We start from the raw sequence: 144,179 nt of genomic DNA on the forward strand, positions 1-144,179 counted from the left end.
AACACACCCACTGTTGCTCCCATCCCTTCCCTACTGGAATTCCCCTCTGCCCACTGGTGTTTCTTGGGATTACCTACCTCCCACACGACTGGTTGCACTTGAAACCTTGGGAGAACTCAAGGCAACGCAAGACATATTTGAGTTATATAGATAGACAGATAGAGGGAGAGAGTGTGTGTTTTGTTCTGTTTTTTGTTTTTTTTTGTTTGTTTTGTTTTGTTTTGTTTTTAGTGCTGAAGTCTCCCTCTCACCCAGGCTGGAGTGCAGTGGTGCAATCATAGCTCACTGCAGCCTCAAAAACTCCCAGGCTCAAGAGAACCTCCTGCCTCAGCCTCCAAGTAGATGGGACTATGGGTGCCCACAGCCACTCCTGGCAATGTTTTAAAATTTTTTAATTTTAATTTTTTTTTTTTTTTTTTTTGAGACAGAGTCTTGCTCTGTCACCAGGCTGGAGTGCAGTGGCACAATCTTGGCTCACTGCAACCTTCCCCTTCTGGGTCCAAACGATTCTCCTGCCTCAGCCTCCTGAGTAGCTGGGACTACAGGCATGTGCCACCATTCCCAGCTAATTTTTGTATTTTTAGTAGAGATGGGGTTTCGCCATGTTGGCCAGGCTGGTCTTGAACTCCTAGCCTGAAATGATCCACCCACTTTGGCCTCCCAAAGTGCTGAAATTACAGGCATAAGCCACGATGCCCAGCTTTTAAGTTATATTCAAGTTGTTCTTTGAAGTAGGGGAAATGTCTTTCTGTGTGTGTCTAAGATATGCAAGTTCATAAATTTACATTCTGGGTGTGTAAGAGTTCTATTAGTCACACCTGTGGAGTAGTGCTTGTCAATGTATAGGGCAATTATATTAGATTTCTTGCCTTAGGATAGAAGATAATTCTCCTGGCCAGGTGCGGTGGCTCACACCTGTAATCCCAACACTTTGGGAGGCTGAGACAGGCAGATCACCTGAGGTTAGAAGTTCGAGACCAGCCTGGCCAACAGGGTGAAGCCCCATCTCTACTAAAAATACAAAAATTAGCCAGGTGTGGAGTGCGCACCTGTAATCCCAGCTTCTAGGGAGGCTGAGGCAGAAGAATTGCTTGAACCTGGAAGGTGGAGGTTGCAGTGAGCTGAGATCCCACCACTGCACTCCAGCCTGGGTAACGGAGTGAGACTTCATCTCAAAAAAAAAAAAAAATTTAGCCGGGCATGATGGCATGTACCTGCCGTCCCAGCTACTCAGGAGGCTGAGCCATGAGAATCGCTTGAACCCAGTACGTGGAGGTTGCAGTGAGCCAAGATCACATCACTGCACTCTAGCCTGGGCAACAACAAGAGAGCAAGACTCTGTCTTAAAAAAAAAATCTAGACTCTGTCTAAAGAAAGAAAAATCTAGACTCTAAAATATATATATGTGTATATATGTATGTGTGTGTGTGTGTATATATATACATATGTGTGTGTATATATATACATATATATATAATATATATATTTAAAAAAACAAAACTGTAGTAACCAAAGCAGCATGGTACTGACATATAAAAATAGACACATAGACCAATGGAACAGATTAGAGAACCCAGAAATTAATCCACTTATCTACAGCCAACTGATTTTTGGCAAAGGTGCCAAGAATACTCACTGGGGAAAGAACAGTCTCTTCAATCAGTCGTGCTAAGAAAACTGGAGATCCACATGCAGAAGAATTAAACTAGACCCTCACCTCTTATTCTATACAAAAATTAACTCAAAATGGATCAAAGAACTAAATGTAAGACTGGAACCTATAAAACTACCAGAAGAAAATATATAGACAGGAAATGCTTCAGGACATTGTCTGTGAAAAGATTTTATGAATAAGACCTCAAAAGCACAGGCAGCAGGAGACTGAGGCTGCAGCGAGCCTTTTGTACTACTGCACTCCAGCCTGGGCAACACAGCAAGACCCTGTCAAAAAAAAAAAAAAAGCATAGGCAGCAAAAATAAGTAAATGGGATTATATCAAACTCAAAAGCCTCTGAACAGCAAAGGAAACAATCAACAGAGTGAAGAGACAACCAACAGATTGGGAGAAAATATTTGCAAACTACTCATCCAGTAGGGGATGAATATCTAGAATACACAAGAAACCCAAACATCTCAACAGCAAAAAAAAAAAAAAAAAAAAATTCCAATCTAAAAAATGGACAAACGAGGGCCAGGCACGGTGGCTCACACCTGTAATCCCAGCACTTTGGGAGGTTGAGGCAGGCAGATCACCTGAGGTCGGGAGTTCACAACCAGCCTGTCCAACATGGTAAAACCCTGTCTCTACTAAAAAATACGAGTAGCCTGGTGTGGTGGTGGGCGCCTGTCATCCCAGCTACTTGGGAAGCTGAGGCAGAAGAATCGCTTGACCCCGGAAGATGGAGATTGCAGTGAGCTGAGATTGCGCCATTGCACTCCAGCCCGGGTGACAAGAGCAAAACTCCATCTCGAAAGAAAAAAAAAAAAAAGGACAAATGATCTCAAAAGAAGACATTCAAATGGCCAACAAATATAGGAGAAAAATATTCAAAATCATTAATCGTCAGGGAAATGCAAATCAAAACCATAATGAGGCATCATTTCACCCCAGCTAGGATGGCTATTACCAAAAAGACAAAAAAATAATAAATGCTGGTGAGGATCTGGAGAAAAGCGAACTCATGCAGTGTTAGTAGGAATGCAAACCAGTACTGCCACTAAGGAGAATAGTTGGGAGGTTCCTGAAAGAACTAAAAATACAACTACCATATGATCCAGCCATCCCACTACTGGATATTTATTAAAAAGAAAGGAAATCAGTATATCAAAAAGATATCTTGGCTGGGCACTGTCGCTCATGCCTGTAATCCCACCACTTTGGGAGGCCGAGGCCAGCGGATCACCTGAGGTCAGGAGTTCGAGACCAGCCTGGCCAACATGGTGAAATCCCGTCTCTACTAAAAATACAAAAATAAGCCAGGCGTGGTGGTGTGCACCTGTACTCTCGGCTACTCAGAAGGCTGAGGCAGGAGAATCACTTGAAACCAGGAAGCAGAGGTTGCAGTGAGCCGAGATCGCGCCATTGTACTCCAGCCTGGGAAACAAGAGTGAAACTCCATCTCAAAAAAAAAAAAAAGACATCTCACCCCCTTGTTTATTGCAGCACTATTCTCAATAGCCAGAATATAGAATCAACCAAGATATGGTATTAACTTTATCCAGTCATCTGGAAACAATAGATGAATGGATAAAAAGAATGTGATATATTTACACAATGGAATACTATTCAGCCATGTTGTCATTTGTGGAAACAGGGATCAAACTGGAGGACATTATTTTAAGTGAAATAAGCAGGGAACAGAAAGTTAAATAAACACTGCATGTTCACATTCTTTTTTTTCTTCTTCTTCTTTTTTTTTTTCTTGAGACAGAGTCTCACTTTGTTGCCCAGACTGGAGTGCAGTGGTGCAATCTCGGCTCACTGCAACCTCCGCCTCTCAGATTCAAGCGATTCTCGTGTCTCAGCCTCTCAAGTAGCTGGGACTACAGGTGCGTGCCACCATACCTGGCTAATTTTTTTTTTTTTTTTTTGTATTTTTATATAGACAGAGTTTCACCATGTTGGTCAGGCTGGTCTCAAACTTCTGACCTCAAATGACCCACCCACCTTGGCCTCCCAAAGTGCTGTGGTTATAGGTGTGAGCCGCTGCGCCCAGCCTGCATGTTCCATATTCATATGTGGAAGCTAAAAAAAAGTTGATCTCATAAAAGTAAAAAGTAAAACAGAGGATACTAGGAGCTAGGGAGGGTAGGGAGAATGGAGGGATAGGGAGATATTTGTCAAGGATACAAAATTTCAGCTACATAAGAGGAATAATTTCTCATGTTCTACACCTGTATAGGATGACTACAGTTAACAATAATATATTCTATAGTTTCAAATAGCTAGAAGGAGGGCCAGGCGCAGTGGTTCATGCCTGTAATCCCAAGCACTTTGGGAGGCCAAGGCAGGAGAATTGCTTGAACCCAGGAGGCAGAGGTTGCAATGAGCCGAGATGCACTATTGCACTCCAGCCTGGGTGACAAAGTGAGACTCTGTCTCAAAAAAAATAGAAAAAGAAAAAGAAATAGTGAAGGGGCCAAGCACTGTAGCTCATGCCTATAATCCCAGCACGTTGGGAAGCTGAGGTGGGACGATTGCTTGAGATCAGGACTTTGAGACCAGCCTGGGCAATATAGTGAGACCTTGTCTCTATAACAAAATCAAGAAAATTAGCCAGGCATGGTGGCATGTACCTGTAGTCTCAGCTACTTGGAGAATGAGGTGAAAGAATCGCTTGAACCTGGGAGGTCAAGGCTGCAGTGAGCTGATTTCATGCCACCGCACTCCAGCCTGGCTGACAGAGCGAAATTCTTTCTCTCCAAAAAACAAACAAACAAACAAACAAAGGAGTGATGGGAGGGATGTGTGATTTTTGTTCTTTGAAATGTGTTGAGATAGGGGCTGGGTGTGGTGGCTCACGTCTGTAACCCCACCACTTTGGGAGGCCAAGGTAGGTGGACCACCTGAGCCCAGGAGTACAAGACCCACCTGGGCAACATGGTGAAACAAAAAAATAACCAAAGAAATTAATCAGGTGTGGTGGCGTGTGCCTGTATTCTCAGTTACCCGGGAGCCTGAGGAGGGAGAATTGCTTTAGGCCAGGAGGCAGAGGCTGCAGTGAGCCAAAATCACACCACTGCACTCCAACCTGGGTGACAGAAAGAGACCCATCTAAGAAAGAAAGGAAAGAAAGAAAAAGAAAGAAAGAAAGAAAGAAAGAAAGAGGAAGGAAGGAAGGAAAGAAGGAAGGAAATATGTTGAGATAGATCCTTCCTGATCATTCTTCTTTCCTCCTTCTCATCACTTGGGAATCTGAGGATGTGGCACCAGGATTCTCTGCTCCAGGAACACCAATTTCCCCACTTGAGTTACCCATCCTTTGTGTCTCTTCTCCAGGAGCTCGCACTCCAACCAATTAAGAAAAGATTTGGCTACAATGACACATTGGCTAGAAGACACACCCACAAACCCATGGACCACCGGACTGTGAGTAACAGTCCTTACTTATGCCTCCTTGCACCCCAGTGTTAAATATTGGTAGAATGAATAAATGAATGAATGAATGAAGGGCAAAGACAGCTATTTAGTCAAGTACCCAGATATTTCTTGAAAAGGATGTTATTGTGGCCAAGAGGCTGTGTGCCACCTTATTTATTTATGTATGTCACCCAGACTGGAATGCAGTGGTGCAATAATAGCTCACTGCAGCCTCTAACTCCTGGCCTCAAGTGATCCTTCCAGCTTGACCTCCCAAAGCTCTGGGATTACCAGGTGTGAGCCACCATGCCTGGCCTAAGCATAACTTTTGATCTTCATAGGATCCAAAGTCATGAACTTGTAGCCACGTTGACAACTTGTCCGGCTTGAACAGATTGAATAATCAAGCAGACGTAGCCATAGTGTCACCTGTGAGAAATTGCAATATTTTATAGCTGCTTTGTTTGTTTTTTGAGATGGAGTTTCACTATGTTGCCCAGGGTGGTCTTGAACTTCCTGGACTCAAGCAATCCTCTCGCCTCAGCCTCCTGAGTGGCTGGAACTATAGGGACTCACCACTGTGCTAGGCAAAATTGTAATGTCTTACAGACACATACACACACACAAAAAAACTAATTAATTATGATTTAAAAAGCTAGACAGAGATAATATCTTATAACTCAAGGTTTTTCAGCCATCAACACATAGATGTTGATTAATCATTCAACATTAATTATGGTTGTGTTTTTCAGGTCCTGTTTTAGAACTTTGAACAGGTCAATAATCTTGTATTGCTGTGGTCACAGTCCCTTGCTAATTACTGAAGGTAAATAAGATGTGATCACAAGAAACAGTCCACTCACTGTGTCTCACATATTCTCTATAGCCCTAAGAGAAATGACTTCCATTATATTTTAAGTTGGTTATATTGGCTAGTTTCTTTCTTTTTTCTTTTTTTTTTTTTTTGGAGATGGAGTCTTGCTCTGTCGCCCAGGCTGGAGTGCAGTAGCACGATCTTGGCTCACTGCAACCTCCTCCTCCCAGGTTCAAGCAATTCTCCAGCCTCAGCCTCCTGAGTAGCTGAGATTATAGGCGCCCACCACCACACCTGGCTAACTTTTGTATTTTTAGTAGAGACAGGGTTTCACCATGTTGTCCAGGCTGGTCTCGTTCTCCTGACCTCAAGTGATCCACCCGCCTTGGCCTCCCAAAGTGCTGTGAGTCATCACACCCAGCTATATTGGCTAGTTTCAAAACAGATCAGGGGCTATCCATTTGAAACCGTCCCACTAACATGATATGACAAGGTTTGTAAGTGATAAGCTTGGCAGCTTCGATTTCTGGCACAAGGTGTGTGGCCTCCCAGAGCTCTAGCTTGTCCTCTCTGACTCAGTTTTTCTTGCTCTGTAATGGGTTCTGTCCATTTGTCAGCCTGCAGATTTTCAGCTGGATTTTTTTTTTCATGTCAGCCAAATAAATACAGAAATTGCTCCCCCCACCCTGATTATAATCATTTTGGCCACATTTTTCAAAGCTTACTCTTAGACCATCCCAAAACTCCAGGGTAACTCCATATTATTATTCAAATTTTTTCTCAAATTAAATGTCTGTTAGGCTGGTTACACAATCACAATAAGGGAAAAGCTTGGCCCTTTCGTTTTGCATTTTACCTCAGAGAAGGTCCTTGTGGCTTGACTTTGCACATTACTGGAAACAGAATTTGCCTTTCTGCTCCTTTGTGAGGTAGTCAAAGCACGATGTGCATGTGGTTCCAAACACATTTAATTCTGTAGCTATTCTTTTGTTGAAGGCGCTCACCACAAAACATCCTGGAGGGGGATTACGGGGCAGGTGCAACAGACAAGGGTGTTTCCCGGATGGGGAAGGCAGAGCGCCAAGTAAAGGAGTAAGTGCTGAAGAAGGGATTTTACTTGAAATTGGAAGTCATAGGAGCCATTTGGTTTTGGGGGTGGATGTTTAAGTGATACATTTATAGAGTAAAAACGAAATTCAGGCCACGTGCAGTGGCTCACACCTGTAATCCAGTACCTGCGGAGCCCCTCCTGCCTTGGCCTCCCCCCAAAAAACAAAGAATTTCAGAGTCAATAGCACGTTATGTTTTGACTACATCACAAAGAAGCAGAAAAGGGCCAGGCACGTGTCTCACGCCTGTAGTCCCAGCACTTTAGGAGGCTGAGGCAGGCGGATCTTTTGAGTTCAGGAGCTCAAGACCAGCCTGGCCAACGTGGTGAAACCTCGTCTCTACTGAAAATACAAAAAAAATTAATTGGGCATGGTGGCATGCACCTGTAGTCCCAGATACTTAGGATGCTGAGACAGGAGGATAGTTCGAACCCAAGAGACAGAGGTTGCAGTGGGTTGAGGTTGTGCCACTGTACTCCAGCCTAAGTGACAGAGTGAGTCTCCATCTCAAAAAAAAACCCCAAAACAAATGACAACAACAAAAGCAGCAGAACGGTAAATTCTTATTTTCCTCTTTTAAAAAAATTTCCTTTGTTTTAGGAATTCTTTTTCCAGACATGTGTCAAGCCAAGCCATGAGGGCCTTTTCCAAGGTAAAATGCAAAACAAGGGGGCCAAGCTTTTCCCTTATTTTTCCCTCCTTGCCTAGGAGTTCGAGACCAGCCTGGGCAACAGAGCAAGACCTCGTCCCTACAAAAAAATGAGAAAAAAGAAAAAAAAAAAAAAAGTGACTGGGCGCGGTGGCTCATGCATGTAATCCCAGCACTTTGGGAGGCCGAGGTGGGCAGATCACGAGGTCAGGAGATCGAGACCATCCTGGCTAACACGGTGAAACCCCATCTCTACTAAAAATACAAAAAAAATTAGCCAGGCATGGTGGCAGGCGCCTGTAGTCCCAGCTACTTGGGAGGCTGAGGCAGGAGAATGGCGTGAACCCAGGAGGTGGAGCTTGCATTGAGCCGAGATGATGCCACTGCACTCCAGCCTGGGCGAAAGAGCGAGACTCCGTCTCAAAAAAACGACAAAAAAAAGTAGCTGGATGTGGTGGTGCTTGCCTGTAGTCCCAGCTACTCAAGAGGCTGAGGTGGGAGGATTGCCTGAGTCCAGGAATTGGAGGCTGCTGTGAGCCATGATCACACCATTGCAGATCCAGCCTGGGTGACAGAGAGAGACCCTGTCTCAAATAAATAAATAAATAACAGTTCAGAAGAGTGTAAAGTGAAAGTCTCAATTTTTCATGGATTTCTTATGCTCTAGTTTTCCTCCCCTGGTCTTCTGTTACTTCCTTGTATACCCTTCTAGAGATAGACGATGTGTATGCACATAGACAGGGCACTCTTATGACTGGTAACATATTATAACATTGGCCCACTTTGTTTGCTATTTTGCTTTTCTGTAACAATATACTCATTCAACAAATATTTATTAAGTACCTAATGTACGCTTGAATCCTGTCCTATGTACTCAGGATAGAGCAATGAACAAACCAATCAATATTAGTTTTCTATTGCTGTGTAACAAATTGTTGCAAATGCAGCAGTTTAAAGAAACACATTTACTCTCTCTCAGTTTTTGTGGGTCTAGAGTCCATGCACTGTTTCCCTGAGTTATCTGTTTCAGGTTCTTGCCAGGCTGCAATCAAGCTATCAACAGTGCTGTGTTCTCATCTGGAGACTCAACTGGAGAAGAACTTGCTTCTAAGCCCACTCCAGTGGTTAGTGGACTTCATTTTCTTGTAGGAATAGGATGGAGAGCTTTGGATTTTTACCAGCTGTTGGCCAGAGGTCCTCAGTTCCTGGAGGCTGCCCCTGTGCAGTTGACAAGCAGCAGCTTGCTTCAGGCCAGGCCAGCAGAAGAAAGCATATCTGCTAGCAAGATGGAAGTCTTATTGGCTGGGCGCAGTGGCTCATGCCTGTAATCCCAGCACTTTGGGGGGCTGAGGCGGGTGAATCACCCGAGGTCAGGAGTTCAAGAGCAGCCTAGCCAACCTGCCGAAACCCCATCTCTACTAACAATGGAAAAATTAGCCAGGCGTGGTGGTGGGTGCCTATAATCCCAGCTACTCAAGAGGCTGAGGCAGGAGAATCGCTTAAGCCCTGGAGGCAGAGGTTGCAGTAAGTTCACACTACAGCCTGGGTGACACAGCAAGACACACACACAAAAAAGGAATTATTTTTGTGTAGCTCTGTGTAACCTCGAATTTTTGGGCTCAAGCAATCCTCCTGCCTCAGCCTCCTGAGTAGCTGGGACTAAAGGCATGCACCACCATGCCCACCTAATTTTTTTTTTTTTTAGACAGAGTTTTGCTCTTGTTGCCCAGGCTGAAGTGCAGTGGTGCGATCTCAGCTCACTGCAACCTCTGCCTTCCGGTTTCAAGTGATTCTCCTGCCTCAGCCTCCTGAGTAGCTGGGATTACAGGTATCCACCACCATGCCTGGCTAATTTTTGTATTGTTAGTAGAGACGAGGTTTCACCATGTTGGCCAGGCTGGTCTCGAACTCCTGACCTCATGATCTGCCCGCCTCGGCCTCCCAAAGTGCTGGGATTACAGGCGTGAGCCACCGCACCTGGCCTGCCCAGCTAATCTTTAAATAAACTTTTTATAGAAACAGGGTCTCACTGTGTTGCCCAGGCTGGTCTTGTACTCCTGGCCTCAAGTGATCCTCCCACCTCAGTATCCCAAAGGGTTGGGATTGCAGGAAGGAGCCGCTGTGCCTGGTCAAGACTGAGTCTTATAAAGCAACATAATCATGGGAATAATATCCTATCACTTTGTCACATGCTATTGGTTAGATGCAAATCACAGGTCCCACCCACACTGAAGGAGAGGGAATTACATAAAGACTTGAGCAGCAGGAAGTGGGGATCATGGGAGAGGAGACTATCTTAAAGTCAGTCTGCCTTGCAAACCAAGCTCCTGTTCCCATGGATCTTACATTCTAGTAGGGGAAACAGACAACCAATGAATAGGCAAATAAGTGCATGCTGGGTGCTAAAAATAAGTGCTAAAGCCAAACAATAAATTTGGGTAAATGGAGCAGATGTAAAGGAGTGTTACTGTAGAAGACAGCAGTCAGGGAAGGCCTCTGGGGCAGCAACATTTGAGCAGAGACCTGAAGGAAATGAGGAAGGCACAGAGATTACTGGGAGAAGAGGCACCAGCCTCCAATGAGCATGTGCACAGGCCCTGCCAAGTGAGCATGCTGGAGGGTTCTGTAACAATGCAGAGACCCATGTGGCTGCAGCACAGTGATCCAGTAGCAGGATGCAAGGCTAGAGAGGAGATGGGGTTGGACCAGATAGGGCCTTGCAGCCGTGTTAAGGATCTGAGTGTGATACAAAGACATTAGGAAACATGGGGCAGAGGAGAAACGCTGGCTTTCCATTGCAAGGGATCACTTTGATCCTGGGATAAGAACAGATGGAAGAGAGGCATGGCTGGAAGGAGAGAAACCAGTCTTAATCATTTCAGCAAGAAATACTAGTAGTTTGGACCCAAGTGGTGCATTTCCTGGAAAGTAGGCAGCTGTCATCTAAAGGAAGAGCCTGCAGCATCAGTGGTAGGTTGGATGTGTGGTGAGAGTGAAGAAAACATTAAGGGTGATGCCAAGGATTTTGGCCTGAGTCACTTGAAGGATGGGGTCATCATTTATTGAAATGCAGAAGACAGTGAGAGAAATGGGTTCGAACTGAAAAAAAATCTGGAGTTTGATTTGTTTCTTTTTGTATTTTTTCTGGGACACAAATTGTTACTTACACTTGTTAGCGGATTCTGACTTCCATGCCTACCATCCTGCTTAGAGTTTGATTTTATTATGTGCTGTAAGCAAAGTGACATTGTCATTCTTTTTTTTTTTTTTTTTTTTGGAGACAGGGTCTTGCTCTGCTCTGTCATCCACTCTGCAGTGCAGTGGTGTGAACACAGCTCACTGAAGCCTCGATTTCCTGGGCTCAAGAGATTCCCCGGCCTTGGCCTCGCAAAATGTTGGGATTACAGGCGGAGGAGGTTCCAAGCGTTGATGTGGATGATTCCAGACCAACAGTTGGAAAGATATGCAGTAGCCTAGACAAGAACTAGGCAAGTAGGGTTGGGGTAGAGGCTTCCAGCATGTCCTGGAGATATAATAGGGAAGGTCTGGGGTTTTTTGAATGTAGGAGGATCAGGAAGGTCATACTTGTCTCCTAGGCACAAAGCAGAAGGTTACTGTCAAAACAAAACAGGAACAATAGTAAAACTGGGTTCTAGAAAAGAGCCTTGGAAACTTCTTTTGTGACCAAGTAACTCTTTTTCGAGAAGGCCTGGACTGTGTTTCAAGCTATGTAGGCGCTGCTAAGAGAACATTCTGGAGTGCAGTGTTGACATTTAGTAAGGGCCTTTCTCTTTTTATATCTTTTCTTTTTTTCATGCTATTCTGACAGAAGAGTCTTTGTCCGCCGGATGCGGTGGCTCACACCTGTAATCCCAGCACTTTGGGAGGCCGCGGTGGGCAGATCACGAGGTCAGGAGATCAAGACCATGCTGGCTAACATGGTAAAACCCCATCTCTACTAAAAATACAAAAATTGGCTGGGCGTGGTGGCGTGTGCCTGTAATCCCAGCTACTTGGGAGGCTGAGGCAAGAGAATCACTTGAACCAGGGAGCCGGAGGTTGCAGTGAGCTGAGATTGTGCCACTGCAATCCAGCCTGGCAACAGAGCGAGACTCTGTCTCAAAAAAAAAAAAAAAAAAAAAGAGACTTAGTCTTTCAAAACAGAAATTTGCATGGTTGGATTGTTTAATGACAGAAGAGGTAGCAATTGTCAGTGAGCACCTTCTCCTTTATCCATAGACTACATTGCAGGGGTGAGTTAAAAAGAAAGGGTAACATGGGGCCAGGCACAGTGGCTCACACTTGTAATCCCAGCACTTTGGGAGGCTAAGGTCAGAGTTCAAGACCAGCCTGGCCAACATGGTGAAACTCCATCTCTACTATAAATACAAAAAATTAGCTGGGTGTGGTTGAGGGCACCTGTAATCCCAGCTATATGGGAGGCTGAGGCAGTAGAATCGCTTGAACCCAGGAGGCAGAGGTTGCAGTGAGCCGAGATCATTCCACTGCACTCCAGCCTGAGTGACAGAGTGAGACTCCATCTCAAAAAAAAAGGTAAAAGGCACAGCACTGCTAGGGTGTTGCATCTTGTTTGAGTTTCTGGGCTTTCTCTCCACCAGAGTGGCTGCCCAGAGACCAATACTTGCTTTGCGTGCCTCTGGCCAAGGGCGCTACTTCCTCTAGTAACAAGAAAGATGATGGGAGGATGGGAGGAGCTGCCTCCATGGCCTTGTGAAAACCTGAATCTGAAAAATGTCTGAATTTGTTAAAGACCAGTCCAAAAATTTGAGAAAATGAACTCATTCTGGGAGTGGGTTTTTTCCACTCTCATTAGGCTGAGCTACCAATTCTTTTTGGGGGCCTTAGTGCCTGCCATGGTCAAGTTCTATAGAAACACCACTCAACACAGAGTTATCCAGAAAAGGCAAAGCTATCAAGATAGAAAGTAGATTAGTGGCTGCCTAGGGCTCAAGTGGGTAAAGGAGTGACTGCAAAGGAACCTTAAAGATCTTTCTGGGGACGGAGGTATTTTAAAGTTGGAATGTGGTGATGATTGCACAGCTCTGTACATTCACTAAAAATTATTGAATTGTACACTTAAGATGGGTGAATGTCACAGTATGTAAATTAAAATAAATCTCTTTTAAAAAATATTTAATCAGCCAGGCACAGTGACTCATGCCTGTAACCCCAGCACTTTGGGAGGCCAAGGCGGGCTGATCACTTGAGCTCAGGAGTTTGAGACCAGCCTGACTAACATAGTGAAACCCTGTCTGCACCAAAAATACAAAAATTAGCAGGGCGTGGTGGTGTGCCCCTATAGTCCCAGCTACTAGGGAGGCTGAGGTGGGAGGATCACTTGAGCCTGGGAGGCAGAGGTTGCAGTGAGCCAAAATCACACCATTGCACTCCAGCCTGGATGAGGAGAGTGAAACCCTGTCTCAAAAAAAAAAAGAAAATTAATTGACAAATAATCACTACATATCTGTGTGGGATGCAATGTGATGTTTTGATATATGTACACATTATGGAATAATTAAATCAAGCATATCCATCACCTCACATAATTTTTTTTTGTGGTGTGAACATTTAAGATCAGCTCTCTTGGTCAGATGCAGTGGCTTATGCCTGTAATCCCAACACTTTGAGAGGCCAAGGCAAGAGGATCACTTGAGCCAGGAGTTTGAGACCAGCCTGGGCAACATAGTGAGACCCTATCTCTACAAAAAATACAAAAATTAGCCAGGCGTGGTGCCATGCACCTGTTGTCCCAGCTACTTGGGAGGCTGAGGTAGGAGGATCACTTGAGCCCAGAATATTGAGGCTGCAATGACCTGAGACCATCCCAGTGCACACCAGCCTGGGTGAAAGAGCAAGACACTCTCAATAAAATAATAGAGCTCTTAAAACACTCACTGTATTAGTCAGGGTTCTCCAGAAAAATAGACCAATATGATTGATCAATCTATCTGTCTATCCACCTCTATCTCTATCACTGTATTATCATCTATGATGTATTTTAAGGAATTAACTCATGCGATTATGGAGGCTGAGAAATCCCACACTCTGCTTCTGCAAACTGGAGACCCTGGAAGGCTGGTGGTGTAACTCTGAGAACTGGGAATCTGATGGTGCAAGTCCCAGCAGAGGGCAGAAGACTGATGTCTCCGCTCAACCAATCAGGCAGACAGAGCAAACTCTCCCTCCTCTGCTTCTGTTGTTCTATTCAGGCCCTCAGTGGATTGGATGACAGGACTGGATGAGGACCCCCACACTGGGGAGGGCCATCTGCTTTACTCAGCCACTGATTCAAATGCCGGTCTCATTCAGAATCACTCTCACAGACACAACCAGAAATAACGTTTTACGTAGGCACTCCATGCCCCAATCAAGTCAACACATAAAAATAACCATCACGAGTCTACCCCTTGTCAACTTGACACTCATCCTCATCTCCTGAAACCACACTTAATCTCCAAATAATGACAATAACAAGGTAATAATTCTGCCTAATATGATACATCTATCCTGTGTGCCACCGAAAATGCACAAACTCTTTCCCAGAAAAGGATAGGAATGAGTGATGTTTAGTCTTCTCTTTGATATTCTTCTGAAACTTAAAGACTGTGATGTTGTGGAGACAAAAGTGAGTCCATCTTGAATGCTGATCTGCCATACTGACTTCTTACTAACCCCAGTCTCATGAATGCCTCTGATTCCTACTTTATTTACTGTCCTTGGTGTAAGAACATGTACACACTATAAATCCTGCCTTTAGGTCAAGGCAACCTTGATATTACCACACAAATCACAGGCTATGACGCACACAGCATTCTTGCCTGTTCTGGAGGGCTGCTGTGTTAGGCCGTCCCTGCATTACTATAAAAAATACCTGAGGCTAGGTAATTCATAAAGAAAAGAGGTTTGGGCTGGGCGTGGTGGCTCACGCCTGTAATCCCAGCACTTTGGGAGGCCAAGGCGGGTGGATCCCCTGAGGTGAGGAGTTTGAGACCAGCCTGGCCAACATGGTGAAACCCCGTCTCTACTAAAAATACAAAAAAAAAAAAAAAAAAAAAAAATTAACCAGATGTGGTGGCAGGTGCTTGTAATCCCAGCTACTCGGGAGGCCGAGGCAGGAGAATCTCTTGAACCTGGGAGGCGGAGCTTGCAGTGAGCTGAGATTGCGATTCTCCCACCTGCAGGCTGCAGGCTGCAGGCTGTACAAGCATGGCTCTAGAATCTGCTTCTGGCGAGGGCCTCAGGAAGCTTACAATTACCGTGGGAGCTGAAGGGGGAGCAGGCATGTTACATAAATAAAGTGGGAGCAGGAGAGACGGGGAAGGGGTGGGTGCCATACACTTTCAAACAACAAGATCTCACATGCAGTCAGGTGAGAGCTCACTTATCACCAAGGCGATGGTGCTGAACCATTCATGAGGGATCTGCCCCCACGATCCAATCACCTCCCATCAGGCCCCACCTCCAACACTGGGAATCATTGCAACATGAGATTTAAAGGGGACAAAAATCCAAACTATATCAGTTGCCTTGAATTGTCTCTATAGAGCATAGAGCCCCTTTCCCTTCGGTAGGTGAGCCTTGTGTCTGGGGAGGAATCGTGCTGAGATCTACCTGTCTTGCTGATGCTCAAGACTAAACTACTGTGTATAAGTTCCCTCATAAATCACCCTTCATTGACAAACTGGTTCATCTGCCTCATTCCTTGGTTTCTCTGTTCCTTTGGTATTTGAGGGCTGCTTTGCATATATGACACTTTCATAGAGCAGATGTAAAATTTGTGTTGTTATTGTTGGTTTTTTGTTTGTTTTCTATAGAGACAAGGTCTGGCTCTGTTGCCCAGGCTGGAGTGCAGTGGTGCAATGACAGCTCACAGCAGCCTCATCCTCCCAGGCTCAAGCGATTCTTCCACCTCAGCCTTCCGAGTAGTCGGGACAGCAAGTGCATGCCACTACACCTGGATACTGTTTTTTGTTTTTTTTTTTTTCTGTTTTGTTTTTAGTAGAGGTGAGGTTTTGCCATATTGCTCGGGCTGGTTTCGAACTCCTGGGCTCCAGCAATTTGCCTGCCTTGGCCTCCCAAAGTTCTAGGATTACAGGTGTGAGCCACCATGCTCAGCTGTTGTTGTTTTCTGAGATAAGGTCTCACTCTGCTGCCCATGCTGGAGTGCAGTGGCATGATCATAGCTCACTGCAACCTCTACCTCCTGGGCTCAAGAGATCCTCCCTCTACAGCCTCCCAAGTAGCTAGGACTACAGGCAAGTGTTACCATGCCTGGCTATTTTTTTTTTTTTAATTTTTGTAGAGACAGGGTCTCCCTATGTTGCCCAGGCTGGTCTTGATCTTCTGGGCTCAAGTGGTCCTCCCACCTCAGCCTCTCAAAGTGCTGGGATTACAGACATGAACAACCACACCCAGCCAGATATAAATTAATAATACTTAAATCCTATGATATAAAGTCAATACATCTTATGTTACATGATAAAATGAGAGGAAAGAAAACAAAGATATTTGCTACACAAACGTGTTCATAATAAAATAAGGAGGAGGCCGGGAGCGGTGGCTCACACCTGTAATCCCAGCACTTTGGGAGGCTGAGGTGGGCAGATCACGAGGTCAGGAGATTGAGACCATCCTGGCTAACACGGTGAAAACCCGTCTCTACTAAAAATATTAAAAAATATATTAGCCGGGCGTGGTGGTGGGCACCTGTAGTCCCAGCTACTCAGGAGGCTGAGGCAGGAGAATGGCATGAACCCAGGAAGTGGAGCTTGCAGTGAGCCGAGATCGCACCACTGCACTCCAGCCTGGGTGACAGAGGGAGACTCCATCTCAAAATAAATAAATAAATAAATAAATAAAAAATATAAAATATAAATAAATAAAATAAGGAGGAAATATAACAATTACAGTCCTCATTTCTGTAACCAGTCATGTGGTCATGGCTGTGTATTTATTTATAACTATCTTCCTCCACTACCCCATTCTGTATTCCTTTTGCCTTCAGCAAACACCTCAGGTGGTCATGGTTCTTTATTTGGTGTTGTGATCCAAACCTTCATTCCTGAAGGACCTGGGCCATATATAGTCCTGTCTGGATTGGATTGTTGTATATTTTTCCATTCCACTTAATCAGAGGGCATGGTCATACTGAGAGATGCTCTACAGGATCTCATGAATTGCAGACATACTCTTTCTTACCTCCATTGTGGAGTAGTAGTCCAAGTTTCCCTTGGTAGTCAGAATCAATTTATCTAGCCACTAGAGGATTCCCTTCTTTTCTTGTTGATTCAGGGTATTAAGGAGCCCAAAGTGGCTGGGCAGTAGCCTTAACTTCCAGCTCAATGCAATTATTGTTGTGTCTCCAGATGGAAGCATTCCTTCTTCTGGAACTAAGAGCTCTAGACCAGCAGAGCATAAAGTTGTGAGAACAGGAACCAAAAATTTTGCTACTGGGTCACTAGAAGTAATAGTGGTTCAGCTGGGCACAGTGGCTCATGCCTGTAATCCCAGTGCTTTGGGAGGCTAAGGCAGGAGGATTGCTTGAGGCCAGGAGTTTGAGACCAGCCCAAACAGCATAGGGAGACACTGTTTCTTCTATATATATACATTTTTTTTCTTTGTTTGTTAAACAAACTGGGCGTGGTGGCAAGCACTTGTAGTCCTAGCTACTTGAGAGGCTGAGGTGGGAGGATTGCTTGAGCCCATGAGTTTGAGGCTATAGGGAGCTATGGCCATGCCACTGCACTCCAGCCTGAGCAACAGATCAAGACTCTGTCTAAAAAAAAAAAAAAAAAAAATTGGTGAATGGTGCCACTCCCATTTCCACCCTTGATTCCTGACTGTGATTTCCTGCTGTAAGAGAAACAGCACCATGGCCAGGCGCGGTGGCTCACACCTGTAATCCCAGGACTTTGGTAGTCCGAGCCGGGTGGATCATCTGAGGTCAGGAGTTCAAGATCAGCCTGACCAACATGGCAAAACCTCATCTCTACTAAAAAATACAAAAATTAGCCGGTGTGGTGGCAGGTGCCTGTAATTCCAGCTACTCAGGAGACTGAGTCATGAGAATCGCTTGAACCCGGGAGGCAGATGTTGCAGTGAGCCGAGATCACACCATTGCACTCCAGCCTGGGCGACAAGAGGGAAACTCTGTCTCCAAAAAAAAAAAAGAAAGAAAGAAAGAAAAAAGAAAAACAAAACAAACAGCACTGTATATTGGACGCTGATTCAGAGCATATACAGCCTTCTGGTGAACCTTGCCCTAGCCCTCCTAGCTGGTACTGCAACTAAGTCTTCAAAAGACCCTTTCACTGTTTCATCAAACCAGCTACTTCAGAATGGTGGGAAAAGACCAGTGAATTCCATGAGCTTGAACCCATTGCTGCATTCCTTTTGCTGTGTGTTTGTTGATGAGAAGCAATGTTGTGTGGAATACCAATACCATTACAATGGATAAGACATTCTATAAGCCCACAAACGGTAGTTTTGGTAGAAGCATTGTGTGCGGGGAAGGCAAATTAATATGCTGAGTAAGAGTTTATTACAAGCCCACACAGTGGTGTGCACCTGTAGTTCTAGCTACTTGGGAGGCTGAGGCAAAGTGGGAAGATTTCTTGAGAACAGGAGTTCAAAGCTGTAGTGTGCTATAATCATGCCTGCAAATAGCCACTGCACTCCAGCCTGGGCAACACAGCAAGATCCCATCTCTAAAAATAAAAAATAATAATTAAAAAAAATGTTTACATTGGGAGATACACCTAATGCTGGATGACGAGTTGGTGGGTGCAGCGCACCAGCATGGCACTTGTATACATATGTAACTAACCTGCACAATGTGCACATGTACCCTAAAACTTAAAGTATAATAAAAAAAAAAAGAAAAAAAAATGCTTAAAGAATCTATTACAGTAAGAACAAAACACTGTCCCTTCCATGATAGAAGCAGTCCAGTGTAATCAACCTGCCACTGGGGAGCTGGCTGATTACCCCCCGGGGAATATGAGGGACTCAGTCTTGGTCTCTGCTGCTGACGGATTGGGCACTCACCAGTGGCCATAGCCAGGTCAGCTTTGATAAGTGGTAGTCCATATTCCCAAGCCCATGATTAACCTCCATCCCTGACCATGGCCACTCTGCTCATGAGCCCACTGGCTGATGAGGGGGTGGCTGGAGAAAGAGGCTGATGGCTATCCACAGAATAGGTCATCCTATCCACTTGATTTTTAAAGTCCTGCTCTACTGAGGTCACCCTTTAGTGAGCATTCACATGGGAGACAAATATCTTATGATTTTTGCTTATTCTGCGAGGTCTATTCACATACCTCTTCTCCAAATTTCCTTGTTACCAGTTTTCCAATCATATTCCTTCCAAGTTCCTGAACATCCAGCCAAACCATGGTCCACAGCCCATGGGATTGGTATATAATTGCGTGTCTGACCATTTCTTCTTCCAAGCAAAGCATGCTGCCTGAAGTTTTGCCACTGGGAAGATTTCCCTTCACTGCTGTCCTTAAGGGATGTCTCAGAGAGAAGCTGTAGTGCTGTCCACTTTCAGATGGCACACACGTATTGTGCAGAACCACCTGGAAACCAGGCCTGTCCTATCTTCCTCTGTCAGCTGATTTTAGGGACCTCCCTAAGAGGCCATAGGTACAGAACGGGAGAGAGAAGGCAGTGTAGCGGGGCGGGGGACCGTTGGTATTTGTGCCAGTCCTTCACTAACTTACTTGTGCCTTCAGGGCCTGCTTGAACTCAATCATGTATATACCACTTCCATTTGATGGTGGAGTGCTCCTGTGCACATCCAAATTTATGGCATTGGAGATCAGATAGCACCCAGTTTGTGATGGGTAGCTCAAGTCGCATTGTAACTTGGTGGCCATGGTTGAGCATTCAGTCTTTTTTTTCCTGAGATGGAGTCTCGCTCTGTCACCTAGGCTGGAGTGTAATGGCGCAATCTTGGCTCACTGCAACCTCTGCCTCCAGGGTTCAAGTGATTCTCCTGCCTCAGTCTCCCAAGTAGCTGGGATTACAGGCACATGCCACCATGCCCAGCTAATTTTTGTATTTTTAGTACAGATGGGCTTTCACCATGTTGGCCAGGCTGACCTCGTGATTCACCCACCTCAGCCTCCCAAAGTGCTGAGATTACAGGTGTGAGCCACCGCGTCTGGTCAAGCATTCAGTCTTTACCAAGGCTCAGGAGCAGGCCAAGAGCTGTCTCAAAAGGAAAGTAAGCTGAAGGATGGCAGGGCTCTGCTGCAAAATTCTAAGGATCTGAGCTATAATCCACCTACAGGAACCTGCTAAAGACTCCAAACAGCACCCCTGTCTGCCACTGACCCTTCAAGCACCATTGGCTCTGCTGGATCATATGGCCCAAGGGGCGGAGCAGCTTGTCCGTTTCTGAGTCCCACTCAACACTTGCAGCTTTTTGGGTCACCCAGTAAATAGATTCAAATATCACACCTAAATGAAGAATATGTTGCCTCCAAAATCCAAAGATACCCACGGGGCATTGTGCCTGTATTCTGCCTGTAGGAAGGGCAGATGCAACAACTTCTCCCTCACCTTAGAAGGGACATCTCAACATGCCCCACACCACTGGATCTCTAGAAGTTTCACTGAGGTAGAAGGCCCTTGAATTTTTGTTGGATTTATTTTTCACCCTCTGACATGCAAGCGTCTTACCAGTGAGTGTAGAATAGTTGATACTCCTTGCTTCCTGGGTCCAATCAGCACGGTGGCTTCAATGTAATGGACCAGTGTGATGTCTTGTGGAAGGGAAAGGCAATTCTTTGGGAATTTAATTTTGTTTTATTTTTAATAATTTTTGTCATACATAGTAGGTGTATATATTTATGGGGTACATGAAATGTTTTGATACAGGCATGTAATGCATAATGATTACATGGGGAATGGGGTTCCATCCCCTTGAGCATTTATCCTTTGTGTAACAATCCAATTATACTTTCAGTTATTTTAAAATGTACAATTATTGTTGACTATAGTTACCCTGTTGTGCTATCAAATAGCGGGTCTTATTCATTCTTTCTAACTACTGTTTTTGTACCCATTAATCATCCCTACCTCCCACCTCCCCCACTACCCTACCCTTCCAAGCTTCTGATAATCACCCTTCTACTATGTTCATGAGTTCAGTTGTTTTGATTTTTAGATCTCACAAATGAGTGAGAACATGCAATGTTTGTCTTTCTGTGTAAATTTTGACATAGGGCTAGAGAGTTCACATATACCCCCCAGGCAGGACCTGAAGGTACATTGCTGGCCTGCCTGCTGAAAGCAAACTGCTCTTATGGGCCTCATGGACAGGAATTTGAGGGAAAGGCGTTTGCCAGTTCAATAGCTACAAACCAGGAACCAGGGGATGTGTTAATTTGCTTAAGCAATGAAACCACATCTGATACAGCAGCTGCAATTGGAGTCACCACCTGGTTAAGCTTGTGATAATCCACCATCATCCTCCAAGATCCATCTGTCTTCTGCACAGGCCAAATGGGCAAACTGAATGGGAATGTGGTGGGAATCATCACCCCTGCATCCTTCATGTCCTTGATGGTGGCACTAATCTCTGCAGTCCCTCTAGGAATGTGTTATGCTTTGGGTTTACTATTTTCCTAGTTCAGGCCAGCTTTAGTAGCTTCCACTTGGCCTTTCCTCCCATAATAGCCCTCACTCTGCAGGTCAGGGAAACAATATGGGGATTCTGCCAGCTTCTTTGTATGCCTATTTCAATTACACATTCTGGAACTGGAGAAATAACTGCAGAATGGGTTGGGACCCACTGGGTCCACTGTGAGGCAGACTTGAGCTAAAACTCCATTAATTACCTGACCTCCATAAGCCCCTACTCCCACTGGTAGGCCACAGTGGCATTTTGGGTACCCCAGAATGGGTAACAGCTCAGAGCTGGTGTCTAGTAGTCCCCAAAAGTTCTGATTATTTCCTTCTTCCCAATGCACAACTACTGTGGTTACGGGTCCCTGGCTATAGGTCCCTTTGGGGAAGACTGGGAAAAAGATTAATAGCATACATTTTTATTAGCCAGGCACAGGGGTTCGAGCCTGTAGCCCCAGCTAGTCGGCAGGCTAAGGTGGGAGAATCATTTGAGCCCAGGAGTTTGAAACTGCAGTGAGCCATTTAATCCCAGCAGTTTGGGAGGCTGAGGTGGGCAGATCATGAGGTCAAGAGTTTGAGACCAGCCTGGCCAACATGGTGAAACTCTGTCTCCACCAAGAATACAAAAATTAGCCAGGCGTGGTGGTGGGCACCTGTAATCCCAGCTACTGCGCTCCAGCCTGGGCAACAGAGTGAGACTCTGTCTCAAAAGCAAAAACAAAAACAAAACAAAACACACACACACACACACAAAGATAGATTTTTAGGAGTATTGGGGTTATTCTTCAACAGGTCCAGGTATCCCCTTCATTCAAGTGGTCCTGGGTCAGTAAAGTGGCTGATGTCCAGCAATTCACTGAGGGGTTATGAATCAATTTTTATGATACATGTTAAACTTTTGTTCATCTGACCTAGAAATTTTCTGCATATACAGATCAAGTAAGAAAATATTTCACTTCTAGGAACACCCTGATAAACTTGCCAATGCCAAAGGTCTTCATGAGTCAGACCATTCTGATTGCTGCCTTGATTCTGCTGTTCATCATGGCAACCACACCCCCCTTGCCTCTGTTGGTTGAGTCCCAAAACTTGGCACCTGCCACTCTGGGCAGGGGTGGGATCCAATGACTCCCATTGCATTTAGGCTTCCCAATTCTGTGAGTGCAGTTTCCATCGAAAGGCCAGGCCTACAGAGTAGGGTGATCACAGAGCTCTCCAAGGATGTGCTCCCCTCACGATGTTATGTTTCACGGTACTAGTGAAAGGTGTGTCTTTTGAACCTTCCCAGTGTGGGTGAATAGGCCTTAAATGAAAAATTCACTCTAGCATGCCAATCTCCCTAAGCTTCTGAATTCCTTTCCCTACATAAAACCAAGGCAGGTACGGCATTTCCAATTTGCTCACCATGGACCAGGTTTTGGTCCATGTTTTCCATGTTTGAGCCAACCAACTGAAGTGTTAGAGCTTTTTCTTTTCTTTCCTTTTTTTTTCCCCCAAGACAGAGTCTTGCTCTGTCACCCAGACTGGAGTGCAGTGGCTCGATCTCAGCTCACTGCAACCTCCACCTCCTGAGTTCAAGCAGTTCTCCTGTCTCAGCCTCCCGAGTAGCTGGGATTACAGGTGCCCGCCACCACATCTGGCTAATTTTTGTATTCTTGGTAGAGACAGGGTTTCACCATGTTGGCCAGACTGGTCTCGAACTCTTGACCTCATGATCTGCCCTCCTCGGCCTCCCAAACTGCTGGGATTACAGGCGTGAGCCACCTTGCCCGGCCTTTTTGTTTGTTTGTTTGTTTTTTGACAGGGTCTCACTCTATCAGCCAGGCCAGAGTATGGCTCACTGCAACCTCGACCTCCCAGGCTCAAATGGTCCTCCTACCTCAGCCTCCTGAGTAGCTTGGACTACAGGAACACACCATCATGCCTGGCTGGCTTTTTTTTTGAGATAGAGTCTCACTCTGTCACCCAGGCTAGAGTGCAATGGCACAATCTCGGCTCACTGCAACCTCTACCTCCCGGGTTCAAGTGATTCTCCCACTTCAGTCTCCTGAGTAGCTGGGACTACAGGTGCATATCACCATGCCCAGCTAATTTTCATATTTTTAGTACAGATGGGGTTTCACTATATTGGCCAGAGTGGTCTCAAACTCATGACCTCAAGTGATCTGCCCACCTCAGCCTCCCAAAGTGCTGGGGTTACAGGCATGAGCAACTGTGCCCAGCAAGTAATTTATAAATTACACTTTACCATAGGTATGTGTATATAGAAAAAAGCATAGTATATGTAGGGTTCGGTACTAACCACAGTTTCAGTCTTCCACTGGGGGTCTTGGAACATATTCCCTTAGGCTAAGAGGGGACTACTCTACTTGAATTTTCTAATTTATATGGACAGAAATGGGAGAGCATGTGTGAGAATGGATACTAAGGGTATGCGATGATGGTGGAAAGAACATAAGGTTGGGTCAGGCTAAATTAATTGATTTGGGCCCACTAAGCAGAGATTCTGCCTTTAATTCTTCAGTTTAGGGAGTTAGAAAGGCTCTACGACAGGTGTGGTGGCTCAAGCCTGTAATCCCAGGACGCTGGGAGGCTGAGAAGACAGGATCCCTTGAGCCCAGGACTTTGAGACCAGCCTGAGCAACATAGCAAGACCTTGACTGCACTAAAAAAAAAAAAAAAAAAATTAGGCCGGGCATGGTGGCTTGAGCCTGTAATCCCAGCACTTTGGGAGGCCAAGGCAGGCAGATCACCTGAGGTCGGGAGTTTGAGACCAGCTGGTGCAACATGGCAAAACTCTGTCTCTCCTAAAAAAAAAAAAAAAAAAAAAAAAAAAATTAGCTGGGCGTGGTGGTGTGTGCCTGTAGTCCCAGCTACTCAGGAGGCTGAGACAGGAGAATCACTTGAACCCAGGAGGTGGAAGTTGCAGTGAGCTAAGATTGTGCCACTGCACTCCAGCCCGGGTGACAGAGTGACACTCTGTCTCAAAAACAAACAAACAAACAAACAAAAATTAGGCACCGGAAGAGATTAACAATAACTAATAATAAAATAGAACAATTATAACAACATGCTGTAATGAAAGTTGTCAGTCACTGTAGTCTAACTTGCAATTTGAGGTGTGACAGCAAAACTAGCATGAATTTCATTACTTTTTCCTTCTTCACAGTTTCACAGATAAAAGATTTGTTCTTACTATAGATCTTAGCAACCTCAACATATGAGTTTTTTTCTTTCCTTATTAAGTTGAGCACTTTCACCTCCTTACTTAGAAGAAGTACTTGACAGCTTTTCTTTGGCATATCTGAATTGCCAGCATCACTACTCTTACTTTGGGGCTACTATTGAGTGAAATAAAAGCCACTTGCACACAAACACTGTGATACCATGACAGTCAATCTGATAACTGAGATAGCTACTAAGTGAAAATGAGTGAATAGCATACACAGTGTAGGTATGCTGGACAGAGGGATGATTCGCATCCTGGGTGGGATGGTGTAAGTTTTTTTTAAAATTTATTGTGTTATTTTATTTATATTCTTTATTTCTTTTAAACAACCCTAAGTCCATTTAGCAATGACACGATATTTTATCACACTACTCAGAACAACACACAATTGAAATTATGAGTTGGTTGGGCATAGTGACTCATGCCTATAATTCCAGTGTTTTGGAAGGCCAAGGTGGGAGGCACCATTGAGGCTAAGAGTTCAAGACCAACGTGGACAACACAGTGAGACCACCATCTCTACAAAACAAAACAAAACAATACAAAACAAAAAAATTGGCCAAGCTTGGTGGTGCACACCCGTAGTCCCACCTAACTTGGGAGGCAAGATGGGAAGATGGATTGAGCCCAGGAGTTCAAGGCTGCAGTGAGCTATGATCACACCACTGTACTCAAGCCTGAGTGGAGAGCAAGACCCTATCTGTCTCAATAACAAAACAAAACAAAACAAAACAAAAACAGAAAAAAAAAGTATGAGTTGCTTACTTCTGGAATTTTCCACTTAATACTTTTGAATCATGGTTGACTGTGGGTAACTGAAACTGTGGAAAGCAAAGCCATGGATTGGGGGGACTGCTGTAGTTCTTTTGGAGCATCGCATCCCTCCTCTTGGGTCACACTTTGTACTTCGCCTTAGGGGCCTACTGGTACTTGGGTCTAGTTACAGGTCTAGAAGCAAAGGGGGATGTTGAGGTGGTCCCATAACAGAATCAGCATAGTCTTGCCTGTCAACTGCCTCAGTGGAGGCCTTTACAGTTTCCTCAGGCAATGCAGAGTTAATTCCCTGAGATAGGGCTGGGAGAGTGATGGGGAGACCCATACCACTGGGGTAGGGAGGCCTCTTCCACTGGCAAGGGAGATACATCAGACTTTCGGGGCTCAATGTCTCTTATCAAGGTCTTCCCGCACATCCCTATTTCAATTTCCAGGATCCTATTGTTTCCCAATCAATATGCTCACTTTAACAGTAGATGCCCTGTGAGGCTGGATACAATTCAGTCAGTCACAGAATGAGGTTCTGCATTTGATTTTCAGCAGTCTCAGCTCTGTGGCTATAGGAGACAGAAGTCTTCTTCAGGCTCACATACGAGCTCCAAAGAAATCTGCTTTACTAACGCTGTCACAGATACACCCAGAAATAATGTTTAATCTGGGCACCCTGTATCCCAATAAAGTTGACACATAAAATTAACTATCACACACCAAGACCCCAAAGTGGCTTGTAAACTGAGCAAGTTTGTTTCTAGAACAGTAGACATAAAAGACATTTTGGCTGGGCAAGGTGGCTTATGCCTCTAATTCCAGTGCTTTGGGAGGCTGAGGCAGGAGGGTCGCATGAGTCCAGGAATTCAAGACCAGCCCATGGTAAAACTCTGTCTCTAAAAACAAAAAACAAAAAACAAAAAAAAAAAAAAAAGAAAAGAAAAAATTAGCTGAGTATGGTGGTGCATGCCTTTAGTCCTAGCTACTCAGGAGGCTGAAGTGGGAGGATCATCTGAGCCCAGGAGGTTGGTGGAGGCTGCAGTGAGCCATGATTGGGCCACTGCACTCCACCCTGGGTGACAGAGTAAGACCCTGTCTCAAAAATAAATAAATAAATAAATTTGGATTACCCTGAACAAGATACAAGCTTCAACATTGCTAATTATTTTTAAGTCTCACTGAAAAATATTTCCCTACTTGGAATCCTCCTGGTATTTATGAAGGAGAAAAATAACATGAAACAATAACATATATTTTGTGCAAAAAGTGGAAGGTTTGTAAATGGGGCCTAAGATTATTCATAACTGGAGCAAATGCTTCATAATGTAAATGATGAAGATACTAATATTAAGAAACTATTATTTATGGTTTTTACTAACTCCAGAATAAAGTACTTTAATCACATACTGTCAAAAATTTAGTTGTAATGACAGCTTGTTTTTTTGAGACAGGGTCTTGTTCTGTTGCCCAGGCTGGAGTGCAGTGGCAGGATTATAGCTCAACCCAGGAGTAACCTTGAACTTCTGGGTTGAAGGAATTCTCCTGCCTCAGCCTCCACAGTAGCTGAGACTACTGGTGCATACCCCACCACACTCAGCTAATTTTGTCTTATTGTTATTTATTATTATTATTATTATTTTGAGAGGGAGTTTCCCTCTTGTTGCCCAGGCTGGAATGCAATGGCTCGATCTCAACTCACTGCAACCTCTGCCTCCAAGGTTCAAGCGATTCTCCTGCTTCAGCCTCCTAAGTAGCTGGGATTACAGGAATGTGCCACCATGCCTGGCTAATTCTGTATTTTTAGTAGAGACAGGGTTTCACCATGTTGGTCAGGCTTGTCTCGAACTGCTAACCTCTGGTCATCCGCCCGCCTCGGCCTCCCTAAGTGCTGAGATTATAGGCGTGAGCCACCACGCCCAGCCTATTTTATTTTTTGTAGAGATGGGGAGTCTCATCATGTTGCCCAGGCTGGTCTTGAACTCCTGGCTGAAGCAATCATATCCTCCTCAGCCTCCCAAAGTGTTGGGATTACAGGCATGAGCCACCACATCCTGCCTTAATGACAATTATTAATAATACCAGGTAGTAGTTGTGGAATTTTCCTCCTGTTTTGTTCAAGTTAATAAATCAAGGCCGGGCATAGTGGCCCACACCTGTAATCCTGGCACTTTGGGAGGTCAAGATGGGAGGATTATCTGAGGCCAGCAGTTCAAGACCAGCCTGGGAAAACCTGCAGATTTACCAGGGAAGTAGGAGGCTGGACTAGCATAGTAATGCCAGACCAGGTGGGATGATTGCTTGAGGCCAGAAGTTCAAGACCAGCCTGGGCAACGTAGGAAGACCCCCATCTCTACAAAAAAATGAAAAAATTGGCCTGGCATGGTGGCACATGCCTGTAGTCCCAGCTACTTGCAAGGCTGAGGCAGGAGGATCACTTGAGCCCGGGAGTTCCAGGATGCAGTGGGCTAAGGTCACACTACTGCACTCTAGCCTGTGACAAAGTGACACTTCAGTTCTAAAAAGAACAAATAACTAAATGAAAACACATTTAAATTTGCATGATTCTTGGGTAGTTTTCTTTCTTATTTCTCTACTAAATTTTTACTCTGTAGAACTTTGGCATTTCAGTAAATCTTACAAGTTAAGACTATCAATTCAACATCTTTCTTGCCTAGGAAGAAAAATATTGAGAATGAACGGGATGCTAAATTGTGGAGGAACATGTCTGGGGTTGTGATAGCTGCGTTTTTTGGCTTATCAATGTTGACGATTTTCAAGACTCCAATAAATGTCTGCTCTTTTGTTCTAAATAGCAAAATGAAAACGCTGAGTAAAATTGATTATTGAAATTGGTGTTGTCTATTTTTTAAAATGCAGTAGTAGATTATTTGGGATAAAACATTGAAGATTTGTTGGGGAAAGTGAATGCAGTTGTTCTTTGAACTGTGTGAGTTCACTTATATGTGGATATTTTCAATAAATATATGGGGAAAATTTTCAGAGATTTGGGACAATTTGAGAAAACTTGGAGAATAGCCTAGAAATGGCAAAAAAAAAAAAAAAAAAAAAAAATTAAAAAAGTTGGCCAGGTGCAGTGGCTCATGCCTGTAATCCCAGCACTTTGGGAGGCCAAGGCGGGTGGATCCCCTAAGGTCAGGGGTTCGAGACCAGCTTGGCCAACATGGTGAAACCCCATCTCTACTAAAAATACAAAAATTAGCTGGATCTGGTGGCACACCCCTGTAATCCCAGCTACTTGGGAGGCTGAGGCACGAGAATCACTTGAACCCAGGAGGCGGAGGCTGCAATGAGCCGAGGTCACGCCCCTGCACTCCAGCCTGGGTGACAGAGTGAGACTCTGTCTCAAAGAAAAAAAAAAATTAAGAAAAGTCAGGTAGGAATGCACAAGATATGTGTAGACATTAGTGTATTTTATCATTTACTACCATAAAATATGCACAAACCTGTTATAAAAAGTTAAAATTTGGCCAGTGCGGTGGCTCACACCTGTAATCCCAGCACTTTGGGAGACTAAGGCGGGTGGATCACGAGGTCAGGAGCTCAAGACTAGCCTGGCCAACATGGTGAAACCCCGTCTCTACTAAAAGTACAAAAATTAGCTGGGTGTGGTGGCAGGCACCTGTAGTCCCAGCTACCCAGGAGGCTGAGGTAGGAGAATTGCTTGAACCCGGGAGGCAGGGATTGCAGTGAGCCGAGATCGTGCCACTGCATTCCAGCCTGGGCGACAAGGCGAGATTCCATCTCAAAAAAAAAAAAAAAGTTAAAATTTGCCCAAACTGATGCACAAATATACTTACAGATTATACATGGCATCACTCACAGTTGAAAAAAATGTAAACAAACAAAGATGCGATAGTAAATCATAACTGAAAAAAATTACCTGTAGTACATAGTGCAGTACTATAATAATTTTGTAGTTACTTCTAGTTGTTATTGAGAACATCTGCTTAAAACACCAGGTACCATTAATCATCTGTGTGAGCAGTTGTCTCTTTGGCAAACTGTACATAGCAGTAAAAAGTGATCTCTCTCAGTTCTCGAGTAGAAACCTTGTATCACTTATGGGACCCATTCTAATGATGCTGGAAGTGCTCCCAAGGAGCAGAGGAAAGTCTTGACATTAGAAGAAAAAGTTGAATTGCTTGCTATGTACCCTACCCAGATTGAGGTCTGCAGCTGTGGGTGCCTGCCATTTCGGATAGATGATTCATCCTGTAAACAGATGACATGAAGTTAAGGTATCAACAAATATAGTACAGTACTGTAAATGCATTTTATCTTCCTTATAATTAATTTATTTTGAGATAGGGTCTTGCTCTGCTGCCCAGGCTGGAGTACGGGTGGCACGATCTTGACTCACTGCAACCTCTGCCTCCTGGGCTCAAGAAATCCTCCCGCCTCAGTCTCCTGAGTTGCGACTACAGGTGTGTGCCACCACAGCCAGCTAATTAAAAAAATTTTTTTGTACAGATGAGATTTCACTATATGCTCAAGCTGGTCTCTAATTCCTGGGCTCAAGTGATCCTCCCACCTCAGCCTCCCAAGTGCCCAGATTACAGGCATGAACCACTGGGGCTGGCCTCTTATAATTTATTTAGTAACATTTTATTTTATTTCCTTTTTTTTACATTTTATTTTCTTTAGCTTACTTTAAGAATACACTATAGGCCGGGGGCAGAGGCTCATGCCTGTAATCTCAGCATTTTGGGAGGCCGAGGCGGGCGGATCACCTGAGGTCAGGAGTTCGAGACCAGCCTGACCAACATGAAGAAATCTCGTCTCTAATAAAAATAGAAAAATTAGCCAAGCGTGATGATGCATGGCTATAATCCCAGCTACTCAGGAAGCTGAGGCAGGAGAACCGTTTGAACCTGGGAGGCTGAGGTTGCGGTGAGCCGAGATCATGCCATTGCACTCCAGCCTGGGCAACAAGAGCGAAACTCCATCTAAAAAAAAATATATATATATATATATATAAAATAATTTTTTAAATAATAATATAAAATAGTATAAAATTATTTACATTTTATATCACTATATAATATATAAACATAGTCTCACTATGTTGCCCAGGCTGGTCTCAAACTCCTGGGCTCAAGAAATCCTCCCACCTCAGCCTCCAAACTGTTGGAATTACAGGTGTGAGCCACGGTGCACAGCCTGGTTTTTTTTTTTTTAGAGACAGGATCTCTCTCTGTTGCCCAGGCTGAAATGCAGAGGTGTGATCATAGCTCACTGAAGCCTTGAACTCCTGGCCTCAAGCAATCCACCGGCCTTGGCCTTCCACAGTGCTGGGATTATAGGCATGAGTCACCACACTTGTCTAGTAGTTAAAATTTTGAGGAATCAAAAGTTATATGCTGGCCAGGTGTGATGGCTCACATCTGTGATCCCAACATTTTGGGAGGCTGAAGTGGGGAGGACTGCTTGAACCCAGATGTTCAAGACCAACCAGGGCAATATACTGAGACCCCTTCTCTACAAAAAATAGAAAAAGTTAGGTGGGTTTGACAGCACGCGTCTGTAGTCCCAGCTACTCAGGAGGCAGAGGCAGGAAGATTACTTGAGCTCGGGAGGTTGAGACTGCAGTGAGCCGCCATCATGCCACTGCATTCCAGCATGGGCAGCAGAGTGAGACTGTGCCTCAAAAAGAAAAGCTACATGCCGATTTTCAATAGTGCGACTGAGGTCATTACCCCAACCCTGAATTGTTCAAGGGTCAACTGTACATTTTAGTGTATGCGAAATACCCAACTGTTTTACTTTGGGCTGCATAATTTTTTTCTTTAAAAATTTTTTTTTCTTAAAATTGATGGGGTGCCCAGGCTGATCTCGAACTCCTAGGCTCAAGGGATCCTCCCACCTTTGCCTCCCCTGTAGCTGAGATGATAGGTTTGTGCCACCATGTCCAGGGAGCTGATTGATTGATTGATTGATTGATTTTGAGATGGGGTCTCACTCTGTCACCCAGGCTGGAGTGCAGTGTTGTGATCTCAGCTCATTGCAACCTCTGCCTCCCAGGCTCAAGCGATCCTCCCACCTCACCTCCTGAGTAGCTGGGACTGCAGGCACAGGCCACCATGCCTGGCTAATTTTTTGTATTTTTAGGAGAAACAACATGTTGCCCAGGAAGGTTTCAAACTCCTGGGCTCAAGCAATCTGCCCACCTTGGCCTCCCAAAGTGCTGGGATTACAGGAGCGAGCCACCGCACTCGGCCCCAGCTGAATGATTTTTAAGGTACCTTCCAGAAGACATGCTTTATAATTCTATACCATGGCACACATCTGACACTCAATCACAGTGCCTCATCTTGTTGGGCCCAGAGCAGGTTCCTGACCCAGGGCCTTGGTGTTTGCCATCCCCTCTGTCTAATGGACCATTCCTTAGATGGTCACAGCCCACTCCTTTGCTTACTGCTCGGCTCAAATATCGCTTCCTCAGAGCAGCCTTCCCTGATTAGCCTATCTAAAAATAGCATACTGTCACTGTCCTTTAGCCTGCCTTCTTTTTCTTCATCGCATTTACCACTGTCTGACTTTATAGGCTTCCCTTGCTCACTGGCAAACTAGGTCCACCAGGGCAGGGACCTCATCAGAATTGTTCGTTGCTGTATCCCCAGAATCTGGCATCTAATAGTTGGTCAAGACCATATTTATTGAATTAATTGAATGAATTGCAATTTGAGTTTAAATATTTACTTCTTTTTGCCTCCTCAACCAGACAGGAAATTCATGGAAGGCAGCCAAAGGCCCTGGTTGCTTATTTATCTCCTCTAAAGCAATTAGCTCAATTCTGCATGGGTGACAGACATTCAACAAAGATTTGCTGAAGGCCTTGAAACAAGGATAAGTTACACAGCTAACCAACATGCATTCTTTCCAGGTGAATGGACACAGTAATGCCTTGTCTTTAGGCCCACACATCACAGTCTACAAAGTTTTTATTTATTTTTTTTTTTTGAGACAAGAGTCTCCCTTTGTTGCCCAGGCTGGAGTGGAGTGGCATGATCTTGGCTCACTGCAACTTCCCCCTCCTGGGTTCAGGTGATTCTCCTGCCTCAGCCACCCAAGTAGCTGGGATTACAGACACACGCCACTACGCCTGGCTAGTTTTTTGTACTTTTGGTAGAGATGGGGTTTCACCATGTTCACCAGGCTGGTCTTGAACTCCTGACCTCAAGTGATCTGCTCACCTCGGCCTCCCAAAGTGCTGGGATTACAGGCATGAACCACTGCGCCTGGTCATAAAGGTTTTTTGTTTGTTTGTTTGTTTGTTTTCAGACAGAGTTTCCCTCTTGTTGCCCAGGCTGGAGTGCAATGGCACGATCTCGGCTCACTGCAACCTCCGCCTACCAAGTTCAAGCAATTCTCCTGCCTCAGCCCCCTGAGTAGCTGGGATTACAGGCATGCACCACCATGCCCAGCTAATTTTGTATTTTTAGTAGAGACAGGGTTTCTCCATGTTGGTCAGGCTGGTCTCCAACTCCCAACCTCAGATGATCCACCCATCTCGGCCTCCCAAAATGCTGGGATTACAGGAATGAGCCACCGTGCCCGGCACCATAAAGTGATTTTTACATTTTTTTCTATAGAAGTGGGGTCTTGTCATGTTGCCCAAGCTGGTCTCAAACTCCTGAGCTGAAGCAATCTGCCCACTTTGGCCTCCAGAAGTGCTGGGATTATAGGCTTGAGCCACTGCACCCGGCCTACAATGTATTTTTATGTATGTTAACTAATTTTTATCATTTTGCCAATACTTTAGTAGTTCTTAACCTTTGCCTGAGGAAATCAGCACTCAAATATAACAAATGTTAATTTCTTGCACGTGCTATTACTAATTTTGAGTACCTTGAAAAAACTTAGATATCAATGGCATTTAATGTGTTCTAGAATGTCTGAATAAATATTTTATTTTATTTATTTTTTTGAGACAGGGTTTCATTCTGTCACCCAGGCTACAGTACAGTGGTGCAATGTCGGCTCACTGCAACCTCTGCCTCCTGGGTTCAAGTGATTCTCCTGCCTCAGCCTCCCAAGTAGCTGGGATTACAGGTGTGCACCTATGAGGCCCAGCTAATTTTTGTGTTTTTAGTAGAGATGGGGTTTCACCATGTTGTCCAGGCTGCTTTCAAACTCCTGACCTCAAGTGATCCATCTGCCTCTGCCTTCCAAAGTGCTGGGATTACAGGTGTGAGCCACCGTGCCTGGTCCTGAAGAAATATTTTAAGAGACTGGAATATATACCTGTATTTCAACATGTACATATGCATGGAGAGATTTTTGGATGAATGTTTAACAATCTTCACAGTGGGTATTTCTGTTGGTGGGACCTTGATAACATCTTTTTTTTTTTTTTTTTTTTGATGGAGTCTCGCTGTGTCACCCAGGCTGGAGTATAGTGGTGCAATCTCAGCTGACTGCAACCTCTGCCTCCCGGGTTCAAGTGATCCTTCCACCTCAGCCTCCAGAGTAGCTGGGACTACTTGTGTGCGCCACCACCCCTGGCTACATTTTTTGTATTTTTAGTAGAGATGGGGTTTCACCATCTTGGTCAGGCTGGTCTCAAACTCCTGACCTCAAGTGATCCTCCTACCTCAGCCTCCCAAAGTGCTGGGATTACAGGCGTGAGCCACCGCGCCCAGCCAATAATGTTTAGTGTTTTGGGCTTTCCATTGTTCTTATTTGAATTAAAAAGGAAAATGTTTTCCTGACCTTATGTCTTGAGATTGAATTTAAAAATTTTATTATTATTACTATTATTATTATTGTTTTTACAGGCAGGGTCTTGCTATATTGCCCAGACTGGTCTCAAACTCCAAGCCTCAAGCCACCTTCCGGCCTAAACCTCCCAAAGCACTGGGATTATAGGTGTAATCCACCATGCCTCTCCTGAATTTTTTTTTTTCAAGCAGGGTTTAAGAAAATATATTTAAATTTTTTAGTTTTATTTCCTTTTCTTCTCTTTTGAGACAAAAATCTCGCTGTGTTGCCCAGGCTGGTCTTGAACTTCTGGGCTCAAGTGATCTTCCTGCCTCAGCCTCCCAAAGTACTGGGATTACAGGCATGAGCCACTGCGCCTGGTCATTTTTATTTTTATTTTTAAGACAAGATCTCGCTTAGGCTGGAGTGCAGTGTCACAAACATGGCTCACTGTAGACTCGACCTCCTGTGCTCAAGCCATACTCCCACCTCAGCCTCCCGAGTAGTTGGGACCACAGGCACTCGCCACCAAGCACAGCTAATTTTATTGATTGATTGATTGATTGATTGATTGATTGAGACGGAGTCTAGCTCTGTCACCCAGGATGGAGTGCAGTGGCACGATCTCGGCTCACTGTAACCTCTGCCTCCCAGGTTCAAGTGATTCTCCCACCTCAGCCTCCTGAGTAACTGGCCTTAGAGATGTGGGCCACCATGCCTGGCTAATTCCTTTTTTTAAGTAGAGATGGAGTTTCACCGTGTTGGCCAGGCTGGTCTCAAACTACTGACCTCAAGCGATCTGCCTGCCTCAGCCTCCTGAATTGCTGGGATTACAGGCGTGAGCCACCACACTTGGCCTGAAAGCATGGATCTTAAGTACCCCGCATCCTGAGAAGATACAGTTTACAAAAGTATGTAAATCAAATGTATCTCTGATACTTTGCTGAAGAAAGCCTTTTACTTAACATACTTAGGATATTACTATGGTGTAACTGATGAATTAGCATCTGATAATAGTTTGGATATCTGTCTCCTCCAAATTTCATGTTGAATATTTTTTTCTTTTTTATTACCTTGATCCTACGTTAAAGGAAAAGGCCCAGCTCATTTTTAAATTTTTTGTAGAGACAGAGGTCTCACCATGTTGCCTAGGCTGTTCTCAAACTCCTGGCTTCAAGTAATCCTCTCATCTCAGTCTTCCAAAGTGCTGGGATTACAGGCATAAGCCACTGCACCCTGCTGAGAGAGAGAGAGAGATAGATATATATATAATTTTTTTTTTTTTTGAGACAGAGTCTCACTGTGTCATCTAGGCTGGAGTGCAATGACGCGATCTCGGCGTACCAAAACCTCTGCCTCCAAGGTTCAAATGATTCTCCTGCCTCAGCCTTCCAAGTAGCTGGGATTACAGGCATGTGCCACCACGCCCGGCTAATTTTTTGTATTTTTAGTAGAGACAGGGTTTCACCACATTGGCCAGGCTGGTCTCGGGAACTCCTGAGCTCATGATCTGCCCGCGTCGGCCTCCCAAAATGTTGGGATTACAGGTGTGAGTCACCACGCCCGGCCAGAGATTCAATTTTTAAAACAAATATGAGGTCAGCAAACAAAATCTATTTCTATACAATGTTTTATTTTTGTCAGTGTAAATAACACAAAAAATATGGCTACTTATTTTCCTGGCTATGTAATAATTAGTACATAGCAAATTTCATTCAGGGAAAACTTTTTTTTTTTTTTTTTGAGATAAGAGTCTCGCTCTGTCACCCAGGCTGGAGTGCAATGGCGAGATCTCGGCTCACCACAACCTCCACCTCCTGGGTTCATGCGATTCTCCTGCCTCAACCTCCTGAGTAGCTGGGATTACAGGCATGCGCCACCACACCCGGCTAATTTTGTATTTTTAGTAGAGATGGGGTTTTTCCGTGTTGGTCAGGCTGGTCTCGAACTCCCGACCTCAGGTGATCTGCCTGCCTTGACTTCCCAAAACGCTGGGATTACAAGTGTGAGCAACCGCCCCCGGACACAGAAAACTTTTAATACTGATTTCTAGTAAAGCAACAGCAACAATCAAATTGAATGAATCAAAATTCCGAAGGGTTTTTTTGGTTTGTTTTTGGTGGACAGGAAGTAGGATTTATTGGGGAGTATTAAGAGGGGGCAGCACAGTGGAAGCCCTTACGAGGGCAGGGCACGCCACTTGTCCAGAGGGCCATGATGGGGATGTACTTGACCCCACAGTCATCTGCGATGAGCCGCTTTTCAGCCACCATGTCTTCAAATTCATCCGCAGTGAACTTGGTGAAGCCCCACTTCTTTGAAATGTGGATCTTCTGGCAGCCAGGGAACTTGAACTTGGCCCTGAGCAGGGATTCAATCACATGCTCCTTATTCTGCAGCTTGTTGCAGATGGACATGATAACTTGGCCAATGTGAACCCTGGCCACAGTGCCCTGGAGCTTTTCAAAGGCACCTCGAATATCTGCCTGGAGCCTACATTGGCGTAGTGCAAGGTCAAAGACATGAACATACATCTGAAAGGCCTGTCTCCATGGTCTCTTAGAGCAGCCCATACAAGAAACAGGCTGCATAAACTATCAAGGAAGCTGTTGTTTGCAGCTGAAGGGTCTTTGTGTGTTTTCCGTATTTCTGGTCATGCTATTTATTCTCTTACCAAAAAAAAAAAAAAAAGGTAAGGTCAGGCGTGGTGGCTCACCCCCTTGTAATCCCAGCAGTTTTGGAGTCTGAGGTAGGAGGATCGCTTAAGTCCAGGAGTTCCAGACCAGCCTGGGCAACGCAGAGCAACTTCGTCTCTATGCCATCTTGACGCGTGCCTGTAGTCCTAGCTACTCGGAGGCTGAGGCAAGAGGATCGCTTGAACCCAAGAGACCGAGCCTGCAGTGAGCTGTGAATGAGTCACTGAACTCCAGATGACAGAGCAAGAGTTAGTCTCGAAAGAAAGAAAAAGGTAGAGCGACACTTAGTTCTTTGATAGTTTTCCACTATTTGTCATAAAAACTTTCCAGGATATTGAGCTCCCAAAATGGAAGGCCAATATCAGGCATCAGGGACTTGTTCTGGACGTTGGACCAACCTTAAAGGGCCCACATAGAAGCTGTTCACTTACTTTCTTTTAGTCTCTTGATTTAAAATACTTAACATTCCCCTTTCCTTGGCTTTTTAACCACTGAGATTTGAAAGACATGCAAATAACGACCTAGTGGACAATCTTTGCTGATGCTAAATCTTCATTTTAGGCTTAAAAGGTTTTGGGTTTTCTTAAAATTTAATGCTGAACTCAGAAGAGCTTTCTAAGGCTGTTGGTGCACCTTAGGGCAGGAGAGCGTCTTTGCTACGCCGCGCAGGAGTGTGTCTGCTTCTCTGTGCATCTACACGTGTTTGCGTGTCCCTGTAAAGTGGGTTGAGTGTGCGGCTGCGGCTTTCCGCCCTTGGCTCACACTCTCAGTCTTAGTGGTCTCCCCCAGGGCTATGCATGGGGTACAGGTTTCTGTGGCCTCAGGCCGGGGTGAGGGGTCCCCCACCCCGGCCAGGGCGCAGCAGGGCGCGGCACACGTAGCCGTGCAGGGTCTCGCGCAGCCCGCGTCAGGACCCCGGGGCACGCGCTCGGGCAGGGGGCGTGTCCCCACCCCACCAGAAAAAGTGTTATAGGCTTTTTTTTTTTTTTTTTTAAAGAAAGTGTTTTAGAAAGCAGGCAGAAGCCAAGACGTCAGGAAGGGTTGCGAGGGCCCAGGATCCGGCGGCCACAGCGATGGGAGGGGCGAGGAGAGAGGGGCGGGGTGGCACCTCCCACAACGCGCTCCCTGCGGGGCGGGCGGCAACCTCCATGCGGCCTCGTCCACGCTCAGCACCGGGGAAGCCGAGGCGGAGAAGCCGCGCGCGCGTCAGAAGCTCCCGGACGCCCAGGTACGTGGGACCACTCCACAGATGGCGCAAGTACGGTTGGACCAGGCGGTTGCGGCCCCGTCGCGCCGCGGCCTCTGTGACGCACGGCGCGGCCTCCCGGGCTGCTGCGCGGCGCGGCGGGGGCGGGGCGAGCGCGTGAGGGCGGGGCGGTGGGGGGGGGGCGGAGCGAGAGGGGCGGAGCCGGCAGAGGCCCCGCCCCGGGGCCCGAGGAGCGAGGACGCTACGGAGCAGGCGCGTCTCGCTGCCGCCGCCGCCGCCGCCGCCGCCGCTCGCTCTTCTGTGGAGCCGCCGCCGCCGCCGCCGCCATTTGCACGGGGACCCCAGTGACAGGGGCTCGGCGGAGGGGCGGAGGGGCGGAGGGAGGGGGGGAGGGCCCGCGGAGCCCCCGAGGGCGGGAGCGACGCCGCCGGCGCCGGCCGGGCTCCCTGCGCGACCGCGCCGCCCGCGGCGGGCCCCGAGCAGCAGCAGCAGCAGCAGCGGCAGCAGCAGCAGCAGCCGAGGCCGGGCGTGCGCCTGAGGCGGCGGCGGCGGCGGCCCTGCGGGCGGCCGGGAGGGGCGGGGGCAGCGGCCGCCGCCGTTTGATGGATCCGAGGATCGCCTGGTTTCAGCCAGAGCAGCTCGGACCGTCCAACAGTCTGTGGATGCAGATCTGGGAGACGACCCAGGGGCTGAGGAACCTCTACTTCAACCACCACTGTCACAGCAGCGGCGGCGCGAGCGGCGGCGGCGGCGGCAGCGGCAGCAGCAGCAGCAGCACGGCCACCGGCGGGAGCGGCAGCAGCACCGGCAGCCCCGGCGGCGCGGCCTCGGCCCCGGCCCCGGCCCCGGCCGGCATGTATCGCTCCGGGGAGCGCCTGCTGGGCAGCCACGCGCTGCCCGCGGAGCAGCGGGACTTCCTGCCCCTAGAGACGACCAACAACAACAACAACCACCACCAGCCCGGGGCCTGGGCCCGCCGGGCGGGCTCCTCGGCGTCCTCGCCTCCCTCGGCGTCCTCGTCCCCGCACCCTTCGGCCGCCGTCCCCGCCGCCGATCCAGCCGATTCGGCCTCGGGCAGCAGCAACAAGAGGAAGCGCGACAACAAGGCCAGCACGTATGGACTCAACTACAGCCTGCTGCAGCCCAGCGGAGGGCGGGCCGCGGGGGGCGGCCGAGCAGACGGCGGCGGGGTCGTGTACAGCGGGACCCCGTGGAAACGGAGGAACTACAACCAGGGAGTCGTGGGGTGAGTGCTGGCCCTGCGGCCCGATGGCCTGGCCGGTGCGAACGCGCAGCCGGGCACACGCCCACAGAGGGGGGTTGTGAGGGTCTAGGAGCGGCCACCCCCACGGCCTGCCTTCGCTGCTGTTGCACGGGGGTGCTGCTGGCCATCCCCAACCCCCCAGTCGTTCAGACCTTTCCCCAAGCCTCCTTAGCCGTCCACACCCTCCGTCTCCTGTCCTCCCTTAGTCGTCCACACCTTCCTCCCCTCCCTCTTAACCGTCCACACCTTCCCCAGGCCCCCCCTTTATCCATTCACTCTCCTCCCATCCCCCTTAGTTAAACACATCTACCCTTGACCACCACCCCGCCTCCAGCCCTCCACACCTTTTTCCCCATCATCACAACTCAAGATGAGACCGCTTAGCACGGGCCTATCATTCATTCCCTGAGAACATTGGTGTGTGAGTGTTTTTTGATGGTGCAGGACCCGGAGGTGCTTTCCTTGCCAAGAATAGAAACATCCAGAATGCTCCTCCCCATCCCCCAGTCCCAGACAGCAATCATGTCAGCCCTGTAAGGCATTGCCTGCTCTTGACCCTTTGGCCCATCTTTTTATTTTTAAAAAATTCCCATATCACAGATGGCCTGTCTATGGAGAGGGTGGCGTGGGATGGGTGACCACTAAGTTTAGGCTGGTGAAGGTGGTGAGCCCTTCTGAGGCCCTGATAGAACTTTCCAGGAGTTCATGGTCCGCGGCTCCAGCTTCTCACTGTAAAGTTGTCATCCTGGCAGAGGCAGCCAATGCTTTTCATTCTAGGGGGTAGAGATTTATGCTAATGAGTGAATATTGCACCACTAGTGACTTTCTGTTTAAAGTTCAGCTCTTAGAAAATGGAATCTTACCTGACCCCTAGTGAATTATGTACATAAGCAGGGAATGTTTCCAACTAGATCTCACTTCAGAAGAGTCCCTGTGCTGAAATAGGTCACTGAATCTTATTTGTTTTGTAAAACAAAGCTTTTGGGTCTCGTGGGTGTGTGTGTGTGTGTGTGTGTGTGTGTGTGTGTGTGTGTAGCTTGAGTATGGAGAACCGGCTTTCAAATTGCTTTTCATTTTTCGGGTTGTGTTTTACACTGAGGGCTTTAGCATGCAAATGAAATTACCAATTAGTAATCCCATGTGAACCTTTTCCTGGATTTATTCATTCAGATCTGCCCTGCTTTGGCTGAGAGAGAGAGTTCTGTGTACCTTTTTGAAGGTCTGGATAAAATGAGTTGGTGGGTTCCATCTGCTTCCAGTGGGCTGGTGTCTGCTCTATGCTACTATTACAACTCCTACCTTTTGTGGAAAATGCAGTCAAGCGTTCTAGGACTGGTGCTGTGGTACATGTCAAACCTGCCCTCACATTCCAGAAAGGGAACCCTTTTAGGGTTGAGTCCTCTGTTGCTAAGCTTCAAGGGCGCTCTCCATGGTCATCACGTTTTATTAAAGGCTTGTGGTTCCATCCTGTTAGCATTTCCAAGTCTAAGCGTAAACCTGTGGTTTAGTGACAAGCAAATTGATGTTGAGGGTTTCTGGTAGTTTCATTTCACAGGAGTAAGCTCCAGTTAAGTAATCACTGTCAACGAAAACCTTGAAGTTCCTTAATTGCATTTTACTGAAGCCTCTTTGCATGTGTCTAGCAAAAGATACAAGTCCAAGATGCTTATTTTTTTTTTGATAAATTAGAAATTGTCCTCTCCTCTACTTGCTATTTAATGCAGAAGATACTCTAAAAGGTTCATATTTATACTTAGAAGCAAGATGTTCTTGTTCCTGATTCAAATATATTGCCCTCAAAGGGATTAGGAGAGGAATTTTCATTTCCCGGAGGGATTACTGTTTAAAAACTGATTGTAAACCTCTTTAAAAACTGCTTATCACTTCACCAGATTTTCCATTCTTTTGCCTCCTCCCTTAGAGGATGTCAGCAGTTAATTTCTTTTTTAATTAGAAAAAGTTCAATTCTGAGACCTCCTAGTTTCAAAAAATACATTAGAACAATTCCCAAGAGTGTTAAGAGTGTCTGGGTGCTTAGAAATTCTTGCTTTGATTCATGTATCCTGATTTTTTTTTTTTTTTTGAGACGGAGTTTCGCTCTTGTTGCCCAGGCTGGAGTGCAGTGGCTCGATCTCAGCTCACCGTAACCTCTGCCTCCCAGGTTCAAGCGATTCTGCTGCCTCAGCCTCCCGAGTAGCTGGGATTACAGGCGCTTGCCACCACGCCTGGCTAATTTTTTATTTTTAGTAGAGACGGGGTTTCTTCATGTTGGTCAGGCTGGTCTCGAACTCCTGACCTCAGGTGATCTGCCCGTCTTGGCCTCCCAAAGGACTGGGATTACAGGCATGAGCCACCGTGCCCGGCCTCATTATCCTGATTTCTTTTTTTTCTTTTGAGACTGGGTCTCACTCTGCTGCCTAGGCTGGAGTGGAGTGACGTGATCATAGCTCACTGTATCCTCTAACTCTTGGGCTCAAGTGATCCTCCTGCCTTAGCTTCCTGGAGTAGCTGGGACTACAGGCACATGTCACCACACCTGCCTAATTTTTTTATTTTTACTTTTTGTAGAGATGGGGCCTCCATTTGTTGCCTAGGCTGGTCTTCAACCGGCCTCAAGCAGTCCTCCCACCTTGGCCTCACAGAGTGCTGGGATTATAGGCATGAGCCACCATTCTCGCCAGTATCCTTATTTCTTAACTTTAGAAAGTTTTTCTATTTTTAATATAGGTATTTAAAAAAATCCGAATTCAGAGTGCACCTCGATGTTATGCTGTTCTGAGATTAAATATACTAAAACTGTTACCATTGTTTTCTGAATTCTTAAGATGTGACTGATAGTTAGCTAATAGGTTAACACATTGTGGTGGTTCTTGGCCTCTGAACTGATAGTCCAGATGGGAAGAGGAGACCAGAAAGCATGTGAAAATGGACTAGAACCGTGGGACAGCTATATAGTCTCTCGCAGCTGTCTTTTGTGTTCTCTGCTTCAACCAAATTGGTTGATTTATTTAGAATGCTGACCTCTTGCATTGCCTAAGTCCTTGATGTTTTTGGTTTCTCCTCTGAACTCTCAAAGGTACTCACTTCATGCTCTTGGTATAGCCCACTTATGTTTAACTTTCCTTTTATTATGTGTTCCCTCTTACACATGACATGGACATTTCTTTAATATGTAGAGTAAGATATTGGATTTCATCCTAAAGTCTTCAAAATAAAACTCTTGAGCTCATCATCTCAGACTTCTTCATGTACCCACAGACCAGGGATTTTGTTTGCTTTTTAAAACTTTTTTTATTTTTTGTTTTATTATTTTTAAATTTTAATTTAATTTTATGGAGACAGGGTCTCGCTCTGTTGCCCAGGCTGGAGTGCAGTGGTGTGATCTCGGCTCACTGCAACCTTTGCCTGGGCTCAAGCCATCCACATGCCTTGGCCTCCCAGTGTGCTGGGATTACAGGTGTGAGCCACTGTGCCTGGCCTAAATTTATTTTTTTAATTTTTTTTTGAGACGGGGTCTTGCTCTGTCGCTCAGGCTGGAGTGCAGTGTCATGATCATGGGTCACAGCAGCCTTGGCCTCCCAGGCTGAAGTGAACTTCCCACCTCAGCCTCCTGAGTAGTTGGGACTACAGGCGAGTGCCACCACGCCTGGCTCATTTTGTTTTTTTTTTGTAAAGATGGGGTCTTGCCATGTTGCCCATGAAGGTCTCCAACTCCTGGTCCAAGTGATTCTCCCGCCTCCGCCTAGCAAAATGTTGGGATTACAGGTGTGAGCCACCATGCCTGGCCTTATTTATTTATTTAATTATGAATGAATGAATGAATTAATGAGAGGGAGTCTTGCTGTCTTGCCCAGGCTGGAGTGTGGTGGCACAATCTTGGCTCACTGCAACCTCCGTCTCCCAGGTTCAAGCAATTCTCCTGCCTCAGCCTCCCGAGTAACTGGGATTACAGGTGCCCGCCACCATGCCCAGGTAATTTTTGTATTTTTAGTAGAGATGGGGTCTCACCATGTTGGCCAGACTGGTTTCGAACTTCTGACCTCAAGTGATCTGCCCACCTTGGCTTCCCAAAGTGTCAGGATTACAGGCATGAGCCACCATGCCTGGCCTGGCCTTTTATGTTTTAAGTTGCTTCCACTGATTCTCTTGGGCTTTGCTCCCCTCCAGAACTGGCTATGGTTTAGGATGCTGTCCACCTGCTGCTGCTTGTCCATGAAAACGAGCCATAAACCCTTTTCTTTTGAAAGACTTAATTGTTTATCACTATGGAGAAAGAGGGGATGGCAAGAAGTAGCAAATACAGGGAATTTGCAGAACTTGGTCTTGAGCCCTGGGTCCAGAAACTTCTTCTGGAAGGTGCTTGGTGTTTGTCCAAGCTCATGATAGGTTTCTGTTGGCTGTACTGCCAGATCTGTAGATGCTTTTTTAAGGCTTGGATGACTTGTTCAAAACAATGTTTTGGAGTACAAATTTGGCTGTGGGGACATCAAGACCTTGTTGGGAAACTTGGGTTTAAGGTACAATTTCTTAAACTAGGATGGTGGGAATGGGGATGTGAAGGGAGAATGAATGTGAGAGGTATTACAGGGTAAGGATGGAGATGATTCAGATTCCTTAAGTGGATTTAATAATCACACTGTAGCTTTGAACTTGAGTGACTGGGGAAATATTTGTGGTGTTTTTGGAAATAAGGGCCAGAAGGACTATTGGTTTGGGTAAGAAGATAGTAGGGGGATGTATAGGTGGACCTGCTAGTGGGGAGCTGAGATTTGGAGGGCTGAGATGTAGTGCTCTTCACTGCCGTGGGGCAGTATCCTCTTGTATGTGCCATCCTCTAGTGCCCATTGTTCATCATGTCATAGTAAGCCCAAGATGTTCATGCCTTTTTTCAGCACTGCATTAGGGCTTATATCTGCTTCTCTTTCTCTCTCTCTCTCTCTCGCTCTCCCTCCCTCCCTCTCTCTCTCTTTCTGTTTTTTTTTTTTTTTTTAGACGGAGTTTCACTTGTGTTGCCCAGGCTGGAGTGCAGTGGCGCGATCTTGGCTCATTGCAACCTCTGCCTCCCGGGTTCAAGCAATTCTCCTGCCTCAGCCTCCCAAGTAGCTGGGATTACAGGCATGTGCCACCATGCCTAATTTTGTATCTTTAGTAGAGATGGGGTTTCTCCATGTTGGTCAGGCTGGTGTCAAACTCCCAACATCAGGTGATCTACCTGCCTCGGCCGCCCAAAGTGCTGGGATTACAGGCATGAGCCACCGTGCCCGGCCTATCTCTGCTTATTTCTACACAGTGTTATCAATGAGATTGGTGTTACTGCTGGGCTCCAAAGCAATCGGACAGATTAAAGTAGATTGAATATGAAAGAATTTAGAGGCCTTTTTCCAAGTGATTTGTGCTCTATTTAATTTCTGTGCATTTGCAGATATAGCCCACAGTAATTCTTAGTGAACTAGAACCTTCAGGTTATTGAATTTTACTGATTTGGGTACTGACATGCGCTTTTAAGAAGACATTAGGTTTTCTATAGTGTAGATTGTACACTAACAATATAATTCATATTTAAGAATGTCTCAAAATTTAGTATACTGTGTTCAACTAACTTAACTTTCTTTGTTTTGTTGTTGTTGTTGTTGTTGTTGTTTTTTGAGATGGAGTCTTGCTATGCCACCCAGGCTGGAGTGCAGTGGCATGATCTTGGCTTACTGCAACTTCAACACTCCTGGGTTCAAGTGATTTTCCTGCCTCAGCCTCCTGAGTAGCTGGGATTACAGGCACCCGCCACCACACCGGCTAATTTTTGTATTTTTAGTAGAGACGGGGTTTCGCCGTGTTGGCCAGGCTGGTCTTGGACTCCTGACTCAAATGATCTGCCTGCCTTGGTCTCCCACAGTGCTAGGATTACAGACATGAGCCACTGCGCCCAGCCACTAAACTTTCATTCCACAACTTCCATCTTTTATCCAAAATCTGTGATCATTGAATACTGTCACCATTAATCATTGGCATTTCAGTGTTTGGACTTTTTTTTTCCCCCTTCGTCTTTGTGGACTCTTTTTTAACACTCATAAAGTTTTAACTATTGGAAAGCAAAGGAAACGGTGAATGACTTTTTGGAGTCTGTCTACCCAGTGGTCACACAAAAGGCTTACTACATTACAGGAAAGATAGGATGGGAAAGGGATACTAGAAAATTCTAAGTCAGGGACGGGGGTGTGTATTAGAAAAATTCTGATCCTGGCATGCCAGATGGCCTTACATCTCAATTTCTTCCGTGAAATTCCTGCCAACAAATCATAGTGTTAGAAGTACAGAAGGGTCCATGGGAACAGAATTTAAGGGCTCCGTTGGTGATACGGAACTGATCAGATGGTTCTCACTTGTTCTCAGATAACCTGTATACTGAATATCACAGGAAGGGTATAGACGTCATGGCAGTGGTTAGATATTCTTGCACCTGCTGAAGCTGAGAAAATTAAAGTAATTTTTTTTCCTGTGGAAAGTAGAAAATCAAGCTTTTGTATGATTTCACACAGCTTTCTATTCTCTCTTTTGTTGACTCTGTTAAGAGTAACATTTAGTGGTGGAAACTATTTCAGGATCACACCCACAACACTAGAGACTGTATTAATCACTTACACACACATAGGTATAGAGTAATCTTGAAGGGGCTGTAGGCCAAAGATAATGCTTTTTTGAAGAATTAGAGACTAGTTACCAGCACCTGGTATTTGCTGTTTCCTGCAGAGCTGACTGGACAGCTTAGAGTCTGCTGAGGAATTCAGAGGATGGCCAGTAGAATGTTCTTTCCACCCCAGAATATTTGGTAGGGACTCAGCTGCTGTGGAATGCCAAAAAGGCTTTGAGTTTGTTTCACTATTCTTAAGATTACACGTAATTGTTTTTTTGTAAGAGATTATATATATTCAAGTTGAGGATGGCTTTGAGTTAGACTTTCCTTAATTTGGAATCACACAGCAGATGATACATTTATTTCCATCTGATAAGTTACTTGATGATGTAAAAAGACATTTGAGTTAAAGATTTTTGGGAAAAAAGCTGAATGTTGAGCCATTTATGTTGTGTACTGGTTCCCTATTCACTTGGACAATTTTAAGTCTTAAAACAATCTTAACCATGTGCACAAGAGATTTCACATAGTATTTGGTAATTAAATGAAGGAATTCTAGCTCAAGTCATGCTTTTTGCTGAAATAGTTGTATATATTTAGTGCGGAAACCTGTGTTTTCAAATTAATGTAATAAAAGTTTCAATAAAATGGAAGCCTTTATTACCGTGTTTCAAATGCTATGCTAAACCTTTTCCATTTGTTATTATATTAACCTCCTCATACATAGCCCTACTAATTTTTTTACTTTCTATTTTGAAATAATTACAGATTTATAGGAAGTTGTGAAAAATAGTACAGAGCCCATGTTCCCTTCACCAAGTTTCACCTAATGGTAATAGCTCACATAACGATAATTTAATGTCGAGAACCAGGAAATTGTCATCGTTGCAATCCATAAGTCTTTTTCACCAGTTTCACATGTATTTGTGTGTGTGTGTATATATATAATTGTATGCAATTTTATCATGTGTAGATCTGGATAGCCACTGTAACAGTCTATAGTTCTATATACAGAGCTACTCCATCACCTCAGGGCTCCCTATGCTACCACTTTATAGCCGCACGCACCCTTCCAGCAACCACTAATCTGTTTGCATCTCTGTAATTTTGCCATTTTGAGAATGTTATATAAATGGAATCATACAGAATGTAACTTTGGCTTTTTTTCTTTTACCATACTTCCTTTGAGAGCCATCCAAATTGCTGCATGTATCAGTAGTTCATTTCTTTTTACTATTGAGTAGTAGTCCATAGTATGGCTGAACCACACAATTTGTTTAACCATTTACTTATTGAAGGACATACCAGAAGGGTGGTTTCCAGTTTTTTGGCTATTGCAATAAAGCTGCTATAAACATTCATGTATATAAATATTTTTATGTGAATATAAAGTTTTCATTTTGGGGGAATAAATGCCCAAATGTTTGGATCGTATGGTAAGTGCATGTTTGGTTTTTAGAGAAACTGCTGAACTATTTATTTTCTAGAATGACTATATCCTCTTATATTCCTATCAACAATATATGAGATATCCAGTTTCTCTGCATCCTTGCTAGCATTTAGTGTTACCACTTTTTTATTTGAGCGGTTCTAATATGTGTAGTGATAGCCTGTTTTGCCTTATATTAATCAATAAAAATAGCCTCATCTAATTTTAAGTTTTTTTATTTTAAAACATCTTGGCAGTATTGAACTTTCTCAATGAAAAATCTCTAAAATTGTGACTTGAAAGGCTTTAATTTTCAAGTTTTTCTTTGGTTTTACTCTTAGCAGTAACATTTTAACTTTTTTTTGTCTTTGAAGTAATTTTCAGTGTTTCCTTTACATGTTGCTTTTTCTTAGAAACTAGTTACTAGCATGAAGTAGATCTTTAGCCTCGTTTTCTAAAAACATAAAAAAGTAAAACTGTGGGGTTTATTTCAAAATTGGGAGTCCTGTCTTTTCATATGAGGATATTTTATAGTCTGTTGGCTTGGCTATATTTTAGGGAGTAAACCTGTGGTTAGTGGTTTGTTGGTGGTGGTGGTGGTAAAGTTTTCTTACCGTATTTTTATACCTGAATAATACCTTTAGACTCTATAGAATAGATACTTGATCTTCAAATCTATCCTAGAATAAATTGTTTTATCTAAACAGCTTTGTGACCTGAGAATTGGGACTTAGTCCCTTAGTTTTCCCTTACTGGCCCTTTGTAGTCACTGTTTTGATTTTGTGAAAGTAACTTAACTCTTAGCACTGTCAGGTATTGTACATTCCTGCCAAAGCAAGAATAAGAATACATAGGATTGTGTTTTAATTCTATAATTAGGTGACTTTTGGCTAATTTCCAGGAACTTGGACTTAATAAAGTACTAGTGATAAGTTTGGAAATTTTAGTGTCTTTGTTCTTTGAAGTTATTCACCCTTTACTTTCTTGTTTGTTTGGGGTGTTTATACTACTGTCCCTAAATATAGCTAAAATAAAGGAAGAAAAATAACCCCTGTAATATCACTACCAGGATATAATTTCTTTTTTTTTTTTTTTTTTGAGATGGAGTCTCGCTCTGTCGCCCACCATCTCGGCTCCCTGCAAGCTCCGCCTCCTGGGTTCACGCCATTCTCCTGCCTCATCCTCCCGAGTAGCTGGGACTACAGGCGCCCGCCACCACACCCGGCTTATTTTTTGTATTTTTAGTAGAGACGGGGTTTCACCGTGTTAGCCAGGATGGTCTTGATCTCCTGATCTTGTGATCCACCTGCCTCGGCCTCCCAAAGTACTGGGATTACAGGCATGAGCCACCGCGCCCGGCCTGATATAATTTCTGTTAACAGTTTGATGTAAATATTTTTTGACTTTTTAATGTTTATATATATATATTATGTTTTTCTTTTATCAATACGCACTCTTACTGTGGGCATAATTTTAATGTTTTTAAAGAGTTGGGTTTTATTTGTTTATTTTATTTTATAGAAATGGGGTCTCGCCGGGTGCGATGGCTCACGCCTGTAATCCCAGTACTTTGGGAGGCCAAGGCAGGCGCATCACCTGAGGTCGGGAGTTCGAGACCAGCCTGACCAACATGGATAAACCGCCTCTCTACTAAAAATACAAAATTAGCCGGGCGTGGTGGCACGTGCCTGTAATTCCAGCTACTTGGGAGGCTGAGGCAGGAGAATCACTTGAACCCGGCCGGCGGAGGTTGCAGTGAGCCAAGATTGTGCCATTGCACTCCATCCTGGACAGTAAGAGTGAAACTTCATCTCAAAAAAAATAAAAAATAAAAAAAAAAGAAAGAAAGAAATGGGATCTCACCATTTTGGCTGGTTTTGAACTTGTGGTCTCAAGCAGTCTTCCCACCTCAGCATCCCAAAGTATTGGGATTACAGGTGTGAGCCCATCCTGTTTGTTGTTGTTGTTTTGTTGTTGTTGTTTTTAGGTGGAGTCTCCCTCTGTCGCCCAGGCTGGAGTGCAGTGGCGCTATCTTGGCTCACTGCAAGCTCCGCCACCCAAGTTCAAGCAGTTTTCTTCCTCAGCCTCCCGAGTAGCTGGGATTACAGGCGCCCACCACCATACCTGGCTAATTTTTGTATTTTTAGTAGAGACGAGGTTTCACCATATTGGCCAGGCTAGTCTTGAGCTCCTGACCTTGTGATCCACCTGCCTTGGCCTCCCAAAGTGCTGGGATTACAGGTGTGAGCCACTGCGCCCAGCCTGTTGTTGTTTAAATAAAAGAAATTTATTCTCTTACAGTCGAGGCCAGAACTTAGAACTGGTTTTCCATCTAAATTTTTTTTCTTCATTGGGAGAAGGGCATCAGAATATTGTGGATATACTTTTTTGACTTAAAAAAAAAGTTTTTACTGGGCTGGGCATGGTGGCTCACCTGGGATTAACTGCCTGTAACCTTGGCACTTTGGGAGGCTGAGGCAGGTGGATCGCTTGAGTCCAGGAGTTCAAGAGCAGCTTGGGTGACATGGTGAAACTCCGTCTCTACCAAAAAAAAAAATTAGCCAGGCATGGTGGTGGCGTGCCCTTGAAGTCCCAGCTACTTGGGAGGCTTAGCTGGGAGGATCGCTTGAGACCAAGAGGCAGAGGTTGCAGTGAGCTAAGTTCATGCCACTGCACTCCAGCCTGGGTGACAGAGCGAGACCTCGTCTGAAAAATTTTTTTTTTTTTTACTAATATGACAAACATCTTTTCATTTCAAATATATTTCTATACCATTTTTAATATCTCATTGCCTTTAGAATGACCTTGTATTCATAGTACATATGTATGTGATATTCCATTTATTTATTTTTTTCTTTTGTCTTTTTTTGGTTATATTCCATTGATTTAATGTACCTTAATTTATCTTACCAATTTCTTGTTGACCATTTTGTTTCCAGTCTTTTGTTTTTTTACCAGACATGGATTAAGCTGAGCCTTTGCCCCAGACGACATTATTTCTTTTTTATCAGCAAAATATGCGTGTAATGAAATTAAAATTAAAAGGCAAAAAAGGTTATCCTTTATTTTTCTACTTATTTTTATTGAGATAGTAGTTCACATACCATAAATTTAACCCTTTTAAAGTGTACAGTTCAGTGGTTTTCATATATTAGAAGGTTGTACAACCATCGCAACTAATTCCAGAACATTTTCATCACCCCAGAAAGAAACTCTGAACCCATTATCACTCCCCACTCCCTCACACACCCTAACCCTGGCAGTCACATATAGACTCTCTGTCTCTGTGGATTTGTTTACTCTGGACCTTTCATATAAGTGGAATCATAACAGTTTGTGGCCTTTTGTGCTTGGCTTCTCAAACTTATCTGTTTCCAAAGGTTATCTGTGTCGTAGCATGTGTCAGTACTTCATTCCTTTTTATGGCTGAATATTTTATTGCATGTATATGCCACATTTTGTTTATCCATTCACCTGTAGAAGGACATTTAGGTTGTTTCCATTTTTTGGCTGTTATGAATATTACTGCTGTAGACGTTCATGTACAAGTTTTTATGTGAACGTGTTTTCATTTTTCTTGGGTATATACTTAAGTGAGGAATTCCTGGGTCTTAAGTTAACTCTCTGTTTAACATTTTGAGGAACTGCCAAATTATTTTTTAAAGTGGCTGTGACATTTTATATTCTACCAGCAGTGAATGAAATTTCCAATTTCTCCACATACTTGACAGCACTTTTTTTTTTTTTTTTTTTTTGAGGTGAAATCTTGCTTTATCGCCCAGGCTGGAGTGCAGTAGCACGATCTTGGCTCACTGCAACCTCCACCTCCCGGGTTCAAGCAATTCTTGTATCTCTCAGCCTCCCGAGTAGCTGGGATTACAGGTGAGTGTCACCATGCCTGGCTAATTTTTGTATTTTTTATAGAGACAGGGTTTTGCCATGTTGGTCAGGCTGGTCTTGAACTCCTGATTTCAAGTGATCCACCTGCCTTAGCCTCCCAGAGTGCTGGGATTACAGGCGTGAGCCACTGCACCCAGTCTGCACTTTCTTTATTATCTGTCTTCTTTATTATAGCCAATCTAGTGGGTATGAAGTAAGTGTGTCATTTGTGATTTTGATTGTTAGTGGTGACTAAAAATGTTGAATATCTTTACATGAGCTTGTTGGCCATGTGCACATCTTTGTTGGAGAAATATCTATTCAAATCTTTTGACTATTTTAAAATCGGGTTATTTATCTTTTTATTGTTGAGCTATAGGAGTTCTTTATTTTATTTTACTGAGACAGGGTCTTGCTCTGTCACCTAGGCTGGAGTGTAGTGATGCCATCTTGACTCACTGCAACCTCTGCCCCCACCCCAGGCTCAAGCGATCCTCCCACCTCAGCCAGCATCCCACAGCTGGGACCACAGGCGCATGCCACCATGCCTGGCTAATTTTTTTTTTTTTTTTTTTTTTTTTTTTGTATTTTAGTATAGACAGAGTCTCACCTTATTGCCCAGGCTGGTCTCAAACTCCTGAGCTGAAGCAATCCGCCCATCTCAGCTTCCCAAAGTGCTGGAATTAGAGGCATGAGCCACTGTGCCTGGCCTATTTTATTTTAAAGATGAGGCCTCACTTTGTCACCCAGGTTGGAGTGCAGTGGCGTGATCATAGTTCACTGCCATTTTGCCCTCCTGGGCTCAAACAGTACTCACGACTCATCTTCCTGAGTAGCTAGGACTGCAGGCATGTCGCTAGCATGCCCAGCTAAAACAGTTCTTTATATTCTAGATCGGGGTGTCCAATCTTTCGACTTCCCTGGGCCACATTAGAAGAAGAAGAGTTGTCTTGGACCACACATAAAATACACTAACAGTAATGACAGCTGATGAGCTAAAAAAAGAATTACCAAAACATCTCATAATGTTTTAAGAAAGTTTACAAGTTTATGTTGGGCCACATTCAAAGCCATCGTGGGCCTCTGGCCGTGGGTTGGATGAGCTTGTTCTAAATGCTAGACCCTTATCAGATGGATGGTTTGTAGATATTTATCACATGCTGTGGGTTTTTTTTTTTTACTTTCTTTTAGGTTTTTTTTTTTTCTTAAATAAACTGATTAAAAGCTTTAATCTTTTCATTTTCTTGATAATGTCTTTTAAAGCACAAAGTTTTGTTTCAATGATGTCTAATTTGTCTATTTTTTTTCTTTGGTTGCTTGTCATATGTAAGAAACTGTTGCTAAATCCAGAATGCTGAAGATTTACTTGTGAACTTTGTTTCCTTCTATGAGTTTTATAGTTTTAGCTCTTGTATTTAGGTCTTTGATACATTTTGAGGTTTTTTTGTTGTTGTTGTTGAGACAGTCTTGCTCTGTTGCCCAGGCTGGAGTGCAGTGGTGTGATCTTGGCTTACTGCACCCTCTGCCTCCTCGGTTCAAGCAATTCTCATGCTTCAGCACCCGAGTAGCTGGGATTACAGGCGTGCACCACCAAGCCTGGCTAATTTTTATATTTTTAGTAAAGAGGGGGCTTCACCATGTTTGTCAGGTTGGTCTTGAACTCCTGGGCTCAAGCAATCCTCTCATCTCGGCCTCCCCAAGTGCTGGGATTACAGGCGTGAGCCACCACGCCCAGCCTGTTTTGAGTTCATTTTTAAAATATGGTGTGAGGTAGAGGTCCCATTTCATTCCTTTGCCTGTGGGTATCCAGTTGTCCCAGAATCATTTGTTGAAATGACTCTTGTTTCCTCATTGAGCAATGTCGTGAGACCCTATCTCCATAAAAAACAATTAAAAAAAAAAAAAAGAATGCAGAAGGAAACAGTTTTGCCATTTTTGTAGTATTTACTGACAATTTGCGTATGTCTTTACATTCTTTAGCTATTTATTTTTCTTTTGAATTACTGCCTTTGTTCATTTTTCTTTTGGAGGTGTTTGTCTTTTTCTTATTAATTTGTAAGAGATTTTGCAAATATATACAATTTCTTTTCTCTTTTTTTGAGATGGAGTTTTGCTCTTCTTGCCCAGGCTGGAGTGCAGTGGCATGATCTTGGCTTACTGCACCCTCTGCCTCCTCGGTTCAAGCAATTCTCATGCTTCAGCACCCGAGTAGCTGGGATTACAGGCGTGCACCACCAAGCCTGGCTAATTTTTATATTTTTAGTAAAGAGGGGGCTTCACCATGTTTGTCAGGTTGGTCTTGAACTCCTGGGCTCAAGCAATCCTCTCATCTCGGCCTCCCCAAGTGCTGGGATTACAGGCGTGAGCCACCACGCCCAGCCTGTTTTGAGTTCATTTTTAAAATATGGTGTGAGGTAGAGGTCCCATTTCATTCCTTTGCCTGTGGGTATCCAGTTGTCCCAGAATCATTTGTTGAAATGACTCTTGTTTCCTCATTGAGCAATGTCGTGAGACCCTATCTCCAGAAAAAATAATTAAAAAAAAAAAGAATGCAGAAGGAAACAGTTTTGCCAATTTTGTAGTATTTACTGACAATTTGCATATGTCTTTACATTCTTTAGCTATTTATTTTTCTTTTGAATTACTGCCTTTGTTCATTTTTCTTTTGGAGGTGTTTGTCTTTTTCTTATTAATTTGTAAGAGATTTTGCAAATATATACAATTTCTTTTCTCTTTTTTTGAGATGGAGTTTTGCTCTTCTTGCCCAGGCTGGAGTGCAGTGGCATGATCTTGGCTTACTGCAGCCTCTGCCTCCTGGTTTCAAGAGATTCTTCTGCCTCAGCTTCCTGAGTAGCTGGGATTACAGGTGCCCGCCACCACACCCAGCTAATTTTTTTTTTTTTTGTATTTTTAGTAGAGACTCGGTTTCATCATGTTGGCCAGACTGGTCTCAAACTCCTCACCTCAGTTGATCCACCCACCTTGGCCTCCCAAAGTGCTGGGATTACAGTTGTGAGCCACCGTGCCTGGACCTCCCACATTATTTTGAAACAAATTCCATATCACATAATTTCTTTTTTTTTGAGACAGAGTCTCGCTCTGTCACCCAGGCTGGAATGCAGTGGCGTGACCTGTGCTTACTGTACCTTCTGCCTCCTAGGTTCAAGCGATTCTCCTGCCTCAGTCTCCTGAGTAGCTGGGATTACAGGCACGCACCACCACACCTGGCTAGTTTTTGTATTTTTAGTAGAGATGGGGTTTCAACATGTTGGCCAGGCTGGTCTTGAACTCCTGGCCTCAGGTGGTCCGCCCACTTCGGCCTCCCAAAGTGCTGGGATTACAGGCTTGAGCCACTGCACCCAGCCAATATCATATAATTTCATATAAATAGTTCTTTGTGTATCTTTAGATAAGGACTTAAAAGAAGGCATAATCGTAACACCATTATTAATACCTAAAAGAAGTGAGCAATAAATAATTCATTTGCCGTATCAAATATCCAATGTTCATATTTCCTCAATTGTCCCATAATAATTTTTTAAAGTTTGCTCAAATCAAAATCCAAACAAGATTATTTCAAAGCATTGTTTGAGGTACATTTTAAATCTTAATTTATAGATTTCTCTGCTGTCTCTTTTCCCCCATATTTATTTGTTGAAGAAACCAAGCGTTGTTTCCTATGGACTTTCCTACTCTCTGGATTTTGCTGGTTATATTCCTCTGGTATCAGTTTACTATGATCCCTTTTTCCCCTGTATTTTCTGTAAATTTGTAACTAGATCTAGAGATTTGTTTAGATTTTGTGGGTGTTTTTTTTTTTTTTTTTTGCAAAAATGCATCATAAATGGTGGTGTGTACATCTCTCAGAAGACACATATCTTAATGTCTTTTTGTGGTATTAGTTATTAATGATTACTGCCTATATTTATTAATTCATTATTTGGATTGTAAGTTTATGATAGTCTCTTGATCCTTTTTCTGTTGTTAGCTGGAATGCTTCTAAAAGGAGAAACCTTTCCTCTTCAAGCTACTTGGTTGTCTTGAGGGTTTGCTTCTTATAGGGAAAGCAGGCTAAGGGTGAAAAAGGAAATAGTTTCTAACTGGGTCTGTTAATGAGCTGTCACCCCAGGCAAAGAGAAGCAAGGCAGGTCACAGGAAAGTGAAGTGGGCTTGGGATGATTGGTGCCCCATGTGTGCATGCATGAAGGGAAGTTAATCCTCCCTGTAGTGAACTCTACTTGGCTTTTGGTCAGTAGCCAAGACTGTCAAGGAAGACCTTTGTCAGAAGCCATACCTGGCCTTTGCTTTTAGCTGTTGGTAGCTGAAGGAAACCAGAACAGACCTATGACCTGTGAACTTCTGCTCAGTAGACAAAGTTCTCTCAGCCTAAATTCAGTAAGCAGGAGTAAGATGCTTTCCCTTGAAGTGAAACGTGAATTATATGTTCTTCAACTTGTGCTAATATTCTTTTTTTTTTTTGAGATGGGGTCTCACACTGTCTCCCAGGCTGGAGTGCAGTGGTGCAATCTCCGCTCACTGCAACCTCAGCCTCCCGAGTAGCTGGGATTACAGGCGCCTGCCACCACGCCTGGCTAATTTTTTGTATTTTTAGCAGAGATGGGGTTTCACTATGTTGGCCAGGCTGGACTTGAACTCCTGACCTCACGATCTGCCTGCCTCAGTCTCCCAAAGTGCTGGGATTACAGGCGTGAGCCACCACACCTGGGCAACTTGTGCTAATATTCTTAACCTTCATGTGAATCATTCCTGCCCTCAGGCTAGCATAACCCATACAGCCTTCCTTATAGGAAGATTTCCTACTGGGAGTGAATTTGTCCAGTGATTCCCCCAAGATATCCCCCAATCAAATATTTTAAAAGTCATCATTTACATGTAAAAACTATGTAACAAGCATGGTAGCAGCAGCGTTAAAGAAATGGCAGTATGGCCCCTGTAAGGGAAGGCTCCAGAAGATGAGCCGCACTCAGCCTCTAGGTCACAGCTACCTTAGGAGTTTGCAGTTGTTCCTGGGGAAGTCAGTAGACAAAGCTATCTCTCAGGCCTGGGCAAGATAGGGATTTTTTTTTTTCTTTGAGATGGAGTCTCACCCTGTCATCCAGGCTGGAGTGCAGCAGCATGATCTCGGTTCACCACAACCTCCACCTCCTGGGTTCAAGTGATTTTACTGCCTCAGCCTCCTGAGTAGCTGGGACTACAGGTGCGGGCCATCATGCCTGGCTCATTTTTGTATTTTTAGTAGAGATGGGGTTTCACCATGTTGGCTAGGCTAGTCTCAAACTCCTGACCTCAGGTGATCCACCCGCCTCCCAGAGTGCTGGGATTATAGGCATGAGCCACTGTGCCCAGTGTTTTTTTTTTTTTTAATTGTAGTGACAGGATCTCACTTTGTTTCCTGGGCTATTCCCAAACTCCAGGCCTCAAGCCATCCTCCCACCTTAGCCTCCCAGAGTGCTGGGGTTACAGGTTTGACCCACTGTGCCTAGTCTCAGAATTCATGTTTTTAAAAGTCACTCTGTGCCAGGCTCATGCCTGTAATCCTAATACTTTGGGAGGCTGAGGCAGGAGGGTTGCTTGGGCCCAGGAGTTTGAGACCAGCCTGGAAACCATAGCAAAATCCTAACTCTACAAAAAATACAAAAAATAGCCAGGTGTGGTGGCATGCGCCTGTAGTCCCGGTTACTTGGGAGGCTGAAGTGCAAGGATCGCTTGAGCCTAGGAAGTTGAGGCTGCAGTGAGCTGTGATCATGCCACTGCACAACAGCCTGGGCAACAGAGTGAGAAGTCACTCTGGCTGTGGTGGGGAAAGTGGATTAGTGGCGAATGGAAGCTGGGAAACATGGTGGTTCTTGCTAAGTCAGTATCAAGGGATCACAGATGAGGGGGCTATTTCGTCCTAATAAGGGCCTTGGTCTCCCAGATAGTCATGGATTTTTCTATTTAGAAGAAGCTCCTTCTCAGTTTTTCTTGCCCAAGGCATATACGGTTGATATTTGTACAACACAGGCTGGATCTGTATGGGTCCACTTATATGTGGATTTTTTTTAAACCAAACTTGGATTAAAAATATAGTTGTAGGCCAGGCGCAGTGACTCATGCCTGTAAGCCTAGCACTTTGGGAGCCCAAGGCAGGCGGATCAGCTGAGGTCAGGAGTTTGAGACCAGCCTGGCCAATGTGGTGAAACCATGTGCCTACTAAAAATACAAAAAATAGCTGGGTGTGGTGGTGTGCACTTGTAATCCCAGCTACTCAGGAGGCTGAAGCCAGAGAATTGCTTGAACCTGGGAGGTGGAGGTTGCAGTGAGCTAACGCAGCAGAGGTTGCAGTGAGCTAACGCAGCAGAGGTTGCAGTGAGCCAACGGGGTGGAGGTTGCAGTGAGCCAAGATTGCACCACCACACTCTAGCCTGTGTGACAGAGCAAGACTCTGTCTCAAAAATAAATAAATAAAAATACAGTGTAGGCCAGGTATAGTGGCTCATGCCTATAATCCCAGAACTTTGAGAGGCCAAGGCAGGCAGATCAGTTGAAGCCAGGAGTTTGAGACCAACCTGGCTAACATGGTAGAACCCCACCTCTACTAAACAGAAGTACAGAAATTAACCAGGCATAGGTGGTGCATGCCTGTAATCCCAGCTGCTTGCTAAACTGAGGCAGGAGAATTGGGAGGCAGAGGTTGCAGTGAGCTATGATTGTGCCACTGGACTCCAGACTGGGTGACAGAATGAGACTCTGTCTCCAAGAGAAAAAAAAAATTGTACTTACAGGACATGAAACCCACCTGTACAGTGTGCTGACTGGGAGACTGAGGTATGCATGTTCTTGGTAAACAAGGGGATTCCTGAAACCAATCCCCTGAGTATATGGAGGGTTGACTATATATTTTAATAGAATTTATTACTTTTTTTTTTTTTAGCAGTTTTAGGTTTATGGAAAAATTGAGCAGGAGTACATAGTTTCTCTATCTCCCTCACATTTCCCCATTACTAGCATCTTGAAATAGTGTGGTACATTTGTTACAACTGAAGAGCCAAATATTGATACATTACTGTTAACTAAGGTCCGTAATTTACTTTAGAGTTCACTCTTGGTGTTGCAGTTTCTATGAGTGTTGGCAAATATATCATGACATGTATCTAGCATTATAGTATCATATTGAGTAGCTTCACTGCCCTAAAAATCCCCTTTGTTCCACCTTTTCATCCCTCCATCTACCTGAACCCCTGATAACCACTGATCCTTTTACAGTCTCTATAGTTTTACCTTTTACAGAATGTCATATAGTTGGAATCATACAGATTGGCTTCTTTCCATGTTCCTTCCTGGCTTGATAGCTCTTTTCTTTTTTTTGAGATGGAGTCTCGCTCTCGCCCAGGCTGGAGTGCAGTGGCGCAATCTTGGCTCACTGCAAACTCTCCGCCTCCTGGGTTCAAGCAGTTCTCCTGTCTCAGCCTCCCAAGTAGCTTGGACTACAGGCGCATACCTCCCCTGCCTGGCTAATGTTTGTATTTTTGGTAAAGGTGGGGTTTTACCATGTTGGTCAGGCTGGTCTCAAACACCTGTCCTCAGGTAATCCACCCACCTCGGCCTCCCAAAGTGCTGGGATTACAGGCGTGAGCCACCCTGCCCTGCCAGCTCTTTTCTTTGTACTGCTGAATAATACTCCATTGTATAGGTGTATGAGTTTATCTATTCACCTTCTGAAGGACATTTTGGTTGCTCCTAAGTTTTGGCAATTATGCATGAAGTTACTATAAACATCTGTGTGTAGGTTTTTGTGTGGTCATGTTTTTAGCTCATTTGGATAAATACCAAGGAGCACGATTGTTGGATCGTATGGTAAGAGTATGTTTAGTTTTGTAAGAAACTGCCAAACTGTCTTTCAGGGTGACTGTACCATTTTGCATTCCCACCAGCAATGAATCAAGTTCCTGTCGCTCCACATCCTCGTTAGCATTTGGTGTTGTCAGTGTTTTGGCTTTTCACCATTCTAATAGATATGTAGTGATATCTTGTCTTACTTTGCAGTTCTCTAATGACGTATGATGTTGAGCATCTTTTCATCTGCTTATTTGTTGTTGTTGTTGTTGTGTTGTTCATTGAAATGGAATCTCGCTCTATTGCCCAGGCTGGAGTGCGATGGTACAATCTTGGCTCACTGCAACCTCTGCCTCCTGGGTTCAAGTGATTCTCCTGCCTCAGCTCCCCAAGTAGCTGGGATTACAGGCGCCCACCACCATGCCCGGCTAGTTTTTGTATTTTTAGTAGAGACAGGATTTCACCATGTTGGCCAGGCTGGTCTTGAACTCCTGACCTCAGGTGATCCGCCCGCCTCGGCCTCCCAAAGTGCTGGGATTACAGGCGTCAGCCACTGCGCCCGGATTTCATCTGCTTATTTGATATGTGTATATGTTATTTGGCAAAGTATCTGTTCTGATCTTTTGCCCATTTTTAAATCAGATTGTTCTTTTATTGCTTCTGGGGTTCTTTTTGTTTGCTTTTTTTGAGACAGAGTCTTGCTCTGTCGCCCAGTCTGGAATGCAGTGGCATGATCTCAGCTCACTGCAACCTCTGCTTCCTGGATTCAAGTGATTCTTGTGCCTTAGCCTCCCAAATAGCTGGGATTACAAGCATGTGCCACTGCACCTGGCTAATTTTTGTATTTATAGTAGGGACAGGGTTTTGCCATGTTGGCCAGGCTGGTCTTGGACTCCTGGTCTTCATGATCCACCCACCTTTGCCTCCCAAAGTAATGAGATTACAGGCGTGAGCCACCATGCCCGGCTTATTGTTAAGTTTTAAGAGTTCTTTGTATATGTGTATTTTTTGATTCTTTTAAAATTAATACTTAATAAAATAATTGTACATATTTATGGGATGCATGTGATATTTTGATACATGCATACAATGTGGATCAAATCAAGGTAATTAGAGTATTACCTCAAACATTTGTCATTTCTTTATGTTGGGAACATTTCAAAATGTCTAGCTATTTTGAAATATACAATAAATTATTAACTATAAGTCACCTCATTGTGCTGTCAAACATTAGAACTTATTCTTTCTACCTGGCTTTATTTTTTTTACCCCTTAACCAGCCATTCTTCATCAGCTCCCTGTCTCCCCTACTCTTTTTTTTTTTTTTTTTTTTTTTGATACGGAGTCGCTCTGTTACCCAGGCTAGAGTACAGTGGCACAATCTCGACTCACTGCAGCTTCCGCCTCCCAGGTTTAAGCAATTCTCTGCCTCAGCCTCCCGAGTAGCTGGGATTACAGGCGAATGCTACCACACCCGACTAATTTTTATATTTTTAGTAGAGATGGGGTTTCACCATCTTAGCCAGACTGGTCTTGAACTCTTGACCTCCTGATCCACCCGCCTCAGCCTCCCAAAGTGCTGGGATTACAGGGGTGAGCCACCATGCCTGGCCCCTCTTACTCTTTTGTTAGCCTCTGGTATCTATCATTCTACTCTCTACTTCTATGAGATCAACTTTTTTTTAGCTCCCACATATGAGTAAGAACATGTAATATTTCTCTTTCTGTGTCTGGCTTCTTTGTATATTTTGGATAATAAGTCTTTTATTAGATACGTGTTTTGCAAATATTTTTTCCGAGTCCGTGACTTATCTTTTCATTCTCTTAAATAGTGTCTTTTGCAGAGCACACATTATGCATTTTAGTGCAGTCCAGTTTACCAATTCTTTCTTTGATGGATTTTGCTTTTGGTATTGTGTCTAGAAAGTCTTCGCCAAACCACAGTCATCTAGAGTTCCCCTTATATTATCTTACAGGAGTTTTATAGTTTTTGTTTTACATTTAGGTCTGTGATCTATTTTAAGTTAATTTTTATGTGAAAGATATAAGATCTATCTCTCTTTTTTTGAGATGGAGTCTCGCTTTGTCGCCAGGCTGAAGTGCAGTGGCGCGATCTCGGCTCACTGCAACCTCTGACTCCCTGGTTCAAGGGATTCTCCTGCCTCAGCCTCCCGAGTAGCACATGACACCACGCCCAGCTAATTTTTGTATTTTGAGTAGAGACGGGGTTGCACCATGTTGGCCAGGATGGTCTTGATCTCCTGACCTCGTGATCCGCCCGCCTCAGCCTCCCAAAGTGCTGAGATTACAGGCATGAGCCACCACGTCCGGCCAGTTTTTTTGTTTTATTTATTTATTTATTTGAAACAGGGTCTTGTTCTGTTGCCCAGGCTACAGTATAGTGACACCATCAAGGCTTCGTTGCAGCCTTGACCTCCTAGGGTCAAGTGATCTTCTTGCTTCAGCCTCCTGAGTAGCTGGGACTACAGGTGAGCACCACTCTGACCAGCTACTTTTTAAATTTATTTTAGAGACAGGGTTTTACCATGTTGCCCAGGCTGGTCTTGAACTCCTGGGCTGAAATGCCCCTCCTACCTTGGCCTCCCAAAGTGTTGGGATTACAGACATGAGGCACTCAGCCCAGCCAATATAATTCTTTTTTTTTTTTTGAGACAGTCTTACTCTGTTGCCCAGGCTGGAGTGCAGTGGCATGATCACAGCTCACTGCAACCTCTGCCTCCTGGACTCAAGCTGTCCTCCCACCTCAGCCTCCCAAGCAGCTGGGATTATGGGTGCCCATGACCACACCCAGCTAAGTTTTTAAATTTTTTTAGAGATTGAATCTTTCTTTTTCTCAGCCTGGTCTCAAACTCCTGAGCTCATATGATCTGCCCGCCTCCGTCTCCCAAAGTGCTGCGATTACAGGCATGAACCACTATGCCCAGCCTACAACTGTATTTGTAATCCAAGTTTTATTGAAAAAAAAATCCACATATAAGTGGACATATGTAGATCCAACCTGTGTTGTTCCAGTGTCAACCATATATACCAATAATTCTTTTTGAGATGGCGTCTTGCTCTGTCGCCCAGGCTGGAGTGCAGCGGTGCAATCTCATCTCACTGCAACCTCTGCCTCCCGGGTTCAAGCAATTCTCCTGCCTCAGCCTCCTGAGCAGCTGGGACTACAGGCATGCACCACCACGCCCAGATAATTTTTGTAGTTTTAGTAGAGATGGGGTTTCACCATATTGGCCAGGCTGGTCTCAAACTCCTGACCTCAAGTGATCCACCCGCCTTGGCCTCCCAAAGTGTTGGGATTACAGGAGTGAGCCACTGCGCCTGGCCTATAATTCTTTATGTATATTGTTAGATTCAGTTTGCTAGTATTTTATTTAGCATTTGTGTATCTGTGTTCATGAGAGGTATTGTTCTGTAGTTTTCTTTGGTTTCTTTTCTGTCTGGTTTAGGGTAATGCTGGCCTCATAGAATAGGTTAGGAAATATTTCCTCTGCTTCTGTTTCTGAAAGAGAATTGAGGTAATATCTATTTTTTTTTTTTTTGAGATGGAATCTTGCTCTGTCGCCTAGGCTGGAGTGTAGTGGCGCAATCTTGGTTCACTGCAACCTCTGCCTCCCAGGTTCAAGTGATTCTCCTGCCTCAGTCTCCTGAGTAGCTAGAATTACAGGCATGCACCACCATGCCTGGCTAATTTTTGTATTTTTAGTAGAGATGGGGTTTCACTATGTGGGCCAGGCTGGTCTTGAACTTCTGATCTCAGGTGATCCACCTGTCTTGTCCTCCCAATGTGCTGGGATTACAGGCATGAGTCACTGTGCCTGGCCCGAGATAATATCTAATTTAACAGTTTGGTAGAATACACCAGTGAACCCATCTGGGCCTGGTGCCTTTTGCTTTAGAAGGTTATTGATTATTGATTCAATTTCCTTAATAGATAAAGGTGCATTGAGATTGTCTTTTCTTCTTGGGTAAGTTTTAATACATTGTGTCTTTCAAGAAATTGTTCCATTTCATCTAGGTTATCAAATTTGTGGGATTAGAGTCCTTCATAATATTTCTTTGTTTTGCTTTTGGTGTCCATAGGTTCAGAAGTGATGGCCCTTTTTCATTTTTTCTATTAGTAATTTGTGTCTTTGCCCTTTTTTTCCTTTGTTAATCTGGCTAGAAGCTTATCAATTTTGTTGATCTTTTCAAAGAACCAGTTTTTGGTTTCACTGATTTTTCTCTATTAATTTTGTTTTCAATTTAATTGATTTCTGCTCTAATTGGTTTTCTTCTGCTCACTTTGGATTTAATTTTTTTTAGTTTTTCTAGAAAACTAAGTTTTTAAGTGAAAACTGAGATTATTGATTTTTAGATCTTTTTTCTAATGTTTACAGTTAACTGTACAATTTCCTGTAAGCACTGCTTTCTCTATATCTTACAAATTTTGATGTCATATTTTCATTTTCATTTAGTTAGAAATATCTCTTGAGACTTCTTTGACCCATCTGTTATTTAGAAGTGTATTGTTTAATCTCCAAGTATGTATTTTGGGATTTTTCTGGCTATCTTTCTGCTGTTGATAGCTCATGTGGTCTGAGAGCTCATGTGGTCTGAGAGCATACCTTGTATGCTTTCTATTCTTTTCAATTTGTTAAGGTGTTCTTTGTGGCTCAAGGTGGTCTACTTTTTTTTTTTTTTTTTTTTTTTAAAGAAAAGCTGGCCAGGTGCAGTGGCTTATGCCTGTACTCCCAGCACTTTGGGAGGCGTAAGTGGGAGGATCACTTGAGGTCAGGAGTTTGAGACCAGCCTGGGCAACATATAGAGACTTCACTTGCACAACAAATTTTTAAAATATTAGTTGGGGGTATGGTGGCATATACCTGTATATGGCTGAAGTGGGAGGATTGCTTGAGCCCTGGAGGTTGAGGCTACATGAGCCATGATCGCACCACTGTACTCCAGCCTGGGCAACAGAGTGAAATTTTGTTCTCTCTTGAAAAGAAAAAAAAGTTGATGACATAAAGTTCATTCATCTTTTTTGTATGTGACTTCAAAATAACTACTGATGGTTAAAAAAAAAATCAGAATGATGCAACCCAAGTGTCCATCAATGGATGAATAGATAATATGCGGTGTATGAATACAATGGGCTACTATTATTCAGCCTTTAAAAATAAGAAAATGCTGACACTGCTGTAACATGGATGAACGTTCAGATCATTATGCTAAATGAGAAAAGCCAGACACAAAAGGACAAATATTGCATGATTGCACTTATATGAGGTATCTGGAATATAAGAGTCATAGAAACAGTAATTCAGTAATTAGAATAATGCTTGCCAGGGCCTGTGGGGAGGAGGGAATGAGGAATTCATGTTTAATGGGTACGGAGTTTCATTTGGAAAAGATTAAAAAGTTATGGAGGTGGATGGTGGTGAGGATTGCACAACAATGTGAATGTACTTAATACCACTGAACTGTACAGCTAAAAATGATTAAAATGGTACATTTTATGTTACATATGTTTTACAACAATTTTTACAGATGGAAAAAAATTATAAAAAACATCAGGATGGTGTTGACAGTGAAAAGGTTAAAGAGTTACTTTAAAAATTTACTTTATTCCAGCCGGGTGCGGTAGCTCACACCTGTAATCCCAGCACTTTGGGAGACCGAGGTGGGTGGATCACCTGAGGTCGGGAGTTCGAGACCAGCCTGACCAACATGGAGAAACCCCGTCTCTACTAAAAATACAAAATTAGCCAGGTGTGGTGGCGCATGCCTGTAATCCCAGCTACTTGGGAGGCTGAGGCAGGAGAATCGCTTGAACCCGGGTGGTGGAGGTTGCAGTGAGCCGAGATCTTGCCATTGCACTCCAGCCTGGGCAACAAAGTGCAACTCCGTCTCAAAAGAAAAAAATTTTTTTTTTACTTTATCCCAAATGTTTATATTTACTTTGGGGCTTATGTGACCAGTTTAATTTTCATTTGTAATTGACTTGATAGAACACACTAATGTTCAGTTAAGATTTCTTATGGTGTGGTGAGGAGTAGGATTTTTATGTAAATAAGCCCAAAATTGTATATATGAGGTTAATCTGATATTTGCAGAAGATATTCATGCATTACTGTAAGGACCACTCTGCTTATTCATTTGACTGATTTGTTACAACATGGTTAGAAATCATCAAGGTGTTTGAGATCAAAGGATCTTCAGAGGTGATTTACTCCAATCCTTTTTTAAAAAATTAATAACTTGAGCCTCAGAGAAGTTAAATGACATTACCAAGTTCTGCTGTTAGTATAGTGACTTTATCTTTACCTGAATCCAGGGTTTCTTAGCCCTAGTCTGTAATGTGTCCTAGTGTGCCTCTAGAATCTGTTCCTATCAGCCCAAGTCTGTTAAATCAAATAAAACCAGGGCTTGGTGCTTCACCTTGTCTTCTGCCATACCATTGGGTTTCCTGTGGACCATGCAGATAATGATGATGGGCTCAGTGGGCTTGATAGTGATAACTCCTAAAGCAGCTCCTTCTAAGTGCGGATCTCAATCTGAGGAAGTTAAAAAAAAAATTAGTGACTAGAACCCACTTCTCAGGTACTCTGATAAAATACATTTGTAGGGGAGTGATAGTTTTCACTTTCTTTTTTTCTTTTTTTTTTTTTTTTGAGATGGAGTCTCGCTCTTTTGCCCAGGCTGGAGTACAATGGTGCGATCTCAGCTTACTGCAACCTCTGCCTCCCAGTTTCAAGCGATTCTTCTGCCTTAGCTTCCTGAGTAGCTGAGATTACAGGTGTGTGCCACCATGCCTGGCTAATTTTTGTATTTTTATTAGAGACGGGGTTTCACCATGGTTGGTCAGGTTGGTCTCGAACTCCTAACCTTGTGATCTGCCTGCCTCAGCCTCCCAGAGTGCTGGGATTACAGGCATGAGCCACTGTGCCCAGCCTTCACATATTTTTTGAAATAATAGGCCAGTTGCGGTGGTTCATGCCTGTAATCTCAGCACTTTGGGAGGCCGAGGTGGGCAGATCACTTGAGGCCAGGAGTTCAAGGCCACCCTGGCCAACATGGCGAAACCCTGTTTCTACTAAAAATACAAAAAAATTAGCCGGGTATGATGGCACGTGCCTGTGGTCCCAGCTACTCTGGAAGTTGAGGCATGAGAATCGCTTTAACTTAGGAGGTGGAGGTTGCAGTGAGGCAAGATCGTGCCCCTGCACTCCAGCCTGGGTGACAGAGCGAGACTCCATCTCAAAAAAAAAAAAAAAAAATCGTATGCAGTAAAGGTTGAGAACTGCTGACCAAAGGCGCTATTAAACTATAGGTTCCCAAACCTGGCCAATTATCAAAATCCCTCAAGAAGGGGCAGTGGGGTCTAAGGGACCCCATTGCTGTAGAGGAGATTAGTAGTCCAAGAGTGAGATGAACTGTTGGAAGTCCTCAAACTTCCAAACTATTAAAATAGAATAGTTTTGCTTCCTCAAAATAGAATAGTTTTCTTCCTCACTGATTTTTCTGTATTGATTAGAACCATAACAAGTGAATTAAACAACTACAAAATAGTTATGTGGGCCACAGACATTATTGTAATGAAGTGAAGTTTGGCTCAGGCCTTGTAACACAATTGCTTTTTGGATTAAAAGTAAAAATATTAAATTGTGAAATTATATGTAAGTTTTAAAAAATTGGTCTTGTACAAAAGTGTTGGGTTTTTCTTTGTTTTTAACTGGATTTGTTTTTAAGCAAGACAGAATATTTATATTGTTGGAGAGTCACAAAGGAGGTGTGTTTGTGGATTTAAATGTGGAGACAGTGTGCCTTGAATGCCCTTTATCAGTCTGATTCAAGCCACCTGCAATCATGGATTTGAACTTTTTTTTTCTTTTTCCCTGAGATAGGGTCTCCCTCTGTTGCCTAGGCTGGGGTGCAGTGGTGTGATCTTGGCTCACTGCAACCTCTGGCTCAGCCTCTTGGAGTACCTGGGACTATAGGCACACAACATCATATCCAGCTATTGTATTTTTTTTTTTTTTTTTTTTTTATAGAGACAGAGTTTCACCATGTTGTCCAGGCTGGTCTTGAACTCCTGAGCTCAAGCAACTCACCTGCCTTGGCCTTCCAGAGTGCTGAGATTATAGGTGTGAGCCACCATGCCCAGCCTTCACTTTATTTAAAAACCATAGTTTTTAAAAGCCACATTCCTACTGATGAACACAGAGGTTGTTTCCAGTGTTTTCATTTGCAGGGCTGTAGTGATTGTTTTTGCACATGCCTCTTTATGTATATGTGCTGTGTCTTCTGGGACAGAGAGTGGACATTTTAAGTGTTTTATTGGTCCTGCTAAATTGTCTTTCAGCCAAACTGCTGCAGAGGTGATGGAGATGAGGTGGGTACTCAGGAGAATTATGCTCAGTGCTTGTGTGCTAGTCACTGACCTGGAAACATTTTATTAAAAATGCTAGATTAGGTTAGTGATGTAAATACCAGGTGATAGTAACCAGAATAATTGTGTCAAAACATCAAGAATCATCAAGAGATGCCAGGCATGGTGGCTCATGCCTGTAATCTCAGCCCTTTAGTAGGAGGCCGAGGTGGGCAGATTGCTTGAGCTCAGGAGTTCAAGACCAGCCTAGGCAACATGGTGAAACCCTGTCTCTACCAAAAATACAAAAATTTGCTGAATGCAGTGGTACGTGCATGTGGTCCCAGTTACTCAGTAGGCTGAGGCGGGAGGATCGCTTGAGCCTGGGAGGCAGAGGTTGCAGTGAGCCGAGACTACACTACCGCCCGGGCAACAGAGTGAAACCCTGCCTCAAAAAAAAGAGAAAAAGAATCATCAAGAGAAAACTTAATTTGATGTGCTCTGCGTTTTCTTTGGTGCTTCATGTCAGTGTTAGAAACTATAGGTTTTATATTTATTAATTTTTCTCCTATATTTGTTCAACTTGACTAAAATATTAACTCCAAATGCCTAGAATTTCAAAATACCTCTTCGTTATAAAGTATCAACTATTTCTTAGTCCCCTTAAGCTCATAGTATTGTGTCATTGTAAAAGATCCGTTGTGAAAAATAATTTTTGTCAACATGAAAGGTCTTAATGTGTCTCCTAGTTTACATTTTACATGGTCTTTTCCATGTATTTATATAGTTGACATATATAGCTTTTTTTGTAAATACACTTTCCTATGTGAACATGCCAAAGTTTACTTAAGCATTCTCTTATTCTTGGACATCTAAATTGCTTCTTATTTTCTATTGTAAATAAAGTGCTAGAAGCTTCTTTCCTGAAAAGTTATTTACTTTTCACCTAGTATTTCCATCTGTGTTCCTCAAAATAAGATTGCTGAGATTCATGTATGTTGCCAGAAAGATTGTGAGGTTTAACAGTGAATGAGGAAAACTTTTAACACTCAAGGTCTACCAAGTACAGCAAGTTTTATTTTACCTTTTTTTTTTTTTTTTTTTTTTTGAGTTAGGGTCTTGCCAAGTTGCCTAGGCTGGGCTCAAGCAATCCTTCTGCCTCAACCTCCGGAGTAGCTGGGATTATAGGTGTGCAGCACCACACCCGGCTTTCTTGTATTTTTTTTTATTTTTATTTATTTATTTATTTATTTTTGAGATGGAGTTTCACTCTTGTCACCCAGGCTGGAGTGCAATGGCCCAATCTCGACTCACCGCAACCTCTGCCTCCCAGGTTCAAGCGATTCTTCTGCCTCAGCCTCCCAAGTAGCTGGGATTACAGGCATGTGCCACCACACCCGGCTAATTTTTCTATTTTTAGTAGAGACGGGGTTCCTCCATGTTGGTCAGGCTGGTCTCAAACTCCCGACCTCAGGTGATCCACCCACCTGAGCCTCCCAAAGTGCTGGGATTACAGGTGTGAGCCACCATGCCTGGCTGCTTTCTTGTATTTTATCTTGCTGTAGTGGTTGTGGGATTTTTGCCTGGTGTGTTCATTGGAGTGTGTGTGTGTGTTTTGAGATGTATGACTGTGTTGGTTGTGTTGTCATACTTTGAAGGTTCATTAATGTGCTAGTCTTTCTATTTTTCTTGTTATACTTAGTCACTTAAAAACCCTTTTTTTTTTTTTTGGAATTCTTATTTTTACAGTACTTTGAATCCCTGTTTTATTAATCACCTTCTTATCTGAAAGTGAAGTAATAGTGTACTTGGCACCATTGAATTAGAAAATTGTGTGTCCTTGGCCAGAAGATCACATACACAGGAACTCGATAAGTTGAGAGATTTAGCAGTTTCAGAAATGGGCATTTGTGTCTTCCAGTGGAGAAGCATCTGCAAAAGAATTGTGCAGATTTGGCCAGGCGCGGTAGCTCATGCCTGTAATCCCAGCACTTTGGGAGGCCGAGGTGGGCAGATCACCTGAGGTCAGGAGTTTGAGACCAGCCTGGCCAACATGGTGAAACCCCGTCTCTACTAAAAATACAAAATTAGCCAGGCATGGTGGCTAACCCATTTAAAGTGGGTGAATTATATCTTTTATGTTTTAATGTATTCCTAGAGTTGTGCAACCATCACCAGAATAAGTTGTAGAACATTTTCCTCAACCCAAAAAGAAACTTTGTATTCATTAGTCGTTCCTCCTCATTTCTCCCCTAACCTCCCAGCACTAGGCAACCATCAGAATACTTTTTGTCTCCACGGATTTGACTGTTTTGGACATTTCATATTAATGGAATGCACAATACAGTAGTATAATACATTAATTCTGGAAGGCCAAAATTAATGGCTTTTGATGTCTGCCTTTTTTCACTTAGAATAATGTCTTCCAGGTCCATCTGTGTTATAGCATGTATCATTACTTTATCCTTTATGTGGCTGGGTAATATTCCATTGTATGGTTATACCATGTTTTGTTTATCTATTCATCAGTTGATGGACATTTAGGTTGTTTTCCATTGACTATTAAGAGTAATGCTGCCGGCCGGGCGCGGTGGCTCACGCCTGTAATCCCAGCACTTTGGGAGGCTGAGGCGGGTGGATACGAGGTCAGGAGATCGAGACCATCCTGGCTAACACGGTGAAACCCCGTCTCTACTAAAAAACAAAAAATTAGCCGGGCGTGGTGGCGGGCGCCTATAGTCCCAGCTACGCAGGAGACTGAGGCAGGAGAATGGCGTAAACCCGGGAGGCGGAGCTGGCAGTGAGCCGAGATGGCGCCACTGCACTCCAGCCTGGGCGACAGAGCGAGACTCCATCTCAAAAAGAAAAAAAAAAGAGAATAATGCTGCCATCATGCTTGAGAGTTTTTTTTATTTTGTTTTGTTTTGTTTGGGGGGGGGCGGAGGGCACAGTCTCACTCTGTTACGCAGGCTGGAGTGCAGTAGGCTTACTGCAGCCTCCTCCGCCCCCTGGTTCTAGTGATTCTTGTGCCTCAGGCTCCTGAGTATCATGCTGCAATTTTTGTGTGAGCATACATTTTTCATTTCTCTTGGGTCAATATCTAGGAGTAATCCCCACTTTTGGTTCTGAGTGTTAATTGAGCCTGTTGTGTTCTCACATTCCCTGTACTTAGATGGAAATAGTGCTTTGCCTAAAAAGAAAATAAAAGACCTGATTGCGCAGGCGAGTGAGAAAGAGAGAGAGGCGCTAGGGTTATTTCCACCCTGATACTCTTTGGGTAGTCTTGGTATGACTAGCAAAGAAGCAAGCTCCAAGTTGTAGTTTGCTTCCAAGTTTCTGGCTTCTGTGGGAATTTCTGCATCTTAGTAATGACAATTTTCAGTTACTTGCAGTAAGTAAATTATCAACCAATCTTACTGTGTATTACTAGCCTAGTAGGAATTTACTTGTATATCGAGAGGAATGCTGCAGCTTTCACCTTACTTCTAATGGGGATTAATGCTTACTTAACTTGCAGTTTTGGAGGCAAGTACAAAGTACAGGACAAATTATGGTCATGAAGTGAGAGAGAAGTCTGGCTAGTGAATGGTGATTGGCAACTCCAGTTGACTGTTCATGGCATCTTAGATCTGTGAGGAGGGAGGAGGGAAGGAAAGTTCAGGCTGGTCTTTATGGTAAGTTCTGGAACATTTCCCTGTGTCAGTGGGTCATCTGTTCATTCACTGTGTAAAATGGTTGAGGGAAGTTTTAATTTACATGCTTCCTTATTGTGTAAACCTTTGATTTTTAGTGATTTCAGAGTTTGTTTTTATAATTACTTAACACGTGAAGAGGATGCAGAGTAACGTATCGAACCTCTGGTTACCTTCCACTGGGATTTGACACATTTGATTTCCTTTATTCCCTCCTTCCTTACCTTCCTCCCTCTCTCTTTTCTTAAGGAATGCAACTACTCAGATTCACCTGCACACCCTTGGCATACCTCTCACTCCCCCTTACCCCCACTTCCTCAGAGGTGACCTGTCCTCAGAGGCAAATGTGTGCCCTTTCCATCCGTACTTTTATGCTCTCATCTATGTTTACATCTATTAGTACACTATTGTCTGTATTTTTAAACATTACATAAATGGTGTAATTTTTACTTTTAATTCTGTAGTGGTGTTTCTCAAATTAAGTTCTGCACAAAACATTTTTATAAATATCCAGTGTTAGCTTAACGTTTTTCTTATTGTGGTAAAATATACATAAGATAAAATTTACCATTTTAGCCATTTTTAAGTTTACAAGTCAGTGGCATTAAGTACATTCACAGTGTTGTATAACCATCACCATTGTCCATTGCCAGAACTTTTCATCATCCTAAACAGAAACTCTGTACTCATTAAACAATAGTTTATCACTCCTTCCCTGCAACTAGATGCTGGCAATCACCATTCTACTTTCTATCTCTATCAATTTGCCTCTTCCATCTAAGTGGAATCCTACATATTTGTCGCTTTGTTTCTGGCTTTTTTTTCTTCTTGTGATGCTTTGTTTTAATTATGTTCCTGGCTTTCATCATCTAGCAGGCTGATTCCAAGGTTTGTCCATGTGGTAGCTTGTATCACTTTAATGCTTTTAGAGATAGTTAATATTACATTGTTTATATATACCACATTTTGTTTTTTCATTCAACCTTGATGGACATTTGAATTGTTTCCCCCTTTACCTGTTGTGAATAATGCTGCCGTGAACATTGATAACCAAATATTTGTTTGAATCTCTGATTTCAGTTCTTTTGGTTCCATACCTAGGAGTGGAATTGCTGGATAATATGATAATTCTATGTTTAACTCTTTGAGGGATGGCCAGACTTTTCCACCATAGCTAAATCATTTTACCTTCCCACAAGCAAAGTTCAAGGGCTCCAGTCTCTCCCCATAAGGTCCTTTGCACTTTTTTTTTTGAGACGGAATCTCACTCTGTTACCCAGGCTGGAGAGCAGTGGCACCATCTTGCCTGACCTCAAGTGGCACCTGCCTTGGCCTCCCAAAGTGCTAGGATTGTAGGCGTGGGCCACTGCACTCTGCCAATTTTTTAATTTTAATTTTCATTTATTTTTCTTTTTTTAATTTTTAATTTTTTTATTTTTTGAAGGGATAAGGTCTCACTTTGTTGCCCAGGCTGGTCTTGAACTCCTGGCTTCAAGCAATCCTCCTACCTCGGCTTCTCAGAGTGCTGAGATTATAGGTGTAAGCCCCTGCACATGGCCTTTACTCTCTTGATAGTGTCCTTTGATGCACAAAAGCTTTCAATTTTGATGAAGTTTATTTTTTATCTTGTTACCTGTACATTTGGTGTCATATATCTAAGAGACCATTGCCAAATGCAGTGTCATGAAGCTTTCCCTCAGTGTTTTCTTTCTGCAGTTTTATGATTTTAGCTCCTAAGTTTAGGTCTTTGATCCATTTTGAGTTAATTTTTGTATACAGTTTGAGAGTCAAACTTGAGGCTCCGGGCGCAGTGGCTCACGCCTGTAATCCCACTACTTTGGGAGGCCGAGGCGGATGGATCACCTGAGGTCAGGAGTTTGAGACCAGCCTGGCCAACATGCCGAAACCCTGTCTCTACTAAAAATACAAAAATTAGCCAGGCATGGTGATGCATACCTGTGGTCCCAGCTACTTGGGAGGCTGAGGCAGGAGAATTGCTTGAACACAGGAGGCGGAGGTTGCAGTGAGCCGAGATTGTGCCACTGCACTCCAGCCTGGGCGACAGAGCGAGACTCCATCGTGGGGGCGGGTGGGGGGGGTAAAAGTCAAACTTGAGTCTTTTGCCTGTGGATATCCAGTTTTCCCATCACTATTTGTTGAAAAGACTATCCTTTCTCAACTGTGAATGGTCTTGGTACCCTAGCTGAAGTTATTTTTATTATTATGTTACTTAGGAATGCACATAAGGCCTGGCACGGTGGCTCATGCTTGTAATTGCAGCACTTTGAGAGGTCAAGGTGGGAGGATTCCTTGAGCCGAGGAGTTTGAGACCAGCCTGGGCAATATAGCAGCAAGACCCCATCTCTATATTTTAAAAAAAGAAGAAAAAAAACCTCTGATGCATAAAATATTTAAACTTGTATGCATTCTTTTCTTTCTTTATTTTTTAAAAATTGAGACAGCAGCTTACTCTGTTGCCCAGGCTAGTCTTGAACTCCTGGGCTCAAGCAGTTCCTCTCACCTTGGCCTGAAGTGCTGAGATGACAGGTGTGAACCACTACACCTGGCCTGCTTACAGATTATAAAAAGAAAATAAGTTTACAAATTAAAGACAGATAAAATGACAAAATCAGTAAAATTAAAATTACTTTTATGGAGCCGATGATGTTTATTCCAGTTGCTCCTCTCATTGTGAATATGGTATTGTTGCTGTGGCAGATTTGGAGGCCGTGGCAGATTTGGAGGCTTTGGCAATGGCTTCTGTTACCTTGCCATGAGGTAACTCAGTTCCCTCATCACTTTTCTCTGAGAACTATAAAACCTTGGAGGGGTGCCTTCTGCCCTTCGCTTGGCATGTATATTATGCAGGGATCAGGTCTTACTCCGTTCTTGATTGTTAGTACAAATTAGTTAAAATCCTATTGTTTGGCCTTAGCCTGATGGTAAACACAACAGCACATGTGGGCTGTGAAATCCCTGGGCAGCTCTGTGTTTCTAGGGAAGCATCTCGATGATCCAGAACAGGCTTATACTAATGTTTTAGTGTAATTTTGAAATGAAAACACAGCATTTAAAAATTCTTATAGAGAATGTATAGACCTTGAGAAGTGTTAGCAGACCCAGTTTACGACATGTCTCAATATTACGAAACATTGCTTTATTCCCTATCCTGCTTGTACATTTAATTTTTTCATCCAGTTTTAAACAACTTGGGTACTGTGGCCTGTGCCTGTATTCCCAGCTACTAGGGAGGCTGAGGCAGGAGGATTGCTTGAGCACAGGACTTTGAGGGCTGTAGTGAGCTGTGATTGTGCCTGTGAATAGCCATTGTGCTCCAGCCTGGGCAACATAGCAAGACCCTGAGACCCTGGGTTTTTAAAAAACAAAACAAGATACATGCTGACATTTCTGGTTTGGCAGGCAGAGCTTGTTCTGCTCCCCACCCTCCCTTTTCCCATAGTAACCATTTATAGGACATCTCACTGTTGTCTACTCTGTGTTGCCTCTGCTTCCCTGCGTGGTAGATCTAGGAATCTTAGGATTTCTTACTTTTAGCTGGTGATCCGTATCTTTTTCTTAATTCCATTGTAACTTCAGCTTTTCTTATTGCTTGTAGGAAGGCTGTTTCCATTGAATACAAACAAAATAAAAGCTTTTATTCTTAATCTTAGATATAGGATGTTTGTATTTAAAAATAATTGTGCTGTCAATATTCTGTCAAGTTGGCTTTTACCACATTAGTTTTTTTTAATGTGGTTTATATGACCCTGGAGTACCTTGTCTTCTCACTGTTAAATTCTCAACTGAGTTGTCCCTATTTAAAGTGTGAGACTGTGCCAGTTTGATTTTAAAATATTGCAAGTGCGTTATGGCAAGATAAAACTGCAAAGAAAGAACCTTCATGTCCCTTTGATTATAAATGCTTTTGGCACTTGTTTCTACTTTTTCCTAATGTTTTTTGAGGAAAGAACCTCCAACTCTCCAGACAGGTCTGGGGGCAAATGACTAAAACATGAACTGAGGCCCTGGGCTGTCTCCGTGAGGATATCCCCTCTATTCTCTCTGAAATGTCCCAGCATGTGGTGCATTTCTTGTTAGTGTGGACTCCTCTGTATATAACACATATTATTTATCTTCTGTGCATAACATGAAGTAGAGCCCTAATGCAATTCCAGGATGTAATTCAGCATTTCTATAAAAATACAGTGTTTTTCTACATTTGCATCAAAAAATAACCAGATAATTATATTTATTAAGAAAATAGCATTTTTGGCTGGGTGTGGTAGCTCACGTAATCCCAGCACTTTGGGAGGCCGAGGCAGGCAGATCACTTGAGGTCAGGAGTGAGGCAGGCAGATCACTTGAGATCAGGAGTTCGAGACCAGCCTGGCCAACATGGTGAAACCCCATCTCTACTAAAAATGCAAAATTAGCCTGGCGTAGTGGTGCATGCCTGTAATCCTAGCTACTCAGGAGACTGAGGCAGGAGAATCGCTTGAACTTGGGAAGGGGAGATTGCAGTGAGCTGAGATTGTGCCACTGCACTCCAGCCTAGGCAACAGAGTGAGACTCTGTTTCAAAAAAAAAAGGAAAGAAAGAAAGAAATGTATTTTTGGTATTTGTTTTCACAAACTAGAGCATTTATGTGAAATAACATTGCTAGTATTGATATTATACCATAGTATAATACTTAGTTCTTCAGCGATGTATCTCTGCTGATCAGCTACATGATATCTACTTGAGCTGTTGGATTTTTTTTTAAGAACAGTGCATTTTTGAATGCTTTTGAAAAATTGTAGTAAAATACATAAAACATAACATTTACCTTGTAAGCATTTTAATTGGTACAATTCAGTGACATTAAGTACAGTCCCAGTGTAGTGCAACCACTGTTACTGTCTAGTTTCAGAACGTTTTTGCCCCAGATGGATACTCTGTACCTGTTGAACATTCAGTCCTCGTGGCCCAATAATTTTTATGTCTGTATAGATTTGCCTATTCTGCATATTTTATATAAATTTTATATAAATGGAATCATGTCTTCTGTGTCTGGCTTCTTTTACTTATCATAGTATTTTCAAGGTTCATCCATGTTGCAGCATGTTTCAATACTTTGTTCCTTTTTATGTCCATTGTATGGATATACCACATTTCGTTAATGACAATTCTTTTGGGTAGCTACATTTTAAAACATTATAGTAAAATACATATAGCATACAATTTACTATCTTAACCATTTAAGCCTGCAGTTCAGTGGCATTAAATACATTCACGTTACTGTGCAATTATCACCACCATCTGTTTGCAGAAATTTTTCATCTCCTCCATTTGAAACTCTGTATACATTAAACATGAACTCTCCCTTCTCCCCTTCCTCCAGCCCTGGCAGCCACCATTCTACATTTTTATCTTTCTGACAGAGATTTTACTACTCTAGGTACCTCACATAAGTGAAATCAACCAGTATTTATCCTTTTGTGACCAGCTTATTTCATTAGCTTAATGTCCTCAAGGTTCATCCATGTTGTAGCATATGTCAACATTACTTTCCTTTTAAGGTTGAATAATATTCCATTGTATGTATATGTCACAATTTGTTTCTCCGTTTATCCATCACTGGACATTTGGGTTGCTTTTACCTATCGGCTGTCTTGAATCATGTTGCTATAGCTGTACAAGTATCTATTTGAGTTCCTGCTATCAATTCTTTAAGTATATGCCCAGAAGTGGAATTGCTGGATCATATGGTAATTCCATGTCTGGTTTTTTTTTTGAGGAACTGCCATGCTGTTTTCCACACAGCTGTACCATTGTACATTTCCCCCATCAATGTACGAGGGCTCTGATTTCTTCACATCCTTGCTAACACTTAGTATTTTTTTTGATAGAATAGCCATCCTAATGGCTACTTTTAAAGTATGTTTAACATTATTTATTTATTTTTAATTTTTTTTGTAGAGATGGCATCTTACTATGTTGCCCAGGCTGGTCATGAACTCCTGGGCTCAAGCAATCCTCCTGCTTCAGCCTCCTAAAGTGTTCGGATTATAGGCGTGAGCCACCATGCCCAGCCCAAATTTAAATATATAACTAAACACATAGCAGCTAACACCAAGCCTTTAAAAATATCATTAATAGGCCAGGCGCAGTGGCTCATGCCTGTAATCCCAGCACTTTGGGAGGCCGAGGCGGGCAGATCACCTGAGGTCGGGAGTTCGAGACCAGCCTGACCAACATGGAGAAACCCTGTCTCTACTAAAAATACAAAATTAGCCGGGCATGGTGGCACATGCCTGTAATCCCAGCTACTGGGGAGGCTGAGGCAGGAGAATCACTTGAACCTGGGAGGCGGAGGTTGCGGTGAGTCGAGATCGCACCATTGCCCTCCAGCCTGGGCAACAAGAGCAAAACTCCATCTCAAAAAAACAAACAAACAAACAAAATATATATATCATTAATAGGCCGGGCATGGTGTCTCACGCTTGTAATCCCAGTGCTTTGAGAGGCCGAGGTGGGCAGATCACTGGGGTCAGGAGTTCGATACCAGCCTGGGCAACATGGTGAAACCCTGTCTCTACTAAAAATACAAAAATTAGCCACGCCTGGTGGTAAGCACCTGTAATCCCAGCTACTCAGGAGGCTGAGGCTGGAGAATGGCTTGGACCTGGGAGGTGGAGGCTACAGTGAGCTGAGATCACACTCCATCCAGCCTGGGTGACAGAGCAAGACTCTTGTCTCAAAAAAAAAAAAAAAATCATTAATAAATGTGATCTTTTTTCTTCCTATACAACAAGTTGTCAAGCAAGTATGACCTTCTTAATTGACCCTTTGACATGAACTGGGATGAGATCGTGGAGGATGTTGAGGAGACAGTTGTTACCATAGTGCACTTCTAAAAACTTTAATTCTATAGATTTCTTTAAAAATTTTTTTTAAATTATTATGAGTACACAATAGGTGCATCTATAGATTTCATTACCCTCAAATAAATGTACAAGGCAATGCAGAGAAATGCACCATGTAACTTGGTAGACTTGACCTATCAAGTTACTGTTGAATATATTATGGAGCCTGTGTATTACCAGGGGCAGCAGACTTTTCCTGTAAAGATAGTTGTTTTCAGCTTTGTTGAATCTGTGGTGTCTGTCTTAACTACAACTGAGAAAGCCATTGACAATATATAGATGAATGTACATGACTATTCTAATAAAACTGTGTACACTGTAATTTGAATTGCACATAATTTTCATGTGTCTCCTGTATAATTCTTCTTTTGACTTCTTTTCAACCATTAAAAAATGTAAAAACAGGCCAGGCGTGGTGGCTCATGCTTGTAATCCCAGCACTTTGGGAGGCTGGGTGGATTGCTGGAGCCCAGGAGCTTGAGATCAGCCTGAGCAATGTGACGAAACCCTGTCTCTACAAAAAATTAGCTGGGCATGGTGTTATGTGCCTGTGGTCCCAGCTACTTGGGAGGCTGAGGTAGGAGGATTGCCTGAACCCGAGGAAGTCAAGGCTACAGTGGTTTGTGCCACTGCACTCTAGCCTAGGTGACAGAGTGAGACCCTGTCTCAGTGAATGAATGAATACATTATTAGCTTGTGGACTGTACAAAAATCAGAGGCTGGAGGTGAGCTGGGTATGGCCATTGGGTGTGGTTTGCTGACTTCTGGTAGAGAGGAGTTAGGAGATGTTAAAGGTGGTGGAACTGTCAGATACTTGCATTCTTTTAGAAATACTTTGGAGTTAGCTTTTTGGTTCAGGCAAAGGACCAAAGGGTTAGGAGAGTCAGGCCGGTAAAGAGGAGTGGTGGGCCCATAGCAGCAGTTCCTGGAGTTTTTTTTTGTTTGTTTTTGTTTTTTTTTTGTGAGACGGAGTTTTGCTCTGTCGCCCAGGCTGGAGTGCAGTGGCACGATTTCGGCTCACTGCAACCTCTGCCTCCTGGGTTCAAGCAATTCTCCTGCCTCAGCCTCCCGAGTAGCTGGGACTACAGGTGCCCACCGCCACGCCCGGCCAATTTTTTTCTATTTTTAGTAGAGATGGAATTTCACCGTGTTTGCTAGGATGGTCTCGATCTCCTGACCTCGTGATCCACCTGCCTCGGCCTCCCAAAGTGTTGGGATTACAGGTGTGAGTCACCGCGCCTGGCCAGGTCCTGGAGTCTTTAAGAGGAGGTTTGTCTGATGTGACAATGGTTGGTTGGACAAAAGCCTGGGCATGTTGTCACCTTCCATAAGTGTTTGTGGGAATGTAGGTCATGAGGAGGAGTAAAGGATTCCTGAAGGATGAGGAGGAGGGCTGGTGGCTGCCATAGGAAGTGATCACTGTTTTGGCAGACCTGTCTTAGAGTAATGACCGTCATACTCTCTCATTGCCCTTGTGAACTCATGAAATCCCATAGCTGCTAAAGCTGAAGGTCAAGTGGGGACTTCCCGGCCACTGGGCTTAGCACCCCACAGAGCTGTGGAGTGGGCATTAATGTCCCTGTTTTATAGATGCGGAGACTGAGAATGAGGACTGTTGGTAACTTTTGAAAGGGCACTCAGCTAGAAAAGTCTGAGCCAGGATTTCAAGTCCCATGGCTTTACCTCTGTGGTCCTAATATTTGGTGTGTTCAAGTGAGATCTGTTTTTTTCATATTTCATTTTGATTATTGATTTTCATGCATTTTTTCTCTTTTGAGATAGTATCTTCTCTCTCTCTCTTTTCTTTTTTCTGTTCTGTTCTTTCTTTCTCTTTTCTTTCTTTTTTTTTTTTTTCTCTGAGACGGAGTCTCGCTCTGTCGCCCAGGCTGGAGTGCAATGGTGCAATCTCAGTTCACTGCAACCTCTGCCTCTCGGGTTCAAGCGATTCTCCCATCTCAGCCTCCTGAGTTGCTGAGATTACAGGCACCTGCCATCTTGCCTGGCTAGTTTTTGTATTTTTGTAGAGACGGGGTTTCATCACGTTGGCCAGGCTGGTCTTGAACTTCTGACCTCAGGCGATCCACCCGCCTCTGCCTCCCAAAGCACTGTGATTATATGCATGAGCCACCATGCCTGGCCATTATTTCTTTCTTTCTTTCTTTTTCTTTTTTTCAGGTTCATTGAATTTGCTTTGAGACAGGGTCTTGCTCTGTTGCCCAGGCTGAAGCGTAGTGGTGCAGTCATGGCTCACTGGAGCATCAATTTCCTGGGCTCAAGCGATACTTGCACTTCAGCACCCCTCCACCCCCACCCGCTCCTTTCCCCCACAGTAGCTGGAACTACAGGCGCTAGCCACCATGCTTGGCTAATTTTTTTTTTTTTTGAGACGGAGTCTCGCTCTGTCACCCAGGCTGGAGTGCAGTGGCGCGATCTCGGCTCACTGCAAGCTCTGCCTCCCGGGTTCACATCATTCTCCTGCCTCAGCCTCCCGAGTAGCTGGGACTACAGGTGCCCGCCACCATGCCCGGCTAATTTTTTGTATTTTTTAGTAGAGAAGGGGTTTCACCATGTTAGCCAGGATGGTCTCGATCTCCTGACCTTGTGATCTGCCAGCCTCGGCCTCCCAAAGTGCTGGGATTACAGGCATGAGCCACTGCACCCGGCCTGGCTAATTTTTAAAATTTTTTTGTAGACTGCCCAGGCTTGTTTAATTGATTTTCTATGTGATCTTAGGGAAATTGATTATTTCCCATAAACATTTTTTTAATTAGAAGTTAAATTCTGCCTAGTTTGATTCACAGGATTATTGTGGATGACTGAAACAGAGAATAGGTAAGAGCTTCTTTGAAAAATATGAGGTACCATACAGAAGTTAGATGCTTTGTCCTGGTGATACCCCCTCCAAAGCACAGCTAAGGAAATGTGGAAGGCACTCTTATCTCATCATATAGCTTTGAAAGCCTAGCATTGAAAGTACGAACTTGATTCTTTTGGAGAAATCCTTTGGCTCTCAGTGAGTTTACTTTCTATTAATGACTGTGTTAAGCGGAATGAAAACTGAAAGAGGAAAGAGGAGGAAGTCAGAATTAAGCAGGAAGAGTGAGCCCATAGCAGAGTCCAGATTTAGACCCCAAGCTACTTGGAATGATACTGGACAATTATGGGTGTGTTTAATGATGGTCCTGAGTCATGAAAACAAAAGGAGGCTTTAAATTATGTCTGGCTTAGTGTACAGCATATTTTTGTCATTATTCAAGTTTTAGCATGTAAAGAGGAAAGTGTGCAGTACTTATGCATATCATTTTCATTAATGAAACTAAATGAGGCCTCTTTAAAATTATCAGTGTTCACAGTATCTTCCAAAAGACATGTAAATGTATAAAGGTATAAAAAATATACATATAAATTTTACAATTTTGTGAGCTATATAGTAGATCTCTTATTTTGTCCATAGGTCTTAAAGATCTTATACTGTATTCAGGAATAAAGATAACTTCAGTGGGAGGCCTTTACAGGGCTAATGAGTAAGCATTATTTTGATAAAGTGCTGTGTTGTCTACAATAGATATAGTAGAAATACTCTTGGAATGTAATCATCCCAGGCCCTGCTTTGGAGCGGAAGAAATAGTCAATGTAGAACTTTACAGTATATTGTACACAGATGTGCCTGCTAATAACTTCTGTAGACAGCAAAGTTTAAGAGAAATTAGGTGGTAAATGCAACATATGTATCTAAATAAATTTGGTCTGAGGGATTTGATAAGATGAAACAGTACATAGTCCAGAAAATTTTTATACTCAAAGAATTATAGAAAATATCTGAAATGTTTTCAGTTTTGTGCATATCCAGAAAATGTCATCCTGTGATCTGCTGGTTGGCAGCCCAATGGCAGTATTAGATGTATTGTTTTTATTTTGTTTTGTTTGCTATTTATTTGGTTAAGAGAGTTACCTAATTAGGAGTGTGAAAAAAAAGATTTATTATAGTAGTGGGCTTTTGTTTGACTTAAAACATTTTTGTTGTTACCACAGTATGAGTGCCTTGTTTGTGAAATTTGTTTACCGGGAAGCCATATACTTAGAGTAGCTTTTAGTTTATCATTATCATCATCATCATCATCATCATCATCATCATCATCTCCTTCATCATGAAAGGAAGAAGCTACCAATGTTGCTTTATTCTGCAAAAAATATAATAGATGCTTGTTGAAAGTATGGAGTGAAATCTTAAATATGTCTGTTAAAAAGAGTACAACTGGCCAGGGGTAGTGCCTCATGCCTGTAATCCCAGCACTTTGGGAGGCCAAGGCGGGCAGATCGCTTGAGCCAGGAGTTTGAGACCAGCCTGGGCAACATGGTGAAATCCTGTCTCTACAAAAAAAAAAAAAATAGACAAAAATTAGCTGGGTGTGATGGCATGCAACTGTAGTCCCAGCTACAGTGGGGCTGAGGCAGGGGGATTGCTTGAGCCCAGGAAGTAAAGGCTGCAGTGAGCTATGGTTGTGCCACTGCATTCCAGTGTGGGTAACAGAACGAAACCCTGTCTCAAAAAAAAAAAATAATAATACAACTTTAAGCAGGATGTGGGCACATGCCTGTAGTCTCAGCTACTTGGGAGGCTAAGTCAGGAGAGTCACTTGAGCCCAGGAGGTTGATGCTGCAGTGAGATGTGATTGTGCCACTGCCCTCCAGCCTGGGGATGATAGCAAGACCCCATCTCTAAAAAAAAAAAAAAAAAAAAAAAAAAAAAGAGTACAACAACCTTTGGTAAACTTGGAATATAAAGGTGTTTCCTTAACCTGTTAAAGAGCTGATAAAGAGTGGTACTTTCAAACCAGTACACATTATGTGAAACACTAGAGACACTTCCCATTTGTTAAAAGAAAAACCTTAGCCAAATTAAATTTAAGTTTTTTTTGGAGACAGAGTCTTGCTTTGTCACCCAGGCTGGAGTGCAGTGGTGCAAGCACAGCTCGCTGCAACCTCTGCCTTCTGGGTTCAAGTGATTTTCCTGCCTCAGCCTCCTGAGTAGCTGGGACTACAGGTGTGCACCACCACGCCTGGGTGATTTTTGTATTTTTTGTAGACATGGGGTTTTGCCATGTTGCCCAGTCTGGTCTTGAACTCCTGGGCTCAAGCAATCTGCCTGCCTGGGCCTCTGAAAGTGCTGGGATTACAGGCGTGAGCCACCATGCCATTTAATGGTTTAATTGAGCAAAGAATGATTTGCAAATTGGGCAGCCTCCCGAGCCAGAGTAGGTTCAGAGACTCCAGCACAGCCATGTCGTGGAAAAAGATTTATGAATGGAAAGAGGAAAGTGATGTACCGAAAACGGAAGTGAGGTACAGAAACAGCCGGATTGGTTACAGCTCTGAATTTGCCTTATTTGAACACAAGTTGAGGTTTGTACAGTTGGCCACCTTTGATTGGCCAAAACTCGGTGATTGGCACAAGAGCAGGTTATAGTCTGTTTACATCTCCATTTTGGTTATAGTTCATTATGGACAGAAAAACCTGTAGGTCAAACTTAAAATATGTAAGAGACAGTTTTAGGCTAAACTTGATTTAACACATTAAATCCGTAACAAGACAGGATGCCTGCCCTCACCATGTTATTTGATCTTATTTTAGTAATTCTAGCCAATGTAGTAGGGCAAGAAAACTGCCTGCTTGGTTACAAAATAAACACACAAAAGTCAGTATCTGTAATATGTGACAGAAAATATAATTAAAAAAACAAAAAAAAAGCCGGGCACAGTGGCCCATGACTGTAATCCTAGCACTTTGGGAGGCCAATGTGGGTGGATCTCTTGAGCTCAGGAGTTCAAGACCATCCTAGGCAACATGGCAAAACCCCGTCTCTACAAAAAATACAAAAAAATTAGCCAGGTGTGGTGGTGAGCTCCTGTAGTCCCAGCTACTTTGGAGGCTGAGGTTGGAGGATCATTTGAACCTGAGAAGCACAGGTTATAGTGAGCTGAGATCACGCCACTGCACTCCAGCCTGGGTGACAAAGTGAGACTCTGTCTAAAAAAAAAAAAAAAAAAGAAAAGGAAAGTAAAAGAAAAAATAATTTCACTTACTAGAGCATCAAATCCCTAAGATAATTTAGAGCAAAGCCAGAAAAGTGAAGAAAATATAAAAATCTTTACAGTGGGTTGCATTTTTAAAAAAAACTTGAAGATATCAGATCAACTCACTAATGTATTAATATAATTTAAATTAAAATCCCACTGATTTTTTTGTGGGGAGGGTGGGAGAGTCATTTGTTAAAATGATTCTAAAGAGCATCTGGAAGAATAAGCAGGCAAGAATAGCCAAGAACATTTTGAAAACTAAAGATGAGTTTGGAAGACGATTGGTTTTGTACTATCAACTACTTATAGATTTTACATGAATTTTAAAGGGTAATCTGAGCCCTCGAATAGACAGAAATAGCCATAGATCTGAAAGAACACTTAAGACCTGATCCAGCTATCCATGAGAGTATATATAATCAAAGTCTTTGTGTGTGAATCAGGAGTCTTTCAGGTGCAAGGTAAATAAACTCATAATTGCTTACGCAAAGGTGGTATTTGCTTTAGTGACTCCAGAGAAAGCTCAAGTGCCTATCTCTCCCCTGACTTTGATTCTTTTTGGGGTTGGCTCCATTCTCTCCTGTTGCTAATGGCTTCCTTTGTGCAGCCAGAGGAAAGGAGGTGTGGTTTTTTGATACTTCCAGGCTTCTATTTTTATAGCTTGAGATCAAAGAGGGAAGTGACCTTCCTTAGAGTCAGTGTGTAAAGTCCTAAGGAAGATACCACGTGGGGTGCTGTGCTGGGGCCATGTGCCCATCCCTGGCCCATGACCATGGGGATGCTACACTAACTGGGGGCCACCCATGGCTGTTCCTGCCCTGAACTGCCAGCTGGCTTTGCAGTGCAGCCTCACCAGAATCACATGGAATAGTAGGGATATGAATTGTTTCCCAAAGAAAGTGTGTGCGGTGGTAGAATTACTAGTGGGGGAGTAAGGGGACAGGCCATTGGGCATACTGGAGCAGCATTTACTCAGTCATTGAGAAAAGGATGGAACATTCAATAAAGGGTGCTGGACACATTTGTGCTCTAAAAATTTTGTGTTTCACCTATTAATTTATCCCTCCCCTTAGCCCCTGACAAACACTGATCTGTTTACTGTCTCCATAGTTTTGCCTTTCCCAGAATGTCACGCCCTTGGAATCATACAGCATGTAACCTTTTCAGATTGGCTTCTTTTACCTAGTAATATGCATTTAGGATTCTTTCATGTCTTTTCCTGGATTGATAGCTCATTTCTTTTTAGTCCTGAATAATATTCCATTCTATGGATATACCACAATTGATCCATTCACCTACTGAAGGTCATTTTGATTGCTTCCAAGTTTTGATAATTAAAAAAAATTTTTTGAGACAGGATATCATTGTGTTTTCCATACTGGTCTCCTGAACACCTGGGCTGATGTGAACCCCTCTCCTCAACCTCCTGGGTAACTGGGATTACAGCTATACACCACTGTGCCCAGTGTGACAATTATGAATAAGGCTGCTGTAAACTTCTGTGTAGGTTTTTTTGTGTGTGGACATTGGTTTTCAGTTCATTATGGTAAATACCAAGGAGTGCAGTTGCTGGATTGTATGGTAAAAGTATGTTTAGTTTGCTAAGGAACTGCCAGCTGGGTGTGGTGGCTCATGCCTGTAATCCTAGCATAATGGGAGGCTGAGACAGGAGGATCCCTTGAAGCCAGGAGTTCGAGACTAGCCTGGGCAACATAGTGAGACCTCATCTCTACAAAAAATTTAAAAATTAGCTGGGCGTGGTCTTATGTGCCTATAGTCCTAACTGCTTGGGAGACTGAGGTGGGAGGATCACTTGAGCCCAGGAGCTGGAGGTGGCAGTAAACTGTGATCATACCACTGCACTGCTGCCTGGGTGACAAAGCAAGACCCTGACTTAAAAAAAAAAAAAAGAGAAAAGAAAAAAAGATGAGTCAGAGGGTAAGGAAGCAAAAATAAGTAAATAAATAAATAGAAGAGAAAAGAAAAAACTGTCTTTCAAAGTGGCTGCGCCATTTTGCATTCCTACCAGCAATGAATGAGAGTCTGTTGTTGCACATCCTCACCAGCATTTGGTGTTGTCAGTGTTCTGGATTTTGAATATTCTATTAGGTATATAATGCTGTCTCACTTGTTTTAATCAATGATATATGACATTGAGCATCTTTTTAATATGTTTACTTCTCATCTATGTATCTTTAGTGAGGCCTTTGTTTAGGTCTTCTGCCCATTTTAAAAAATGGGTTCATTTTCTTATTGTTGAATATTATGAGTTCTTTGTCTATTTTGAATACCTGCCTTTTGCTTTATTTTTGTGTTTTTTATTTTTATTTTTTATTGAGACAAGTTCTCACTCTGTTGCCCAGGCTAGAGTGCAGTGGCATGAACATGGCTCACTGCAGCCTCAACTTCTCCCAGCCTCAAGCAATCCTCTTGCCTCAGCCTTCCGAGTAGCTGGGACTATAGGCACACACCACCACGCCCTGCTAATTTAACAGAGTTTTTTTTTTGTAGAGGTGGGATCTCGCCATGTTACCCAGGTGGTCGTGAACTCCTGGCCTCAGGCAATCTTCCAGCCCTCAGCCTCCCAAAGTGCTGATTATAGGCATGAGCCACTTAGCCTAGCTCAGAATTTATTTTTTATTTGTTAATTTTGAAAAAATATAGGACCTCATAAAAGTCAGTCTACATTTGTACACATTATGTTTTTGGTGTATATGTAAATGGATTCTTTGTGAATCAATTTGGTTTTGTTTTTTTGCTTTTAAAAATACCAGCCCTGGGCTGGATGCGGTGGCTCACGCCTGTAATCCTAGCACTTTGGGAGGCTGAGGCAGGTGGATCTCCTGAGGTCAGGAGTTTGAGACCAGCCTGGCCAACATGGTGAAACGCTGTCTCTACTAAAAATACAAAAATTAGCTGGGCGTGGTGGCGCATGTCAGTAATCCCAGCTACTTAGGAGGCTGAGGCATGAGAATCGATTGAACCTGGGAGGCAGAGGTTGCAGTGAGCCGAGATCGCGCCACTGCACTCCAACCTTGGCGATAGAGCAAGACTCTGTCTCAAGAAAAAAAAAAATGCCAGCAGTGGCTGGCTGAGGTGGCTCACACCTATAATCCCAGCACTTTGGGAAGCCAAGGCAGGTAGATCTCTTGTGGTCAGGAGTTCAAGACCAGCCTGGCGAACATGGCGAAACCCCATCTCTACCAAAAATACAAAAATTAGCTGGATGTGGTAGTGCGCACCTGTAATTTCAGCTGCTGGGGAGGCTGAGACATGAGAATCACTTGGACCCTGGAGGCAGAGGTTGGAGTGAGCCACTGTATTCCAGCCTGGGTGACAGAGGGAGACTCTATTTAAAAAAAAAAAAAAAAAAAGTGGGCTGGATACAGTGGTGCACACCTGTAACCCTAGCACTTTGGGAGGCTGAGGTGCTCAGATTGCTTGAGCTCAGGAGTTTGAGACCAGCCTAGACAACATAGTGAGACATCGTCCCTAAAGCAAAAAAAAATACCAGCACTTAGCCAAAAGATTTCAACAGTGCAGAAAAAGAAAGTTGTGATATCTTTTCTCCAAATTAGTCTTGTTTTCAGTTTCATTATCCAAGTAACCACTACTAATAGTTAAAACATTTGAAATACGTGTGGGAGCTTGTCCTATTTAATATAAATTATTTATTGAGCAAATAATCACCACTAGTATGTTTTGGATACTGGAATTTTCATATGTAGGAGTCCTTGAATGTAAGGTGCCCCTTTGGTAGTTCTGTGCTTCTTTTACCTGTACTGTAACATAGGGAAAGATGTTACAAATGGTTGTATTTTTAACAGAGCAGTATCTATTCTTAAACACCAGCCCTTCCACTAAAGGTAAACAACAAATAAATACATAAATGAAGTTTTGGTATTGGGATTATGTGGGTTAAACACATCCATATTTCATTATTAATATTTAAGAATATAACAAACTTTTTATTGGCATTTGGACCTTGTAGCTAAGGAAAGATTAAACTTTGTTTATTTGTGCTTTGTTTTTTTTCTTCACTCAGATATTTGAGGATTTCCCATTTGAGGAATACATTTATTAATCAAGCTTTAGTTTCAAGATCCTTGATCTTAGGGAATACTATCAACCGTTCTTCTTTAAGCTTCCTAACTTTGCCCAAATTTGGTTAGAACTACTCAAGAGTAGTTTGGGTAATTCAGAAATTTTATTGGAAGGGGAAAGAATTTTTGACCCAAATTAGATAAAACAACTCTTGGGTAATGATTTCTTTTCTTGTTCTCTCTTTATAATCAATTGAAAGTAGTAGTAAGGCTGGGTGGCAAAAGAAAGAGGCCTGGGGAGAATCGCGTGGTTTTCATTATCTCTTTTCATAGCAGCAAAGTGGGAAGGGACCAAGAGGAAATCAACTGAAAAACCATCCTTCTGAAACATTGGCCTAAAAAACTGTAGTCCAGAAATTGAGTGCAACTGGCAGTGGCATTTAAAAGGAATGCTCTAATTTCTAGGAAAGCAGGCACGAGTACCTCTTAAAAGAAGAAAAAAATGAAAACTGTAATTTAGGACACATAGACCAGTATCCATTCCCTGTACTTTTACTCTCATGTCCTAACCAAGGAAGGGTTGCCATAGCAAATATGGCATTCCTTAGCCATGATTCACTGTTGTAAATGCCTGCAGCATTCATAAAAGTAAGATATATGGTCTTTTTCCTTTTAAATCTTTATTTCTGTATTTAAATCTGTATGTCATCATCTGTATTTTCTCTCTTGTTTTTTTTAAATCTTGGGAGATGGTACAAATTATTTAGGGGAGGGAATAAGTTTCTTGTCCACAAATAGAGGAGAGAGAGGACTTTTTGTCTTTCTACTTTGGAACTGGAGAACTTCCTATTTAGGCATGGCCTTTTTCAAGTGACCTTGTATTGTTATCAGTACTGTAGAAGGTAGGCACGTTGTGTAAACTTTAAAATTGAAAGCCATTAGGCATTCCACTTGTAAACCTTGGCTTTTTAAAGAAAATTACATGTTCATTGTGAATATTTTCTTATCGACCTATCTCTGTGCACATGCAGACTTCCTTTGCCTACATTCTGAAAGGTGTAATTGCCTTCTTTAAGGACAGCGGACATCTATAGTTCTTGGGTCAAATTGTCCTCCTTCTGGTTTTGTCAGTTCTCAGCCACACTGTGAGCATCCATTTTCTTGGATTCTGGTTCGGAGCTCATTTTAAGGAACATCATGTCCCTTTTGAGACTCTGTGGACATTGGGGTGGGTAGATGTCCCCCTGTGAACAGAAGGTCCCTCCCTAAGGAGGTGCTTCTCTGTGTTGAGTCCTGCATCTGGGCACACAGAGCCCGAAGCAGGAAGAGTTGAGTCTGAATAGGGAGGCCTGTAAGCCTGACTGCTCTGCCACGGGTAGGCCTGGTCTGCCATGCTCCAGGAGCCCCCAGGAGGCTCTGAAGTCATTCTGCCTCTGGGAATTTTACAGAGGAGCTAATATTTGAGCTGAGTGAGAGGGTGATTCTTGAAAAGGCAAGGCATGCCCCGGTCCAGTTCTGTGGGGCTGTCGTAGAAGAGGGCTCGGAAGCTCTTGGGAGTGAGGCTAGAAAGGTAGGCAGTGTTACCATAAGGAGGTTGGAAGTAACACAGATAGGCTAAGGAAGGGGACTTCAGTAATCATGCAGCAATGGCCTAGAAAAGGGAGAGTCTCATAGTAGGGAGACCAGTTTGGAGGCTGCCATAGTGTTCTACTGAGAGAGAAAAAGACTTGAACTCAGAGCACGGTCAGGGAAGGTGGAGGGGCAGGGTCTGATTTGGAAGTGTTTTTTGGTTTTGGGAACAAGGATTTGGAAACCTCTTGGCTCCGTAGATGAAGAAAGGTGAACCAAGGAAGACTGAAGTTTCCACTCAAGGAAACAGTAACTCAGGGAAGAAAACACAGGAGTAGGAATAGGTTTAAGAGAATGACAAGCAGTTGTGTTTTGGACTTGTTTAGTTCGAGGTGACATCTTTGTAGGGATGTCTAGCTGGTAGCTGCAAGTATAGGAGGAGGCTGGATGTGTGCATGAGTTTCTTGGTAAAGATCCATCTGCAGTCTCCTGAAGATGTCACCCAGATTGCCCTGCCATCACCCCAGGGCCTTGAGTCACTCGCTTCTCTTGGTGTCTAGGCAGGCTTGAAGAAAATCAAACAGTACAAAATCATGCAAATTCAGACCTCTACTCCACCCCAGAGGAAAGTCCTGCTAGCAGTTTTTGTGTATTCTTCCAGAAATTTGCCTTGCAACGCGTTTGAGTATATAAATAATCCCAGAAAGGATGGGCCAGACACTAGCAGAAACTCACCACACACACTGCACTGGGCATGCAGAAACTTTGCAAAATGTACTGGTGTGTGCTGTCACTGCATTCCTGGGTTTGGAGGTCTTCTGTGTCCCCAGCTGTCAGTATTGCCCACAGGCTGACCACTGAGCTCCTTCCACAACCGGCCCATATCACCCTCTTTCGAAGTGTGTCTGCAAGGCTAGATTATTAGAGTAATTTAAGTGTTTCTGCTTTGTGTTTTCTTTAATGAATTTTTTTATGATGAAGTTCTTGTTTTAAAAATATACAGTGGTAATTAACATGTATGCATTTTTCTTAAAATGACCCCCCCAGTCCCTCTTCAGATGTGATCACTGTTAACAGTATCGTATATAGACCCTGTTCTGTGTGGGGCGGGCAGAGGGCTGGTTAGTGGGTGGAACATGCATACTCACAACCATATTTTTCACATGGGAAAATATAAAGGTGACAACAAATCTCCTGGACTATAATCTCATCAAGCAGACAATAATCTCTGTTTCAAAAGTGGACAAATACATGCTGATTTTTTTAAAAAAATTATAATAGTACAGAAAGATACAAAAAAAAAAAGTTAAAGTCTTCCTAACTCTCCTGCCTGTGCCCTCCACTGGGCAAAAGTCCCTGTCCCTAAGGTAATATCTGTTAACAGTTCTCCTTCCAGAAAACTTGCAATGCAAATAGGAACATTTTGTGTGTCTGCCTCTGTGTGTATGTGTTTACATGTCTTTTTTTTTTTTTTTTTTTTTTTTTTGAGACAGAGTCTTGCTCTGTTATCCAGGCTGGAGTGCAGTGGCATGATCTCAGCTTGCTGTGATCTCTGCCTCCCGGGTTCAAGTGATTCTCATGCCTCAGCCTCCCGAGTAGCTGGAATTACAGGCGCCTGCCACCACACCCAGCTAATTTTTGTATTTTTAGTAGAGATGGGGTTTCGCCATGTTGGCCAGGCTGGTCTGAAACTCCTGACATCAAGTGATCTACCCGCCTCAGCCTCCCAAAGTGCTGGGATTACAGGTGTGAGCCACTGCTTCTGCCCCTGCACATGTCTAACGCACACAAAAGAGATTCTGCTGAACACATTTTTTATGCTTTTTCTTTACAACTTAACATATTTGACAACTTTATCAGCTTATATAGCTTTACTTTATTTTTTTAAGAGGTTATTGGCTATAAAGGGAAAGTGCTTTATGGGTGCTTCTATTGTTATTTAATTGGATCCTGTTGATGGACATTGATATCATTTCTAAATTTTTTAGTATCCTAATTAATCCTGTGATGAGCATCCTTATACAGATATCCTTGTTCCCTCATGAAGATATTTCTGGAGGATGGAAAGAAGGGAAATTTTAAAAATTATTTGTATAAACATTATCATTTGTTAGTAGAATGACCTCAGGAGAGATTGTAGTAATTTATACTTCCCCACATGCATATGAATGCCTTTTCAATATATTGTTTCAAAATTGGATATCATGAACCTTAAGAGATAAATATATATGTATGTTTTTTTTTTTTTTTTTGGTGGGGGCATGTCCTGTCATTGACAGTTTTTTTGGTGGAGGGATGTCCTGTTATTGACAGTTATCGAATAGAACTTTGTCAGTTCCTTCATGTAAGGGATGAATTTGGTAATTAAACAGGTCTGACTTCAGTTATGGAACTGGGAAAGCTGGACCTTGATGTGGAGGTGGGCTCAGACATGCTGTGTCTGGGCAGGTTATCTCTTGGGAATCAGTGTCATCCCTGAACAGAAACATGGATGAGCCGCAGGGGACGGTGCTGAGCAGAGGGGCTGGCCGTGGGTCATCTGCCTCCCTTGGCCTAGAAGGCACAAGGGAGCTTTCCACCTTGCCTTTGGTTTTGAGAATGCAGAAGCTACTAAGCAACTCACAGTGTGCCCAGGGTGGTCCAGCTGAAGGATGAGAAATGGTTCTTCCTTTTCCAGCCAAAGATCTTGAACCTCCCACCCCATGACAAGCATTATAAAATTCACATAATTTTGATAGGCTGGATTCCTTTTCTGTAGCAGATCTTTCCTCAGAACAGAAGTTTGTTTTTTTTTTTTTAACCTAAATTACCTGTGAGTTTTATTTTTTAAATATGGAATCTGTTTTTTGGACACCTCCTTGTCATATTAAATGTTCTGTTATTAATTTTGAGATTTTAATGTAAATTTTACCCCAGCAAATTAATTTTGTTTCTCTTGCTCTCTCTCTCTCTCTTTTTTTTTTTTTTTTGGCATCCTTTCCCATTGTATAGTGGTGCTCATTTTATCATATTGCTTTTATATGACTTTTCCTTTGTGAACAGGGATCTTGTTCACTTTTCCCTTTTTAAAAATTTTTTTATTTTTTTGAGACGGAGTCTTGCTCTGTTGCCTAGGCTGGAGAACAGAGGCACAATCTCAGCCCACTGCAAGTTTTGTCTTCCGGGCTCAAGCGATTCTCCCACCTTAGCCTCTTGAGTAGCTGGGATTACAGGCGTGCACCATCATGCCTGGCTAATTTTTTTGTATTTTTGTAGAGATGGGGTTTCACTATGTCATCCAGGCTGGTCTCGAACTCCTGGACTCAAGCGATCCACCCGCCTCAGCCTCACAAAATGCTAGGGTTACAGGCGTGAGCCACTGTGCCCGAGCCACTTTTCCTTTTAACATAAAAACATTGATATCCTAGAGAGGGCACTGTATTTTGGTTACATACAGGTTCAGATCACGGAAGAGTTGTATTCTATACTTTTTTTTCATCATTCTTAGTTCAGTATGATGTATTTTATAATTTCATATGAGAAACTGTAACAATGGGCATGTGTCATCCAGCAATACCTACTCATAAATCATATTAAATTTTGATCCAAACATGGGAGAAACTGAAGTTTTCTCTGTGTACTTGGATGCTTTCAGAGACATAAAATTATATTACCATGTGAAAGCAAGCCTACAAAATTCCTCAGGTGGTCCACTCTGCCACTCAAATGAGAGCCAGACTTACAGTGCACACTCTACAAACGGACTTCCAGCTCGCCAGGGTATTTTAAGTGCCTGAATATGCAAGGCACTGTGCCAGTAAAATTACTCAGTCCTGAGGATAGAGCCTGTTAGAATTATTTTAAAATCTGTACTTGAAGTTTATTTCCTCAGTATTCCAAGATATTTTATCTGGTTGTTCTCTGAGTATTTCACACGTAGCTAGTTACATATAGGTGAGATGGTGATGCTTGTGCCTGGTGTGGATGAGAAACTGAGCCTGGCAGACCCGAGATTGGATTTCCTCTTCTGACTTTGCAAGTGTGGCTTTGCTTTAATAATAGCCCTCCTCTTTTTCTGTATTCCTCTTTTCCCCTTCCAGTGTGGCAAATATGCATCAATCAAAATACAATAACCTGTGGAACCATTTTTTCTAAAATAGGAAGGTGGTGCCATGGGCTATTGATTGTTGAGGGTAGTCTTCAGAGCCTGTCTTATAAATCTATAATAATTCCCCCCAAATTAATGTGCTAGTTAGAACCCTAGAATTGCAGCACTGAAAGTGAATTTTAGAATCTTTTCCAACTTTTTACCAAGTTCAGAAAGCCCTTTTATTGGACCTTTGTTTGCCTCATGGTCATCTGGTTTCTTTATGCTGGTAGTAACAGGAACCTTACTAACCTACAAGGTGACCCAGTCCATCCTGGGCAGCTGTGATCATTGGAAAGCTCTGAATCATTCATCTGGAAGCTGCCTGTGGCAGAATAGTACAGAACATATGCATTGCACACACTACAAAACTGCTTTAAATAAGTGTTCCTTTTCATTGTTAGATGGAAGTGACCCAGGGCAAGGATCATGTTTTATGAGCCAGTTTTCTCCTAGTGCCTTGAACATAGGCACTTGGTAGTGTTTAGAGAATGAATTCTTCTTTTTTTTTTTTTGAGACAAAGTCTCACTCCATTGCCCAGGCTGGATTGCAGTGGCACGGTGTCAGCTCACTGCAGCCTCCACCTCCCAAGTTGAAGTGATTTTTGTGCCTCATCCTCCCGAGGAGCTGGAATTACAGGCATGCGCCACCACACCCAGCTAATTTTTATATTTTTAGTAGAGATGGGGTTTTGCGTGTTGGCCAGATGGTCTCCAACTCCTGGCCTCAGGCGATCTGCCTGCCTCAGCCTCCCAAAGTGCTGGGATTACAGGCGTGAGCCACTGCGCCTGGCCAGAGAATGAATTCTTAATAAGTTTCTTATGACTTCAGATTGACTGGCAGTTGTGCTAAATATTTTTTGCGTTTATTTGAATTAGAAAATTCGTAAGGGGGCCTTGAGAGTAGATGCAGTCACATTTAGGAGATTTTTCCCCCCCATTGGTTAAAATGCAGTTTTTCTATGGATCTGTTTTAGAACTACAGATAAACTCTCATCACTCACAGCAGACTACGCAATGAGATAAGAAGCAGTCCATTTGTTCTGTCGTTTATTCATGGCCCTCATCTTTGCCAGCCAACCTGTGCAGAAGAGCACAGCAAAGCATAAGCTTCCTAACAGCTATTCCCATTCAGCTGCTGTCTTCAAGAAGCAGAAGGGTTTAGATAACCTTAGAGAACATAATCAAACCTGGGAAACTAAAATCAAAACAAAACTTCGAAACGGAAGTTGAAGGTCCTGAGGTACCCAGAGGCATAGCAAGGAAAACGTCCCCACTGGGATATCTTCTGGATTCACCTACAGACCTCTCTGGAGTTTTAAGATCCACTTTTTATGACATATTGCATAGCAAACAGGCCGAACGCTGTTGTAAATCATCCTCTACGAAAGGCCCAGGTTTTGAAACTGAAGGCCTGAAAAGGCTCCTGCTTACCAGCTGTGTGCTGTACCTGACACACTGAAGCCTGAGAGTGCCAGTCACCTGTCAGAGGGAACACAGCTGCCCTCAGGCAGAACCTGAGTCTAGAACTCAAGGTTTTTGACTCTTAGGCTAAAAATAAAAAATCAGAAGGAGGAACTATGGATTGCTTAATCAGTCACATTTTCACTTTCTAAGGTTTCTTGTAGCAAAAGTTATAGTCTTTGGGGATTGGGATGTAGACACTTTTTTTTCCTTCCCTAAAACAAATTTTGGCCTGCCAGTTTTTCCAGCTTCCTGCTCTGGACCCTGAAGTTGCCACGCAGTTGCAGACATGCTCCTCCTTCAAGGCTCTGTTAAGCTGTGGCTGCCCTTCCTTACCACTGCTGTGCCCCAGGCCAAACCCCCTGCCCCTCCTTCCCCTAAGGCACTTTGCACCTGTTGCTCCGAGCCTTCTGGTCTATCCCAGTTGGTAGAGTCCCTGTGCTTACCTCTGTGGCTCAGTCCTCGTGGGTGGTCAGTGCTCTGGGGAAGGCGAGCTGACCACTTCACTTTCCCTTCCCAGCCATAGCTCTTCACAGCCTCACCAACTTAGAAAGGAATGCTGCTTTTCTCTCTGTCCCCCGTCCTGACTATGTTCAAGTCATTGCTCAGCCCAGTGAGTTTGTCCTTTCTTCCAGACCAGTAGTTTTCCCCCAGTCCCTCAGGCTTCAGCCCTTGAAGGCATCCTTAGCCCCCCACCACCATGATAGTCAGGCGCTGCGCCTATCCACAGGGTGTGGGTATGTGTGTGTGTTTTGTTTCTGGAGCCCATTCCTTTCCTTCCACCATCCTCTAGGCCTTCATCCAATCCTTTTGCAGCTCAGTGATTCATGACTTTTCCCTGCATCCAGTCTAGTCTCTTTGCTGGTCCATTGTTTCCATAGTTGCCAGTTTAATCTTCTTAAAATGCTGCATTTTTGAAGTCAGTCTCTTTTGGTCCCTCTCAGAAACATTTAAATAGCTATCTGTTGCCACAGGGGGAAAGCTTGAACCTCTTAGCCAGTCATTCAGAGCCTGCCCTCTGCTGGGGCCTGCTTTCCTCTACAGATGCTTCTCCCACTCTGCCTGCCACAGCCCTTGTAGCTGGCTGATTGCCCTGTACCTCGCAGGCTCTGGAAGTCTTCAGCTCCTTCATGGAGCCTTTGCCAGCCATTCTTTTCAAGACTTTGCTGTTGTTCACTGCCTGATTTGTTCATTTGACACTTAATTCACTGAGCAAACATTATGAAAGATGTACTGTTTGCTACTGTGAGGAATGGATCCCCAAGAGATAAGAGGGTCAGTCCCTACTGCCAGGAAACTTGCCTGTGTCACCTGGGTTCAGTATCTTGTGTCTATTAGATCAGAAGTGGAAAGGCAGAGGCCAGCCCGTATGCTTATTTTATTTTATTTAAATCACCAGCACCCCAGCAAGTGTTTTGCACAGGAAATTTCTCATTATTTAATTATTTTGGGTTTTTTGATTAAATTTTGTACATTCCCCTTTTAGCTTATCTTGAGTTATAACATTAAAATTAAGGTAGTCATCAGCTGAATTATAAGACTTAATTAGATAAGATTATTTAAGATAGTGATTTCTCATTAGATTGGCCCTGTTCATATTAACTTTTCTGTTTTTTTCTTCAGTCTGCATGAAGAAATCAGTGATTTTTATGAATACATGTCTCCAAGACCTGAGGAGGAGAAGATGCGGATGGAGGTGGTGAACAGGATCGAGAGTGTAATTAAGGAGCTCTGGCCCAGCGCTGACGTGAGTCCCTTCTTGGGTAGCCTATGCTTCGGACAGTCCTTGTCCACGGGCTAGAAGCCTATCTGCTGGTATCTCATGCTAGTCCTCACATGCAAGTAGAAGTGCTCTGTAGAGTTGTGGTCTAATTAAATTTTAAAGGCAAACAATTTTCTGCAGTCTTTAGAATTGAGGCTTCCTAACTATTTTCATTGGATTGGATGACTAACAACTTTTTTTTTTTGTAGTGCTAATAGCAACTACTAAAGGCAAGCTATCCTTAGAAATTACTAGTGTAAGGAGAAGAAAGACAAATCAAACCTCATTGTTGTAGTGGTCTGTTATTGGATATGATATATCAAAATCTCATTACTACTTAGTTCCAGCCTGCCAGGGTAAACATTATATAATTGTTTACAGCTGAATGAAAATGTCAAGTAAGAACTTTTGTCACTTGAAGTTCATTTCCTTTGGCTAATGCACGCATAAGTCTTTTCTTATTTCTTTCCTGAAATTGCCATTTTTCATCTCTCTCAGACCAGCTAATTGCCTTTTAGACAGCTCCCAGTCAGTGAACAAAATGATTACTCAGGATTTCTTCTTGGCTTATTTGTCGTTTTTGTTACTGGTACCAAGTCTTTTGTTTTTTGTTTTTGAGATGAGGTCTCACTCTGTTGCTGAGGCTGGAGTGCAATAGTGCGATCACGACTTACTGCAGCCTCGATTTCCTGGGCTCAGGTGATCCACCTCAGCATCCCGAGTAGCTGGGACTGCAGGTGCACGCCACCACACTTAGCTAATTTTTGTATTTTTTTGTAGAGACTGAGTCTCACTATGTTGCCCAGGTTGGTCTTGAACTCCTGGGTTCAAGCAATGTGCCCGCCTTGGCCTCCCAAAGTGCTAGGACTACAGGTGTGAGCCACCACACTTGGCCTGTTACTGGTACTAAGTTAATACGTCACTTTTTAGGGCACTTTGAGGGCCTGTTCTACAATTTTGTGTATGCAAAGAAGTACGCAAAATAATACTAATAAAATCCATTACTTTGTGTTTGTAGCTTTTCTTCAGGCACTGTCCTGGGTGGTGGTGGGAAGCTAGGGAAGGTTTTTTTCCAATTGGCAAAACAAAGAAGTTTCATTGTATGTAAAACTTGCAAGTATATGACAGTATGTATATGACACTGTAGGTAAAGGGAAAAGGCAAGGGTACTAATGTTTTATGAGCAATGACCATACATCGCATTCTTTCTCCTATGTGATCCAAATCAGTGGTTCTCAGCTAGTGGTTATTTTGTTCTCCAGGGGGCATTTGGCAATGTCCAAGACATTTTTGATTGTCCTGACTGGGTACGCACTGCTAGTACCTAGTGGGTAGAGGCCATGGATGCCATCAGCCATTCTATGATGAACAGTATAGGCCCTTACAACAAAGAATTATCCACCCCCAAATGCCAATGTTGAGAAGCCGTGATCTAACTTAACCCTTATCTTTCTTAGGTGGAGGTTGATTATCTATCTCTCTCTCTTTCTCTCCAGCCAGCCAGGCAGCCATCATCTGTCTACCTACAGATGAGGAACATGAGCTTGTGGCTAGGTTCCCAGGTCCATCTCGCCTCAGAGGTTGAACTGGTTTCACTGTTTATCATTTTTTTCCCCCGAGATGGAGTCTCGCTCTGTCGCCCAGGCTGGAGTGCAGTGACATGATCTCAGCTCACTGCAGCCTCTGCCTCCCAGGTTCAAGAAATTTTCCTGTCTCAGCCTCCCAAGTAGCTGGGATTCAGGCGCCCGTCACCACACCTGGCTGATTTTTGTAATTTTAGTAGAGATGGGATTTCATCATGTTGGCCAGGCTGGTCTTGAACTCCGGACCTCAGGTGACCCACCTGCCTTGGCCTCCCAAAGTGCTGGGATTACAGGCGTGAGCCACTGTGCCCGGCCTATCCTTTTTTTATTACAATTACCTGCATACATATTTCTGCCTGAGTTCCACCGTTCTCCATGGGTTGAGATGGAATGCATCCCAGTTTTATGCCACAGCATGATGTTACCTGATGTTCTTTGTGGAATTGACCTAAAGGCCCTCACTTGCCCTACAGTTAAAGTAGTCTGATCCCAATTTAGTAATCTATTCGAAGACTCCTGCTTAGAGAACAAAAATGAAGGATTTGTGATTGTGTCTCTGGATAATGAGGGAACATTAGTGATCTGAACTGCTTCTGAAAGTTTCCTGTGGTTGGCTTTCTGTATCCACAGGTACCACACCTCCATATTAAACCAACAGTGGATTGAAAATATTCAGAAAAAACTATAAAAATAACAATGTACCAATAAAAACAATACAAATTATTTTAAAAATACAGTATAACAACTATTTAGATAGCATTTACATCTTACTTGGTATTATAGGTATTATAAGTAATCTAAAGATGATGTAAAGTACATGGGAGGACTAGCATAGGTTATATGCAAATACTCTACCATTTTATAGCAGGGACTCGAGCATCTTCAGATTTTGGCATGGTGGGACTGGAACCAATCTCCTGCCGATACCAAGGGACAACTGTATTTTGGTCTATGTGTTTCATATTGAACCAGATAAGTTTAAATTATATTCAGAATGTCTGCTTGTGAAACAGAATCCCCGCTTCATGAAGCTTGGGGTTAGAAAAAAATGCTCTTGTCATACCAAAAAGTACCAGTAGAGGGTAGCAAAAACTGACATTTCTCCATATCTTGGTGACTCAATATAATAACAACTTCTGATAACTCAATATAATAACAACTTCTTTTTCTGTTTCAGGTCCAGATATTTGGAAGTTTTAAAACTGGACTTTATTTACCTACTAGGTTAGTACACTCATGAATCTTTCAAAGGACTTTTCTTAGAGTGTATTCATTTTGGCTGTCAAATTTGTAAGGAGTAGAAACAAAACAAATTTATAAAACAAAATGGGGCTGGGCATGGTGGCTCATGCCTGTAATCCTAGCATTTTGGGAGGCCAAGGAGGGCGGATCATTTGAGGTCAGGAGTTCAAGACCAGCCTGGCCAACATGGTAAAACCCCATCTCTACTAGAAATACAAGAATTAGCCAGGCGTAGCGGTGCGCACCTGTAATCCCAGCTACTCAGGAGGCTGAGGCAGGAGAATTGCTTGAACCCGGGAGGTGAAGGTTGCAGTGAGCCGAGATCGCGCCACTGCACTCCAGCCTGGGCGACAGAGCAAGACTCTGTCTCAAAAAATAAGTAAGTAAATAAATAAAGGATTTACCAGCATTTAATTTGATTTACCTTGAAGTAGAATATCACTTCACATCATCTTACCAAGACATAGATGGTACAGAGAGATGGAAAAGGGATCATGTTGCAATGGAATCAATTAGTTACTAATTTTAGAAATTGACTGCCTGGCAGAGTATTGCTCAGTCCCATAACTTAACCCACTGACACAGATGTTAATGTAGTATCATGATAAAATGTCTGATTATATATCCTCTTGAATGTGAGTTCCCGCTGTCTTGCTCACTCACTCTTACACTCACTCTCGCTTTCAAATTAAGAACTCATTCTACTAGTTATGGCTCCAGCATCCTGATCCAGAAATTCAGGGTACAGATCTCTTCTCTGAGAAAGATCTTGGCCTTTCAGGACTGTTGTTCAGTTTCAGTCTTCTCAAATGAGACCTCTTGTGACGCACAGCCTTGGAGGCTCTCTTTTGGGAAATGATAATGTTTCTCCAAAGGGTGAATACTTGCTCTCTAAGAATTGAAATTGTTTGAACATTCCATCATGGTTATTATTATTATTACCTTAAATTTTAATCTCTCCAGAATAAAGTCAGCATCATGTTTTTCCATTTGAGCTTGATTTGGTATACTTTACCCCAACTTAATAAAGTGTGCTGAAGTGGATGGACCCTGGCAATTTCCGTTCTTCTCATAGATGCCCTTGGCCTGCAAAAGTCATAAAATACTCAACTTCGAGTTAATATTTCTTATTTAGGTTGTCAGCATCAGTAAAACATGAAAAATCACTCTTTCTTAAAAAATTTAATTAAATTTTATGAATAGGTAGTACATTCACATAGTTCACATTTGGAAAAGGCACAAAAATCAATACAGGGAAAAGTCTCAGTCCCACCTCTGCCCCGTGGTTCTCCTTGGAACAGCCGCTTTTACCAGTTTCTCACATATCCTTTCAGAGATATCTGTGCATATAAAAGGACATGTGTGTATATTAACACAAATGGTAGCATGCTGGATACCTGTTCTGCATCCAGCTTAAAGCACTTCATAATATTTCTGAGTCGCAATTAATCTCATCCAGATAGGAAAATCATTACGTCTAGTACCACAAGCGTTTATTAAAGAAAATACGTGAAGTGCTTTTTGTTTTTTTTTCTTTGAGGTTTTACTTCTTTCAAAATCACCCTATTTCCTGAGGCCTGAATTCTGTGAAATGACTGGGAGGAGGAGTTTGTTAAAATCAACAACTACTATTTCCCTTCTCCACAAAACCATTATCACCAACACATTTAGTCTTCGTTGGCCAGGGTGGGAAATAGGTTTTAATTGTACTAATGAAGTCTATAAGCATGAGTGTCAGTTAAAACAAGTTTCCAACTTCTTCCGACCCTCTTGTATATGTATTCTGTGTTCAGTGACATCGACCTAGTGGTGTTTGGGAAGTGGGAGAACCTACCCCTCTGGACTCTGGAAGAAGCTCTTCGGAAACACAAAGTCGCAGATGAGGATTCGGTGAAAGTTTTAGACAAAGCAACTGTAAGTTCTGCAGCATTTCGTATTAAAATCCTTAGTTATTTACCTATGAAACTTGAATTAAAATTAAAGTTTGGTGAGCACAGTTGCATTGCAAGTGAGTGATTCTTTCATTTTGTTAATGTCACCGTGCTTGCACATAAAAAGTTTTCTGGTTGTCCACACTGGAGTGTGACCATACAATCTCGGCTCGCTACAACCTGTGCCTCCTCAGCTCAAGTGATCCTTCTACCTCAGCCTCTTGGGGAGCTGTACTACAAACACAACCTGCCATGCCTGGCTAATTTTTTTGTATTTTTTGTAGAGACGGGGTTTCACCGTGTTACCCAGACTGATCTCCAACTCCTGGGCTCAAGTGATCCACCCACCTCTGCCTCCCAAAATGCTGGGATTACAGGCGTGAGCCACTGCACCTGGCCTGCATTTCTTTTCACAGCAGCAAAATATGCAATTTTATTATACACAGTACTCACTGTAGAGATTTTTGTTTGTTTTATTCATTTTTTTTAGAGAGATACAGTCTCACTATGTTGCCCAGGCTGGTCTCTAACTCCTGGACTCAAGTGATCCTCCCACCTCAGCCTTATGTGTATCTGGGACTAAGGCGCACCCTACCACGCCCTGCTTATTTAAAAAAATTTTTTTTTGTAGAGATAGGGTCTCCCTGTATTGCCCAAGTTAGACCATTTTTTTAAAAGAACTGCTGATAGCTCATGTAAATAATCCTGTCAGTTTGTTAGAATAATTTTTATATTTTATCTTGTCAGGTTGTTTTTTGGGCTATTTGCAAAACTGACCAGTAATGCAAGTGGGTTGTAGTGTACACCTTAAGAATCCAGCAATTTTCTTATTAGAAACAGTTTGATGATACAAAACATTTAATACCTGGCATTCATAGTTCTTCATCTTATACTCAGAAAGTGTTCTCCAAATTATTGAGGAAGGTTTTTGTTCATTTTAAAATTATCATTATAACTATATGTCAACTAATAAATGAGATGATGGGCATATTAATTTACTGAACTGTAGTAATCACTTCAGTGTGTATATCAAGATAAGTATATCAAAACATGTACACCTTAAATATAAACAATAAAAATAAATAATAAAAAATTGGACACCAAACAAAATTCTCGGTTGATAGAAATTATACTGTAATATACTGTATGGGACCCAGTGCTAAATATGCAGCATATAGTATTTGTAGCAGACCAGGTTTACTGGGGTGTGCCATATTTAGAATACTCAGTGTTCTTATGCTCTCATGAGATGATGGAGACCTCATGTCTAGTAGGCTTCCATCCCCTGATTTTATCATTTAATCTGGTTAAAGCATTTACATTTTACCTTTCTTCTCTTTATAGGTACCTATTATTAAATTAACAGATTCTTTTACTGAAGTGAAAGTTGATATCAGCTTTAATGTACAGAATGGCGTGAGAGCAGCTGACCTCATCAAAGATTTTACCAAGGTCAGAGAATTTAGCGTTTATACAACAAAACTATTAGAAACGTAATTTTAAGATTCTGTTGTGGTGGTGTTCTAATATTTTTATATGCATGTTGCTGTCTCTCTCTCTCTCTCTCTTTTAAATAGAGCTAGGGTCTCACTCTGTCACCTAGGCTGGAGTGCAGTGGCTGGATCATGGCCCGCTGCAGCCTCAAACTCCTGGGTTCAAGTGGTCATCTCACCTCAGCCTCCCAAGTAGCTGGGACTACAGACGTGAGCCACTACACCTAGCTATTTTTTGTATTTTTTTTTCTTTTTAGTGTTGGGGTCTCGCTGTGTTGGCCAGGCTGGTCTCTAACTCCTGGCCTTAGCCTCCCAAAGCACTGGGATTACAGGCATGAGCCACCATGCTCAGCCTGCACCTTACTTTTGTATGCAATGGTTTTGCTTTCTTTGAATCTGCTTGTAATGATCAGTGATTAACTTATAATGTGACCTCAAGTAAGAATTAAAAGTTGAGAAAGCTTTTGAAGAAATTGTCTGCTCTAGATCCTTCCTTGTAGAGACAGAAGAGATGGAATTCTACTACACAGTTGATTCCATCTGTTTTTAACTTTCAGGAGTTCAGATTAAGAACCTTTCCTTTAACCCATTTCCCATATGCCCCAAGAATACTGTGCGGGCAGTGAGCTGCACTTTTTTTTTTTCTTTTTTCGAGGCAGAGTCTCTCTCTGTCACCCAGGCTGGAGTGCAGTGGCACGATCTTGGTTCACTGCCACCTCCGCCTCCCGGGTTCAAGCAATTCTTCTGCCTCAGTCTCATGAGTACCTGGGACTTGTGCCTGGGACGAGTACCAGGCACCTGCCACCATGCCTGGCTAATTTTTGTATTTTTATTAGAGATGGGGTTTCACCATATTGGCCAGGCTGGTCTCGAACTCCTGACCTTGTGATCCGCCTACCTCGGCCTCCCAAAGTGCCTGGATTACAGGCGTGAGCCACCGTGCCCGGCTGTACTTTTTTTTTTTTTCTAAACAGGAAATAGGTTAAGAGTTTTAAGAGCCTTTTCTAGATTTCAATCCCTAAATTACCTTTAAGGTGTTTCCTACAGGCTTCCTTACTTCTGTTTTGAAATTATTTAAGTTTATTTCTATTCTGTTTTCTTCCAAGATAGAGAAGAATTTGTCACCATCATCTGTGGAACATTTTACATACTTAGGTAGTTGTCAGCTTTCTCACCTCTAACCTAAGCCATTAACTCCTTTGGCTTCTGTTAGAATATTCACAATTTTTTTTTTCTCTAGCAGCTCTAAAGTTTCTATTTCTTCTTTTTTGTTTTTTAAGAAAAAAATGTTAACTACTTGATGTTACAAGCATTATCATCTTGCATAAATGTATGGAAGACAGAAAAGCAGAAAAATAAAAGAAATATTATCCATAATCCCACTATATTGGGTGTGTGTGTGTCTGTCTGTCTGTCTAATATTTTCTTTTTCTGGAAAAAACTTTTAAAAATTGAAATTCATATGCATGATAACATTCATCAGTATAAAGAGACAGTGTAAAGTGAGTCACCCTTACACCATAGATACTTAGATCATTTTTACAGAATTTCTCATTGCCAATTATTGTTTTTTGCATTGCTTTTTTATGTTCTTTAAAATTATAAGCAAAAGGAGTAGCACATTATACACACATTGCATTATACCTTCATAAAAACTTAATGTTTTGGAGGTTTCTTCCATATTAGCACATACAGGCTTGCTTTATTCTTTTTGTTGGTTACACAGGCAGTAGTCTTTTATAAGGCTGTGACTGCTTGATTTAGCAGTTCTTCAGTATTCTTCCAGTTTTCTTTTGCTATTAGAAAAAGGGATTGACGAATATACTTCCATACATGCATCTTGCTTTACACATGCAAAATGTTTGTAGAAAGATTCCCAGAAGCAAAATTTTGAGGTCGAAGGGTATATCCAGATAAAATTCTGTTGGATATTTCCCTAATTATTTATTCTTTCATATTCTCATTTTCTCTCTCTCCCTCCCCCTTTTCTTCTCCCTCCCCCTCTTCCTCTATCCCTTCCTTTCCCTTTTCTCTTTCTTTCCCTCCCTTTTCTTTTCTCTTTTCTCTTCTTCCTTTTTCTTCCTTCCCCTTTCCCTTTTCCTTCCTTCTTCTTCCTTTTTTTCCTTTCTTTCATTTTTTGACACCGAGTCTCACTCTGTTACCCAGGCTAGAGCGCAGTGATCATGGCTCACTGCAGCCTCGGCCTCTTGGGCTCAAGTGATCCTCCCACCTTGGCCTGAGTATCTGGGATCACAGGCTTGCCCACCACACCTGGCTAACTTTTTTTTTTATTTTTATTTTTTGAGATGGAGTCTCACTCTGTTGCCCAGGCTGGAGTGCAGTGGCGCGATCTTGGCTCACTGCAACCTCCGTCTCCCAGGTTCAAGTGATTCTCCTGCCTTAGCCTCCTGAGTAGCTGGGATTAGAGGCGCACACCACCACGCTCAGCTAATTTTTGTATTTGTAGTAGAGATGTGGTTGCACCATGTTGGCCAGGGTGGTCTCAAACCCTGACCTCAGGTGATCCGCCCTCCTCAGCCTCCCGCAGTGCTGAGATTACAGGCGTGAGCCACCGAGCCCGGCCACTTTTTTATTTTATTTTTTAAGTAGAGATGAGGTCTTGCTATGTGGCCACTTTTTTTTTCTTTTTTTTAAGTAGAGATAAGGTCTTGCTATGTTGCCCAAGCTGTTCTTAAACTCCTGGGCTCAAGCAGTCCTCCTTCCTTGACCTCCCAAAGTGTTGGGATTACAGGCATGAACCACCACACCTGACCCCTAATTGTTCTTTGAAAGGGAACTGTATCTAGACTGACTTAACCACCATGTTTTGTTTTGTTTTTTGAGACAGTCTTGCTCTGTCACTCAGGCTGGAGTGCAATGGTGTGATCATGGCTCATTGTACCCTCCGCCTCCCGAGTTCAAACGATTCTTGTGCCTCAGCCTCCAGAATAGCTGGGACTACATACGTGTGCCACCACGCCGGGCTAATTTTTGTATTTTTAGTAGAGATGGGGTTTCTCCATGTTGGCCAGGCTTGTCTTGAACTCCTGACCTCAAGAGATCCACCCGCCTCAGCCTCCCAGAGTGCTGGGATTACAGATGTGAGCCACCGTGCCCAGCCCACAATGTTTAAAAATACTTATTTCTCCATATTTTTGTTCTTTCCTATGCTTGCTTAGTTTGATACAATTTGCAAAAGTATAAGCTTTTTTTTCTTTTTTATAGAAGCCATGCGTGTTCATTGTAGGACATCTAGAAAACAGAGATAAGAGTAAAGAAAAAAAAAATGGAAATCACCGGCCAGGTGCTATGTTTCACACCTGTAATCCCAACACTTTGGGAGGCCCAGACAGGCAGATCATTTGAGCTTAGGAGTTCAAGACCAGCCCGGGCAATGTGGTGAAACCCTGTCTCTACAAAAATACAAAAATTAGCTGGGCGTGGTGGGCTGAGGTGGGAGGATCACTTGAGCCCAGGAGCTGGAGATTGCAATGAGCCAAGATTGTGCTACTGTACTCCAGCCTGGGTGACAGAGTGAGGGGGAAAAAAATGGAAATCACTAGTAATTTTACCACCCTAAGTAATAATAGCTGTTAAGACTTCTTTGAAGATGTTGTGCCTGCTTTGTTTCCCTCCGTGGCCCCAGCCTATGGCATGGTTTACAGAGGAGTGAATGAATATGTGCACAGCAAAAGGTGGACTCATTCTGTACATACCTGCCCACTCAGGTGTTCTCTCAGGTAGCCCTGCCTCATTCCCTGTGAAGCGTGGAAGGGAGGGGTGGTCTGTGTGTAGTCATCAGCCCATGTGCAAGTCAGCAGGCAGGACTCTTGTTTGCCCCAGGGCTGTGGCAGAATAATCTAAAGGTCGCTAGTCTACAGTGGTACATCACCAAGAAAAGTGATTCTTAAAAATCTCACTGATTTAGTGCTTTAAGATGTTGGTTACTTTGTCCTTGTACTCTTTCTATTCTCTGTTTACAAATGGATATTAGAGGGTCATGGTCACAAATGAGCATCATCAGTTACATGCTGTTAGTGTTTCTGTCCTATAGCAAGTACTTTTTTTTTTTTTTTTGAGATGGAGTCTTGCTCTGTCACCCAGGCTGGGGTGCAATGGCACGATCTCGCCTCACTACATCCTCTGCCTCCCGGGTTCAAGTGATTCTCCTGCCTCAGCCTCCCAAGTAGCTGGGATTACAGGCTGCCACCACCACTCCTGGCTATTTTTTGTATTTTTAGTAGAGATGGGCGTTTCACCATGTTGGCCAGGCTGGTCTCGAACTCCTGACCTCAGGTGATCTGCCCGCCTTGGTCTCCCAAAGTGCTAGGATTACAGGCATGAGCCACCATGCCCAGCCCTGTAGCAAGTACTTAGATACTATTATTCATTTGTACATGTCTTACAATTTAGGTATAAGGGGAGAACCATTCATTACCTATAGTTTACTTTTTTTTAATAGCTTACTCTTAAAATAGAAAATTAAGTATGTTGTATATCTCTACCAAATTTTATAATGTAAGGACCAATTTATGCCCCTCTTAATGCTTAGATCTGTTGCTGATACAGGAATTCATTGAAAATACAATTTTCTTTTTCAGAAATATCCTGTATTGCCATACTTGGTTTTAGTATTGAAACAATTCCTATTGCAGAGGGACCTTAATGAAGTATTTACAGGTGGAATTGGTTCTTATAGTCTCTTTTTAATGGCAGTCAGTTTCCTTCAGGTAAGTCATATGGGTATAACATGCTAGTGCACCCTAAAAGCAAAAGTGATCAATCAGCTGGGAAACATTTTGGAAAAAATCGAAATCAACCTGTAATTGCATTGCTTTCCTTGATTACTTAACGGCTTTTCCCTTTAAACTGGGTACATTTTATCATTTAGCAAATATGTATTTTTAAATTCCTATGAAAGAATATTTTTGGTTTTAAATCCTATACATTCTAGTATTTTTGAGACTTTTCACTGCAAATTTTAACATGCAAAATGTACGGCCTGGTTTCCATAAGCATAAATAGTATAAATGCCAACAATAAGAATGTCTTCTAAGCAGCTAAATCTTGTAAGTTTAGTTGGAATTGAGACCAGCTATTTGGGTAAGCGAATTAGAGTCTTAGTATTGTAAGTGGGTATGTTTATGTGGCGCAGGGTTGCCAACTGCCTGAGTCTATTCGTGAGTCAGAACGACTTTGCTGATGTGTTGGGCCAAGCCAGCCCTGGTTGGCAGCCTGGTGCAGCCGTAAAATTCAGCCTTACAAACAGTCTCCCGCCATTCCCGCACCATGGGACTTTAGTGTTGTGTGTAACAACAGTATAACCTGCTGTTAGCCCATTATCAACTGACTGCTATGCTAAACCAAAATTATAATAATATTGCTTGTAGAAGTTAGAATATAATTTATTCCCCCTCTCCTTGATAATTTAGCAAAAATCCAATATAATTTCTTCTTTTCTGCTTTTAGTTACATCCCAGGGAAGATGCTTGCATCCCCAATACAAACTATGGTGTTCTCTTAATAGAATTTTTTGAATTATATGGACGACACTTCAATTATTTAAAGACTGGCATCCGGATAAAGGATGGTGGTTCATATGTGGCCAAAGATGAAGTACAGAAAAATATGCTAGATGGCTACAGGCCATCAATGCTTTATATCGAAGATCCTTTACAACCAGGTATTGAAATTAGGTAAATTTGTGGGCATTCAAAGAGAGGGCACTGTCAGTCACCTTATTATACTTTAAATTCTCTTTAGATGAAAAATGAAGGAACAACTTCTAATTGTTATTCTTTTTTCATCGAAATATTTCATGAGCAAACATACTAAAATAAACAGACACAGACAATAGAAAAACACCTTGGAGACTTCCAGATAAGTAGGGAGTAGAATCTGTTTAACCCTAAAAGCATAGTAGAAAAGGCATTCACTTATTTGGATGGGTTCATGTTTGGTGGCTATTTCTCCTTCTTGGGTCCTTATTGCCTTGATTACAACCAATTGTCAGCAATTAATGAGGCTTTAATGAGATGATTCTGAAGTCCTGAGAGGCAGCAAGCACAGTAATATATCTTTGAATTCATGAGCAGAAGGGTGCAAGGAGACAATGTATTTTCTTTTTGAATTTCTCCTTTCCTGTTTGATTTTGCATGTCTCTTTGTGCTTTTTCCAGCTTCATGTGGGCTTGAAAGTAAGCAGAAAGTAAATTCCTTCCATGCTTTTTTGAAGTTCTGTTTGCTTGCTTGTGTCCTGATTTTTCTGAGCAATATTTTTTCTTGATATAATTGTAAAATAGATTCTGCGTTATTGGACTTCAGTGGAAGTGCTTTTAGTCATTTGCTTTAATGTGTAAACTTTGAAAATGAGTAAGGAAAGGGGGTGAAGAGATACAGTAGTTGCCTAGGAACCATTTTCTGGCCTATTGAGCTGCCTTATAAACATTAATAGTTCTATGTGTTTATTCATTGAGGAAACATTACACTGATTGGGAGCCTGCTCTGTTCAAAAGTATCGGGCCAAAGGACACGAAGACTTTTCAGCAAGACGATCCTTGCTTTTTAGGGGCTCATAATTTAGAGTGAGAAATAGATATATAGCTAATATAAACCCAAAAAATATAGAAGTATTTCTGATGTAACTTGGGGTTTCACTCTTAGGAGTGAACAGGGCACTATTTCTTTTGTTTGCATAACTGTTTATGTATGGAATGGGATAATTCTTGATGGGCCAGAATACATTCCGGCAACTGATACACCATAATGAAGTACCAACTGCATGATTCACATATTCAGAGACTGGGGAGCTTTGGGGACAGCTCACAGCTCAGCTTCCGGGCACACCTCTGGTGGGATAACTATGGCCCTTGCTCTCCTGGAAGAGGGTCATCAACATTTAGTGCATATTAAGCACAGTCAGGCTTACTATGTTACGTATATTTCTTTTAAAGGTAACGATGTTGGAAGGAGTTCATATGGGGCCATGCAAGTGAAGCAGGCCTTTGATTATGCCTACGTTGTTTTGAGTCATGCTGTATCACCAATAGCAAAGTACTATCCCAACAATGAAACAGAAAGGTAAAAGTTCATCTATAACCAGCCCATTGTGTCAAAATTAGTTGTGGCTTCTTATCTTCAAATTAATGTTATTCCCTCCCTCTCCCTTTCTTTTTAAACACATGCAGCATACTAGGTAGAATAATTAGAGTAACAGATGAAGTTGCCACATATAGAGATTGGATATCAAAGCAGTGGGGCTTGAAGAATAGACCTGAGCCTTCATGCAATGGTAAGATATTTTCCTTGGTCGATTGACTGAGTATTAGAGGCTTTTCTGTGTTGTGTGCGTTTAATGGGAAGAAACGTTTTCCAATCTTTTGCCACTCTTTCAGGAAATGGTGTTACCTTGATAGTAGATACTCAGCAGTTAGATAAATGTAATAATAATCTATCTGAAGAAAATGAAGCCCTTGGAAAATGTAGAAGTAAAACCTCGGAATCTCTTAGTAAACACTCTTCAAACTCTTCATCAGGTCCAGTGTCGTCCTCTTCTGCCACACAGTCCAGCTCTAGTGATGTAGTAAGTATGAAAGCCTCGGCTCTTCTGAACTCAGATGCATGCACGTTCTCTTGCTGGGGTTAACACTGTCTCGAAGGCTAAGGCTACTTCCCTTGCTTACATGTTACTGGGATATTTTAATAACTTTCATGCTTGTACATTTTCTCAACATTTTGTTATGAAAAATTTCAAGCATATAGTAAAAGTGAACAAATTTTAGTGAGCATTCATGTACTCACCAGTAGATTCTGCTATTAACCTTTTACTTGCTTATGTCATACCTGTCTATCCATCACTCTATCCATTAATTCATCTTATTCTTTGATCCATTTCAAAGTAGATTACAGACATCAGTTCCCCTAGAGTACTGTAGCTTGTGCATCCTTGTAGCCAGACTCCAATATTTGTTTATTGTTTTTTCCTTTTTTTTTTTTTTGAGACGGGATCTCCCTCTGTCACCCAGGCTGGAGTGCAGTGGTATGATCTCAGCTCACTGCAACCTCCGCCTCCCATGTTCAAACGATTCTCCTGCCTCAACCTCCTGAGTAGCTGGGATTACAGGTGCGTACCACCATACCCAGCTAATTTTTTGTATTTTTAGTAGAGACGGGGTTTCACCATGTTGGTCAGGCTGGTCCTGAACTCCTGATCTTGTGATCCACCCGCCTCAACCTCCTAAATTGCTGGGATTACAGGCATGAGCCACCACACCTGGCCTTTAACGTTTTTCTTTTCTTTTCTTTTCTTTTTTTTTGAGACGGAGTCTTGCTCTGTCACCCAGGCTGGAATGTAATGGCATGATCTTCACTCACCTCAACCTTCGCCTCCTGGGTTCAAGCGATTCTCCTGCCTCAGCCTCCTGAGTATCTAGGATTACAGGCATGTGCCACCACACCCAGCTAATTTTTTGTATTTTTAGTAGAGATGGGGTTTCACCATGTTGGCCAGGCTGGTCTCGAATTCCTGACCTCAAGAGATCCACCCGCCTCAGCCTCCCAAAGTGCTGGGATTACAGGCGTGAGCCCAGCTGTTATGACTTTTTAACACCATAGTTAGTTTTGCCTGTTTCAGAATTTCATACAAATGGAACCACATAGAATATAGTCTTGTGTAAGGCTTCTTTCACTCAATTTTTTTCAGCTTTCTGGTTGAATTTTTTGTTGTTGTTGTTTTGTTTTGTTTTTTGAGACGGAGTCTCGCTCTGTCGCCCAGGCTGGAGTGCAGTGGCGCGATCTTGGCTCACTGCAAGCTCCGCCTCCCGGGTTCACGCCATTCTGCCTCAGCCTCCCAAGTAGCTGGGACTACAGGTGCCCGCCACCACACCCGGCTAATTTTTTGTATTTTTAGTAGAGCCAGGGTTTCGCCGTGGTCTCGATCTCCTGACCTCATGATCCGACTGCCTCGGCCTCCCAAAGTGCTGGGATTACAGGTGTGAGCCACCACGCCTGGCCAAATTTTTTTTTAGTTGAGATATAATTAACATAAAATTCAGCATTAAAAATGTACAATTCAGTGGTTTTTAGAACATATTCACAATGTTGTGCAGCCATCTCCAGTAATTCTAGAACATTTCCATCACCCCAAGAAGAAACCCTGCATTTAGCAGTAGTTTCTTCTAATTCTTCCTTCCCTCCCTTAACCTCTGGTAACCTCTAATCTACTTTCTCTTTCTATCCTGATAGAATTTTTTTTGTTCCCCCATCCTGATAGAATTTATGTGTCAATTATAATGTAAGTTACCTTTTAAAATCAAAGTGAATTTTTAGTGTACTGATTTGAGATCTAAAGCAGGCTTACCTGTTTGAGTTTAACTTTATTAAGTGTAGGACATGAAAAGTAATCTAAATATTGTATGTTGTTGATGATGACCATGTGTCAACATGGAATCATAAATCCTCCTGTGCAGAATCTCCCTGTGTGCTTTTTTGGTTCCTAGAGCAGTATGCTTTGGAGGACAGAAGCCAAGCTAGATGTCACAGACACAGGGAGATGGAGTGTTGGGGACTGAGAGAATGTGACTCTGACATGCTGGGTAGAGTGCCAGGGCCAGGGTGGAGACCTGCAGAGAGACGTAGCATTGTCCTGGCCCATGCAGCCCAGAAATAGGTGGAGCTCAGCCCACTGTCGCGGGAAGTCCACACCCACCCACACCAGTATGTTTGGTTAGAATGATCACTGATTTGTCATCACAGACTCTCAGAGATTGAACCCCTTAAACCCATCATCTTGTGTCTGGCTGAAGCCAGGGACTAGGACCTAGGTTCCTCACTCTTTACCATACTCTTTCATTTTCTATAAATAAAAAAACAAATAAACTTAGACCTCTGTGAGCTCCTTCAAGGTCAGATGTGGGCAGTGGATTTAACAATGAACAGAAGCTCTCTGATAAAATCAGTCACTTTAAATGTTTGGAGGAAAATTTAAACAGTTAATTTTTTGTGTGCTTCTTTTAACTCCCAAATGTTTAAATTTAGTCCAGAAAGTACTTTAACCAAAATTGTTTTTCTTTCTGAATATTGAGTATCTAAATTACTAATATGTCACATTATAACTCATGTGACTTGTGTTAGGATTCCGATGCAACACCATGCAAAACCCCGAAACAGCTGCTTTGCCGTCCGTCCACTGGGAACCGAGTAGGGTCGCAAGATGTATCCTTGGAGTCCTCTCAGGCAGTTGGGAAAATGCAAAGCACCCAAACCACTAACACATCCAACAGCACCAACAAATCTCAGGTGTGTGGAACGTGGGTTTTTAATTGTTAGTATTTGATACAAAATATTTAGAATTTCCCACATGTAAATAATATGCAGCATGGGTTTGAAGAAAACGCTAGATTGAAGAACAAACTTATTTTATTCTAAGAGGTTCCAACACATGACAGTGCTTCTAGGAACAGGATGTCCTAAGGATCCTTGTGAGACACCATTGTAACATAAATCTCTTCAGGAATCTATTGACTGGTCCTTATAAGATGTTCCAGCCAAACTACCATATAAAAAGTGTTTCAGTTGTACATGAAATAAGCTGGCATGAAGGTTTTGTGAGGCCTCATGGCAGTGTGCATATCTGGGAATAGTGTATCCTTTTCTAATATTTTAATGTTCAATACCTTGTTGCTGGTGTTGAAATGATCAGCTGGCTGTCAGGCGTGGTCAGTTGATTAACATTAGCTTGGACTTAAAAGGCCACAGAGATACTCTAGTTTAAGTTTTTTTGTTGCCTAGAATTGTCATTAACTGAGTAATGACTCAGAGTGAGGGGAGGAAGCCATTGATATGGGGCTCTGGCCTGAGACTGGGTCACTCCTCACTATAGCTGGGAACCTGGGAATAGGCCTCTTGGCTGTAACCTTGTGTCTGATTTGACTCACTGAGTTCACTTTACCTACGCGGCCTTAGCCATGTATGCCAGACACAGACTTATCACAAAATACCAGTTCAAGTGACAGGGTTGACAGAAGGGACTGAGGTCACGAGAAAGCCACAGGCCATGAGTAGCAGGAAGGGAGTGGCCACCTGTGCTGACCCCAACCTACCAGTGTGCCTGTCATGCCCAAGAGCCTCTTCCCGCTCTGTCACTTATGATGTGGTGTTTGCGTTGGTAGGTTTCTTAAGAAAACCTTTACATCCCACACACTCTGTTAAGAAGGCAGGCGAGTGGTCTATGCTTTTCATTATTTCCATTAAAATAAAGTAAGGGTTTTAGAGCTAAAAAGAACCCCTGTAACAGCTTTTTCTGCCCACTAGATAAGTCAGTGATCAGTAAGGTAACAATCTAGCCAGCATATTCCTAGTTTTGAAAGCTTCCCCAAATCCAGGTGTTTGAGAACACTCTGCTTTTCTGCAATACTGATGTCTTTGTGGTCGTTTTCTGTTTCTGCAGCATGGATCAGCAAGGCTCTTTCGTTCTTCCAGCAAAGGCTTCCAAGGTACAACTCAAACAAGCCATGGTTCCTTGATGACAAACAAACAACATCAAGGCAAATCCAATAATCAGTATTACCATGGCAAAAAGAGGAAACACAAGAGGGACGCGCCCCTCTCAGACCTCTGTAGATAGTCGGCGCTGCGCGGTGGACTGTCTTCTCTGTGCAATGATCTCATGCTCAGGACAGTTGCGCAGGGACTCCTGGGAGATATTCAGGAGCCTCACACTGTTCAGACGTTGACTTAGCAACTGCGTTTTTTCCCAGCTCGCCACAGAATGGATCATGAAGACTGACAACTGCAAAAAAAACAAAACAAAACAAAAAAAAAAGCAAGCAAAAAAGAGGGAAAAAAAAAGGCTGCTTATTTGATAAGTCATATGCTACAACAGGGTCATTTTAAGATTTAAAGCTTGAATGTAAAATAAATATATTTCTCATTGGCTTTATGCAGAGTTATAGGGAATAGTATTCAGTGTTGGTAGGGTGATAGAAACAAAAAACAGTATCAGAGGATGAGGTGGGGAAGGAAAACAAAGGTATCTGATAGGAAGTCCAGATTCCAAAGGGGAAAGTGATCTGTGCATGTTTTTTTTTAAAATATTTTTGCATATATTTACCATTTTATTGTGTGTATATATAGAAGACCATATAGGAAATTGATATTTGTAATAGTGGATTTGTTAATAATACTTTTTACATAACATTACTGTTTAAATTGTAAACAGATTTTTTCTCAGGATTAGTTTGAAAAATAATCTAAATTGTCATCTTAACATCCATATATAGGGAAGTGATTAGTTCTATTACTCAATTTGTTTTTCTCAGCATTGAAATGACTTAATAGAAGAACCCTTGTGTCCTGCTGCAAAAATTTTTCCTCTCTAAAGAAAAGGTTTATGGTGGCAAATGATGTTTATTTTATTTTGTAAAAAAAAAAAAAAATGTACTATGTACTTTTGTGTAAACACTGAAAAATCTCTGGTCATCTCCGAGAATTAACTTGCAAGTGTTTTCTATAGTGCTGTCGTCTTGGGCAATGGGCAATTACATGACTTTGTGTTTGCTTCCTTTGCAGTCTTTTTTTTTTCCCCCCATTTCTTCCTAATAGGAAAAAAAAAAAAAAAAAAAAAAAGGCCACCCATGTCTGGTCTCATTCCTGTTGCAGTGAAACTTCGAGTTCCACAGACTTTGCATGCTGGCTTCTCTAACCCTGTGTGCTGCGTGTGCCTGTTTCTCATCTCTTATTCTTTTTAAAATTCATGCTTAACTACTGTGGGAGAATAACTGTAAACAGCTTTAATTAAATCATACTTATAAAAAACTATTTTCTTATATTCCACTCTATGCTTTTGGTATTGTTGATCTTTACAAATTAAATGGTCTTTGATAATGGATCTATTTTGTATTGCCTTATTAAGACCAAATACTTCTTGTCATCCCATTCTTTATCCTCTTCTTTCATGGAATTGTTATCGTTAATTAAAACTTTTTTAAACATTGGCTTGTTTCAATCATACTGTAAATTTTGGTTGTAGTCAGCTTTGAGTGCAATGAGATGTATAATTCTGTTATCATTACCTGTTGAGTTTGAAACTCAGTTGGGAATATTTAATATAATAGAATGTAAGTGACATTTCTGAAAATGCTTTCTTTCAGGGTGAAAGCTCTTATGTTTAGCATCAGTGTGTATGGCTCTGTTAAATGCAGCCATTTCTGAGACGAGATTCTTTTATATATATATACATATAAAGTACTATTGGCTTTTAGGAGTTTCTTTTATATACATTTATGAAATACTGAAGACCAATCAGACCATTAATGGACACTTAGTGTAACTTTTTATAAAGAAAATAATGCTAAAGTAAGACCAAAACTGATGTCATCACTGAAATTAACAATTTTCAATATGTTCATATTTTAATTCACAATGGAAAAATGTGTTCCAAAACTGGAAACTCATAGTACTCGTGTAAACTGTGGAAGATTTCAAATGTGATGTTATTTTGACAATGTTTTAAATTTTAGAGTCACATTTTATTCTGATCAGAATTTTTATTGAGATGTTGAGCTTTTGTTTTTGAAACTAGTTTGTCATAACATTGTGCATAATCACAGTATTTATTTTCTAGGACAATTGTGAATGTGTAGACTTATGTTTACTGCTAAGGGAACAATTATTTATAAAATAATATTAAATCCAGTATTAGCTGCCTATTTCAGACACTTAATACTTGCAGAGATCTATGTTACATTTACCACACTGAAGTTTTTTTTGTTGTTTTTTGTTTGTTTTTAAAGAATCACCCTCATTGTTGAAAGTAAATGTACTCTTAGGGTGCGAATATTAGTGTTCCAATAAGCATGTGATTATATTAAGGTGGTGGTAGCGGGAAGATAATCTTGATTCCATTGGGAATCTTAGGTTTTCGTAAATTTATTGGGAAAATAGTTTTTCCTGTACTGCTGAAGTTTCTTTTTGGTAAACAGTATCTTTCTAAAAGAAAAAAGCATGAAGGAGAAATTGAGGTGTGTATACATTTCCTCAAATGACCAGCATTGTATTCGTGAATACTGTGTATCTTGCAGTGAACAGTGTGGAAGCTGTTCATTTTTCAATCTGAAGTAAAATACTTTCAAGAACTTTTAGTTTGCCTGCTCATTTGTTTTATACATTTCATCTATTTGACTCCTATCTTATTTCTTTTTTTGAGTTTTAATACTTTCTATAAAGATTTTGTGAATATATCAGAAATGTGTCATTTATATATTATAGTCCATTCATATCCATGAATCATAACCTTCCTTTGCTAATACTTGTTGAATGGGATTTTACAAATTCTCCCTCACTCTGGTGACATTTCTCAGGCAGTCATGTATGTGTACCTGGCCATCAGAAATATTAATATTTAAAGACTGTTTTTTAGAGGAGCTGATGGGTTGGTGAGGTGTCAGCACAAAATCTTACTGGTTATGTTTTGATGATAAAAGTATATCCATTTTTTCCCTCCAGCTTTAAGGTGACTGTGAAGGTGCCTGGTTTTGAATGTCTTTGTTTGGTTTGGAGATGTCGCACTCAGTTTTCAAATCTAGCTTGGATCTGTAGGACCTATGTTTTTTACAAGTAATTGCCCTCCAGTCCTCAACAGTTGATTCTGTTTTATTTTTATCCTGTTTTGAGTGTACTTTACCTTTACTTGCATTTTGAGCCTCATTAATATTTAGGTTATTTGATTTGGCTCCAGATATTCCTAGATCTGCACAGGGCAAAACATGGGCAATAGGGTGAGCATTTTTAATTGTCTTTTTCTGCTGGAACCTTATATCTCTCCATGTGTTTTCTGCTCCTTCCCTCCCCCATGAAATGGTAAGTGTGACTTGTGTTTGCCTGAACCTGTGGACTAGTGTTTGGGGTTTCTGGAAACACTAGAGGGTCAGAAAAGAGTAATGACCACCGTGACGTGCAGGATTCTCTTGCTGTGACATGTTCATTGCAAAGCCCTCTCCAGTGACTAGGAGGTGTAGTTATTAAGGTTGATCTGTTAGAAATCACCATTATTAGGTATTAGTGGTAGATGTTGCTGATATTTTTATTGGTCATGACTACATCTCAGTTTTACTTTAATATTGATCTATAGTTTGATCAGTTCCTTGAATTCTAATATGTTGATTTCTCAGTGTTTCTGTCACTAACCAAGAATGTTTCTAGGCAGTTGGTTGCTTCACAGTCAAAACTAAATGGTAAACTATCAAAAATACATTCCCAATTTTGCTGTGATAAATATTGAAATGTTAAAATTAATGAACAGAAGAATTTATTCTTACCCATCTATTCTTGTTCTCCTAGTTCATTAAACTTTCAGTTATTGGAAAGGCACATTCTCAAAGTATTTTATGAGCAAAATATTCTATAAATGCATCTAACAAACCTAATTGAATATAAAAGTTATATTTAGTAGTTACTGTTGATAGTAATTTTCATCAGGGTCATAGTTCATCTAGTAAAATATTTAGAGAATGATGTTAACATTCCAGCATTAAAGTGGGAACAAAGATTTATATATGAAATTGCTTAAAAGAGTTCATCTTGCCTTGGTTTCTGACCCTCAAGACTCTAGCTACCTGCCATCTTGTCAAAACATTTGTGGGTAGAATAAGTGTTAAAGATCAAATTTTAATATGCTCCTTGATATTTAACATAGCTAAGAAGCCAGATTTTACTGTAGAAGTTATTTACATGATTTGAAAACTTGACCTAACTGGAAGCCTTTTTCTCAGTCGTCTTGTTCTAAGCCATCTTGACTTCACACCCTTAGCGACTTTTCTTTTTTTTTGGTCAAAGATAATGAGCTAAATATATACAGACATTGAATGTTGACAAAACTATTAACCAGAAAAATTGCTTATAAAGGCTGCTGATCTATTTGATACCTAGAATTAAATATTTGAGGACAGTTTTTAGTTAATAAACTGCTAATGTTTATTTTACTGTCTCTCAGGTTTTTGGTTTTTAAAAAAAAAATATGTTTGGCCTCTACATTTTCTACTTAAGTGTGTACTTTATTGAGTTTAACCTTGTCTGTAGCCTAGTAGCCTGAAAGAAAAGGAGACAGAACCAGAGAGATGGATGTAGTGCATTCCCTTTGGTTATTACACATTTGTGGTAGCTCCTGGATTTACTGAGAGATATTTTAGCTATGTCAATAAGAACAGCTAATGATGTGGAAATCAGGTGTTCTCTTGTGTATTTCAGTGAACATTTTTATTAGTAGTTGCATATCATCTCTAGTTCCACATTTTAACTTAACGTCTTTGTGACTTCACCACTGAGCTACCTTTCACTACACCAGCTTCTGTGTGGCCTGGTAACATGGAAGGTCTCTCCTAAGGACAGTCTGGATGTATTATGGGGGAATGTTATTTATCTTAAAGATGCCTAGAAACAAAACGCATATAGTACCAGTGAGAAAGTATGAAGTAAACAAGTTGCTCAGGCCGGGCATGGTGGCTCACGCCTGTAATCCCAGCACTTTGGGAGGCTGAAGCGGGAGGATGGCTTGAGGCTGGGAGTTTGAGACCTTCATCTCTTAAAAAAAACAAACAAAAACCTGAATGGTGAGGTGTGGTGGAATTGGGTAGGGGAGGGAAAGGAGGACTTGGAAAAGCATTCTCCAAAGCCAGCAACTTGGTGAAGTTCAGTACTTGCCTCTTAGAGGTTAGGCCATGCCTTTCAAAGAGAGTGAAATGATGGGTTATCAGCCACATTCTTGGAGTTAATATTTTTCTTCATCTTTCAATTTGGGTTCTGTGCTATTCATAGTTCTTCCCTAAGACCATTTCATTATTACCTTTTATATTTAGTTGCAATTTATCATAATATGTTGTTTTGTCCCTGAACTTAATCTCCTAATTTTAAGATCCTCTCTGATTTTTGCATATTGAAACTTGCAGAAGTCACTTTAAAAAAGTCTTTTGAAAGTCCTACAATCCTAAAATAAATCACAAGCTTGTTTGTTAGAAGTGTCAAGAGTCTCCAATCTTTACTACTAAAAAGCAGCACTGCCTTAACACACATTGTTATGGGTGAAAAGTGAGGGATGACCAGTGTAGTTTCTGGATATAAAGTGTGAAGGACTGTTGAGTTAAACATTTTTAGTGGAATATACATAGATAACGTGTATTTAGAAACTTTGGTGAAGCCAGTATTTGTTTTTAGTAACCTTTTTATTTATTTCCTTCTTTGATTAGCATTGTCTTCAGTGTTAAGAAATGTGGACTCCTGTGAGGTGCTGGAGGTTTGAATCATCTTGAAAACTTTCCAATCTTGTCTAGTTACCACTGCAGAGGCACTAAGGAATTTACCAGAAAAAGATATTTGATACAAGTGATTTAAGAAATCTCAACATTTCCTGAGGCCGTATCACTGGGCAGCCAGTGATGAAAACTATGAATGAATTGCACACCTGGAAGATTTTTTAAGCTAATGACAGTTTCTTCAAAGATGTCAATTATTTGCCTTGGAAATTTTATAAATTGCATTTCTATGCACATCGGCCTCTAGTGCTTACCACTCGGTTTATTATTCATAATCTGCAATTCAATAAAGGCTTTGTGTTTTCATTTATCTTCAAAACCACTGGTATGAGCCCTTATGTAAAACCTGAATGACTACTTTTTCTAAAAAAAATTTAAAGACAGCTCTGTTTAGGCAGGTTTTCTTGTGCACATATGGCATTTCTGTGGCTGGTTCTCTAAGCTGGATCTCTAAGCTAGTTCTCATCCTTTTTAATGCTAGTACTGGGAGATGCTTGAGGATGCTGTTTTCATCCTACTCTGTCCTAGACAATGATAACCATTTGGCCCCCACAACAGCCGTGGAAGATTATAGAAATTGATCTCATAGAATTTGGTTATTCACTTTAATGCAGGGGGTTATGCTTGCTATACTAAGAAAATGAAATGCATTACCATAGGTTGGGCAGAGCAACAAGTAACAGATCATTACAACAGAATAATGAAAATAGTTCTCCAGAGAACCGAGAGAGGCAGGGTTAGTAACCAAAGTGCAGCCTAAGGCGTGTCTCAGAATTCTCCCTCAGCAGGGGAGGATTTGGTTTAGACTGGTCTGTCTGCCTGGGACCCAGCTGAGCGGTGGCCAAAAAAAAATCCTGGATAGTTTCCTGTAAGATAGTCCAAACTGGCTTAGAGTGAAGGTGCTCAGCAGCATGTAGACAACTGGCGGGTGAAACCAGACTGCCTACTCCAGCGTGATGTCTTTCCCCCCCCCCCCTTTTTTTATCTTGAGACAGGGTCTCACTCTGTCATCTAGGCTGGAGTGCAGTGGTGCCATTCCAGCTTACCGTAGCCTCAACCTCCTGGGCTCAAGTGATCTGCCCACCTTGGCCTCCCAAAGTGCTGGGACTACAGGTGTGAGCCACCACACCTGGCTGATTACTGCTGCTTAAACCTCTGCTGCAAGTGCTCGCTTAAAAAAGGCAAACAAAAAGCAAAATCCTTCTAAATATTATCCCAAAAGTTTCTCAAATATGATAGTAGAGAATGAACTGAATATCCATGACAATTTTGTCCATCTACCTAGACATAGTGAATTATTTCACAAGTAACATATGAATGTATGTTTTATTGTGAAGAAATGTAAACACTTAAGTAAAAGGATCTAGCTGCACTTCAATCCCTAATCCCACTCATCAACCCAAAGCCATCCATCTTAATATTATGGGACGTATCCTAGATTTTTTTTCTATGCATTTGTACACATGAACAAGTATAATTTTAGGGGGTCTTTTATCCTTTAACACAAATGGGATCGTATTGTAGTTTTCTGCAACTCCCCTACCATATAAAGATGTGTTTCCAGGTCAGTACACATAGAGATATATTTCATTTCCTTTTTATTATGCTGACTTTAGCTTGCAAGTTGCTTTGGTAAATTAATGTGTCAGACACATCAAAGCTAACAAATTAATAGAAATATCCAGTATTTTTCAGCTTCCCTTTTGTTTTTAGAGAGAGGGTCTTGCTCTGTTGCCCAGGCTTACTGCATCAGCTTACCTTGAATAGGGATTTTCTAAAGTACTGCTATTTGATGACAATTTTCTTCTGAACCCATTTTACTAAGGAAAAAAACTTTCCCACAGTTTTACATGTAAAAAAAATTTTTTTTTTGGCTAGGCATGGTGGCTCATGCCTGTAATCCTGCACTTTGGGAGGCCAAGGTGGGAGAATCGCTTGAGGCCAGGAGTTCAAGACCAGCCTAGGCAACATGGTGAAAACCCATCTCTATTAAAAAATACTAAAATTAGCTGGATGTGGTGGCATGTGCACATAGTCCCGCTACTCTGGAGGCTGAGGCAGGACATTCGCTTGAACCCAGGAGTCAGAGGTTGCACAGAGCTGAGATCACATCACTGCACTCCAGCCTGGGCAACAGAGACTCTTTGAGACAGAGATTCTGTCTCAAAAAAAAAAAAAAAAAAAAGAAAAAAGAAAAGTGAAGAGATGGGGCGGGGGCGCGGTCTCACCATGTTGCCCAGGAACTCCTGGCCTCAAGTGATCTGCTCATCTTGGCCTCCCAAATTGCTGGGATTACAGGCATGCATCACCACACCTGGCCGGTTTTACATTCTTTTAAGTTGAATTTTCATGACTTGCTTTGAAAACTGTTTCATTTGATATTTTTGCTAGGTTTAAATGTTATAACGTGGTCATCTGAAACAGTGCTTTGCTATTTTTTCTATACTTTATTTCCACTTTTTAGAATATGTCACCCTTGGCAAAACTGATGAAACAGTTACATTGGTCATTCACCACCTACCCCTTAAAAATCTTTTAATTTCAAGACCCTCCAATAACTGCAGCAGCAACAATTAAAACTCCCACTGAAAATAAGTTACCTGTCTTAGCCAGGTGTGGTGGCATTCGCGTGTAGTCCCAGCTACTCAGAAGACAGGCTGGAGGACTGCTTAAGCCTAGAAGTTGGAGGCTGCAGTGAGCTACGATGGTGCCACTGCACTCCAGCCTGGGTGACAGAGTGAAACCCTGTCTCTAAAAGAAAACAAATAAGTTATCAAAAAAAAGTAGGATGGAATTAATTTTATGATGAGTAGAGGGACGGAACTCATCTTTTTCTCAGGTGAGAAAAAGAATCCAGTATGGGGGGACAGAGAAGGCAGAGTACTGCCTCAGATTTTGTTGGGAAAATCTGTGGGAAAATATGTTGGAAAAGAGAGGAGGATAAAATGTAGCTGTGGGACTGATCTCCCTAAGCCAGAGCAGTGCAATGATAGGTTTTTAAGGAGATATTTTCCTTAAAATCACTTTCTTAGGCTCTCATTATGTGACTGTAGAATTTCTGCTTTAATTGGCCGGGTGTGATGGCTCACGCCTGTAATCCCAGCACTTTGAGAGGCTGAGGCGGGTGGATCACTTGAGATCAAGAGTTTGAGACTAGCCTGGCCAACATGGTGAAACCCTGTCTCTACTAAAAATACAAAAATTAGCTGGGTGTGGTGGCACGTGCCTGTAATCCCAGCTACTCAGGAGGCTGAGGCAGGAGAATCGCTTGAACCTGGGAGGCTGAGGTGGCAGCGAACCGAGATCACACCACTGCACTCCAGCCTGAGTGACAAAGACTCTGTCCCCCCCAAAAAAAAAGAATTTCTGCTGTAATTTCTATTCTTTGGAAAAGTCTTTTCTCAGGGCTGGGGTTCTCCCTGTGTTGCCCAGGCTGGCCTCGAACCGCTGGGCTTAAGTGATCCTCCTGCCTCAGCCTCCTAAGTAGCTGGGATGACAGGCATGTGCCACCACACTCAGCTCAGTAAGTGCATTATGAGATATACTATGTTTACCAGTTTGGCTTAGGAATGCAATCTTTGACTTTGAAGTTGGAAGAATTTCACCTTTGAACCTTTCAAGTAAAATGCTTTATATTTCTTGCTTGTCTAAAGAAACCATGTTAAACCCAAACTAATAATCTAATAATTCATTTGAGAAGTGGTATAAATTTGTGTGTGTGTGTTGCAGAGGACCTTTTTTCTTGTATTGTAAATTGACAATATATAATTATGTATGTGTGTGCAAGTGCATGTGTGTGTTAAAGCAAGTAACTACTATTTGAAAATGTGAGAGTAAAATTTTGTTGAAGAGGAACCATCCAACGCACAGCTGAGACTAGAGGTAAAAATGCCTTAATGTTTAATGTCAACATTAAAAGGAAAGGAGAGAGTTATTAAAAGTAGCAAGTGGCTTATTTAAATGGTGTATCCATTTTCAGAAGAGTTATTGCTCAATTTAGATTGTAAACCACTTTGGTACTTAAATCACTCAGCAGGTGGCCTCGGGAATGTGGCTTTCCACAGCACCCTTCAAAATAGTCACAAGGTGGGTTACGCCACACATCTTTGTTTTTAAGAGTCCAATTTAAGAAAATTGTGCTTTCACGTGCCAGACATCAGTGCCTAAGATGTCTCTGCAGGGAGATGTGAGGTTAGCAGGTGGCACAGGGAAGCCTGTTGAGACAGGTGCTTAAGCAACATGGCAGGGCACAGGGAGGGCTGCAGAGGTGCTGGGGAGGTGGGCTGGGCCCTGCCAAGACAGGTGAAAGCAGGTGGATAGGACTAGGGCACCAGTTTTGTCACAGTTTAAACACAAATAGTGTTTTATTTTATTTTTTTTAAATAGATGAGTCTGGCTGTCTTGCCCAGGCTGCAGTTCAGTGGCTATTCACAGGTGCTATCATAGCACACTATAGTCTGGAGATCCTGGGCCCAAGCCATCCTCCCACCTCAGTCTCCCAAGCAGCTGGGACTACAAGCACTTTGTCCCTCATCCCTCCTTCTACTTTCCCCCTTTTCTAAGGCAGCTATTTCCAACTTTTTGTGTTTTTCTGAGGTGCTGTGTTTACCTCCATGTCTCTAAATAACAGACCTCTATTGCCACGTCTTGATTCTTGATTTTTAGTTCTTGAAGTTGTGTTGACTTCCTGCCACCCCTGAACTACTTCTGTGCCCTAGCCTCCCAATAGAGTTAAAATGAATTTTGTTTAGCCCAATATTCAGTGTTCACATTATAGTGACTGTGTAAGGGCTGTTCTTATCCACTGAGCTGTGTAATATTTCTTTATTTATCATTTTAAATTTTTTTTGAGGCAGGGTCTTGCTCTGTTGCCCAGGCTAGAGTGCAGTGGTGCAATCAAGGCTCACTGCAACCTCAACCTCCTGGGCCCTAGTGATCCTCCCTGCCTCACTGTCTGATTTTTTTTGTTTTTTGTTTTTTGTTTTTTGTTTTTTTTGAGACAGAATCTTGCTCTGTTGCCCAGGTGGGAGTGCAGCAGCATGATCTCAGCTCACTGCAAACTCCGCCTCCTGGATTCACGCAATTCTCCCTCCTCAGCCTCCTGAGTAGCTGGGATTACAGGCATGTACCACCATGCCCAGCTAATTTTTGTATTTTTAGCAGAGATGGGGTTTCACTATATTGGCCAGGCTGGCCTCAAACTCCTGGCCTCAAGTGATCCACCCGCCTTGGCCTCCCAAAGTGCTGGGATTACAGGTGTGAGCCACTGTGCCCAGCCTGAACTGTGTAATATTTCTTTTTCCGTGCAAGTTCTTTTTGTTTTTCCTGAGTTTTTCTTTTCCATGTTGTTTACTAATTCACCCTAAACTATGCCAATGTTCTAAGCCCCTCCAAATGCTTAGCACATAAGGTATTTTATCACTGTCATCTTCTCAGAGGCACTTGTCCTGGAGTTTCTGGCCAGCTGTGCCCAGCACACAAACTTCATCCTAAATGACACTTTTCTTCCATGCATCCCATGGGGCAGCTCCTCTCCTATGTGTCTTATGGTTTCCCTCTTTCTTGATAAACTGTTTCCTTTCATTGGTGCTCATCCCCCAGTAGCTTTCTGGAAGCGTGCAGGCAGTAGACATCCGAAAATGTTTTTGTTCTTCATTTACACTCAATTGTTAGTTTGGCTGGATATAGAATCCTGAGTTGAAAACATCTTTCCTCCAGAATTTGAAAACATTGCTTCATCACTCCCAGCGTTGTTGTGAGAAGTCTAAAGCTAGTTGTAACCTTTCTTTTTGAAACTTTTGGGATCTCCTCTTTGTGTTCTGAAATGTCACTATTATGAAAGTTAGGCGAGTCTGTTTTCATCTACTGCACTGGGAACTTGATGTGATGGGGCATCTGATGTGGTACTGCATGTCCTTCAGTCCTGGGAAACTTCTGGAATTATTTTTTTCCCCTCCTTTCTGTTTTCTCAGGAACTCCATAACTATTCAGGTATTGCATCTCCTGAACTGATCCTCTCATTTTATCTTTTCTTCTCTATTTTCCATCTCTGACTTTTTGTTCCACTTCCAAACTTTCTGTTGTTTTTAAATTTCTGTTATCATGTTTTTACTTTCCAAGTCCTTTTCTTGGCCCCAGATGTTCCTTGTTAAAAAAAATAGTATCCAATTTTGTTTCCTAGTTACAATATAGGTTTGGAATCTCTGAGGATATGAATGGTATCATTTTGTTAGGTTGTTGTCTACCTGCATAGTCCCTGTTAGCTTTTTTCTCATTTGTTGTTTTGCACTCTCTGTGGGGTTGAGGCTGTCCATGGATTTCTGGTGATTCCTGGTTACCTGCACATATTTAAGAGCTGGGGGGAAGCTCTGTCAATCAATATGGCTAAGTCAGTGGTGTGCTTCTGTAAGAATTAGCAGGCTGTGGTTCCCCAAAGAACTCCTCCAGCCTGGGGGTAAGGCTCTGGGCCACCAACATCCTGGGAGCTGAGGCGGGAAGAGGGCTAGTGTGAGGTGGGGGGAGGCATGTGTCCCAGCCTTCCATGTGAATTTGCCTTTAAAGTTTTCCTGTTTTCAGTTGGGTAGCCCTGCCCACAGCTGGGCTTGGCGTTCCCCAATTCAGAGACTGTCTATTTTACCTTCTTCCAGAGAAAAGGCTTACCGGTTCCTGCTGGGGTAGGGGAAGGACTGGCACTCTTAGCTGCTTCTTAAATTTTCTTTTTTTTTTTTTCTTTTGAGATGGAGTTTCACTCTGTTGCCCAGGCTGGAGTGCAGTGGCATAATTTCAGCTCACTGCAACCTCTACCTCCCAGGTTGAAGCAATTCTCCTGCCTCAGCCTCCTGAGTAGCTGGGATTACGGGCATGGACCACCACACCCGGCTAATTTTTGTATTTTTTTTTTTTTTTTTTTAGCCGAGATGGGATTTCACCATGTTGGCCAGGCTGGTCTTGAACTCCTAGCCTCAAGTGATCTGCCCGCCTCAGTCTCCCAAAGTATTGGGATTACAGGCATGAGCCACCTGGCCTTCTTCCCCTTTCTAATTAGAAATTATGGTTGAGCGCGGAGCCTCACACCTGTAATCCCAGCACTTCGGGAGGCCAAGGTGGGTGGATCACCTGAGGTCAGGAGTTGGAGACCAGACTGGCCACCATGGTGAAAACCCATTTCTACTAAAACTACAAATATCAGCCAGGGGTGGTGGCGGACATCTGTAATCCCAGTTACTCCGGAGGCTGAGGCAGGAGAATCGCTTGAACCCAGGGAGGTGGAGGTTGCAGTGAGCCAAGATCGTACCACTGCATTCCAGCCTGGGCAACAGAGAGACTCTGTCTCAAAAAAAAAAAAAAAAAAAAACCTCATGAGAAGTATTGCCTGTGCTTAGGCACTCACTGAGCTTCTGTCCTGTGGTGAGCACTGTTGGAGGAAGTGTGGGAAAGGGGGGAGCTCCTCCTTCCTCTGGGACAGGCAGCAAGGACCATCTGGCTGAGGAGGCTAACGCCACGCTCTGGGTAGTGATGCATCAAGAGGCTGTAAAAGGACTGAAAGGACAGGCACCGCTCAGGAAACTTTTATATTCTCCTACTTGGCTATTGTTCTCATTGCCTGGTGAAGGGCAGGATTAAGGTGGCCAAAATACACAACTCTTAGCTTCTGTTGTGGTTGATTTTAAATTTTTAAATCTTCTCGTTGCACAAGTGAAATAAAGCCCCAAACTGTTGCCCACCACAGAAACTGACTCGGGCAACACATGCAGAGTGCCCTGGAGCAGTGGGCACTGGGCACTCATAAGTTAGGAGGGACCCCAGGTCACTGCGTTCTGGAGCTTATCAACACAGTGGATAATTAAAATCATAAACACGGCCGGGTGTGGTGGCTCATGGCTGTAATCCCAGCTCTTTGGGAGGCCAAGGTGGATGGATCATTTGTGGTCAGGAGTTCGAGACCAGCATGGCCAACATGGTGAAATCCTGTCTCTACTAAAAATAACGAAAATTAGCTGGGCGTGGTGGTGGGCGCCTGTAGTCCCAGCTACTTGGGAGGCTGAGGCAGGAAAATCGCTTGAACCCAGGAGGTGGAGGTTGCGGTGAGCTGAGATTGCGCCACCGCACTCCAGCCTGGGAGACAGAGCAAGACTCTGTCTCAAAGAATAAATAAATAAATAAAATCACAAACACATTAGATGTGGACATCTGGAGACTTCCTCATCTGGACAGAGACATGCAACTTTCAACAGCAGCTCTTCTGTGTGCATTCAATTTCCCATGCATACTTCTCCACTCCAAAATTACTAACATATTTTCTCTTATAGGTTTCATTTTCAAACACAAATATCTTTCCTCTATTAGTTTTTGTTTGTTTTTTTAAAAAGACAGGGGTCTTGTTATGTTGCCCAGGCTGGTCTCAAACTCCTGGGCTCAAACGATCCTCCTGCCTTGGCCTCCCAATAGGTAGGAGTACAAGCTCATGCCACTGCTGGTGTAAAATTTTTTTAAATAAAAATTAAACGAATTTTTATTAAATTTTTATTAAAAAAAATTTTAGGCCAGGTGCAGGTGGCTTATACCTCTAATCCCACCCAGCACTTTGGAGGCTGAGGCAAGAGGATCACTTGTGCCCAGGAGTTTGAGACCAGCCTGGATAACATAGTGAGACCCTGTCTCTACAAACAAACAAAATAACCAGATGTGGTTCTGTGTGCCCATGTCTCGCTATGTTGCCCAGGCTAGGGTGCAGTGGTGCGATCACCACTCACTGCAGCCTCCACCTCCTGGGCTCAAGCGATCCTCCTGCCTCAGCCTCCCGAGTAGCTGGGACCACAGCCACATGCCACCAGTTTATCCAGCTGTGGCTTTAAAAAAAAAAAAAAAAGGAGCCATTCCTTTTCCTTTCTGATTTGAAGTGCCATCCTTGTCACAAATTAAACTCACCTGGATTTTAAAAATACTGCATATTCCCGGACCCACCCAAGGACCAGAATCTCTGGGAATGGGACTCCAGCCTTATTTGGAATCCAGTGCCTTAGAGCCTTGCTACCCAGTCTGCCAAGGACCAGCAGCATCAGCGTAACCTGGGAGTGAGACAGAAGTTAAGTCTCAGTACCGACCCAGTTCTGCTGAATTCGAAACTGAGTGGAGCCCAGCCATGTGTGCCTTCACCAGACCTCTGGGTGAGTCCGTTGCTGGTTACCATTTGAGAATCCCCTATTGAGGACTGAGTATCCAACGGGGTGATCCCGCTGACAGGTCCACAGTGGCGATGAGGACCGTGGGGATGATGGATATGTCCCGAAGGTTCTGATGGGAGCAGTGATGCAGGCACGGTGTATAACTCACTTTCTCCAGCTCTGTTTTCCTGTCTGCTGTCAGGAGACTTGCTCATAGATTTGCGTGAAGATGACACACAGATGACGGGCTGGGAAGTCATAGCACTGTTCCACACACCAGAAAGGGCTGAGGGTTCCTGGCTTGGAGAGCACTGAGTGTGGGTCCCAGCAGGACCCTCCCTCCATAGCTGGCTCCGCTCCCCTCTCTCTTTCCAGGGCTGACCTTGGCAGAGGTCACCGTGACCCTGAGGCACTGGCTGTTCTGAAGGCCCTGGGGAAACAGGTGGGTTTCTTCGTTTTCAAGGTTCTGCTAAAGGGGTGGGGCTGCCGGGGGTGGGCGGTGCTTTCGGAAGCTGGCTCTGCTGATGATCCTATTACCATTCTTCACTGCTGCCGGGATTCCCATTACCGGCGCGGGGAGGCCCCAGCTGCTCAGATCTTCCCGGGTGAGCCCTCAGGATGCTGCAGTGACCCGGCCAGGGCCCTCCACGGGAAGGCCGATGAGTAGTGGAGTCGCACCGGCCCAGAGAGCCAAATGCCACCATGCTTGATGCCCGGGGGCTGCACGAGCCCAGAGGAGCTGCCTGACCAGCGCAGGAAGCCGAGAGGGCTTGCTGCTGCTGGGATGTAAGTCTCAGGTGGGACCTCCCTGTGGCCATCTGGAGTGGAAATCAGAGGCTCCACCTTCCAGCCTCGGCCATCTGATTTCTCAGCATGGTTTCAACGTGGGTGGCCTGAGGCTGGGTTCCAGGCCCACCGCGGGGGGCAACGCCCTCCCACACCAGGATCTCTCCCCTCTAGGGTGAGCCGGGGTAGCAGGCTCCAGGATCCCACCATAGGTTCCCAGTAGATCAGCGTTTCTGCTACCTGTTTGTCATAGATTCCCTCCGTGCTTGTTAAACTACAGACTCTCTGGCCCTTTCTATGAAGACCTGCTAGGGCCTTGGGGGTCGGACCTGAGAAATCGGCATAACAGGTGCTTCTGTAACCCCTCTCAGTGAAGTGGGAACCCCCAATTCCTGGGTACCAGGGAGCTTTAGACCAGTGGGAAAGGGCGGGATTCATGGGGGTCTGCGAGTGAGAAATGCCCTCGTAGACTTGATTACTCCTGCGGACGACCTCCTCTGCCCCTCCCAGGGTGACTCACAGGAGGCTTTCTTGCTCACCCTGTCTGAGTTTCTTGGAAACAGAGCAGATTTTTTTTCTGCCAACACTGGGGCCCCACCCTGGGTTGCAGGGATCACAACGAGGTTACAACACCTACTTTCTGAGGACACCTACAGGGGTGGTCGCCGTCATCTCCCGCCCCTGAGCCCTGCCATAGGAGGTTAAGGCCTGAGTGAGACGTAAGGCGGGACCAAAGCTCCCCCGGCTTGGGAGGAGGGCACTGGCCCGCCGTCTGTGGATCCTTCCAGAAACACGGGCGCTCCTGCAGGGGGAGGGGAGGCCTGGGGCAGAAACACTGGAAGAGTTTGCTAGAAAGTGTTTCCCTCTGGGGGTGGGGCCGGCCTGGCGCTCCCCAGCACGTGCGCGCGGTACCTGGAGAAGGTCCTGCTGGGACGCCTTTCCTTCCTGCGGCGCCCCGAGCTTGCCCGGCCTCTCCCTCCCGCGGCAGCGCCTTTCCCACGGTTCTAGGGGAGCTGGGGTGGGGTGGGGCGGGGCGGGGCGGGGGCAGCTGCGCTTGCAGGGTGGACGCGGCCTCCTGGGCGCCCCCCAGCCCCCAGCCCCCCGCCCCGGCTCCCGCCCCCGCGCCCCAGGCCTGGGACACGCGGCCAGCGGGGGGCGCCTGCGGCCGCTCCTCCTTCCCCGCCCGCGGTGAGTGCCGGGCCAGCCCGCTGCCGCTGGGGCGGCCACTCGGGCGGCGGTGGAGCGGGAGCGCGCGGCAGGTGAGCGCGGGGCGCGGGGGAGCGCGGCGGGCGGGCCGGGGATGCGCCTGGGGTCGGGGGTGCCCGTGGCCGCTGCCCCTCTCCGCGCGGTCCCCACACAGGCGGGCGGGTGGCCCCTCTCCCGGCCCGCCCTTCCCCGGCCTCGCGGGTGCCCGGCGGTGGCGGCTCCTGCCCGGGTGGGTCGGAAATGCTCCGAGACCCCTCCCTCGGGCCACGACCTCCTCCCTTAGGCACGGCCAGGAGACGCTTCCCAGACGCTGCCCCAGCTGGCGCCCGCTTTCCGATAACAAGACTGAGACCCGAGGGAGGCCGCCCGGCCCCAGACCCCTGTGGTGGAGCCCGGCTGGCTTAGGGCACAGAAGGGGGCTGGCTCGGGGCGGCGGGGCCTGTTGGAAGCAAACACTGCACAGGGTAGCAGCCTCTGTGGGCGCAGGACCGGGCTGTGGGTCTGCAGCGCTCCCGCCGGAGCCAGCAGCGAGCAGGACCCCTCGGTGGCCAAAGGGGACCAGGGTCCATGGGAGAGTGAGCCAGGCCCGGCCCCTGCCTCGGACCCCAACCGGGAAACCCAGACGCCTTGCACATGAGGAAGTGACAATGGGAGCCGACCCCGGGTAGGGGAGAGAGGCTGGAGCCTCTCCATGGATTGGAGTTGTTCCCTTTACTGGTTTATGTCTCAGGTCCCCTCCCTCAAAGGCCAGGAACTCCTTTCTGAGTCCCAGAGCTGAAGCTGGAAATGACCACGTGGGCGCCGTGGACAGAGGTAGAGCCCTTAAAATGAGGAACAGGATACCGTGTGTGGTCGGCTGAAGCCCCCTCGGGCCTGGTCCAGAGTGATGCTCCAGATATTGAATGAATGAATGAATGAATGAATGCATGACCAACAGGACTGTAGTGGACTCCGGGTGAGGCTACAGCTGTGGGGACTTAGGCAGGGGCTTTGGGCCCTGAGAGGAGGGGGTTCTCAGGTTCAGTGAATGCCTTCAAACGTGGGCAGGTGCCCTTGTAGAAGGGAGTTTGTGGGCTGTGGAGCTGGGGACAGGCTGTGGGGAGGGGTCAGACTCCAGGTCTATGGGGGGACCCCACAGGAGTGGCTGACTGGGCCTGGGGAGCAGAGGTGAGAACCCTGCATGGTGAGTTGGGTCCATATGCGGAGGCAGGATTTTTTTTTTTTTCTTGAAACAGGGCCTTGCTCTGTCCTCCAGGCTGAAGTGCAATGGCACAATCATGGCTCACGGCAACCTCCACCTCCCAGGCTCAGGTGATCCTCCCACCTCAGCCTCCCGAGTAGCAGCTGGGATTACAGGTGTGTGCCACCACGCCTGGCTAATTTACTGATTTTTTTTTTTTTTTTTTTTTGGTGGACGCATGGTCTCACTATGTTGTCCAGGCTAGTCTTGAACTCCTGGGCTCAAGTGATCCTCCTGCGTCAGCCTCCCAAAGTGCTGAGATTACAGGTGTGAGCCACTGTGCCCAGCCTTTCTTTCTTTCTTTTTGACTCCTGATTTTATTATTCAGTTTCTTTTCCATCTGAAGCAGTCTTCTGTGGCTGGGAGCCTGGCTTTGCAGGACCAGGTGTTCTAAAGCTGCCTCTCCGCTGCTCATTCGGGATCCCCAGGTGCTGGGTCCTCTTCCCTCAGCAGCCACACAGGCCCTAAGTGCCCTTGGGCTTAAAAGAGTGGGTACTTTTGGGCTTTTTACAGAGGAGAGCAGGGAGAGCTGAGGCTGCTGAGCCCTCCCAGGGAGCCCTCCAATTTCCCAGGCCCTTACAAAGCCCCTGCGTATCCCTTGTATCTTTAATCATAAGTTAGGCAGGACCCAAACAACCAGTCCCATTTGCAGATGAGAAAGCGGAGGTCCTCACAGGTCTGGTAGCAAGGAGCTGGGCTGTTCTCATGTGTTCTTGGTGGAGCTGGTTTGGGTCCACATCAGCGAGCCTGAGCTCCACCCCAAATGCAGAATCAAGTGGGCCTGGTGAGTGCCCCACCGCGGGCAGCACACATTCCCTGCCCTTGCCCCGCCCACCTCTCCCTCTTCCCATTCCTACCCCATACCCAGAAGAGCCCTGGGGCTTTGCTCCTGACCCCCACCTCTTGGAGCCCCCTTCTTGATGGGCACAAAGGAATGTTGCTGATGGAGAGGGGCCTATGTCCCCTCCTCCCCATCCCTGCTGAATCCAGCAAGGGGTGGCCTGTGTCTGGGCAGGAGGCAGAGAGCTGAGTTAGGCATGGGTCCTGCCATAGCCAGTAGGGGAGACCGAGTGGATGCACTTTGACGCCAAACACTCACACTGCAGGCAGGCCAGGCTGTGCTTTTGCGCATTGAAGGGTAGGCAGGGGCCGTTACTTTTTACAGATACCCTGTATAAAAATTTAGGGTATCTTTGGGGGAGTTCGTGGACAGATCATTTTCTTATTTAGTCATGCTTTCTGTGTTTTCAAAATTGTCGGCAATGAGGAAGAAAAGCAAAACTTTATTCCCTTTGTATTTGCTCTGGTAAATTTTCAAGAGCAGTTCTGCTGCTTCTGAATCTTAGAATTGGGTTTGCAAGATGAGGTCTGGAGGCTGATGCCAGTTTCTAAATTTGACAGGATATCACTTGGTGAGGTTCCAGGATTTTGAGGTATTTCAGTACACAATAGCCTCACAGCCTAACAGAACGGCCTGGGACTCAGGCGGACGATACCCTTTTGGTCGGTGGCAGAGCTTCATGTCACCTCTTCCGCTGTGTGTCTGCTGGGATCTGTGGCTCATGGCGGTTGGGAAGCTATCTGGGTCCTGCCTCCTCTTCCCAGATACTGCAGACTGTGTGTGGCCCCCTTGAGTGCTTTCTGCTCTCTGCGTAAGAGCCTGCACCATTCCCACCTCCCAGGCCTCGCCCTTTGCTGTGCCTTCTTCCTGTAAGCCTTCCAGCATGGTCCTATTGTGTGTCTTAGCAAGTACTCAGGCTCTGGCCTGGCGCAGCAGCTCACACCTGTAATTCTAGCTCTTTAGGAGGCTGAGGCAGGCAGATTGCTTGAAGTCAGGAGTTTGAGACCAGCCTGGCCAACATGATGAAACCCCGTCTCTACTAAAAATACAAAAATTAGCCAGGCATGGTGGTGTGTGCCTGTAGTCCCAGCTGCTTGGGAGGCTGAGGCATGAGAATTGCTTGAACTCAGGAGGCAGAAGTTGCAGTGAGCCGAGTTAGCGCCACTGCACTCCAGCTTGCTCTGGGCGACAGAGCAAGACTCCGTCTAAAACAACAACAACAACAACAACAAAACCAAAGTACTCAGGCCCCTCTTAGACAGTTGACCTCATGGGTTCCCCCTGAGCCCTGGTCTGTGGGTTAGGGATGTGGCCTGCAGGTGATTATGACTTCAGGCTCTGCCTTTTGGACCTGGACATTTGGGCCTGGACTATACTGTAAGGGGAGAACATGGCAGGCACTCCTGGCCCCAGCCCTCTAAGGCCCTCGTTATCGCCCAGTTTGCCAGGAGGTGGGGAGGCTCCTCTGCAGGTAAGCACATTCTTTCTCTGGAAATGGCTATGTGGGGCCCTGCTGGGCGGGGGTGGTGGGCATCTGGCCAGGGCCATTGCCAGGCGTGGGGAGCGGGCAGCCTGCGGCCCAGCCCATGTGTGCACAGGAGGGTGCTCCTTCAGTTAATGACCACCTGCTGAGTGAGGCGCCTTGAGCAGCTGTTTGCAGAGGGAGCCCCTGTTCAGTTAACAACAAAGGTCTTTCTTTGGAAGCTCTTGGGCCTGGAGGACAAGAGCAGCACAAGCTCTAAAGAGAGTCCCCTGGGCTTGAGTCCCAGCTCAATGTTTGGTAGCTGTGTGACTTTGGGCAAGTGCTTCAACCCCTCTGAGCCTTCAGTTTCTCACTTATACAATGCGGACAGTAAGAGTGCTTATCTCAAAGGCCAAGGATTTAACCTCCAGGTTAAAGGACACTGAAGAGAGGTGACAACAAAATGAATTGGCCGGGTGGGGTGGCTCACGCCTGTAATTCCAGCACACTGGGAGGCCGAGGCGGGCGGATCACTTGAGCTCAGGAGTTCGTGACCAGCCTGGCCAACATGTTGAAACCCCATCTTTCCTAAAAATACAAAAAATTAGCTGGGCATGGTGGCTTGTGCCTGTAGTCCCAGCTACTTGGGAGGCTGAGGCAGGAGAATCGCTTGAACCCGGGAGGCGGAGGTTGCAGTGAGCCGAGATCACGACACTGCACTCCAGCCTGGGGGACAAAGCAAGACTCTATCTCAAAAACAAACAAACAAACAAACAAACCTAAAATGCAGTATGTGGCCAGGTGCAGTAGCTCACATATTTAATCCTAGCACTTTGGGAGGCTGAGGCGGGTGGATCACTTGAGGTCAGGAGTTTGAGACCATCTTGGACAATGTGGTGAAACTCTGTCTCTATTTTTAAAAATAAACAATTTTAAAACAAATAAATTTTAAAAATGCAGTATGTGAGCATATGGTGGGAAAAAAGGTATAAAGCACATCAGTGGGATGGTTGATAAAATTGGGTATGGGCTGTAGATTAAAGTATTGTATCAACATTAAATGATCTGATAACTGTTTATATGAGCCCTTGATCTTTGGAAATTTGCAAGGCTAAAGAGGCACAGTGTAAATGTATAGATATAGAATGAGGCAAAATTGTACAAATAGGCAAATCTGGATTAAAAAGTATAGAATTCTTTGTACTTATCACTTTTCTGAAAGTTTTTTGAAAGTATTTCAAAATACAGCTTTAAAAAATGCCTGTCTTGCCAGGTGAGGTGGCTTACACCTGTAATTCCAGCACTTTGGGAGGCCAAGGTGGGAGGAACGCTTTAGGCCAGGAGTCTGAGACTAGCTTGAGCAACATAGCAAGATTCTGTTTCTTCCCAAAAAAAGAAAAAAAAAATTGCCAGGTGTGGTGGCACACACCTGTGGTCCCAGCTACTCCAGAGGCTGAGGCAGGAGGATCACTTGAGCCCAGGAATTCGAGGCTGCAATGAGCTATGATCACTCTACTGCCCACTAGTTTGGGTGATAGAGCGAGACCCTGATTTTAAAAAAAAAAGAAAAAGAAAAAAAAGCCTGTCTTATGAGATTGTGGTGTGTTGAAATGACATTACTTCCCGGTACTTAAAACAGCCTCTGGCACTCATCGAGCATTAGCTGTTATTGTTGCTGCCGCTTTTTGTTATCTTTAGTATGGGCAATGTGTGTCCCATCTCCTGTTGCCATGATCCTGAGGGGCAGGCCTTGTTTCTCCACTTTACAGATGACACAGTTGAAGCCCAGAGAGGTGAAGTGGCTTGCTCAGGACACCGCAGAGTCCAGGGCCGTGGGAGGAGGACTGCAGAAGTGCTTAAAGTTTATTTTGAATTAATCATCAACATTTGAAAACCACAAGATTTTTACATAAAGCCTAGATTTCTAGTTTCTTTTGCCAACTTAGAAGGCCTGTACCCCTGGCCACGTTGCTGCATGGCAGCTACCGGTGGAAGCTCGGCAGGGTGGCGCCTCACCCAGAGCTCGGGCCTCCAGTGTGCCCCAGTCCCCACCTAGCCAGTCAGCCTTGCCTGTCATTGTCCCCGCCTGGCCTCCGGGGGCTCCCAGTTCACTGTCCTAGGAAGTGATCGCAGGGTGCTGGGCCACAAAGCTTGGGTTCTCCCCTTCCCCGACCTGCTCCCCCACGCAGAGGGCATAGCATTGCACTGCCTTGACTCAGCCAGTATTTGAGCACCTGGTGTGTGTGGGCAATGGCTGGGGGCTTCAGGTGAGGAGGAAGAGGAGCTGAAGCTTTGGGGCTCCAGCCTGCTCTCCTGTCACAGTCCCAGGCCTCTGTCCATCCCTCCTGCAGCCTCAAATGTGTGCCTAGCCCTGAAGAAGGGGTGCGGGGTGGCTCGCTGACCACACCTTGAGGACGGTGCAGGAGGAGCCCCCGGGCTGCTGTTTTTTTTTCCAGGTTGGGTGTATGTAGGCAGGCAGTCCTTTCTCTGTGCCGAGCCTCTGGTTCTTCCTATGTGAGATGGGGCTAGACCACCTTCCTGGAGGGTGGGTGGAAGCAGGAGGAATGGGACTTGTCAGTGTTGAGCAGGGCTGAGCTCTGCACACATGATTGACATGATGGTTTCATTCCAGTGCTTGGCTTCTAATGCCACTGGTCCCCCGCCAGCCTGGCTTCGGGGCCAGCAGGAATGGGTTGAGCAAAGGCTGGCAATAGGCATGACCCAGGGTGTGGGGTGGAGGCAGCCACTGGGCAGGCATTGTTTGTGTGCCTGGGTAGGCATTGTTTGTGTGCCTTCGTAGCTGTGCCTTAAGGTCATCATCTCACAGAGGAGGGGACAGGCTCAGTGACGATGGCAGGAGCTCACCTTGGTGAGTTTGGTGTTCAACAGATGGGGAAACTGAGGCTCAGAGAGGTGAAGTGACCCTCAGAGGTCCCATGACCAAGCAATAGCAATGCTGGGACTAGAAGCCAGAGTTTCTGCCTCCTGGGCTAAGGCTCTGGGCTCCATTCCCAGGAGGAGGAAAAAGCTCATTTCTTATTTTTAAATGGTTTTCATTTTTTAAAGTACAGAAACAATTCACATTTAGGTAATGAAAAATCAGAAAATATAAGTAATAAGGTGGGGAAAAAACTTATTAATAGAATTGGAACTCGAAGTAACCCATTAACATATTGGTGTATATTCTTCCAGACTTCTTTTCTTTTTTCAACATATTACAAGAAAAAAAGTTGAGCATTACAACTTTCTTTATTGTCCTCTAAGGGGAGTTCTGTCTGCCCCAGGCTTTGGGTGTGGAGTTGGGGGTCAGGGAGGTTAAAGTGTTACAGACATCAGCAGCCCAGCCTTTGACACAGGAGGTGCCCTGCGCGATTTTCTCTGTCCCCTGTTGCAGACATTTCGGTTGTTTCCAGCATTTTCGCAGTTAGAGAGCTGCACTAAACAGCCTGTAGCTAAGTCCTTGCATGTAGTGGGACTGTTTCTTTAGGGTAAATTAAAACGAGTCCATTTCTTTTTCTTTTCTTTCTTTTTTCTGAGATGGAGTCTTGCTCTGTCATCCAGGCTGGAGTGCTGTGGCGCAATCTCATCTCACTGCAGCCTCCGCCTCCTGGGTTCAGATGATTCTCCTGTCTCAGCTTCCTGAGTAGCTGGGATTTACAGATGTGTGCCATCATGCCCGACTAATTTTTGTGTTTTTAGTAGAGACATGGTTTCACCATGTTGCCCAGGCTGGTCTCAAACTCCTGGCCTCAAGTGATCCACCCCTGCCGTGGCCTCCCAAAATGCTGGAATTGTAGGTGTGAGCCACCGCACCCAGCCAAAAATGGGTCCGTTTCTTACCTTTGTGGTGCCCTCAGGCTGGACCCAGGTTTGTGGTGGGACCACGTCTGGGAGTGTGGAGGTCTTGGGCACTGAGCGCTTTCCACTGCCCACTCTTTTGTGGTCAGAGGATGAGACAGGGAGGGGCTCCGGGGGGAGGGCTTTACCAGGAGTGTGTTCTAATGACGCCGCCCAGGCTGGCACTGGAAGCCTTTAAGCTCCTGTGGTGAGGTGGGTTGAGGTGGGGGTGGAGGCGGTGGTGTCTGCTGCTACGTGCTGGTGGGGACTGGAGGCCAGAGCCTGGAGCCTCCTTTGCTTCCAGCAGGAGGGGACCTCAGGAAGAACTTGTGTGTGTCTCTGTCTTTGTCCTTGTCTGTCTCTAACTGCCTTTCTCTGTGTGTCTGTCTATCTGTCTGTCTCTGTCTCTCTCTGTCTGTCTCTCTCCAGTCAGGAGCAGGGTTGAGGCTGGGTCTGTGTTTCTGACCCTGAGACCTCAGGGGAGTTACCTTCCCTCTCAAGACCACACGATCCTCATCTGTAGGAAGGGGCTAAAAACGACCCCTTCGCTGTGTGAGACATGGAGGAGATGGCAGATCCCAGAGTGCTTTCAGTGACAAGGTTTTGACGTTTCATTATGAACAAGCCAACAGACACAGCAGCAGACAGGGCAGCCCACCAGCACGCCACCCCACGCACCCCTGCCTCCGCTTCCGCAGGCTCCAGCCCGTGGCCTCTGGGAGCTGCCTCTCCTCCCACACACAGCCCCCTCCAGGCACCCTGTCACTTCATCTGTGAGAATGGTAGTCTATGTTACTAAAAGATAAGATGCTTAAAAAACACACAATCACCAAATAACTGTTAGAACTAATAAACTAACACAGTGAAGCTGTAAAGTCAACACACAAAAATCAGTCATGTTTCTGTATGTTAGCTAACTATCTGAAAAAGAAATCAAGAAGATAATCCCATTCACAATAGCCACGCGAAAAAATACTTAGGAATAAATTCAACCGAGAAGGTGAAAGAGCTGTATGCTGAAATCTATAAAACAATGAATCAAGAAATGGAACAAGATACAAATAGATGGGATTTTATCCATGTTCATGGATTGGAAGAATTAATATCGTGCAAATGTCCATACTACCCAAAGCTATTCAATGCAGCCTTTGTCAACATTCCAGTGACTTCTCACAGAAAAAGAAAAAACAGGGAACACACCTTTGGTTTATACCAAAAGCTGTGTCTCCCTGCCCCCCGCCCCCACCCCCTGCCAAAACAAAAGAAAAAACAATTCTAAAATTCAGGTGAAACCACAAAAGACCCCAAATAACTAAAGTGATCTTGAGCAAGAAGATCAAAGCTGAAGGCATCACACTACCTAATTTTGAAATATATTACGAGCTACAGTAATTAAAATAGCATTGTGCTGGCATAAAAATAGACACATTGGGCTAGGCATGGTGGCTCATGCCTGTAATTCTAGCATTTTGGGAGGCTGAGGTGGGAGGATTGCTTGAGGCCAGAAGTTTGAAGCTAGCCTGGGCAACATAGCAAGACCTTGTCTCTACAAAAAAAAAAAAAAAAAAAAAATTAAAAATTTGCCGAGTGTGGTGGCAGGAGCCTGTCGTCCCAGCTACTTGGGAGGCTGAGGTGGGAGGATTGCGTGAGCCTAGGAGCTTGAGGTTGCAGTGAGCTATGATTGTGCCACTGTACACCAGCCTAGGTGACAGAGTGAGCCAATTAAAATACATATATATATTTATAATTTCTTTTTTATAGAGATAGGGCCATCTAAAGTGCTGGGATTACAGGCATGAGCTACCATGCCTGGCCCATAAGACTCTGTTTCTGAAAAAAAAAAAAAAAAAAAAAAGACGTATCAACCAATGGAACAGGATAGAGAGCTCAGAAATGAACCCATGAATATATTTACAGCCCAATGATTTGTTTGTTTGTTTGTTGTTCAGATAGTGTCTCACTCTGTCACCTAGCCTGGAGTGCAGTGGTGGGATCTTGGCTCACTGCAAACTCTGCCTCCCATGCTCAAGCCATGCCCCTACTTCAGCCTCCTGAGTCACTGGGACAACAGGTGCATGCCACCTTTGGCTAATTTTTGTATTTTTTGTAGATAATGGGGTTTCAACATGCTGCCCAGGCTGGTCTCGAACTCCTGAGCTCAAGGGCTCTGCCTGCCTCGGCCTCCCAAAATGCTGGGATCACAGGCATGGGCCACTGTGCCTGTCCAGTCCATTGATTTTTTTGACAAAGATGCCAAGGACACACTATGGGAAAAGGATAGCCTCTTCAATAAATGGTGTTGAGAAGACTGGGTTTTCACATGCAGGAGGATGAAATTAGATCCTTACTTATAAAAACCAACTCAAAATGGACTGAAGACTTAAACATAAGACCTGAAACTATAGAACTACTAGAAGAAAATATAGGGAAAAAGCTATGTGATACTGGTCTGGGCAATTATTATTATTATTATTTTTGACTCCAAAATCTCATGCAACAAAAGCAAAAATAGGCAAATGGGATGATGTCAAACTTAAAAGCCTCTGCATGGCAAAGAAAACAGGTAACAGAAGAGACAACCTATAAACTGGGAGAAAATATTTGCAAGCCAAACATCTGAAAAGAAGTTAATATCCAAAATAGATAAGGAACTCAATAACAGCAACAACAACAACAAACCCAATTAAAAAATGGGCAAAGGACCTGAATAGGCATTTTTCAAAAGAACCCATGCAAATGACCAACAGGTATACAAAAAAATGTTCAACATTACTAATCATTAGGGAAATGCATATTAAAACCACAGTGAGGTATCACCTCACACCTGTTAGAATGGCTATTATTAAAAAGACAAGAGAAGCCAGGCGTGGTGGCTCGTGCCTGTAATTCCAGCACTTTGGGAGGCTAAGGCAGGAGGATTGCTTGAGCCTGGGAGTTTGAGACCAGCCTGGGCAACATAGGGAGAACCCATCTCTACAAAAAATAAAAAAACAAGGCAGGTGTGGCAGCGTGCACCTGTAGTTCTACCTAGTCAGGAGGCTGAGGTGGGAGGATCACTTGAGCCCAGAATTCAGAGGCTGCAGTGAGCTATGAGCACATCACTGCACTCCAGCTTGGGCAAGACCCTGTCTCAAAAAAAAAGAGACAGGTGTTGGAGATAATGTGGAGAAAAGGAAACCCTTGAGCACTGTTGGTGGGAATGCAAATTGGCACAGCCATTATGGAAAATAGTAGGAACCTCCCTTCCTTCCGCTTGTGGGTACATATCCAAAGGATTTGAAAGCAGCATGTCAAAGAGATATCTGCACTCCCATAATCATTGCAGCATTATTCATAATAGCCAAGATCTAGAAACAAGTGTCCATTAATGGATGAAGAAAATGTGACATATATACACAATGAGATACTATTTAGCCTTAAGAAAGAAGGAACAACATGGGTGAACCTAATGGACATTACACTAAGTAAAATAAGCTAGGCACAGAAGGACAAATACTGCACGATCTCACTTATGTGTGGAATCCAAGAAATCTAGGCTGTGTGCGGTGGCTCACGCCTGTCATCTCAGCTCTTTGGGAGGCTAAGGTGGGAGAATTGCTTGAGGCTAGGAGTTCAAAACGCATGGGCAACATAGCACCCCACCTGTACAAAACAAAACAAATGCAAAAGACCACCACCAACAAAAAAATCCAATTGAACTCAGAAGCAGCAAGTGGAAGAAGGGTGGTTACCAGAGGCTGTGTGTAGGTAAGGGGGGCAGGGGTGGGATGGGGAGAGATAGAGAGAGGTCAGTCAAAGGATACAAAGTTTCAGTGGAGGAATAAGTTTTTTGAGACCTATTGCACAGCATGGTGACTATAGTTAATGTACATTTCAAAATTACTAAGAGGGTAATTTCAAATGTTTTCACCACAAACAGTGCTAAATACTTGAGGTGATATGTTAATTAGCTTCATTTCATCGTTCTCCATTGTATATATGTAACGTCACCTTGTATCCCATAAATATACACAATTATAACTGATCAATTTACAATAAAATTAAAAAAACAAACATTTTACCACACATATTGCTAAACATTAGCAATAATTCTTTAAGATCGTAACTATCCATTCGGTGTTCAAACTTCCAATTGTTTTGTAAATGTCATATATATATATATTTATATTTTATATATTAGATTTATCTTTTTTTTTCTTTTTTTGAGACAGGGTGTCTGTTGCCCAGGCTAGAGTGCAGTGATGCGATTTCAGTCCACTGCAACCTCCGCCTCCCAGGCTCAGGTGATCCTCCCACCTCAGCCTCCCTAATAGCTGGGACCACAGGCATGCACCACCACACCAGGCTAATTTTTTTGTATTTTTTGTAGAGACAGGATTTCACCACGTTGCCCAGGCTGGTCTCGAACTTCTGGACTCAAGTGATACGCTTGCCTCGGCCTCCCAAGGTGCTGGGATTAGGGACGTGAGCCACCGTGCCCGGCCTATATGTTAATATTAGCTTTTTAAAATCAGGATCCAGAGCCAGGCATGGTGGCATGCACTTGTAATGTAACCTCCAAGCTACTCGAGAGGCTGAGGCAGGAGGATTACTTGAGGTTGGGAGTTGGAGGCTGCGGTGAGCTATGACTGCGCCACTGCACTCCAGCCTGGGTGACAGAGAGAGCCCCTGTCTCTTTAAAAAATAATAATAATCAGGATCCGAATGAGGTCTGCATGATGAGACTGTGATACGTTTCTTCAGTTTTTCATCTGTAGGACTGGTACTCATTCTCTCTGTCTTCCATGTGGTGTTTTTGTTGAAGCTGGGTCCCTTTACCTGTAGGAGAGCTTCCTATAATGTGTAGCATGCTCCTTGTCCCCTGAATCCTATAAATTCATAGTTGTATCCAGAGGCTTGATCTAATTCAGTTTTGATTTTTTTCACACAACAGCACATTGGAGATGCTATTGGAAATTTCTGGGAGGCACATGTGGTCTGGTGAATTTCCTTTTGTAATACTGGCAGTCATTGAAATTCAATGACTTTAAGATAGTAGTTTTTTTTTTTTGAGACATGGTCCCTCTCTGTCTCCCAGGCTAGAGTGCAGTGGCTCAATTATAGCTCACTGCAGCCTTGACCTC

General features: G+C 43.6%; 1 protein-coding gene, 1 long non-coding RNA gene and 1 pseudogene across 4 annotated transcripts; 1 reads left to right on the forward strand and 2 right to left on the reverse strand.

The window, feature by feature from the left end:
* Positions 1-26,035: 26,035 nt before the first annotated feature.
* On the reverse strand, positions 26,036-37,948 carry LOC107968844 (uncharacterized). Its single transcript, XR_008539799.2, has 4 exons — positions 37,864-37,948; positions 35,164-35,262; positions 29,482-29,535; positions 26,036-26,198 (listed from the first exon to the last, which is right to left on the reverse strand). It is a non-coding gene; the product is annotated as an uncharacterized LOC107968844 (long non-coding RNA).
* Positions 35,773-117,355, forward strand: TENT4B (terminal nucleotidyltransferase 4B). Of its 3 annotated transcripts, none has more exons than XM_016929804.3 (13): positions 35,773-37,947; positions 38,654-39,172; positions 96,831-96,954; positions 99,730-99,776; positions 101,588-101,708; positions 103,070-103,177; positions 107,820-107,948; positions 108,688-108,901; positions 110,171-110,297; positions 110,405-110,508; positions 110,612-110,799; positions 113,349-113,513; positions 114,664-117,355. In XM_016929804.3, exons 1-13 carry the CDS (start codon positions 37,793-37,795, stop codon positions 114,838-114,840), a joined length of 2,178 nt encoding a protein of 725 aa, XP_016785293.2. In that variant the 5' UTR covers positions 35,773-37,792; the 3' UTR covers positions 114,841-117,355. The 3 variants fall into 3 exon arrangements, with proteins under 3 accessions (XP_016785293.2, XP_016785294.2, XP_009429037.2); XM_016929805.3 differs by having other exon boundaries at positions 110,753-110,799; XM_009430762.5 differs by lacking the exon at positions 35,773-37,947 and having other exon boundaries at positions 38,232-39,172.
* On the reverse strand, positions 36,565-36,654 carry LOC112205937 (small nucleolar RNA SNORA70; annotated as a pseudogene).
* Positions 117,356-144,179: the final 26,824 nt, after the last annotated feature.

Source organism: Pan troglodytes, chromosome 18, assembly GCF_028858775.2.
Source record: "Pan troglodytes isolate AG18354 chromosome 18, NHGRI_mPanTro3-v2.0_pri, whole genome shotgun sequence".
Lineage (NCBI taxonomy): Eukaryota > Metazoa > Chordata > Mammalia > Primates > Hominidae > Pan > Pan troglodytes.

Coding starts and splice junctions, on each gene's coding strand:
- TENT4B (XM_016929804.3), top strand. CDS start 37,793: ATGGGAGGGGCGAGGAGAGAGGGGCGGGGTGGCACCTCCCACAACGCG. Junction 39,173..96,830: donor TACAACCAGGGAGTCGTGGG/GTGAGTGCTGGC, acceptor TTTTTTCTTCAG/TCTGCATGAAGAAATCAGTG. Junction 107,949..108,687: donor TGGCAGTCAGTTTCCTTCAG/GTAAGTCATATG, acceptor TTCTGCTTTTAG/TTACATCCCAGGGAAGATGC.